The following is a 128,127-nucleotide window of genomic DNA, read 5'->3' as shown; positions in this document are numbered from 1 at the left end:
TTTTATTGCATCACAGGCCAACAAATTGTGTGTTTGTTCTTGTGATTCTCGTGTTCTTACCAATCGAATTACATAATTATACCTAGATGTAGGCTTTTTCATTAGCCGAAATGTACCTCCTTAACATAGGTGTGCTTCTAAGCTTTTCGATCTCAGCGATAGTTCGTAAGTATCAGTCAGTAAGCCAAGTATACATGCAAGGCTTGCAAGCACTGTCACAGAATCTACCTACATCTTGTACGTAGTGTAAGATTAAGTAAAATTTTCATCACAACAGATTGAACGGAGCATGAAATTCGAAAATATTACTCCCAAGCGTAAACTCCTGTGATCTAGATCTGGCAGGCCATTTGTAGCTTGTAACTGTACCAATCTTATGTGTATATTGTGCGGTTTTCCTACGCCATTTGTTCTTATGCATGTCTAGCCGGTTTTATTGTCAAACGCCTTACTCTCCTTAGCTGCCGAAGCCGCGCTGACCATACTGTACGTTTAGTGTACAGTTAACGACAGGTTTGGGCCGCTCGGATCCAGACGCGCCCTACATTACTCCCCCCCCCTCCGCTCCCTTTAGTCTGAGTCTGGATTTTACAACAGGGCTCATTAGACCTGTGTTTGTAGCCCTCATTAATCTATGAAATTTCAGATTATCACCGCCCTCTAATAAAGTGCTGGTGCTTTATGGTAAAAGAACAATATATTCTCTTATCATTGATAGTAAAAATATTTTATTTTCTTGTATAATCAGAACATAAAAGGAGCGATTTCAACGGCCTGAAGGCTTTACTTGAATTGTATTGCTAGTTTTTGTTTAGGTGTTTTTATTTAATAAACGTGCTTATAGACCTTATATCACAACGTGTTTGCCTTTTGATGAGCTTTAACAGGAATATAATTATTTAGGATTGTTTAAGTATTTTTCGAGAAAATTGCAATTACTTTTGTTGTAACTAGCACACATTATTGTCCCAGCGATGCCCAGGCGGTCAGTCGGCTTGGTAGTCACTGTGAGGTTCGCGCGTTCGACTTAAATACATTGTACAGTTCAGTCCTACTTCCATTCTGTTCTATCTTCGTTCGTTGTACGTTAGAGTTTTTCAATAAACACTGTATTTTAACCTGTTGAGTCATCTGTGAAACAGATTCCAATTATGACAAGCAAGCGTCTGAAACTTTCCGATATTAGACAGTTCTGCAAGTCAGTTACAAATACTACAAGTGACAATGCAGATGCAGATAATCCAACAACCTCAAGCAAAGGAATAGAAACTTGCCATACAGAGGAAATACCATGTTCATCAAAGGACAAGTCTGAAAATGTTTGTGCAACTATTGCACATCATGAACCACCAGATAGTTGTGAAACAAGTTTTGCAGTATGAAAAAATCTGACACTCCACAGATACAGTGTGGAAAGCCATATCATTTAGACGCACAACTAATACCACGACAGAAAGCAAAATTTCAAAATATCAACTTACAGGGCAAGTGGTTTGATGAGTTCCCATGGCTGCACTACGACAATCAGACTCAAAAAGTCATATGCTTTCATTGTGCCAAGGCGGAAAATAGAGGTCTTTTTACAGGGAAATTGGAGAGGCCAGTGGAGTATACCTTCATATCCACCGGTTTTTGCAACTGGAAAAAGGCAAAACAGAAATTCAACGAACACCAATCCTCCTCTCAGCACAGATTCGCTACATCTCCAGAAGGTTCACTTGATGTAACTCCAGTGACTGTCCAGCTACATGATGGAAAAACGAAGCAGCAAGAATAATGCAAAAGAAGTCTAGCCAAAATATTCAGAAGTTTACGTTTCTTACTGCGTGAAGGTTTAGAATTACGTGGACATATTGATACGGAGGGGAACTTCCTGCAGTTACTGAAGCTCCTGGAAGAGGAAGATCCTGAGTTGATGGTCTGCTTGTCAAAGAAAACCACATTCACATCACCCCAGGCTCAGAATGAAATAATGGAGATGTTCAGCCATCAAATACTGAGAAACATAGCACACGCAGTGCAGCTAAGTAAAATCTTTGCATTAATGGTTGATGGCACTCAAGATGTTACAGGTGCCGAACAGGAAGCAATATGTGTACGATACGTAGGTGAGAACCTTGACGTCCATGAGACATTTATTGGTTTGTACAGTGTTTACAATACAACTGGTGAAACAATATCCTCGACTATACTTGATGTGCTGAGTGGACTCAATTTACCACTGTCATGATTAAGAACACAAACTTATGATGAAGCCACTAACATGAGTGGTGCGTACAGTGAATGTCAGGCAAAAATAAAATAGAAGCAACCGTCAGCTTTGTTTTTTTACTACAGAGCACACAAGGCTAAGTTAATAATGCAACATGCAGTTGAAGCATGTGAATGTGTTCGAGATTCTATCCAGTGGGTACATGAACTTGGTGTTTTGCTTCAGAGGTCAGGCAAATACAAGACAATCTTTGAAAATATTGTATCGTCAGACAGCCACAATGGTCCAGTTAAATACATCCGCCCACTGTGTCCAACACGCTGGTTGTGCCGCCTATCTGCAATTACATGTGCTAATGATCACTACAGTGACATTTTTTATTCTTTGTCTGAATTAGCAAACGAAAAATGTAGCAGTGAAAGCACGAGGTATGCTGGACAGATTTTACAAAGGAAAGACAGTTTTAGGATTGTTGATGGCTCAGCTTACATTAGCTGCATTAGAGGAACTAAACCGTGAATTCCAAGCAAAATCAGAGACAGTATCTGGCATGATTGAAGCATCTGTAATGACAGTTGAACAATTGCGGGTATTGCGACTAGAGGAAAATTACAACAAGATATTTGATGAAGCTGAGAAAAAAGGTAACTTCCCTAGATCTGGTGCCTATTGAACTACCACGCATTCGCAGACCCCCCCCAGAAAGATCACAGGTGATGGCTCAGCAAACCATTCTGCAACAGCTAGAGATCACTACAGAAGCCAATATTTTGAATTTGTGGACGCAGTCATAGAACACCTGACCACTAGATTCAATGCAGACAACAATGACTTGAGGCAACATCTGGCACTTGAGGACATGATCACATCTGGCAAGATTGACAACTCGGTTATAAACTTCAATCCAGAAATCTCTGCACAACGGCTCAAGTTTCAGTTGTCCATGTTCAAAGGAACAACAAAAGCAGTATCTCTGAAAGGTGCGAAGGATGCTTACTATAAGATGCATGAAACAAGCCAGCAGATGTTTAGTGAAGTGTTTCTTCTCATGAAAATTTTGCTTGTATGTTCAGTATCCAGCTGCGAATGTGAATGCAGCTTTTATGTATTAAGACGGTTGAAGACGTGGTTAAGGTCAACTATGTCTCAATGCCGCCTCAACCATGTGGCAATTTGTCACACTAAGAAAAATGAGGTCGACAAGATAAATATAGAAGAGCTTATGAAAGAATTTATAAACAAATCATCACAAAGGAGGTCTACGTTTGAGAACATGTAGACTAGAGGTCTAAATGAATCTTACTTCAATGAAAAGTATGAATAATTATGTGCTACATTGTATTGATGTGTAATTTTCAAGAGTTCGCAAAGATATTTTAATTATTTTTATCAAACAACATGAACAGTTTTTCAGTAGATATAAACTTATCAAGGGCAATTACTAATTTGATTAATATTTGAAAACGTAATTCATGCAATGAAAGTTATTAGTAACCTTGTCAAGTATAATGGCCATCTTTTATGCTGTGCAGTGTGCAGGAATAAATTCATGTGGCAGATAATTCGTGACACATTTGTCTTTATTCTATTAACATTTTGAAAATTGTTCACCTCACTTATACTAACCTACTTGGAAACCTTGAAGTATCGTGGCAACAAGATTACTCTGTGATTGCATGTTTACAGCTTTCAGGTTCCCGTAATCAGAAATTACCAATTTGCAAATTGAACAGTCCACATAAGTGGTTGCAAAAAATCATCCCCCCCCCCATCAGGTGTAAAAAATCCACACCCCTGCTAAGTCTCATACAAAATGAATCAGACACTTTCACATCTTGTGTTAAAGATGCTTTCTTCGGAACCACTCAGTCTTATATTACTATAAACTAAGGGGAATAGTAATTATTTTTTAATGTGTTCTTATAAATAAATTCTTAAAATGTCTATATTTTTCTTTTCTTGAATTTCGTGGAAAGCTACACGAAGGCTATCTTCGCTAGCCGTTCCTAATTTAGCATGTAAGACTAGAGGGAAAGCAACTAGTCATTACCACCCACCGCTAACTCTTGGGTTACTATTCTTACTATTCTTTATCAACGAATAGTAAGATTAACCCTCACATTATAACGCCTCCACGGCTGAAAGGGCGAGCATGTTTGGTGCGACGGGAATTCGAACTCACGATCCTCGGATTACGAGTCGCACGTCTTAATCCACCTGGCCACGCCGAGCCTAATGTCAAAAATATTATCCCAGCTTGAGATATTAAATTTGCAACAATTATGATGGTATAACTGATTTTTGATAAGAAACCATGGTTATAATCAGTTATATATGTCATAAAGAAATAATACTAGACTAATTATATTTTAAAATTACATTCTATATTTGCTTTCAGGATTTTCTTGAAAAACAAGTCAATAATAGTATTTTAACCATAATGTCCAGTATTTACATTGCTGATTACCCGTTTCGTTCAATACCAAAACTTATGATGCTGACTGGGTTACAAAAAGCAACAACATGGAATTTCTGGAACAAAATATTATTACGAGTTTCTTCTCGGAAACCCCAAGAGTTCAAAGAAAGAATGCGGCGTTTAAAGTTATAATAATCTTTAGTATATCGTTGTCTGATGACAACTATAATTTGTTTAAAAATGGAAAATCTATAGTTTATTTTGCATAATGCTCTAATTAAGCATCACAAGTTGTGGTCGAGAAGACCAGGCATGGTCAGGTGGTTAAAGCACTCGACTCGTAATCTGAGGGTCGCGGGTTCGAATTCCCGCTACACCAAACATGCTCGTCCTTTCAACTGTGGGGGCCTTATAATGTGCGGTAAATCCCATTATTCGTTGGTAAAAGAGTAACCCAAAAGTTGGCGGTGGGTAGTGAGGACTACAGTTACGACAGAAAGTGTTCGAACCCCTGCGTCGTGAGTAGTTTTTCCTCATAACTTAAAAAGTATCACGATTAGGATAATGAAAGTGAAGTATCTTATAAATATTATACTAACAAACATCTACAGAAATTTTTATGTAAATTTAATGACAAATAAACTGTTTATAAACAAATAATCAAACATAGGAGGGGCAGAAAGTGTTCGTGCGTCTACTTTAATGGTCAGTTGTGTAGCCTTTCAGGTGAATTACTTGGCGCAATCTGATCTCATAGCCCTCCATGATCGTTTAACAGTGCGCGACTGGTATTTTCTTCCATTCTTCTTTACAGAAGGCCCCTAACTCTAATAAGTTTTTCGGATAACGCTTTGAGCCCTGGTCTTCAACTCATGCCAAACGTTTTCAATTGGGTTGAGATCGGGTGACTGCGATGGCTACTCCAGAACGCTTATATGGTTCCTCTTTAACCAGGATTGCACATATTTCGATGTGTGCTTAGGGTCATTGTTGTGCTGGAAGATCCAACAACGCCCAAGCCTGCAAGAGTCGAGCAACCATCTTGATATAAGTGTCTAATATATCAACGTATTCTTCTTTTTTCATGATCCGTTGACGCGGTGAAGGCTGTTGAAGGAACTCCATAGCATGATCAAGCCACCTCCGTGTTTAACTGTAGGGACGGTGTTCTTTGGAAGATTTCGTTCCCTCTTCTTACGGAAAATATAGCGAACATCATTGTGGCCGAAAAGCTAGATTTTAGTTTCGTCTGATCGAAGAATACTCTTCCAATAGGTAAAGGGTTTATCTACATGCTTTCTTGCATACCTAAATCGTGCTTCTAAATGAACAGGCTTTAAATATGGAGTTTTACGAGGACGGCATACTTTGAACCCAGAAGAGCGTAACATATTCCTAACTGTAGAGGTGCTTACTTCAACCCCAGTTTCCCATACCAGTTTTTGTATGTTATTACATGTTAAACGAAGGTTCCTAATAACTTCTCTTAGAACCTTCCTCTTGGTTCTCTCTGGAATTTTGGTGAAGCGTCCGGAACGAGGGAGGTTGGCAGTTGATCCTGTAAGCTTAAACTTTTCAATTATGCTTTGAACAGTAGATTTCGGTACATTAAGTTGTGTAGCAATACCGGTAAGAGACACACGAGACTTGTATTTTACAATAATTCGGTTTTTTAAATCACTGAACAGTCGTTTCCTGTTCGCCATGATGACCAAGCAAATAATGACGGAGACGACGCTAAATTACCAGAAGTAAATGTTTTGCTGGCTAAATTCCAATAATTATGAATCCAGTGTCTAGTTCTGGAATGGTACAATGTAGTTTATTCGCCAAACTAAACAAAATTTTTACGGGAATATTAGTTTTTCACACGTTCTGAAATGTACGAACACTTTCTGTTCCTCCTATTTTTGGTTATTTGTTTATAAACAGTTTATTTGTCGTTTAATTTCCATAAATATGTATATAGATGTGTGTTAGTATAATATTTATAACATATATCATACGTCTATTAGCCTAATCGTGATACTTTTTGAAATTATGAGCAAAAAACTACTGGGGACGCAGGGATACGAACACTTTCTGTCGTTACTGCAGTTGCCCTCCCTCTAGACTTACACTTCTAAACTAGAGACGGCTAGCACAGGTGGTGCTCGTGTAGCTTTGCTCGAAATTCAAAACAAAACAAGAAATAGTTGCTGAATACTTTTTAAATGTGAATGAGGCCCACTGAGGGTCCTTTTCACCCGAAGCAGGAGTCCCGCAGGGAGGGATTGTTAGCGCTATATTATTTATCATGTATATGAGTAATATGCCTCTGTCAGACCTAAATTTAGGTTATGCATCACAGTTTGCTGACGATGTAGCAGTCTGGAAAAGTGCCCCAACTCCTTTAATTGCAGCAACGAACCTACAACCAGTTCTAAATAACATCGAAGAATACTGCCAGAAATACAGAATTAAAATCAATATTCCGAAAACCCAAGTGATATTATTCAGCAGACTCAATAAGCTGAAAAAAGATCCACCAAAGCTCTACATGAATGGATCACTTTTACTGACTGCTACTTCTGCTAAATTTTTTAGGTCTAACCTATGATTCAAAATTAACGTGGCTACCGCATATTAAAAATATACTGAAACGAATCTGGAAAAGAACAAACTATGCAAGAAGTCTTTCAGGTAAAAACCACGGAACATCACCAGACAATATACTTAAAATCTACAAAACGTACATTAGACCCATAATAGAATATGCATCACCTGCCTGGATTAACATAGCACCCACACATTTACAGAAACTTCAACGAATACAAAATTCAGTTCTAACTTCGGCATATAAAGTATCACGTAGCACTTCATCCACATTCATGCACAAGTATGCAAACGTAGACACAATATCTGAAAGACTCTTGCATAATTCTCTAAAATATTTCAATAAGAATTGGCATAAGAATGACTTAATGTGTGATCTCGACAGATGATGTAAATAGTCCTAAATACCTCTCCCCTTTTAACATGTATTTAAGGAATGTTGCACAAGCTGGCCACCTTGCACTAGACACTTAATCCTTGTTTTTCTTTTAATGATCCTAAATTTCCTCATTATTATTATTATTATTTTTTATTTATTTATTATTATTTTTTTTTATTGTTACTACTTGTAGTAGTAGCATTTTCTCCATGGAGAAAAGCAACATAAGAAGAAAAAGGAGAAAAAAAAATATATATGAAAAATACAAAAAAAAATCAAAATAAAAATCAAAAAGAAGAAAAAAAATACAGAAAATATATTAAAGTAAAAAAAAGAAGAAATAATTAAGGGAAAAAAAAACTTTTCTTGTACGTCCATGCATGGACTGTGCCCTGAAATGGGCCTGAGTACGGTGTTATACTTTTACTCTGGCCCAAAGCTATTATAAAACAAATCCCTGAACGACAGACACTACCAACGTTCGGGAGGGGAGAAGAGGTCTAATGTACCTGACCCTCTTGGATATTTAATATCAATACCCAAATACCCACTCAGCGAGATTCGACTGAATAATTTTGTGAAAGTTGAATTATTTTCCAGTTTTATGTTTGCTTTTACGTTGAAAAATTAACATAGAGCATTCTTCAAAAAATAAACAAATTAACTGTTGGTTCTGTGGCAAATAAATAGCATAACTCACCGTGACTCAGTATACAAGCAGCTTAATCATATTGCAATATTCACAGTAGCTAGTATAGGTATCTGATGAAATAGTGGTAGTATAAAACATTTTGTGGAAGAATAAAATGAATACAAATAATAATCAAACACACAAACACAGTTGACAAACAAAGAATAACAATTTTCACTTATTGCACAAAGAAAACAGTCTAGGACTTTATCAGCTGGCTAGCGAGTAAGTTATCATTAAGGAAGTCTTACTTAGTGGAGCAGAGAAGCAATGTCTTCAGGTAATAAGTTACTACAGGATTGTGTCTATGTCATACTTTTAAATCAGCTTAAATCCTCAGTACTTTATTCGACATCCAAAGATTATCTACATGAGTGATCATTCTCGCTTTACATATTCAACGGGAGATTACCTCCCTGATCATCCTTACTTATAGGTACTTCACTACTTTTCCAGTTAGATATGATCCACAACCTAAGGTTGTGACAACGTAAAAGCATGACCAAGCTTTATGCAATGGCCAATGTAGTGTATAGCCTTATTCTGAAGTGAGGAATTGACAGTTTTATTACTTTTGCATCCCATTCATAGAATATGTAAAAAATATTCCTTATGAGTTACGTTATTTTTAGTCACAAAAAATGAGAGGTGTTCTAGACAAACAGGATAAACCTAGCTGTAAATTATTCTAAATCCCCGTCTTAAGAAGGCACTCGCGGTTCTATGTTTCTGTCTTTGTATGTTCTACTTCACCATACAAGCTTTTGATTATGTTTTGATAATATTGACCGTTCTGGACATATACAGTAATAGAGATTCTTGAAAAAAGAATTTTTTATATATGTTTTGTTAGATTTGTTTCAAAGTAAAACAATTGTGTCGAGCTTCTGTTGTTTTTGTTTTGTTTTTGTCAAGTTTGACTTATTCATACTCCCCATACAAATAACACGAATCTGTTCCTAAGAATACATTATAATTAAGACAAATATCCAAGTTTCACAGTTTTCCATCTTAGTATTTCTGGAGAAATATCTTTTGTTGGTGAGTAGAATGCTAAATCACATATGATTAAAATATGTAAAATAAAGTTAAAACTATATTTGTATACTTTTTTTGTTTGAATATTTAAATAACCAAACCCTAGTGTAATATTTTATCATGTTCAACTGGCTAAATTATTTTAATGATTTGTTATTAAAGACCATCATTATTTCAAGAGTGCTTTGATTAATATTTCTAAATTATATTCATTGTTAAGGTTTTTATGATAATATTTAATGTTAAAAAAGCTGCCTTTTCAGTTGTGGAAAATAAAGTTAATTGGATAATAACACTTCAGATAAACAACACAGTTTATTTATAACAGAAAGGGACACAGATAAACTCTTCAGGGTTATGCAGATTCCATCTTCAGTATCTACAACAAAATAAAAGAACTGTATTATTCCTAAGTAAATACAGAAAGTATATTGTTGCAGAAAAGATAATTTAATCGGAACTAAAACACATACAAAGTGAAGTAGTAACAAACTATCTACTGTACATATTTACAAATGTGCAATTTAAAAGAAGACTGTATTTTGTTCAGTGTCAGCGAAAGCTGTTTGGTGCAGAGAGTTTCTTCAATCAGAAATTCCATATAAATATTGGCCTTGTAGAGGACATTGATCGTTTCTTCACTGAGTTGGCATCAATGGCGTGTTTAACGTCGGTGCAATCAGGGTAACGCACTGACGGGCTCCTGATGTTGCGGGTCCCCAAAGTAATGTAAAAGTAAACAATCTACACTTGCAGCTGACCAGTAGGTACCGACCCATAAGAATATTGAACCGAGTAGTTTGAAGCAAACAAAGGGGAAACACAGGGGTGAGCAACTTTTTTGTTGTCTCATGGAAATTTTCATATATTCATTGGCTCTAAACGGAGGATGACGTTTGGTTTTCCTAATGTGAGAGACCTTACAGTCATCATGTGTGTAAAGATGTACAAACCGTGAAGAAAAAGAAATACTGTATGGGTAGCGTGGGTTTAAACGCTAATCTGAAATCAACTTGATGGTAGCAACATTGTATTACACATTTAATTAGAGATTTTAAAGTCAAGCTTTGTTTACCGGTTGTAAGTACAATCTACCGTATAGGTGAAGAAAGCATAGAATATGAAAAACAACAAATATGATAGATGTAGCAAGGTTAATTGTAAGAAATAAAGAGAAATAGAACGGGCATGTAACAAAAAATTCCGATAATGAGTGGACATTAAGAACAATGGAGTGGCAACCTAGGATAGGGTAAAGATCTCAGGGAAAGCAAAAGAGAAGATGGAGAGACGATATAGTGGCCGAAGCAGGAATTAAGCTTAGAATAGGATATACTGAACTGGTCTGACGGAGAGCTACATCCAACAAGAGATGATAGCAGCTTAGAGATAAACTTGTTTACTATTATGTGGAATACAATAGTAAATAGTAATTTTGGTAGTCTGGGTAAATTTGTGAGTTTCTTAGTTAGAAAGGTTTTAGTGATTTTTTTTTTTATAAATTGTTATGGGTAGCCATTACACTTGAGAGCATCCTGCATAGGAGAATTTCTGAGTGAAAATTAAGGTACGTTGGACACGGGTTATAAGCTCCGTTTAATTAGCATGTTACAATATTTATTTTTATGTGAACGGAATAAAGCTGTCAAATTGTGTAAGGAGTCTAGTAAACGTATTTTTTCTGATATTGATGTCCAAGTTCACCAATGTTACAGTGAACGAATATATTTAGAAAAACTAAAATATTATTTTCAGCCTTGCAAGTGAATTTAATAGCAGTATGTTGTTAGGTCAGGTATTTTAAAATTTTTGAGCAGTAATCCTTATTGTGAAAAAGAATAAATGAATTGCTTAAATACCTTCTGTAAAGGTTTGTTTGTTTTCATTTTGCGCAAAGCTATACGAGAGCTATCTGTGCTAGCCGTTCATAATTTAGCAGTGTAAGACTAGAAGGAAGGCAGCTAGTCATCCCCACCCACCACAAACTTTTGGGCTATTCTTTTACCAATGAATAGCGGGATTGACCGAACATTATAACGCCTCCACAGCGGAAATGAATTGCTTAAATACCTTCTGTAAAGGTTTGTTTGTTTTCATTTTGCGCAAAGCTATACGAGAGCTATCTGTGCTAGCCGTTCATAATTTAGCAGTGTAAGACTAGAGGGAAGGCAGCTAGTCATCCCCACCCACCACAAACTTTTGGGCTATTCTTTTACCAATGAATAGCGGGATTGACCGAACATTATAACGCTTCCACAGCGGAAAGGGCGAGCATGTATGGTGTGACGTGGATTCGAACCCTCGGATTACGAGTCGAGTGCTTTAATCACTTGACCATGCCGGGCCTCACTCTATTGTACTCGACAGGTTTCCTGTTTGGTTTTTATATGAACTTCATAAAATTTACAAAAGAGGCATTTCCCTCATCTCTGATCAATTCTTTCAGTCCTAGGTATGCGTACTTATAAATTTGCGAAATGTTTGGTACCTATACTGCAGCCACTCACTACCAATGATTTTGTAACAACTCTGAAATACCCAATAGTTACGTTACTAATATATATAAAGCTCTTTTAAATATGTGGGTTTCATTTAAGTTTCAATAGTCTATTGATGAAACAGAGCAAATTATGAGAGCCTTATTAAAATGCATTTTAATCAATATTAATTTAAGTCATTAATATCATGTAAGATTATTGATTAATATATTTAGAAAATACAACAGAAATATTTAAACAAATAAATTACATAGTGACTGGACAGTTCATACTTTAAAAAAAAAAAAAAAAAACGAAAAAAGAAAGAACCTGACAGTAATGAGGAAGTGGGAATTAAAATGATTTCATACAGTAAGTAACAACTTCTGTTAGTTTATCTAAAATATCAAGGAAAGACTGACACCATTAATAATTAATTGGAAAGTCGTGTCTCATGTAATAAAATGTCATACTTATTAACCATTTTATTAAGTTTAATAAAGCAGAACCCACTCTATATCTTTCTTGATTCATGTTTCATTTATTTGATTCTTAAAAGAACATACGGCTTTGAAATATATATTTTTAGTCACATAAGGTTATTATATAACATGACAGTGACATGTAAAGTTGAAAAAAATGGTACAACAGCTATAGGTACAATAATGTGAACACAGTGAAACAGTGAGCCACATACATAGTTTTACTGTACAATTACATAAAACAACTTTGTTTTAGTTTTGTTTACAGTAACATCTTGATTCCAAAAATAAAAATTCATGGAGAAGCCCACTGTGACATGAGTTCAATTACGTTTGGTATCAAAATTTTATGCTGTTCAAAACAAGCATCCATTGCATCTGTCATTATTACAATACAATCAGGTTTAATGTATAATGCTGGAGGACATTACTTATTACCACTCAGTAAACTACAAGGAATAAAAACAATTACCTGTGTAACCGTTATTTAAAACACAACTATAATTTCATTGATCTCAAAGTTATGTAACAGTAGTTAAAATATACAGATTCAATTAGGTGTAAATTTTAGTCATACAACTTCTACATTACTTAGAAAGTTGCATATGTAAATATATATATACATGTATGATGCAATATCTTTTCCCAACCCACATTTCCACAAAGTATGACATCCATGTGAAGATTTCAAGTTGATGAGTGTTTAGTGCAAAGCACTTTAGTAGAAAAATTATGAGACTTACAATAAATATGTCATTATAAATTATAAGAATATTTAAAAATTATGAACAGACAATGAAAATGTATTTATATACTTATGTATAGGATCTTTTCTAATACAGATTGAATTACAACAGCATCTACATTTTTGCCTCTTTAACTTCTGAAGGTAATTACACTAACAAAGTAGAATCCACAAGGTTAGTTTTAAAATAAAAATGTACTTTCATCATATACAGCATCCCATAATAACTGAACAAAATGTTGTCATAGAGATGTGGCAACTCAAACTGGTGCCTTCTAGTACATAATTGATATGCTCAAATTGAATTCCAAATAAAAATGTGGATCTTATACTTTGTTACTACAGTTTATTTTTAAATAAATAAACTTAATGTGGGGTACTATATTAATGCTATTGCAGCTGAAATTTCACATTTTAAAACAATGAAATCACCAAAATTATAAAACTTTATTTTGATGTACTTGTTATCTTGATATTTTGAAATCTATAAAAAAAAACTTTCTTTAAATATATTCATATTAAATCGTGTTAATGATGTCTTTGATCTACAGCTATATTTTCTTTTAATGCTTGACTTAAGAAAATTTATGTAGGTGTAAGTATAAAAGGCCATGAGTACCTTTTAAGTGATATGAAAGAATAAAGGCAGAAAGCTTTTGCTGAAACAAAACTACTACATATTTATCATTCAGAAATACAAACACATTACAACAAATACAATATCTTACAAGTTATGTATTAGTCCTCTGGAGATAACCGGTGTTGAGCGGTTAGTATGAAAGATCAATTGCTCCTTCAGATTTTCTTTAGAACAAACACCTCAGTAATTAAACATAACATGCCTATCAATTTTTATCTTATAAAATTTCACTGTATAGCTTTATGATCTTATGAACCATTCCTCCATAAATTTTATGCTCCCAAACCAGATCATCTATATGAGTCAAGTATTGTTAAATATTTAAACAAATGGTGATATATCTAACTTCTAAATACCAGTGATAAACAACAGAAGTCCACTAAAAACTTTAACAGAGAAAAACAAAGACTTTGACTGCAAATAGTACCCATCACTACCAAACTGCTAATTTATCTACAGGAAATGATCAAGCTCTGCAAATGCACAAGTCATGTAAGCATTTAAAAACGTATGAACATATTCAAATATTATTACATACTACGGGACACTATTTTTGTCACAGAATTATTAAAGTATGACCTGTAAAAGAAAACCTCTCATACATATATGTATATATGCAATGCAAAATCATTCAACAAATACTAGTTTATCTTGTTCCTTTCAGTTTACATTATGTTTGGCTAGAACTGTTACTTTCCAATGTGAACTTGTCACTGGTCCTAAAGTGAGAGAGAAATGGAGTGATTAGCAGATGCAGTTGAAAACAAGATATGTGTACAGTGATGATGACTATTTTTCTTCAGTTTCACTATGATCATACACATCAGCAAGTGTAGAAAATTGAGGGCCCTGTCCATTGAGGTTGTCAAAGTCATTATCATTACTGCTTGAAGCCAATGAACTAAGGGAACCTGCCATGCTTCCACTCCCTTCATAGACATAGTTTTGCAGCTCGTCAAATGGTAGAGCATTGGGATCATTATCTGATTTATTAAGATAACCTTGAATGAAATAGCCCACATCAGGATGAGTGCTAGATGGCACTGTTTGGTCAAAGTAATAAGAATGATGACAAAATAATTAGTAAAATAAATTGCACAACTAAATTTACTTTTCATTTTGTTTCTCATAAATTTATTCTTACACCATGTATCAGTGTTATAGTATTAAAACACAGTATTAAAAATACTTTTTATATTATATATAGTTTCTTTAGAGTAACCACATCATGTACAGCATTAGAAATCATTAAGGCCACTATTCTGAGATAAAAAAAATTAATCAAAAATAAAGATTATTCCATAAGAAAGGAGGAAAAGAAACATGCTACTTGAGATTTTGTTTTTTAAATAGGCATTTCAAAATTCAATTTATTCTATTTGGAATGCTTTACTATCATGTTTCTTTAGTTAAAAATGAAAAGTTGATAGCAATGAGGTGTTTAAACAAAATCCTCTAAATTATTATGTTGAAATCTTGTTCCTGGAGAAAAAATTAAAATTACAAAGAGTTTCGGATATTTTTTTTATATTTTTAACATCTATTTTAATATTTATGTCTTTCACCTTGTCTTTGCTGTGGGTCTTTCATTAGAAGATGTGCTAGTTCAGGATTATCTCTAACAGGAAGCCCATTAACGTCAATAAGAATATGCAGAGGAGAAATGTCACAGGCATTCATGTCACCCTCTCCACCTTCTTCATCATCATAGCTTATAGTATTTTCCCTAACATCACCATCAACTTTATCAGATCTATACTTCCTCTCAGATTTATGGCTCCTTGTGTATGCAATAATAACTAGTACCAAAACTAGACACATAAATATACAGAAAATATTAAAATATAGTATTGGAGATACAAAACAGTATTAATCAAGAAACTTAATATGGAAGGTGTAAAAACAAAATTTTAATTTCAAGAAATTACATAAACAAAATCTCTGTTTTAAACATATTTAGTTTTCGACCACCAACAAATTTCAACTTCTGTTTCAAATCAAATAATATTACACAGCAAGTGAAGTATATATGATAATGAAAACTCAAAACACATACCTATTGAGATTTTGTTTTTATATTAATCATAAAATCACTTTACAACCACTGCCATAATAATTTGTATAAATGGATATTTGATTTAACTATGATGGCTTTGTTTGTTTGTTTTAAAAGTTTGCACAAAGCTACATGAGAGCTATTTGCATTAGCTGCCCATAATTTAGCAGTGTAAGACTAGAGGGAAGGCAGCTAGTCATAACCATCCACTGCCAACTCTTTTAGCAACGGAAAGTGGGATTGACTGTCACATTATAATGTCCCCACAGCTAAAAGGGTGAGTATGTTTGGTGTGATGGGGATTTGAGCCTGCACCCCTCAGATTGTGAGTCAAGTGCCCTAACTACCTGGCCATGCTGGGTCTTTACTATAATATTGTCTTGGGATTGTTTCTTCCCATTTCTACTCTTAATGGGGAAGAATAGCCTGAAAAATAAATATGCATCCAATATCTTGTTTATTATGTGACAAATAAGTCACCTTCAGCACTCTGTTATATAGTTTTTATTAAAATATGCCAATTATTTACAAGTGGTTTTGCTACATCAATCTTCTTATGTCTTGTGCAAAGTTTAGAAATTTTACACTGTATTTAGTTCTTATAATTCTTCAAAATCTATGATGATGTTAAAAGCAATACACAAAGTTGGCTTACTTTAGATTCAAATATATTCTCAAACAAGTGACTTTTTTCATAATATGCCCATTAAGATAAATGTAACAAGAAGTAAAAATTTGTTTGTTTGTTTTTATATATTTTAGTGTGGCTACATTAAGAATTGACTTTTGGTCCTACAATTAGAAGGCTAAAAACTTGCTAAAATTAAAATTAACCAGAACTTGAAATGGAGATATTTATATATGTGTCTAAAAAGTCACTATTCAGTGCTAGTTATAGTGTGTGTGATCATGAGTTTAGTCATAAAGAGTATATAATGGAGATTTTTAATGTGAAGTTATCACAGATTGTATATTAATAATAGATACAGAAGAATAAGATACAGAAGAAGAAACAATGAATTACTGCAACAAAATGGTCAGTTTATCATAACTTCAAATAATTATCACACAAAATATAAAAGAAAAGCTAATAAGCTGTACACTGCTGTCAATTGAAAAAGTCATTACCAGCCAACACTGTAAATTCTAAATGTGTATTGGATAAAATTTTTTTCTGAGAGTTTTGAATGAATCACCACATGACTGCTGAGAATATTATGTCTGCTGTACTTTTATAGGCATTATGCTGGTGTGGTATTCACTGACTTATTAGATGACAACAAAAAACAATGTAAACTATGAACATGACAGTACTCTAGTGCAATTAATTTCCATTTGACAGAGAAGAAGCAGTCCTATAATATCTTTAATCCTCTATTTGAATAACTACTTCTGATGATGTTCATAACTTAATTTATATAATTTCTGGTATTTAAAGCCCCATGAAAAAAGTAATATTTAATAGATGACACTAAATTAATGGTTCTTATGAAACTACATGCAATAGTTGTAATATTTTATCTCAACCAAAATTCCTGTTAAAAATATATATATATATACACACACACACATGGATTAAAATACTATATCTGTGTAAACATACAAATTAACATTTGGTAGTTAACAGTGTCATGAAAATTCATGTACCAATACTGTGATAAAACATTTCTGTTGTAATAGCTTAATCTATAAACCATTGTTTGATAAAAACATGTATGTGTGTGTGCACATATTCATGTGCAACTGGTGAACCACTGGATTGATTATCATCAAACATATAGGGCACCATGGAGAGCAAGACTGTCATTTGGATTTCCACTCCCCATGTCTACCTCACTTGTTGAACACGTAAGAGAGTTAGTATCAAATAAAGACACTTAATTTAGTTTAATATAATATACATGTTAAAACTGACATGCACCTGCTAAATTTGGTTCTGTATATATTTGGAAATATCAATTTATAAACAATACTCAATAAAATATTTAAAATAAAAAACACACACCACTAATGAAATGCTCTTAATAAGTTTACTTTTAGTGCTATCTGTAATGTGCAGAATACCAGTGGCTTTTAGTGGCTTTTTGTTTTACCTATTGCTCTTTCACTGTATTACAGGATACTTCATGGTATATCAAAATCTATAGAAAAATGCCTATGTATATCTGTGAAACTTAATTTTAAACAAGTCTTTCAAGAATACACAAATCTTCAATGATAGATCAACCGGATTCAATGTATTTTGATGACACTACACAGCTTCAGTAAAGTTGTAAATTGCAAGATATTTTGTTGGTTAAAAAGCTCCCCATCCATATGTCAGAGTTTTCTGATGTTACAGTTATATGTTGAAAGTTATTTGGCTCAATTACAAATAAGTAATTTAACAGCACATAAACAATTCCAGAAACATAAATTTTAATTTAAAAACCATATGTATCAACATTATTGTGATGAAGGCTAAGTTCTTTTCTTATGGTCGTAAGAGTATATTTAGTAATTTCTTTAATGTCTGTTACAAGATATGTCAAGTACGAAACCAATTAGCACCAGTATTCTCTAAATAAAAAATAGTGCATAATGTGAATGCTTGTAATAATATAATGTACAACATTTTAAGTTATTATCATTCATGATACTTAAAGCACACATGATCAACACCAAACATAACAAACTTAAGGAAACTTTGTAAACCATAAATGAGATTTGTGCTTCCACCTTTTGAAATATATAATATCATATTATTTTAAAACTATGCAAAAAAGATTTAAAGCATACAGTTCACCACCCCTTGTAGTCTGATTTCTTGCACTTCTTTCAAAAATATGTCTTGATTACTCTCTTCTTTTAACTAGTAAAGCTTCATTGCTATGGAATACGGAATATCAGAAATATATTGTCTTCTAAAACTTATGGGTTATGTCCAGGTTTAGTACAAAAAAAAGTGTAATTTGTTTTCTAGCAGGTCTATCAATTGACACACGACTTTTGTTCAATATTATTTAGTACAAAATATCTCAAGCATTAATGATGCATAATTATTTCATATTTTACAAATGTAATTTATTTTCTAGCTTATTTTTGAAAAATTATCAGACATCTAAGCAATAAAGTCCTACAAATACAATTCTAACTATAATACTTACTCAGTATTTTAAGTAGACAGACCAAGATGGTTACAAGTGCTGCCAGGCTTAATTTCATCACTTTTGCTTCATCTATTGACTGGCAATCACTGCCACTATAACCATCACTACACAGACAAAAATGGCCTTTGCCATCTGGTTTGTCCACACATGTTGCACTGTTAAAGCAGGGATCACTCAGACAAGCATTACCATCAATGCAGTTTTCACCATCTTCTGTCATTACAAAACCATCATGACACCTGTAGTGAGAGATCCCCAAGGTCAGTTGTTATTTTGCTGATTATAATTCTTCACCCATCTGTATTAATTATTATAATAATCTTATTGCAGCTGATAGAACAAATTAAGCCTGAATAACAAATATTCTCTTACATTCACAGTGTACATATATTCCAATATGTCTAAATAAAAGTTGCATACATTTTTTAACGAGAAGTATTTCTTCACTGACTGGTTAGAGTGTTGTGTACAAAGAAAATTACTGGAGGTAGAATATATGTAATACCACTATGTAATAATTGTATGTTATGACCTAATTAATTCAAATGAAAGTTATCTGTGATGTTTAATAACTGCTAGATAATCAACCAAGCAAAATACATTTACTTATATGAAGTACTTACAAAGACAGAATTCCTTCTACCACAGTTAAATATTGTTAGGATATAAACTGTCTTATATTACATCCTTCAGAAATGTTAAAGGATATGGAATAAAAATCACTGTTACTCAGTCATGCTTTTCAGTTTCAATGTGTTTTAGTGAAACATAGACTTAAAGAAACAAAAAGTTCAAAGCTATACAATAAAATAAACATGAAACATTTACTTTACACACCATTTGCAGTTAATTATATACAAATGATGAAAGAGGATTCTCAACTTACAATACTAAACAGAGTAAATTAGTTTAACACATGAGAATAATGTAATATGTAATATACAGTATATATAAATTTCACAGAGTCAAGTATTGCACACCTGATGATACTTATATATAATATATCACAACACATAAAACAGGTATTTACATACACTACATGTTACTATTCTTTTCACTGTGGTCTTCTACCATATAATCTTGTCAAATTCATACATTGTTTAATAACAATATGTAATTTTTAATAAAGATTTAAAACAGCAATTTGAAACACCCACAAAAAAATGTAACATTGTGTTCTTTCTAATAAACGTCTCTTGTATCATTAGTCATACCAATAATCAAGTAGAAAATGACACTATTTTAAGGTTTTATGTTATACATGAAATTTAAAAGATTTTAATATACCATAGAAAAATCATTATTTTGACATAAGTGCAAAAATTTAGTTCTAAGCATCTTGTAGATTATTCCCTCTCCAATACCAGACTACAAAAGAAATAAGCTTGTGTACTATACAAATATATATAGAAAAATGTAATGGTTATTGCTCAAAACGCTAAACATAGCTTTTTACATAATTTCCAAAATGCCAATACTTGTCATTTACAATAAATATTAAATTATTTAGGCTTGGTTGAACTAATGACAACTTAAAGCTAATAAACTAATAAATAAAACTTATAAAGTTAAGAAATAACAATGTAATAAAAACTAGAATGTTTATTACATTACTACTTACAAAAAAATTAATTTTGGATGTTAAATACTAGATATAGCTTTAGCTTTGAAAGACTATATTTGATAGGCACCTGCATTCATGAAGAAGCCAGAGATCTTTACAAACAAAAGGTGGATAACATATTACATTTTGACAAGAATTATTGGAAGGGCAATCATCAATAAGGTTATTCCACTCAACTACAGCAGCATTTTCAGATCCATTTTCCATAGGAAGATAGCGTTGGTCAAGTCTAATGTCGTTTATACAACCTGTAAAATAATTAAACTAAAACAATTCATATGTCTTTGTAGTTAATATTTAGGTATTTAATTTGAAAATACGTTTGTTGTATATTTTTTATGAATACAATTTCAACTTCTTTAAATACATAAAAGTCTTCAGTTGTTTACTTTTGTCTATAAATAATAATTAGCTTCTTCAATTTGTAACATGCAATTTATAAGTACTGTACATATTTTCATGCTATATACTTTAAAAAAGAATGTAATGTTAGGCAATTTTTGGAAAATGCACTGCAACTTTGTATAAAAAACAGTTTTATACCTTTTTGGTAATCAGCATTCACAACACTAGCTCTTAGTCCAATGTAATGAACATTACCACCAACAATAACATTTTGTTTTTCCATTTCCATCAACTGATGCAAGCCCTTGTAATTAATCATTTCATTGTAACGTCTTCCTCCACCTCCATCTAATGAGACACTAGCTGTGCTGCCAAACCTAAGAACTTTGACTGTGTGCCACAGACCATCACTAACTGTAACATGAGGAAGCCACAGTTCTTGCTCACCTGTAGAATCATGCTTATTGAGGTTAAATCTGAAGTGGATTTTTTTTTCCCGAATCTGCAAGTGAATCAACTGAATCTATTATTGAGAAAATAAATATGACACCAGGTTTGATATTCTTGATTTTGTGGTGGTAAAAGCATTCTAAAATTATTTCTAGGCTTAATATCTGCCTTTTGTGCCTACAGTTTTTGTTCAATCTAAATCAAATTTGACTTCACAATGTAGCTATCAGGAAATGTATAGTTGGTATTAACGGCCACTGGCAGCTACTTAGTCACTTCTATACTATTGCAACCATGTATTTCTCATGAGTTAAATTAGTATATGTGTATTAGTATACATATCATAATGACAGATTTTAATAAAAAACAAAATGATATATCACATTTCAGGATTAAACATCAATAGTATATGTATATTAGTATATACATCATAATGATCGATTTTAATAAAAACCAAAATGATATATGACATTTCAGGATCAAACATGAATTCCAAATGAGAGTGTTAAATAAAGAATAAGAAATAATCCAAAGACAAAACAAAAAGGCAATTAAAATATCAGATATTAGGAAGTCATATACTTTAGTTTTCACTACACAAAGAATTTTAGAACCTTTATATGTATCAATATCTATGCTTATAAATAATTCCACCAATCACTACATTTTTCCACTTAAGAAATAATAATTTAATTTTCTAAAATTATTACAATACTTTTCCTTGAATTGTTAGAAGATGATCATGATGCATATGTTAAAAATTTTTAATATTATTATTATTAACAACTGATATTAAAAAGTATATCTAAGATTTATGATATTTAAGACAAGTGCAAATGACAGTTTTAACTACGCTACAGAAAAAGTTCTAACTTAAATGTTATCTTTTCTAATAAAATAAGAATTCACTCTGTTTCTTGATTACATATTTTAAGAAATTTCCATGACAGAACACAGTTTAAAGTTTTATAAATATTTGCATATAGTAAATAGTTCTAATTAAAAAAACATACCTCTAAAATGAAGTATTCATGACCATGTTTACCCATAGCCCGGAAGAGTTCTCCATAATGTTGTCGGGTACGAAACATAAGCTGGATGTCAGTCTTGTAAGAATCAGGTTCAAAGGACAAGGCATATTTTATATAGCTGCTTTGTTGGAACATTTTAGCTTGAGTAGCTGAAAAACGAATTTTTAATTTTCTGTAAAAAGACACATTGATGTACAAGGCTTAAATGTTATAAAAGCATCCAAACCAATGAATGAATAAAAATAATTTTAATGTCAATAAATGTTTGGTAATAGATATTTAAAATAATTTAAATAATCACTTTTTAAGCATCTAGTAGAGGAAAAAAAGATTCATAACAGGCAAAACTGATGAAAAAGACAACAAACTATAATTACATTATATACTAAAAGTCAAGAAAAAATGTTCAAAACACAAATCTAAGAGTTTCCAGTGTTTACCACTAAATGTCTTAGTGAGTACAATTATTGTTCTGGTTTGAAACATAAAGAATACAAAATATTTCAAAAATAAATAAATTAATATTAACCTCAAAATTTTAGCTACATTTTATGAGCAATATTTATTAAAGGAACAGAAATAATGAATCAGTGTCACTGAGAACATACTGCTTATTTTCAAACTCAAAATTTTGGGATTTCACAACATCAGTTTGTCTGCTACAACTAACATATCTGAAGCCTTCACTTATCTATAAAGAAGTAGAGGCACCCTGCTTTACTTCTGTTAATTCTGAAGATCTCTATAAAATATGAAATAAGCAGCACTGACAACTATGAAGCTAACAAAGGTATTCTGAACCTAAAGCTGGACTCATAAAGTATGTTCTTTACCAACTTGGAACTGATAACTTCTAAATGCTGTCTTCAAGTGTTCATGTGAGTTCATGAACAGAGGACTGAAAATCCAATGAGTGGAACTTCTGTGGGCAAAAACACCTTGTTAATGAGAGAGGTCAGAAGAGAATGGCCATACTCGTTCAAGTTGACAGGAAGGCCACAAATACTCAAATAACCACTCTTTACAACACTGGTGTGCAGAAGAGCATCTCTGAATGCACAACACATTGAATCTTGAAGTGGATGGGCTAAAACAGCAGAATACCACGTTGGGTTCCACTCCTGTTAGCTAAGAACAAGAAGCTGAGAATACAGTGGGCACGTAATTGCCAAAACTGGACAACTGAAGATTGGAAAAAACGTTGTCTGGTCTGATGAATTTGGCATAGACAGCATGAATTCTCCGTGAATCCATCTTGCCTTATGTCAATGGTACAGACTGGTGATGGTGTTTTAATGGTGTGAAGAATGTTTTCTTAAAAAGACATTAAGCATTTTAATAACATTTGAGCATCATTTGAATGCCATAGCGTACATAAGCATTGTTGCTGACCACATGCATCCCTTTATGGCCACAGTCTACCCATTTTCCAGTGGCTGCTTTCAGCAGAATAGTGCACCATGTCACAATGCACACATCATCTTGAGCTGGTTTCCTGAACACGACAGTAACATTAGTGTACTATAATGGCTTGCACAGTCCCCAGATCTCAATTCAATAGAGAATCTTTAGGATGAGGTGGAACAAAAGGTTCACAGCATGAATGTGTGGTTGATAAACCTGCAAGAACTTTATGATGTTATCAAGTCAACATGGACCAAAATCCCCAAGGAATGTTTCCAGCATCTTGTTAAATCCATGCCACAAACAATTCAGGCTGTTCTGGAGATAAAAGGGGTCTGACCTAATAAAGTGGCTAAAGAGTGTACGTTGTAGTTTTTAACTTTATATTTTTTGATATTCATTGAGAACATGTTAGTTTACATGCAAATGCAAGCAGATAATAATGGATTAAACATATATAATGTTTAAGTATATAATAAAATATACATCTCAATTCAATTAATTGATAACAAAGAGATTCATCTTCCTTCATCATGGGTAAATAAATTAATTTTTAGAAAACATACGTAGGTTACAATGTACTCCATGCCATCCAGGATCACATACACATCGAGCTGCATGATAAGTACCCTCACAACTGCCATGACCACAAAAGGATGTGATGCTGTTAGAATTACACCTATCATCTGCTGGTGGACACTTAGGTTGGCTACCTTCAGAATTACTAGGGTTTCCAAGGTCATAAATCTGCAAAACAAATCACGTATAGCTGTTAGAATTTTATTTTAAATTGTTTAAATCAAATTGGTGCCAATATGAAAAAAATTCATAAATGTACTTTAAAGAAGACAATATTATACAAATGTGAATAGAGTCAATCCATTGAACTGATCCCATATTGGATAAGTAGAGTTGACAATATAAATCCTAAAAATAAGAAATGCATCTTTTCATGACATATTGAAGGTTTTTTGGCCAACTATATAAGTCCGTCATACATAAACAATCATATGGGTTATTACTTTTTATATTAAAAATTTGTTTGTGAAATTCCAAAGATAGTATGGCTCAGCCTCTCACAAATTAGGGTGCAGAGTGAATATAATGTGAAGAATACGAACACTTTTATCATTGTGAAAGTTGCATTTTCACAGCTTCTAAAGCCTCCTAAATGTATAGTTAAAATTGTTTTAGTATATTTTTTATATTGTATCTTGTATTTTCTCTACTATAACATAAATTGTTGCAAAATCAGTAATGACAGGTAACATAATATGTTGATGGCTCTGATAACAAATGCACGTCACCACATTGAATGGTACTCTGTAGGTCAGGTAATGAACATTTTGAACCCCACCCATGCTCATAAGGTTAACACAGAAACTTATCTAAACTTTTAGGGATTGGTGCATGGGTGGGTGCTTTTATATTGTGGGAAAAATCTAATGTTGGAAATTTTCTAAATAAAAGTATGATATACATTTAACATTAACATATTATTATACATTTTTCTTTACTCCACTTAAAAGTAATTACTAAGTGAAAAATAAAACCTTTATGACAGTATTATTAATACTTATTGAGTTTTTTCAGTTCTTACTGGGTTTACTGTTCAACTAGTACTGAGGATTTAAGCTTATTACTTCCTATTCCCCACTTTATAACATACTCTTTCTAAAGTGACAAAGATAAATTAAAGTTGGATTGTGTTAGCACACTTCATAATATGTTTAGTGTGTATGCATATTTTTTAATTAGAATTAACTTGGCTATATTTTAATTAGAATAACAATATAATTGGTTTTGTTGTATGATTTAATTTTTCATTTACTTTGTTACTTAGAAAGGGCTGGATGAAACATCACTGACTGAGGTTGATGTAAGAGGAATAGGTAATGCAGGGGCAGGTTGGAGGTGGGGCAGCCACAGGAACCAGAGTTGTGCCATACAGTAAGAAGCAATCAGATGGACTTGACAGAGAGTGGCATGGATGATTCAGATCAATTTGTGAAGAAGACAGATGGGAGGATAAACATACAGGTATTTGTTTGTCCAATCTTGACTGAAAGCATTAACAGTGAAAGCAAAAGGCTGAAGAACCAGAGACCATAACAGAAGTAATTTGGTACTGAGGGATGTGGAAAATGTATCCAGGTGAGGAATATCCCAGTAAAAACTTAACCACTGGATAACACAAGAATCAAAAGACCTTCCCATCAGATACACTTGGTCTGGAGAGGAAAGCCAATTTGAAACAAGACTGAATGCACCTGGAATATGACACACAATGATATGAATACTTAGCATGTGCTACCCCCAAGACAACAATAATGAGTGCTGCCTTGGTGACTGAGACAAGTTATCACCGTAGAACTGTCAGAATGGATCATGAATAGATGATTTTTGACAAGATGAAGAAGATGATCCAAGGCACAACATATAACCAGAAGCTCCAGGATGTTGATATAGTAAGATTTTTTGGTTGGAGACCACTGACCTGAAGCTTCTTACTGATTTATCCATGATCTTGTATCAGGGAGAGGAGGGAGAACGCCTGTTGACGTGTGAGCTGATGCACCCATACTCCTCAATTCTGGAGATTTGCATCTGCTCACAGATGCAAATCTGGATGAGGTGGAGGAAGCTGTACAACATTTATTGTGCTGTTCTTGTTCAACTACAAATGCAGATTGTCTACATGGGAAGGAGGAAGAAAATAAGAGCTTCCAATGAATCCCATACAAGATTCCATTGGTCATGTAGAGTCCATTGAAGAGTCCACATACAAGTTCTGCTAAAGGGATAAAAGCTTCCCCAAAAACAACAAAACTTCACATACTGTAACTAAGCATGTAGTGAGGGCATGTAGAACTGAAAGCTCCATCAAAGAAAGTCAAAGATAAGAAGTTTGGGCCAAATAAGATGAATGTTGAAAAAACCCATCCAAATGGACATGATACAGGGTAGGTATAAGGATTGACTTTTCCAATTTTATTAATCAGTCCACATTAGCTGCCTCCATGAGCATCCAATGAGTGTGATGGGCTTATTCCTGTTCAGAATGAACTAACAAAAGCCAGCCATCTATGTAATTATGGAAGTGCAACTTGTAAATGTCATGCAAATACTTTGATCACCCAACAAATGATATATAGTGCCAAATCAAGTCCAAAGGGCAGGGCACAAAATTGATGAGTTGCCCCATGATGAAAAAACTGAAGATAGTGTCTCAACAGATGAGATATCTGGATAAAAAAGTAAGCATTTGCAACATCTACTTTTATCATCTACAAATCCAGAGAAAAATCCCAGCTGAGGAAGAGAAAAGACTCCATAGTAAAAAGGGGTAGAACCAAAAATTGAATGAGACAGGAGAAACTTATAGGTTGCCAGTTTCCAGTTTTCTTGGATGGTTCTAACAGCCTGGAATGAAACCAGGAGAAGGGTAATTGACAGGTATGATGGTATGTTAGAAAAGAAGATCTTGTATTGGTTTGGACAGATGCTGATTGGTGGTAGGATCCCAAGGAAATGGAAAGAAAATAGGCACCGGAGATAAATGAGGAGGTGAAAGAAATTGCATGACAAGTCCCTCAGTTAAAATCAAAATAACTCACATATCTGTGGCAAATGGTCATCAAAGTGGAAAAAAACTAGGCAAGAGAGCCCCTCCTTCACTAGACTAGAACCCAACAGTTAGTTATCAGTACTGTTGGTGACATGTCTCTCTGTACTGAATAAAACAAAGAGTTGATGAACCCCTGGATGGGGGAATAGGTAAAGGCTAAGACCACTGTGATTTGAATCTTTCAGTTTAAGCACTATATTGTAGAGTATCCAACTAGCCAAGAGTGTGTAGTTAGTGAACAAACAGTCACAGCCTTTTAAAGCACATTTAGTTGTCCAAGCATAAATGAAAATATGAAGGATTTTTCCTGGACAAAATTATGATTTTTCAGAGTGTCATTTGCCTGATCTGTATGGTGTAAAATGGTAAGATACCTACCCATAGAAGTTATGCTGACAAATGGAACTGCTGACTATTTTGTACATTTCAATAAATTATGGGCTTGCTAAGATTATTAAGTTTTGGAAGTAGGTATGATGACTCTTAAAATTTATGTTTATTTACAGTCCAAAAGAAATTTGTTTGCAAGTCTAAACCCCATCATTTCTTTTAACTGGTTATTAAGTCTTATAATTACTCAAATTCCTAGTATAAAGCTTTACAATGGGAAGAACTGGTGAATTCCATTGCACATTTCAAATAAATATAAAATATAAGGAGAGTTTATATGCTGAATTCATCATAGCACCTTTCTTGTTTCCTACTTGTTGTGATACATTAAGAAACTCACTTAAGAACATATGTATTACTTTGTTCGAAATTTAGTAGTACAAACTATCAATACAATGAATAAATACTGTGTAATATTTAAAGAAATACAATGAAATGTTTATGGTTATAAAGTTTATTAAAACAAGAACAATGTCCATCAGTTGACCACAGATTTTAAATTAATTATCAAATGCTTAAGCTTCATAACAGGCTTGTTCTCTGTTTACTGATGGCAATTTTTTTCTAACAAGGTCTATATAGTATTTAAAATATTTTCTACAAACTTTAGGTAAATATATCTATTGGAAAATATCACTGAAATAGATGGGTAGTCAACAAGAAACTGAAGTGGAAAGAAAATGTATGAAACTGTTATTGTACTGGTCAGTAGTGATATCCAAGATACATAAGCCATAATTTTGATGAGGGTAGCATTTACAAGTATCAAGTCATCTGAACATTCTAGGGCACATATTAAAGTGATTATCAAAGCTGAAATTGATTTGTTCGTGTATAAACTGTACAGGTCACATGATTATATTATGATATATTTATATACCATAAAACTGGGGAACGAGGAGTAGATTTTTACAAAGAGCAATACATTCATAACTCTCAATTCTAAAGTTATGTTTTGAAATATAATTGGTAGATATATATGGTCAGCTTGTAGCTCAATATTATAATACAGCTGGATATCATAATAACATCATATGGTCTAGGATTTGTTTGAAATTAATCAAATGTTCCTAATTTATTAAGTTAAACATTAATAATTACCATTAATCCCTCTTTTCAAAACTTGGATTTATAGGGACAATAAAATATGTTTAAAGAGCCATGAAAATTAAAATAACAAGTATGTCTAATTACAGATATAATAATAAGGAACATACAGCAAATGTTCTGAAAAGAAGGTAAAGAGGTGTAAACTTTTCATGTAGATATCAGACAGGATAAAAAACAAACTGTATCATCTGCATATAGTTTTCTTTAAGGCCAGCAACTGCTGCAACAAGATGCTTGGAGTCAACATGCTGTGAGGAAACAGCCTAATGCATAATAATTCATATGAAAACCAAAATGTTTCAGCTTACTTACTGATAGTCACATCTATCCGGACATTGTATTGATGAAATATAAGACTACTGTATATATTAATATGGAGCATTGATATAACTGCCCAAAATTATTTTCTCTTAAGTTCAAAATGTTTAGTGAAATGAAACTACACCTTGAGTATTAAATTCATCACTAAAACTTTCATAAAGAACTCAGAACTATAAGCATAACCTACTATGGGCAATGAATGATCTCTATGTTCATTATGCTTGTAAATACCAGGTATCTGGCTCTCATGGTACCTCAGGAATTAAAAACAGGCACAAAAATGAGAAGAAACCATTATATAAAACAATGAATCTGACTACTTTTTGATTTCTTCAAATGGGTACAAATGTGTCATCCTAACCATTAAGAGTGGTGTGGTGGTATCTTGAATTGGGTCTGTTTTAGTTTGTGGAACTTGGTCTACTGGTGATAAGAACAGTGTTGTCTTATTGTATGATGTCATTCAATACAGTGCTGCAATCCTTGCATTGATGGATATTGCAAATGCCTAACTTAGATTATCTAGACTGTTAAAATGAGTGACCTGAATCCAGCTGAGCTACTCTTGGACATTTTGTTGAGCAACAGAAAGGATAGAGCCCAATTCTTACTATGCACAGAGCTACTCTGCAAAACAAGTGGCAGTATATTTTGACAGATTTGTACTATGATAGACAGTAATAACAGAGTTCATGTTTTAGTTAATAACAAAATGGGATCACTTCATACAGCATAATCCCGAGTGGTAAAACAAGGAAATTCCAATTTTTCTGGTGTGCTGTTCCACTAATTCTAGTAAAAATAAATCATACACTGTCTTTTATTTGGTATTACTAGACTGACTGTGAATATACTTTTTCTTAAAGCATTTTACCTAGCATATCAAAGATAATTAACTCTAAAAAAGTTTAACAATTTTACAAAATTATGGGTTAATTATAATTATAAAAATACTCATAAATACAAATATGATTCAAATAAATAGTTATTAACAAAAAGTTTATTTGAAAATATAATAAAAGACAGCATTTACATCTAAGAATTTCAATGTGGGGGAGGATGTTTGTTTGTTTGTAGTTTAAGAACAAAGTTACACAAAGGGTTATCTGTGCTCTGCCCACCACAAGTATCGAAACCTAGTTTCTATGGTTGTAACTCTTCAGATATACAGAATAAATATTATTTTTTAACCATTTTATCTAAAACAAGTAGCAAAAGCGATGTATAATAATCTATTTACTTTACATGGTAAACTTTGATAACATTTTCATTCAAATTTTGAGTTTTATCTTATTCAAATATATTTTGAATGTAGACAAATAAATTTTACATGGATAACTGAAAATTGTTTGAAATTAGATGGTTCTGTAAACTTCTTACATAAAGAAAGTCTATTATGTCAAAGTTCTTAAAGTAAACTTGTTTGTAAAATAGATTGATGTATACAGGTAACATTGTTTATAACATTCCTTAAAATAAACATTTTTTAAAGAACTATATTTAAAATGAAGTTTTAAGTTAATAACATATCTGACTCAAACTAATGTGGAATTCGTCAATATTCTTTATAGAATAACATGGAATTTTCATAGAAAAACGTTTTATACAAGACTTAATTTCAATAACAAGAATATATAAAAAATTTTATTACCTCACCATTATAAAATACATTTCTTATGCAGCCTTTAAATCCTTCTTGAGTGTGATGGTGTTGCCAATTGAAGTTTAGCTTTTTATGGTGAACTCCACCTATTTGAAGGGGAGCATTTACATTCAAGAACTCACTAAAAGGAGGAATGATTCCATGGCCCTCACAACTGGGACTATTAAATTTTGGTGTTTCAGAGTCAATGATCTCAGCTTGGATACAGTCATCTACTCTGATTCGAATATTCTGGGACAAAAACATATAATTGAGCAACACAAACATTTACAGTGAATGAGTTTTATCTTCTGAAATCGTCACATCACATCTTAATAATGTAAAAATTGAAATGAAATGCTTATGTGAGCAATTAAACAAGACAAAAAGAATTGATTTAATGTAAATATCTTGAATTGCACTTTAAAAATTACTGAATGCCGATTGACAAGAGACATAACTTTGAAATGAATATCAAACATTTATAGATTAATCCTAAACACAAGATAATTACACTCTTTTAAAATTATTTGTGTTTAACACCTTTTTGTTATATAGATCTAAAAACATGATATTCCTGTCAATTTCATAGTCGAATTATACAAATCCACAGCATTTTGAGTAATTTTTAAATTTCTACAAAATTCACTTAAGATTTTATATTTCTTTTTTTTTACTGCATGGAAACTTTAATCACCTTATTTACCACATGAACATATGTGTCAACTAGAAATACTTTTAATAAGCAGTTATCATAAATTCTAAAAACCAAATGTAATTTCAGATTTTACATTTTTCCAACATATATTATGATTTATACTTTTTGGTTATCTATTTTCAGTCTCTTGACACATGACTAACCATTCAAAAAATGAACTCAGTGATTCTTACTCAAATACGAAATAGTCACTAACTAATTTTTAAAAGACTAACATATTTAGATTTTATATTTGTAATAAAACTAATTTACATGGATACAAATATTTGATTTTAATCAAACTATGCGTTAATTTTAATATTACATTTACTTTTGTAATTACTTCTTAAAGATGTAGAAGAAAAATTCACAATCATTTAAATTATTATGTGACAGCTGTTTTCTATTAAGAACATGTTATAGTCTACCTTAGCACATGTACTAAAAGTGTACTTTACAATATTTACATGAACCAATTAACAGTATAAAGGCATAATATATATACAAGAGTGTTAAGATCGCATACCTCTCTATCCCAAAATATATCTAATTTGTGCCATTTTCCATCATGAAGTGCAATTTTGTATTTATTATAACTTCTGTAGTCCCTGATCCAAAGTCCATCAAGAGCCTAGGCTTTCCATTATGAAGCTCAATAGACAAAAAGTCTTGCACAACAATTTCTTGAGGTTCTGGATTGGAGATAGGTCCATTATAAAGCAGCAGACCATTAGGTTTCAGGGTCATGAACTCCAAACTGAGATGTGAATTTTCACACTGCTGCAAAACGGAAAACCATGCCCAACCTCTACCATTGAAAGAAATGGTTGTAATCTGACACTGTGGTCCATTCATTTTTCCAGTACAGTTACATCTAAATAAGGATAAGTTCTGTATTATTTATATATTTAATTTGATGTATGTACTGTGGAACATATAATTTGTTTTATTGAGACAGTGTGTTATGGCATAGAATTTATATTTTAAACAAATGACCTTTTACTTTCTAACTACAATGAAATTGAGTGTTAAAATATTTAAATTTATTACATAGTGTCAAACATGAACCAAAACTATAATTTCTAAATAACTAAATAACCATGATATATCACACATGCTGTTAACTTATGAAATATACTCTAAGTGACAATATATTATGAATAAAATATTATGCAATATATATATATATATATATATGATAAAGATTTCTTTTTCACAAAATATTAAAATGAAAAGAGAATTTGTTACACAGAGGTCTAATGCCTTCCTTGACTTGATGTATTCTTGCTGTAAACTGTAGTTTTAATTATTCAAGGCTCATCAGCACAGCTTGGCTCAGCAAACCAAAGAAATACCATTCGGCCTCTTATAATAGTGTAGTGTACAGAATATCTATAGCGCTTCAGTCTGTTTTACTGCACCATATAGTAACCTAAATTAATTTAGGCTACTGAGGGCATGGCCAATCAAGGAATGCATTATTGCCTCTACATTACATATTCTCTTTTCAATTTCACCTCTAATGGAAAATAAAAAAATAACATTTATGTATATATAAAATCATTAAACAGCTGGTCTGTTGTATAATATCAAACGAAGAACTTGACAAAATGCCATAACATTACTCACATCTTTAAATTAATTTAGCTTATTATATGGTGAAGTAAAATGGACTCAAAACACCATATATAGAATAAATTATTATTTATTAATATTTCATTTCACATAAAATATTTTAATTAGCTAAAGTGTTCATATATCTTTATTATTAATTCCTTCCAAGTTTGTGAACATTAGCTTCCTTTCAGTAGCTTACAACTTTGTTGTTACTGAACACAACACTAGTAATTACATAAACTAAACTACAAAGTATCAGAGTTTAATTTCAATATGACCAAGAAATTAGTGTCAATTACATAATGGACTATTTTCACTCTGTCTACCATAGGGAATCAAACCCCAACCCTAGTTTTTAAAGTTGTAAGTCTGTAAACATTCTGCTGACTAACTGGAGCATAATAAAGAAGTCATTGTAATATTATTTGTTCCTTAACAACATACACACATGGGTTTTCTGCAGAATCTTGGCCAAAAAAAGAAATTATCTTACTAATCAATGAATTTGACTAGGTTGGATTAACTTAAACATGAACATTTGCAATTGTAATGAAAACATACATAAGTTAAATAATTAAAATAGTTCAATCTTCTTTGCAAGGTTTTCCATTTATATGTTCTTAGCTTAACTTGCATAGGGCTTTAGTAGTAATAAATATAAAGGTCAAAATTTATCCATTATCAGTCACTGATCATTCTACTAAAGTCAACATTACAGGAAACATTTTTAAGTTTGATGTCATGGATTAGATAAATTCATTAAAAAAAGAAAACTATATTACACAACACTGTAAAATTATTTTTTCTGCACATATTTAATTATGATGTTCTATCATTTCTTCCTGGAATTTTTGTACAATTTAAATATTTTTGTAAATTCAGACATGTTTCTTAGAACGAAGTATGTAGCTCTTGTAACATAATATATATGTATATATATATATATAAATTATTTACCTTTATATAAGCTTATTTTAATAAAAAAACTAAAACGTTTTATTATTGTTAATGGTGAACACTAGAATTAATATTAATTTTTTTGTTGGTAATTTTATTAATGTTGAAATATAAGCATTACACAAAAATATTACCCATGCTGATGAAGTAGAGATGTGAATTCTGTCAAAATAATATACAGTACATATCTTTGTTTGAAAACACTGTATAACGATTAAAGTGATATTACACTCAACTGCTTATTTAATTGCATTAATTTCTTTCAAACGTTATTACAAATGTCACTGAGTGAAAAACTTGCAAAGATTGTGTATGTATGTGTATAACTGTTCAGAGCCAAATGAAAAATACAATAACAGAACTTAAATTGTACATTTCTAAATTGCCAACAAAAACTGAACATCCTTAAACAATTAAAAGTGTTACAATTCAATAAACATGTTTAAAACATGTAAAAATGAAATACATAAACACATTTACTAAGGAAAATAATATTCATTAAAACATAAACATTATAATAATGTTTAATATAAACATAGTGTTTACAATTTTATTAAGAAAAAACAAGAAATAATAATAAGTTTATTGCATCAGTTTTATAAATCAAATTGTAAAATATTACAGAATTCAGAGCAGCTACACTTCAACTTTACGGGATGCTTAATAATTTTTTCTTATTTTCTTACTTGCTAAAATGGTTCTGTAAAAGTTGTATTTAAGCAGCAATTAAAACAATAATATAACTTACCTGACTCCACTAGGGTTATCAATGCATCTACCATTATTAAAGCAAGGAGGAGGTTGCTGTTTACAAGTTTCGTTTTCAGAAAAATCTCTTGCACCACATACACAAATGTGTTTGATCCAGCTATTTACACTTACAAATGAAGTCCGATTAGCATTCACAACAGTTGGTTGAGGATCAACTATTAATTTGTTTGTACAGCTATTCTTGCAATTTAGATTTTCAATCAAACATTCATTAATTCCAACCATGGTGATGTTGATGCCAACTCTTCTCTGAATCTGAAATAAGAAACATCAAAAATAAATTATATCATACTAGTAAACTGAATAAAAAAATTTTTATTTGTTAATGTGGCATCATTAAGACCTTATTACTGCTGTATTAAAAAATAATATCAGACTAATTTTCATTGTAATTTAAATAAATACTTGTACAGTCAAATCAGAAAGCCAGTCAGAGCTTGTTTTATATAATGGTTCTCTAAACTATCTATCTTTGATATTTTATTACAGACAGATTATACAAATACTATGGGCTTGTGTAAAAACAAATTTTCAAATGATATGTGTTAATAAAATATGAGGTTAGAATTGGTGATTTTAGAAATAACACCTGACCAGGAAAAAACAAAAACTACAGTCATGTGAAAAAGTAAGGACACCCTATGAAAGCCTGCGTATTTTTGTAACATTTTTGGATATATAGATATTTAATCTCAATTTTAACAATACTGAGAGGTTATAGGAATATAACTAAACAAGTAAAACTGAAGAAAAGACTTTTTAAGATCTTCTGTAAATGTAATTCTACAAAAATGCATATTCTAACTGAGGAAAAGTTAGGACACCCCCACATTTATTCCCACTTAAAATGGCTCATCTCACACACAAGTGTATCACACCAGGTGCACATGATTTGAAGATCGTTACTGAGCATTTTGAATGAGGCATGCCCTATTTAAACCTCAGACATTTAGTTTGGTGTGCTCCTGACTGTTGAAGTGAGAGTGAGCACCATGGTGAGAGTAAAAGAGCTGTCTGAGGCCTTCAGAAAGAAAATTGTAGCAGCTTATGAGTCTGGTAAGGGATTTAAAAAGATCACAAAAGATTTTGAAATCAGCCATTCCACTGTCTGGAAAATAGTCAACAAGTGGAGGGCTTTCAAAACAATTGCCAACATGCCCAGGTTTGGTCGTCCAAGCAAGTTCACCCCAAGAGCAGACAGCAAGATGCTAAAAGAGGTCTCCAAACACCCTAACATGTCATCACGGGACCTACAGCAGGCTCTGACTACTGTTGATGTAAAAGTGCATGCCTCTACAATCAGAAAGAGACTGCACAATTTTAACTTGCATGGGAGGTGTGCAAGGAGGAAACCTTTGCTCTCTAAGAGAAACATCAAGGCCAGACTGAAGTTTGCCAGAGCCTGCTGTAGGTCTCGTGATGACATGTTAGGGTGTTTAGAGACCTCTTTTAGCATCTTGTAGTCTGCTCTCAGGGTGAACTTGCCTGGACGACCAGACCTGGGCATGTTGGCAGTTGTTTTGAATGCCAACTGAACTTCAACAAATTTTAGTAGGTGTACAGTAGTACTTAAAAAAAAATTGGAGTTAACAGTTCCAAAAAACTTGTAGCACCCATGTTTGGTCAATGTTGTATTATTTAGTTCACTGGCATCGAGCAGTGAAGTTAAAATTATCTGCAAAATGCAAGTTCAGAAATATTATGCAAAGAATAAACTAATTTTGTACAACAAAGAAATAAAATAAACAAACGCAAGTAAACAAATGAACAAAATATTTATTCCTAACTATTCTACAAAGTATCCATATATCAGATTGGCTAGTTTTGTTGCTCTGTAGAAACTATACTGTCTGCCAAGAACAAGGGAAATCATTCCTTAAAACATCACATATGACAAGAAAATTCTCACCAACCACTTAAATTCAGAAGGAAATTTAAAATGTTTTGTACTAGAATCCAATGTTGCATATGTCACAATTTATATCACACAGCATTCACAGAGAAGGAAAAAACAGAAAGCTCATACCAATTTTCTTAAATATTTGCATCACCCCTTGAGATGGATTCATCCCTCCTTAGAGGGGTGGACAAATATTAGGCCAGTTTCATACTAGTAAGTTTACAGCATTTTAATATTTGGTTAACAACAATTCAAAACTACAAATAAAACATGTATATAAAAAAACTTAGAAAATTATACAAATATGCATGAATATAAGTGCATTTTATACTGGCTATGGAAGGCTGAAATTTATGATTATTTCAGTCATTATACAATTATAATATGCAGCTTCATTAATGTCTATCAGCTAAATATTATGTATTGTAAAAAGTATGTACCTGGATCTGTCAAGCAAAGCCTCATATAAAATAGCTTGATTGGGAAGAAAAATAATACCACAAGGTAAACAACAAAGTCAAAAACAGTTTATTGACTGTATGCATTATTATGAAGGTAATTATTACTTTAATTTTGTAGTGACTCTGTAGCTTTTGGATACTTCTATAAGAAACTATGTTTGTTTTAGATTACACTGAACAACAAAAAAACTTTGCTGTTGGATAAGACACAAGTTATTTGTGGTAATTTGATGATGTTGATATCAAAATTGCAGTCAAAATTTATCCATCATCTCTAGATTTTGAGTTATTGTAATACACAAATATTTTATTAGCACTATGTGAAATACTACACACATTCAACTCAATAAGAGGTTTATGCTATAAAATTAAATTTACATGGGCAGTTTAATAGATAAAAGGCATATATTTTCGATGAATTTAAATGTTGAATGGATTGTTCAATATATCAAATATATATTGTTTGTATATGCTTTTTTGTTCTTCATGTAATTGAATCAAATTACATCACTTTTGCTTCATTCCCATGCTCATCTGTTTCACCTGGAAATTCTGAATTCTGAAGTGTTCAGTTTGCTAAAATATTCAAGAAGACCTTCAACCAAGCATAAAAGTAGCAAAGTCAGATGCTTCTCTCCGAGTTGCCTCTCACTCATTCAGTTGGTCACTTCTCCTCATTCTGTACTCAGTCAAACAAAGTTCAATTTTCTTCCCTGTATCATACCCGTGATATGATTAAATTCTGCACAACCAAGTTGTTCAAAATATTTTAAACTTTACTTGTGGAAATGTAAATTATTTTATATTTTTTAGATAATAATTTGAAATGTTGGCTACCTCCAGTTCACAGCTCATGTAAAGTCCAAAGTGCAAATATCACTCGAACAATTTCTGTTACATTTGTGGAAAATATATTACAATTTCTTGAAAAAAAAAACACACAAGAGGGAAAGGTGCATTACTATCACTATTTTGGATGTAAAGTTGGAAACAAAAAAACAAACAAACTGGGCTTCACATGTGTTTTTTTGTAGTTTTAGACATACTTGATTAAGTGGTTGAATAAGTAGAGAGCAAGTTTGCCAATGCCATTCACTTCCCATGATATGATAGGGTCCAAAGATCATCTAACTGACCATTATTTTGCATGGTTAATGTTTCTGGATATTTTGGCAAAACTAAAGAATATATTAAATATCAAGATATTACATCTACAACAGAACCAATACCTCATGGGAATGGTCCTCTAGTGCCACATCCATCAGCAGATTGAGAAACAGGGGGCTATCCTGTGAAGAAGACATTGAATCACATTCATCCTCTTTATCTTGTAATTCTATCCCTGTAGCTCCTCAATACAAACTGCTTTATTTAATCACAGAAGAAGAGCTAAATGATCTGATTCATAACTTCTCTCAACCAAAGCAGAAATAAATTTATTAGCTATAGGTACAAGAGTTTCAACTTATCAAATTTGCTATTATAGTCTTGCTTCTCACTATAGTTAGCAAGATACTTTGTGTTTCTGTACAAATGTTGATGCACTAATGCAAGAATTAGGTACTTGAGAATATCATTCTCAAGGATGAAGACTATTTTTATTGATTCATCCAAAGTTAGCTTCAAGCCTGTACTTTTGTACAATGAGAACACCAAGCCATCAATTACTGCTGCTCATGCTGTGAACATGAAGGAAACTTATCAAAGCATGTAGGTTATATTTGAGGCCATCAAATATGATCACTATAGGTGGAACATTTGTGATAACTAAAAGTTGTTGCACTTCTGTTTGACCTGCAGAGTGGATATACCAAACATTGTTGCTTGTTGTGTCTCTGGGACAGCCAAGATGACAAAAATCCTTTTAAAAAGAAGGAATGGCCAAAGAGAGATAATTATGTACCAGGGAAACAGAATATTGAGCATAATCATTTAGTATTAACGAAAGGTGTTTCTTTTCCCATTTCACATTAAACTGGGACTCATGAAGAATTTTGTCAAAGGAAAGAACAAAACTAGTAATGGTTTCAGTTATCTATCTGACTAGTATTTAAAAACCAGTGTAGCAAAAATGGAAGGAGGTGTCTTTGTTGGGTCATAGATTTGGGAACTGCTGATGGATGATGATTTTAAAACGGTACTTAATCTGAAAGAACTTATTGCCTGGAAATCATTCAAACTTGTTATTAAATATTTCTTAGGAAATTAAAGAGATGAAAACTATGTTGTGATGATTGATGATATCATCAAGAATTGCAGGAAAATAAAGTCTAGGATGTCATTAAAGATGTGTTTCTTATTCTCCTAATTAACTACTTTCCAAATGATCAAGATGTAGTGAGCGATGAGCATGGTGTGCACTTCCACCAATGATGGGAGGTTACTGTTGTTTCTTGTAGCATAAAACTAAGAACATACACAAATGGCTTTACAAGTCAAGGAGGTATTTTGTAATGAAAACAACATAATACCACGATGAAAGTTTTGAACATAGTGTGAATGAATTTTCAGTTTATAATCTTATTGCATTCATTGCTTTTTTAAACTGGTTTTATTACTATGTACTGTTTTTGAAAATTCTTAAATGCTGTTTTCAATCAATAAATAATGTTATTAAAGAAGTTATCTTCACAATACTTTGAATAAATCACTTATAACTTGAAGACTAGAAACGATCAGTAATTCTCAAAATAACCTTCAGAATTGGTATCATCAAATTACTCAGAAACAGATACATTTTTTTTTTTCTAGTAGTGGAGAAAATGTTATTGTTATTCTTGTCAAGTGTTGTCTGAAGTTTGAAATAACAGTGAACAATATCTTGCTGCACTTTGGATATATTTCATTTCTCAGCTTTACAATTCTTCAATTAATCCTTACCATGATCTTGATTCAACAAACTGATATTAAAATTACTGGAATAAACAAGGTAAATGCCTGTTTCATGTGAATCACCTAGTCCAAACCAATTCCAAAACATAATTCAAAGACTAGCCACCAAAATCAATTATGTATAAACACATAAATGGCTGAAAGCAATCACTGAATCAGGATTAAGAAGTTTCTAGAGTATGTTTACATTTTCTGTTGATATCAAGGCCTTGGGTCTTTTTGGCTGTGAAGAAAATGCTGCTATTATAAAGGATTTATACCATATAGTGATTGCATTAATAAATGACAGATGGGTTTTAATTACAATAAATATAAGATATCATGTGGGTTATTATAATTTGAATTATAAGTAAAATTTGGATGGAAATAATCTCAACAGTATCATGAAAGAAAGGGATCTTGATATAATGGTTGATCGTTTTCTTAAGCCCCCCAAACAGTGTATTGTTACTAGTGGTAGGGAAAATAGTATTTTACGTTGTATCTACAGAAATACTGAATACAAGCCTAAGGAGGTTATAATTTCTTTGTGAAGGTCACTGATTAGGCCACATTTGGAGTATTGTATTGATGCAGCCTTTGGTTTGTTACCTCAGGAAGAAAATTGAATTGTTGGAAATGATTCAGCACAGGGTTACTAAAATGGTGCTTAGGGTGGAGGGGTTGTCGTACAATGAAAAGTTACAATCTTTTAAATTGTTTTGTCTTGAAAAAATAAAAGTTAAAGGGTATCTGATTGGTTGATTAAGATGGTAAAGATAATTGATAATGTTGATGCATCATCTTTTTCATACTTAATGGTGACCAGAGTACGACTAGTAGACATAAATATAAAGTTTGGAAAGATAGAATTCATCTTCAGCTAAGATTTTATTTTTATAATAGTGTTCAGTCTCTGGAATGGGTTGTGTTCAGATGTTGTGAAGACAAAAAGTTTAAGTGAGTTTAAGAGAAAAAGCATATCAACTATATGATTAATAAGGGCTGGTTTTGAGATTTAAAACAAAATTTATCTAATAGTTTTAGTTTAGTTTAGAGGATGGAAAAACTGTGATGTTATAGCCTATAGTTGAAAATATGGTTCAAATCAAACTTATGTTAACTAAGTGCTGAACATTTGAAAAATGTACCAATATACACACATATGTAGAGATATCTTTGTTTCTAACTTATGAAATTGTTGCAAATATAATATTTGCACTTATTAAATACTGACTACTTAATTTCTTATGCTCCAAATTACGTTTTCCACTTAATACTGTAATACTAAGTGCTGAACATTTGAAAAATGTACCAATATACACACATATGTAGAGATATCTTTGTTTCTAACTTATGAAATTATTGCAAATATAATATTTGCTTTTTACACGGATAAGGTTAGCTAAGCACTTATTAAATACTGACTACTTAATTTCTTATGCTCCAAAGTAAGTTTTCAGCTTAATACTGTAATACTAAGTTTTTGTAGTTGCATTAGGAAAAATAATATGAAAACACTCTAAGAACTAAGTAACACTTTATATATATAGCCTACCTTGTTCTTATAGATAAAAATCTTGTTCAAAGCTCAAAAATTACCTTTATAGAGTAAATGAATGTACATATGAAGATCTGTGATATATATTTGAATGTGTGATACGTTGTAAAACATGAAATTTCTGCACTAGTATTATAAAATACTGTCTCAAATTGGATAGAATATTTTCCCTTCTAAATAAGTTGTTTTATTTAGTGTAAGGTGTTAAAAGTAACTAAAACTGTTAAAGGCTTAACTTACTACTACAAAACAATAATAATGAAACTCACCAGCTCTCGATTAAGAGAAACAGTTCCATCTAACATGCTAGCCTTATAATATGAAGAATCATATGCAGCAAATCTGACATCAGTAATTGGGGGCTTTTCTTGTTTGGGATATGCAGTGAATATATGTACTTTTCTTCTACTGATTCCTAGAAGCTCAGCTATCACATCTTGGAATTTATTGTATTTACTCTGCATAATGGAGTAGTCTTTCCAACTTAAAATTCTAATAAAATCTTCAGCCGAAGTACCTGAGGCAAGAGGAATATTTATTAAGATTAGATATATTATAAAACATTCACTGACAATTTTATATATTTAAATATTCGCTTGAATACTTATAGAGTTCTAAAATATTTTAACAGGGATAAAATATATTTACAGGGTAACAGCCAGTAAGATATTTGCTTCAATTTACTGATAAAAATCTATAATTTTGTAAAATAAATGTGACAAAGTGAGATAAATATTAACATTTGTCTTCCTAGCCTTATATAATTATGATCTTGCATTTGTCTTCACCTAGATTTTATATGGTTAACAGGAAAATATTTTCACATGGCTAATAAATTACAAACTCCATTAGATTTAAAATTTTAGTAATAAATGAAACTTTTTTCAGCAATGTTAATCATAATTTTATAAACTGACATACCAAATAATTAAAATCTGACAAAATAACATAAATTTTGATATCACTATTTTTATGATTCTATGGATTTACCATAAATTCTAATAGAACCAGAATTGTAAATTGCTTCTTCTGATATTTCTTGCACTGTGACATTAACAGTAGCTTTCACTTCTTTTGCATGCTTGTAGTCAAACACACTGAAGATCAAAAAGGCACTGGTCCCTGATGTGATATTCTTCATTTTTATGACACCTGAATTTTGGTCAAGCTCAAAGTTTGGGTGAGGAACATTGTTTTCCCAGGCAAACACCTTGTCAGAAAGGTCCCAGTCATCTAGGTCTTCAACATGTACCCTTCCCACAGATGTTGAAGGGATTGCACCTGATGTTTATTATAAATTTATCCTCATTAATAATATTTATGATAATGCAAAACACTTAAGTTATATATAAGAAACATGATAAAATGAGGTGCTTTCTGATGTTGGATTCCTTCCCAGTTGCTCAGATGGATGATTCCAGAAATTAATTTAGCAAACAGAAGCAAAATGTATAACAGCTTTGTTTGTGTATCATTTCAACACTGCACACGGGCAAATTTAAAGGAGTATTTGTAAAATATTTATAAACTGCAGACATATATAAAATGACTACAAATTATGACAGAAATTGTTAAACTCATTTATCAAATTGCAGATGTTGAAAGCAGATAATGGGTGGTCTTTTGCTTTTTGTAACAACTGTTACCTAAATTGTGATAAAATGTTTAACTAAATGCTTAAATTTTCACATATAACTCACTCTCCCAAAAACAAAACACAGTTTTCATTAAACAGATGAAACAGATATTAAGAAAGCACACAGACATTGTATATTTTAATTTTTCTATTATTCCAATAGAAGCACTACCACTGGAACCCTTTGACAGTCTAGTCAGCCCTAACTTTCCCAATGTGCTATAAAAAGTTTGATATACCCCTGTACAGTAAATACACCTACGTTTATTTTTTAATTCACCCATAAAAGAGGAAGGTCTTCTCTTCAAAAGCACTCAAGTTATTGGATTTCTTGAACTGAAATTTACCTATGTTATTGAAAAATATTGTAACTGGAAATAAAAAAAAACACTTGGAAAAGAAATGGTGATCTATATCTTCATAAAATTACTTTAAGTAAAAACAAGTCACTTTCAATTAGTAATGTAAGTGTCACCTATTAAAGATGGATTTTATGAATTTATGCAACCACATACAAAAATTAGCACATAATATGGGAACACAACTTCAAAACATGCCTTAGTCAATACTGTGGATTTTGACAAAATAATAATGAAAATCTTAACTTGCAATTGCCTTACACAAAACAAACCTTTGATGCCATACACCAAAACATCCTTATGACCAGGAAACATTAAATTATCATTCTCATCTCCAATAACTACAGTCAATGTGCTAGTTCCTGTTTTTGGTGGAAACCCACTATCCTTGATAACAATGGGTACGTGATACTCTTTTTTCTCTTCTCGATCAAACTCCACATGTGCAGTGACTATTGCCATAGTGTCATCACTGGCTCTGTCTGAAAAGTTAAAATGTTAATGTTTCAAAAGCTTTGCAATTTACACAAAAACTGGAGCATATATGACAGTCCAATGTTTTTTTGCTACTATAGAATTTGTCAAACACACCTACAAACTGTTTTAAAACTATTAAGGAATATATTAATATTCCACATCTTGAATAGTTCATAAATGGGAAAAAGATTACTGCATTAATTCTGAGCTGGTTGAGAAAATATTTGTAAGTTTGAAATGATAAGGCTCCTTGGCCAGAGAATATTTCCCAAAAGGTTTTGAAGGAGGTCAAAGATTGGATACATGAATTACTTACTACTATTTATTGTCAGTTCTTGAACAGTGAGAAGGTATCAGAGGATTGAAAGTTAGCTAATGTAACTCCTCTTATCAAGAGAGCTAATAAAAATTTCCCAGCAATTATATAGCCATCAGTGTTGCATGAGAGGAAAACGTTTTGGAAAGTATGTTAAAAGATGCTCTGCATAGTCATTTAACAAAGTGTAGAATTTTATTGGATGGCCAAAATGGTTTCACCAGAGGAAAAATCTTTTGCCATTTTCTGAAATATTACTGCTTATGTAGATGAGAGTAAGGATGTACATTTGGCTTATCTGAATATTTGGAAAGTATTCAACAAGATACGAAATAAAAGGCTTGTAAAAAGATTATTTCTATAGGTATGGGTGATATATTTTGAAAAGGCAGGAGTCAACACCAGTTAAGACAGTGTCATTTCTCTTACAGGGTGGTTGGCCTATGGAATGTGTAGCCTTTGGATGTCATAGAAACAGCTAACTTGAAGTTAGTTTAAGAAAAAGCTCAATAAATATATAAATGATAAGGGCTGGCTTTAAGAGTATTTTTTCAAATGATTTTAATTCAGTTTAGAGGATGGAACAGCTGAGTTGTACAATAGATTTCATGCTGTCCCAAAACATTAAATTATGCTATTTTATTCAGTTTTATGGCAGCCCACCTTCTCTTACTGTAGTCAACATAACATTAGATATAATAACAAAGAAATAGTATACATGTTAACCATGTTGATGTTCAACCCTAAAAAATTCTTGAATAGTTGCTGGGGCTTCAGGATCCATATAAAAAGTGAAAGGTGGAACATTTCCTTTAGAATGATTATCATCATCAGTTACTTGGATTTTTTCCACGATTTGAGGAGGTTTGGTGTTTTCCATTACAACTGGATGATAGTCCTTGAGAAAACGAGGAGCATTATCATTGATGTCACTGACCATTACAGCAAGAGTAGCAGTAGCTGTTAAAGGGGGATTACCTTAAAAAATAAATATTTTTGTTAATAAATAACTATTAATACGTCAAACAATTATAAACGCATTATTGAGAAAAAATGAAAGTTACTTGTTTTACAAAACAAAAAGGTTTTATTGAGTTAAACATAATACATTATGACATTAAATTCTCTTTAAGATGAAAAAAAAACATATTAATTATTGTTGTAATAGTTTCAACACTCAAACTTTCTAAAATATTTCTTAATCCATGTGATTATTTCTTGTAATGTTTAAATGTACTGTTCCAATAGATTTATTATATGAAGAAAGTTTTCAAATTAAGTGTAGAAAATGAACTACGGCACTTCGTAGCAAGTATATCTCTATTTAGTCATACAATAGCATAAACTTTGTTTGATTAGTATCTATTTTCTATGAAAGTTATTATTCAAAAAAGTATATTTATTAACAAAAGCAAAACATCAGAACAAACACTTTTTTCTTTTTTTTTACAGTTTTATTATATAGATTCCAAATTTATAAATCATAGTTTTGTCAAACATAAAGCAATAAAACATTATGGATAAATGACTTTGCTTTCTTGATAAGTTTTTGTCTTGGATGCATGAATATTATAGGCTGTAGTTGCAACTCAATGAATACTAAAAGTTGTTGAAATTACAAGTGAAGGATGGGAGGTATTTTAAATATTTATAATAACAAATGTTTTCCTGACCATCATCAACAGCTAGGATCTTCACTTGATGTCTTGGCGCATCTTCTCTGTCAAGTTTTCTCTCAATGCAGACCATACCATCTTTATTTATTTTAAATTGTCTCTTCTTATCAGATGACCTTTCAATGGTATAGCTTTGGAGAAATAAAAGGTCAATCAAGTTGATAAAAACTGTAACACTTGCTGAGATAAAACAATATCAAAGCATGTTGTGTCTGTTACTTTACCATACCAAATGAAACACCTATATGGTTTTATATCAGAACAAATAACAATTAAACACTATATCAAACATACTTGTCTCTAAGTAATTTTTCTTAATAATGAACTAGTGGTATTGAAGCCCGAGGATTTTGTCTATTAGCACTTTTCACAAATAATAACATAATTACAACATTTGAAACCTAACCTCACATGAGAATGGCCTCCTTGGTCAGCATCAGTAGCAGTAAATGATGCTAACTTGTAACCAACTTCAGCATCCTCTGATACTGAAACCTCAATACTGGAATATTCAAATTTTGGCTTGTTGTCATTGATGTCCTTAAGTTTCACTTGAACCTTGGCATAATCTACATGATGAGGCTCAGAGGACTCTTTCCCATGGTCACTCACTTGGATGGTTATGTTGAAACCAAACCTCTGTTGCATGTCTTCATAGTCCAATGACTAAGGTATTTTAAAGGAATTTTATTTTATTTATTATACTGCACTTCTAATTATAAAAATAAAAAAGTAATTATTTTTGGATCAGTATATTAGATAACAGAATTAAATAGAAAGCTGGCATGACCTTATTAAAATCAAATTACTTAAAACACACTAACTGAACAATTAAGACATGAAAGTCTAATGTTTCAACTCTGACAGAAATCTTTTTTCAAGGATCTGACTTATTCAATATTTGACATCTATATTTCACCATCTACTGCTTTGTGTTTAGCAGTTAGTAAAGGGTTTATATACCTGCTCAAGGAGTCATTATTTTAATTTTTTTTGTTTAGCTACTGTACATTGAAGTAATTTCTTTGAAAAATATTTGACTTGTTATTTCAAAAAGTCAAATGTCAACTGATAGAAAACTCAGCTTAAATATGCCCTTAATTAAGTAATTAAATAACCATATATCACACTGAAGTAAGTAAATATTATCAGATTATTTTTAAAATTACACTTAAGTTCATTATTTCTTACCTTTGCTACTCTAAGTGAACCAGTGCCATCAGCATTGGTTACCAATGTGAATCTATCTGCACCAAAAGCATTGTCAATCACTTTGTAACTGAATTGATTAGTTTCCAACAAGTCTTTATCATTGACAGAAACTACTAAAACTGGTGTCTCTGGGATGTTATCGCCTTCTGTTTCATCAACATGAACAAACCAGTTTTTCTTAGTGAACTCTGGGGGCATGTCATTAATGTCCTTTATCCTAATAGTAGCTGTGCCAGTACCTGAATAAATGATCAGAAAACAAAACAAAAAACAAACACAAGTGAACTAACTTCGATGAAAATTTTGGCAAGTATCTGTGAAAGATAGAACCATTATCACTTCAGCTTTAACTGAGTATTAAGATTTATATAAAAAAAATTCTCTGCTTCAAACACATATTTTATCTGTAACAACAAGAAATTTGCCAATCATATAAAATGACTTCAATGGCCTAAATCACAGAAACAAACTAAAGACAACACTTTATTTTCTACCAATTACTAGTACCAATAAAAGTGTGTGTACATATATGTAAGAATATTTATCAATAGTTTGAAATGTCTCATTGGTAAGCAGTCAAAAAATAACATTAAGGATAATGAGAAGCTATTAGCTTTACTAATAGCAAAAAAATTTCTTTGATGATTTAGGTGACTTATCTACCACTAAGTTATGATCCTTATCTTCAGTCACATCGTTCAGTGCACCCTGTCAATATATTAAAATTGTGATTCAATGTATGAAAACCCAATGTGTTACCATAAATTTATTATAAGTAAGTACTATTTCCAACTATTTTTCAAACTTATCATTTAATCCAAATCATTTTGCAGGGCTTTAACATCAAGACAATTATTAGCATCTAACAAACTTTATGAACCTACAAATTATGCCGATATCAATATTGTTAATGTAATTAAGAATATATAAAGGCCCAAGCATCTGGTTACCCAACCCTTATTAATGGGATTTTGTTAACTAATGTACCAAATTCATGCCATTTCCATCATCCAAATAACAAGTAACACACTCAAAAAGAAATAATCCAACATTTCCTTTTAAAATATTCTTGCTGGCTCTCTTTTATTATGTTAAATTTTGTTAAATTATCTTTCAAAGAATCTTTTATTGGGCTCTCTTGATATTTGACTACTACAGAAGTAAGACTAACTGGCATCTAATTTCAAGGACAACTCTTATTCCCTTCTTTAACAAGAACAACAAAAGTAACATTAGCAACATAATACTCAGACTCTTCTTGACTATCCATTAACTTACTACTATAGAAAGAAAAAGGCTTATATGTGAGGTTTGACTTCCTATAAAACAAAAACTCTTCAGAAAAACTGTTTCTAGTATTCCATTTAGGTATTGCAATATTTTTATTTATAATCAAAATTTAGATTAATTCTAATATTCCCTAAAACTGCTTATAAAATGTAATATTGAGAACATCCTAGCATTCTATTTAGGTATTGCAATATTTTTATTTATAATCAAGATTTAGATTAATTCTAATATTCCCTAAAACTGCTTATAAAATGTAATATTGAGAACATACTGTTCTCTTTTCCAAAAACAGATGAAAAAAATGTAACTTAAAAGCTCATCTCTTTCAAAGTTCTCATCAAAAACCTAGCAATCAGGCTTCTTTAAGAGCTCATTCCTCACTTTGCCATCTTTCTTATCTCTAAAGTACTTTAAAAAGGTCCTAGATGTTTAATTAATTTTAATGTGATCAGCTACGTATTTGTCACAGGCAATTTCTGACATCCCAAGTTATTTGTAACCAGCCACTAGACTTCCTATTGTTCTGTAAGTATTCCATCATACCTGGTAACCTAAGCTTCTTCAACTTAAATATTCACTCGTCATTTCCTCATTTATATCCATGGCTTATCAATAACATTTGATCTTTCTTGTTGTAACTATTGTTAGGAACATATCTGTATACCTGTCCTCAATTAAAATCAATTTATTTTTTCAAATGTTCCATATTTGTCTCACATCACGTTTTAACTCCTCGCCCTACTTCATTAACGATAAGTCTTGTTTCATGGTTTCAAAATGGGACTCCTGAAAATATCTTTTTTTTTATCTTATCATGTAGCAAAAATTCAACAATAACTATTTCTTACTTCAGCTCTTGTAATCACACAGTACATCAGTCGCTAAGAATAAACAGAAAACAGCATTTTCTTTTGTTGGCTTCCTGACCAGTTAATATATGTGTAAAGGTCATGCCAAATCATTTCCAGAAGCATCTCTCCTTTGCTATTTGGCTCTTTACAATTCCAATTATTATGTCTAAAATTAATGTCTCCCAGAGATATTGTATCAGTATTTTTATTACTAATAACCTTGATTTCATTATGCAATTTCTCATTGACATCGTCTGTTAGATCAGGTAGCTTATAACAACTGCAAATTTAAATCTTTATACCAATGAAATCTCAAACTAGATTTCATATCAATTCAATTATTTTACTACTATTTTTTTACATCTTCTGTCCCAAAAGGTTGCAGTCAGTCCCTTATATAATGAACCACTCCACTTCTCTTTTTAAAAATATATGATACACGAGGAATTTTAAAGTTATTCTTGACATCCCTGTTCTTCAGATTTAACTCAGTTTCATTAATTTCAATTTTAAACTGGATAATGACTCATGCAATTTGTTTTTACTACTCCTAACATTAAAATAACAGCAATTAAACTTATTGTTAACTCAACAATATTTAATGTTAAATCTGGCAAACTTATGTTAAAAACTATATCTTAACTTGCTATGTTCTGAGTCTTTATCCAGTCTCTTCTTTGCCTTATCTATTCTAATAACTTGCTTTGTTCCCAAACTACCTCACTCCAGTAGGTTAAGCTACTGTTAATAAAACTTCTTAGAATTTTCCAAAATATCTTACTGCTTAGCCTTCTTAATTGAGCCTATCTCTGCATACAATTCAACTTCACCAGGAAAACTATTTTACAGGTACAAGTATGCAGCCTATCTGTTGCTCTAAGCATGTTCCTAATAATATTTCATTTACATCATGGTCCTTACTCATCAGTTAACTCCTACACCTAATCTGATAAAACACTGTCCAAAGAGTAAAACATTAATTTTTAATCCTAAACCTCTGAAGGCATAATTTATATTTTTTAGACAGCTCTTCTGATTCACAATTTCCAATAACATTCACTCCTATAAGCATTATGGAAACAATGGGGTCTTTGATACCACCAATTAAACTGTCAAAAAGTTTTATAATATCCTATTCTAAATCACTTAGCAAACAAATTCTACTCCTAGTCCTGGAGTTTCTTTGTGCCTCAAAAGTAACTTTATCAGTATAATCAATGAAGGAGTTCCAGCTTTGTAAGACTGTTGTTTATTATCCTCAGTGCAAGTCGCTAATGGTTCAAACATTTGAGAGACTGTTAACTGAACTCTCCCCTTATAACCTTAAATTGTTTTACTACAGTGTACCCTCATAAACATAAGTAAACATGAGCAAAGAAATAACAACAATTTAACTTTTAATGAAAATATTATTCAAGAATTAAACATTTGCTTTGAAAAAAGATTAATCTTTAATTTTTTTGTTCCATAAAATATACTTGCACTGACTAAATTTGCATGAAGTGTTACAAATGCCAGAAACAAGTACATTGTTTATAAACAGTTAAAATCTTCTTCCATGTTTACCTTTCAATCCTCCTCCATCTGTAGCAACCACTTTGATGATATACTCTGGATTAGTCTCTCTGTCTAAACAGCACACAGCAGTTGATATTAAACCATTTTGTGAATCTATGCTGAAAATCAGCTCCCCATGTGCATTGACTTGATTTTGTTCAATTGAATATGTGAGTCTTGCATTACCTCCTTCTTCAGGATCATCATAATCTGTAGCTGTCATTGTCATTACAGTCATTCCTGGGATAACAAAAAGTAAGCATTATTCTAATCACTTCATGATGATGAGAAAACCTCTTGAAGTAAAAATGTATTCTAATGAGAGCTGGAATGGGTATTAACACTTTAATTAAAATATAGTACAGAACAACATTTCAACCTTCTTAGGTCTCTCTCTTTGTTAACCTGAAGATGACTTAAGAAGGTCAAAACATTGTTCTGTATTTTAATTAAACTTTTAATACTCATACCAGCAGTCTTTAGGATATATTCTTATCATTGTAAAAAACTGCTATTCCTGATTCTCTCTTGAATGTAAACTACAAGGTTGAAATGAGTTTATTTAGAATCCTGTGATAAAACATGGAAACATTTATTATCTTCTAATTCATTTTTCAAAAGTTAACACTGGGAATTACTAATCAAGATTCTTAAAAATATAAGGACTAGTTACTTGTGAATTTTTAACATTTTAGTACCAAGAATTAGCAGCAAACAAAATAATATAATTCAAAGTAATACAAACTTCATAATATATTCCATTTCATGAGATGAAGAATCATGTCATTGCTAGGTTTCCATTTTGAGTTTCAAGTATAGTAAGAATGAAATCAATCTATAACATTACTTCTACTCTGAATAAAATTCTACATGATATAAATTTGCCAGTAAGCTCAAAATCTGGATTCTGAAGAAGAGGAAGCATTGTAGTAGCTATGAAAGTAACATATTACCACGTCAAACACCAAATTTACAAACACAAACAAATCAAGGTTTTTATCCACCTCAAAACTTAACAAATGGAAAAAGAAAAAATTACAGTAAGTAGAAATATTTTATATTAAATTTATTGTTATGTATAATTATAAATGTTTGTAAAAGTCTACTACTGACACATTTGATGAACAAACACAATGACTGTTCATATGAAAGACGCAGTGGCACATCAAAAGGGAACAACAAAGTTTTTGCTTCTTGAACACTGTTGGGTGTTCTTTATACAATTTTGGCTACTGATCACGAAAATCACATTCAAATTGGCCCGTCACGTACCGTTTCATCGAAATCTTCAGTTTTCTCATGTTTTTTCTTATATTTGTGTCCAAAAACTTTCGTTTCTGTAAGAGACCTATGAACAATGCTTTGTGCAGTCTGGGCATGTCCAAGCATGAAATCAGGCCAGCTGTTCTGTGGGTTGGAGCATGCTGTCTCAGCAGGCTATAACAGTGGAGATGCTGCTCATTCTGAAACGCAGTCAAGGGTATCTAATCAATTACAGGCCAGGAGTTCTCCATCCTCCAAAGCTCACTTCACTTTCGCTGCTTTCGTCCAGACAAATATTTTGAAATGTTAAAAATAAAGTAAAACTCCATGGTCTAAGGGACAGCAGGAACTATAGTTCCTAACAGTGAGCTCTGCATACACGTTAGTTTAGTTTAGTTTAGATGCTGCTCATTGGATTAATATAAACCTTATAGTGTGTACGTATTGTTTCAAAATATAGCATTGCCTCAGTAGCACTGTAACAACTAAGTTAGATGTCATAGACGTTTTACCGGACGATTGGTGTCGGTCATTATGTCTCGTTAATATCGTAACAGCCGCGATACATTCTGCTATATTTGTGGCGAGTATACGCTTGTTCATCAGAAACGCTCAATGACTGCTCTTGTGAAGAAAGCTTATCATCTGTACTTCGGCTGTAAAATTGGTGATAAAGACCAGGAATGGGCGTCTCACATTTGTTGTGCGACATGTACTGTCTGTCTGAGAGCTTGGCTCAGAGGCACTCGAAATACAATGCTGTTTGCTGTCCCGATGATATGGTGAGAACAGAAAGACCATATGACGGACTGTTACTTCTGTTTGACTAATGTGTCTGGTTTCTCTGCCAAATACAAGCCAATTGAATACCCTAATCTGCCTTCAGCAATGAGACCCGTGCCACATGACGACAGTCTTCCAATTCCGAAAACACCAGAGGAATGGACCTTAGACGAACCAGATGAAGAAACTGCAATGCAGGGAACTGGCAGTGACATTGATCCGGATTTTGAACCGTGCTCCTCAGGAGATCCACATCTCATAACACTGTCAGAATTAAACGATCTGGTCAGAGATTTGGGTTTGTCAAAAACAAAAGCCGAATTGCTGGGTTCGAGACTGCAGAAATGGTATTTGCTGTCACCAGGTACAAAAATTTATGTTTTACGAAGCCGCCAAGATGATATAACCAAATTCTTTGCACAAGTTGACAGTCTATGTTTCTGTGTTGACATCGAAGGATTGTTCTCTGCTTTGGGTTGTGACCATGACCCGTAAGAGTGGCGTATCTTTATTGATTCCTCAATGTTAAGCTTCAAAGTTGTTCTGTTACACAATAACAACATTCACCCTTAAATATCTGTTGGCTATGCAGCACACATGAAAGAAACCTACGAGAACATGGAAATGTTGTTGAAGCACATCCAGTACAGCAAATACAACTGGAATATCTGTAGAGATCTGAAAGTCGTTCCTCTGTTACTGGGACTACAGCTCGGCTATACAAAGTACTGTTGTTTCATCTGTGAATGGGACAATCGTGCCAAAGAGTCACATTATTCTAGACAGAGCTTGCTACTCCGTAAAAAGTTAGTTCCATCACAGAAAAATGTGGCGCATGAACCGCTTGTCGACCCGGCAAAGATTTTTGTCTCCTCTTCACATAAAATTAGGACTTATGAAGAATTTCGTGAAAGCAATGAACAACGAAGGTGAATGTTTTTGTTATTTAAGACATATGTTCCCAAGGATAATTGATGCCAAAATCAAAGAGGGCATTTTTGTTGGCCCTCAGATCAGACATGTTATGAGTGACAAGTGGTTCGAAGATCTGTTAGTTGGGACGGAAAAGATTGCCTGGAAAGCCTTTAAAGACGTTGTTGACAATTTTCTTGGCAATTACAGAGTGTGGGGACATTACATTTAGCTGGTTGACAAACTTCTCAAAGCATACAAAACAATGAAGTGCAACATGCCACTCAAGATTCATTTCCTCCACTCACATGGGCCCGGCATGGCCAAGCGTGTTAAGACGTGCGACTCGTAATCTGAGGGTCGCGGGTTCGCATCCCCGTCGCGCCAAACATGCTCGCCCTTTCAGCCGTGCGGGCGTTATAATGTGACAGTCAATCCCACTATTCGTTGGTAAAAGAGTAGCCCAAGAGTTGGCGGTTGGTAGTGATGACTAGCTGCCTTCCCTTTAGTCTTACACTGCTAAATTATGGACGGCTAGCACAGATAGCCCTCGAGTAGCTTTGTGCGAAATTCAAAAACAAACAAAATAAACAAACAAATCCCCCACTCACACTTGGGCTTCTTCCCCGCAAATCTCGGTGCTGTCAGTGACGAACACGGTGAAAGGTTTCACCAGGACATTGCTACAATGGAAAAATGATATCAGGGCAACTGGAATACATCAATGCTTGCTGACTACTGTTGGACACTGCAACGTGACGCGCAAGATATTGAATACAAAGGAAAATCAGGAGCAAAACACTTTTAATTATGTTGAACTTAATCGCTTATTAGAAACATAAACGCAATTAAGTACGTTATTACCGGTAAACAGTTAACTGTCTGTTTCTCAGAGTTCCAACGTGATGAAGCAAAACCAAAACTATATTTGTGCATACCGAACAGGTCCCTGTCACAATCAGCAGAAACTTTAAACAAAAATTGTTGTGTAGTGTTATCAACAAAACCAGTAAAACATGCCTAGAAAAAAATATTTTTAGTTAAAGTGCTTCAATACCCTAAACAAATTTCACTACTTCAGTACTTTTATTCACGACTCTTAAAGTTGAAATTTGGTATGCCTAACAGAGTACAATAAAATTTCTTAGAGTACAAGGGCAACAAACATTACCTATGTGTATGATTATTTTCAATTTCTCATTACAACTTAAAAGTGACTATAATATCTAGATGTCATCTGAACAACTGCTGTGAACATCTTTACACAATGTACAGTATCCACAATATTCTTCCTGAGTGAAACATTATCAATAAGAACTTTTTACATAAATAATTTTACTTTACGGATAAATGATTTCTCTTAGAAAATGTAAATTTAGTGTTTGGAACAATAGGCCTAAATAAAACAGATTCATAAAAACTTTTAAAATGATTTGGAAAATTATTGGTTAACAACAATATGTACTTTCAACAGACCAAGTATTCTGTGAAGTGAACTTAGAACAGGATGTACACAATACACTCCTCACTTATTACAGTTATTACAGAATAAAAACCACAGACATAGAAAGAGTTTGGTAAATCATTTACACATTACTTTAATTAATTCAGCAATAATAACATTTATATTTTATATTTAACTATGTAAAGATGCTGAATTATTAGGTATAACCGGTTTTGTCCAAGAGTTACAATATAGAATCTGCAGAATAAATTGGGGTTCTGACAGGAAATTTATGTTACAAAGTAAATCTGAATTTTCTGAACCTGAATATGAGAAAGAAGAAGATTGGATACATTGTGAAAGACAATGAAACAATTTTTATTTGACTCGCACATGGAGTAAGCTGAGTAATGTTGGACAGTGCCTTTATTGGAGAGAGTTCTGTTTTGTAAAGTTGTAGAATCTTTGTAAAGCTGTAAAGTCTGCTTCAGCAATATATACAGGGTAGCTCGTAAGTTCCTACCCATTCATATATCTTATGTATCCAGTGTATCTGTGTGCTGTCCTTCATTCTCGCTGCATAATATTATGTGACGCCATGTTACAATACGCTCTTCAAGTGTAAACAGGCTTACATCGGCCATATTTCTCTGAAAAAAAGGAAACAAATTTATAATACATGCGTAATTGAATATAACATAATAACATATGGATGGGTAGGGACTTACGGGCCACCCTGTACACTAAAGAACAATGTTCCTTTTTCTAATGTGCTTGTGCTACCCATGTGACTGTTGATCATTTCCACTAAAACATAAAGAGGCCATATCCTAAAATATTACCTGACCTGCCAGTGGAAAAGATCACAGGCCATATACACATAATATGTATAGCATTTCTGAAAATTTTCGTTCAGAAAGACGAAGGAGAAACTTTAGGTGAATCACATAGAACAGTAACTAGAGTGAAGAGACCTTGATAAAATTCTTTACCAATATTCTATGAGCAAATCACAAATCAATACTAAATATTTTATGAGTCAGAATAAATGACATAATAAGACTGGAGTAAAATACAAAATATACAATCTTTATTAGAACACTAAACACAAACCTAGTGTGTAACTGCTAGAATGAAATGATAGACTGACTACACTTACTATTTATTAGAATGCAATAAATATTACATATATCCAGAAATAAGCACCATCTACGTGCCCGGGCACTCTCATTACAACTAAAGTGGAATGGTAACATCTAGATATCACCTGAATAACCATTGACATTATTATACGCACAATATCCTTCTTAGGTGAACACGTATAACCCACTTTGAAAACAATAAAGGAACAAAGACAGCTAAGAACGAAATTAATTTAACACTTTTCTTGATCGTGAATCATGTTAGGCCTACACATATGAATAAATTCAGAATAAATATTACAAGAAGATAGAAACATATTTTGTATTGAAATACCACAATTCTATATCTGCAAGGGATATACCTCCATAATGCCACGTTAGCGAAATTCTTAGGAATCACATATTATTCCAAACTAAATTGGAATAAGTATATAAATAATATACCGAACAGAGCAAGGAAACGCATCACTTATGCCAAGAGTTTGTCACTACGAAACAACAACTCGTACATTAGCAAAACACATTCTAAAAATCTATGCGTTATACAACATTTTGGAATACGAATGTCCAGCCTGGTACAACATATCACAAAACGTAATTAAAAACAAAATGCAAACCCTTCAAAGAAATTATTAACGGCACCATACCACGTACTAAAAAACACATCAGCAAAATTCTTACACAAATATTTAAATATCCCCTACATGTCTGACAGAACTTATAAGAATCCAGCATAGTACAATGAAGTATTTCCATAAAAATCTGTGTAAGAACTTACTAACAGATGTTATGAGATACGTCGTATATGATGGAATAGTTTGGTTTGTTTTGAATTTCGCGCAAAACTACACGATGTCTAGCTGCGCTAGCCGTCCCTAATTTAGCAGTGTAAGGCTAGAAGGAAGGCAGCTAGTCATCACTACCCACCGCCAACTCTTGGGCTAGTATTTTACCAACGAATAGTGGGATTGGCCGTCACATTATAAAGCCTCCACGGCTAAAAGGGCAAGCATGTTTGGCGCGACCGGGATTTGAACCCGCGAACTTCGGATTACGAGTCGCACGCCTTAACCCACCTGGCGGTGAGTGGTTATGACTAGCTTCCTTTCCCCTATTCTTTAACTACTAAATTAGGGACAACTAGCGCAGATAGCCCTCGTGTAGCTTTGCGCAAAATTCAAACAAATCAAATGTAATTTAATAATACAAATAGCACCTAAATTAGTATCGTATTTGTCATATGCGAGTTAAAAAGATTTTAGGATATAGTGTGGTTGGCATATTCTTTACTTTTACTTGTAAGTTCTCATAGTTACTAACACACTTTTCTTCCTTAATGACGTGATTGCTTGACCCGCAATTTGGCAAATTTTTTGAGAGATAAGCAAAGTAAATTCAAGTACAAATAGACAGTAATAGTAATTAGTGTAAAGAAATCGTAGTGTCTTATTAAACCTCACCCTAAATGTGATTTGACAATGATTCATAAGGTTGATAAAAATTATCTTCACCACTTTAGTTTGCTTTGCAGAATAATAGTTCTTATTCATACGGTCCGGCATGGCCAGGTGGGTCAAGGCGTGCGATTCGTAATCTGAGGGTTGCGGGTTCGCATTCCCGTCACACCAAACATGCTCGCCTTTTCAGCCGTAAGGGCGTGATAATGTGACAGTCAATCCCACTATTCGTTGGTAAAAGAGTAGCCCAAGAGTTGGCGGTGGGTGGTGACGACTAGCTGCCTTCCCTCTAGTCTTACACTGCTAAATTAGGGACGTCTAGCACAGATAGCCCTCGAGTAGCTTTGTGCGAAATTCAAAAACAAACAAACAAAAAACAAACTTATTCAAACAATTTTATAATATAAATTAGAATACAGCTTTTCTAAAATGACGGAGCAAGTAATACGACCCTGCCCCATAGTATATACTAATATCATATTTCATAGATAACTGAAATAAATAAATTTTATGAAATGAAACTTGACCAATAAAGAGGCAGAAAAGTGCAGTCGAGGCAGTCAAATGTCAGTAAATTTCTTTGTGAGCCAATAAAAATAAAGATCATTTATGAAATGAATTCGTGGGGTATTTATACAATAATTAATGGTAAAAATTAGTCAGATTAACAACTTCTAAGGTATAGAATAGCCAGTGCATTTTGGTAACACTACTTTCCAACAACGGCCCGGCATGGCCAAGCGCGTTAAGGCGTGCGACTCGTAATCCGAGGGTCGCGGGTTCGCATCCCCGTTGCGCCAAACATTCTCGCCCTTTCAGCCGTGGTGTAATGGGTAGACAATAATCAAAATATTCCATCTGGATAAAAGAATTTGGGCTGTTATGACTTCTCCAATTTCGAGAAATCAAGCGTGACGTGACAAGACACATGTCGGCTTCTTATATACAGGTAGGTTAGATAATTTTTAACCACCATTATGTCTGTCAAATCCCAGTGGGCTGATTAATTCTGTTATTGATCGAAATACTTTGCTAGCACTGTTTATAGATATGATGTGGTTGTTTACCAAAAGGTCATTCGTTTTCACATTAATCCCTTGGAATGTTATTTAAGTATTGTGAGTTTATGAGATACGTTAAAGTACGATATACCTAATTGTGGAACAGAAAACAACCAGTGATCGAATTTATACTTTTTAAGATAGATGTTGATTCTACTTTTAGATTTAATTGAAAGTTTACTTTCCATTTACACAAGGTATTTGTCATCTGTGGTCAAATTTTAACGTATTCTTAAAATATGATCTTAAAATGCAACATACCTGTGATACCAAGTAACAGTTATTGAACTTTTACAGCAAGTGTTGAGCTTGCAGTTACAAGTTTAACATTCAAAATACCACATACTGCATAACTGTGAAGTAATATTAACAACAGTAAAATTAAGATTGCACTCACCAGCAGCCCCATTTTCTGCTACGCTACCAATGCAAGTAGTATTAGGAAAGAAAGGGGAGTTGTCGTTAACGTCTTTCAAGTTGACAATAACGTTGGCGAAGCCTACTAAGCCGTAACCGCCTTCGTCTTCGGCAAATACAGTAAACAGAAACTGGGACCGACCGTTTGGCAAGTCTCGGTCTAAAGGTTTAAGCACGTAAATTTCTCCTGTGGTAGAATTGACAACAAATTTCCTATTAGAAAGCTCATCGTCATCAATTCTTTGCCCAGCCAAAGAATAAACGACGTCTGGATACCGATCTCTATCTCCATCAGTGGTTGTGACCTAAATAAGGATTTAAAAGTACATTGACATTTTTTTTTTTTTAGCTTAGCAAGAACTTTACAAATTTTCATATGGAGTACTGTTACTGCTACTATTTACGCTACTGATAAATAATACTTAAGAAATAAGCACGTTTTGGAGGTTATTAGGATACTTAACAATATATTTCTTTTGAATTTAATTGTCTTAAATAATTTTAGAATAAATCCTATTCATAATTAAAAACTATGTGTATTAGTTTCATTCTAATTGATGGCATAATATCTTTACCTTTTATTTACACTATAAAACACTCATTTTTGGAATTGGAATATGTTGCAATTAATTTATCAAACAATTAATTTTAATTTTAATACGTAGTGTAATAATCTGTAAAAAAGTTTTTAATAGCTTATTTTAACAAATTGACAACAGGTATGAAACATAAAGTTTAATAAGTAAATTGTCCGTAAAAATATAAACATTTCATCCATAAATTGTTAAACAATATAAAAAAGTATATATAACTTGAACAACAAACTATTGAAAATGCAGCAAATACAATTTTGTCCACTGAAGTAGTTTTTATTCTGAGCATGAACACAAAACTTAACAACTTCCATCTTGGTCGTAATTTACAATAAAAACATTATTCTTTCGAATTCATATTTTATTTTGTCCACTCAGAATTAATCTATTTTAATTCACTGTAATAAGTGCCTTTATACATATTGATGTTTGCACTTGAAACTTTTATTCTATGCTGTAAATACCATCTCATATATCTGGTATTATAAAAATCTAATTTGAGGTAAGAAGCTTCGATGCTCTTCTATATCAAGATACTTTTAAGTGTATTCGTCACTGGGAGAATATCATTGACATTTCTAATTCAATTATAAGCTGTATCGCTGTTCTTAGGCAAGGTGTCTCATTCCACAAGGGTAAGATTATACTAGATTAAAAATAAATCATTCAGCCACATGCTGAATAAATTATAGCAAAACACAATTGATGTTAACAAATACATCATATATTGTACATAGCATGTAATGAGTTTCACAGGCTTGGGGGAAAATAGTGATTCATGTGCATCTAAAAAAACACGATAAAACGATGTTCTATCAAAACTTGGTGCATTACTATATAACTCGTGCAATGGAATAAATAAGCAAGATATATGGCAAACAAAAACAACAAGAGAAAAATATAAAGACAAGCGGGTTGACCTGTAACACAAGCTTAGGAAGGTTTCTGTCATCTTCCTCGGTGATTTGTGTCTCATAGGTGGGGCGATCGAAAATTGGCGGGTTATCGTTTACGTCCTTCACGTGGATGAGCACCGTAGTGTAGTTCTGGTAAAGATCATCAGACGCAACCAGTCGCAATCTGTACTGTAGGATAAAACGTTATCAATATCATAGAAACAAGATCACAACGTGATCAAAACATTGAATACTAACAAATTTTAATACCGTATCTCACCAAAACAAGGTGTTATTGACAAAGTATAGGTAAAATCTACTCGATTTTAGATGATTAAACATGCTCTAGAACGAAAAGACATTACGGAGAATTACATGCTACTTATTGTAACTAAGAGTAAAATTACCATGCTAGACTAATTATCTAAAGGTCCATGATTCGTGTTCAGTTGCTTAAGGTGTTATAGGAAATCGCCAAGAGTAAAAAAAAACAAAACAAAATACGAGTGTTAGAGGGCTACTTAGTGGATCTAACATCTGAAGTAAAATATGTAGAAGATTCTTGTATAATATTATTATCCATGGTACTTACCTTTTAAAAGGTAGTAAATAAAATATACAACAGAACATACTATAAACTGAAACGATTAAAGTGTGAAACATAACTGTTAAATCTTGAAAAACACCATTATAGAGAATATTTAGATCCACCTTGTTTAGAGTCTTTGACAGAATTTCACTTAAATATTTTCTGCATAAGTTCTCAGCTTCTTTAAGATATCGTTCCTCGGTATAGATACGTTCCAAACTTACAATGCTAAGGTTCGGGGTTCGACTTACCGTGGTGAAACAAAACAAACAACCAATTAATTCGATATCAGTTTTGCGCTTAAAAATCAATAACCCAACTCTACCATAAAATCAATTTAATTGATGGATCGACTTGAATAATAATGTAAGTTATTATTGTATGTGGAAGTCAAACGTATTGCTCTTGCGGTTATCTATATTCTAGAGCGTATATCAAACTTAAACATACTTTTACTGCTTATATCAAAAGGTTTGTATTGAAGTTAATTAAGTGAAGCGAAGTTAAGATTCCCAACAATTTATTTAATATATACAGATAAAACCTGTTATCAGAAATGGCAGGTGGCACTTTCCACAACGTATCAATTCCTGATGTGTTTTGAAAGATAAAATATCTTATGGTTGGCTTAAGTGTATGAATGAACCTGAATTCTTATTAACACTAAATCCCCAGCATGCAGTCTTCTCCTATTATCAACATTTTCCACACTGATGTAATACTGAAGTATGGTAACTAAAAACAAATTGAAAGGAAAACCTCGCACATCGTTACAATCATTGAATATTTTGACTGCAAAAATCGCATTTATTTTTACGTTGATTGGTAGGAAAAACTAAGTGTAAATACTCTTAGTGTTTTAAAGTGTTATCATGAACCTATAGAATGTAAACAAATGTAATTACTATATAGCTGATTTTTTTATATTAAACTACATCTTTATATATTAAAACGTGAAACCATTCATATACACGAAATAAAAACATAAACTAAAACAACTGCCACTGTAGTTATGAATTTATCATTCCAGAGGTTGATAAAAATTTTCGTGTTAGAAACCACTTTGTTTCGATATTTATACGTTGTCATAGGTATACATTTTCACAGTGGGTTATCTCTTCTGTCAGTCACAGGTATACATTTTCACAGTGGGTTATCTCTTCTGTCATAGTTATATGAAACCCTCAAGTTTTCCGTTGAGAAAAATTTTGCGTGTTACAAACCACTTTTTTAGATATTTGTTTGTTGTCATAGGTACGCATTTTCACAACAGGTTATCTCTTCTGTGTCGTAATTATACGACGCCCTCAAGTTTTTCTGTTGAGCCAGCAGAAGTATCATAATATTTTCGAAACCAACACACTGTGCACTTTCGAATGTAAGTAACATTCCAAACTAATTGCATAAATACTAGTTAGCAATGAAATGTAACATTTTGATTTTTTGGCCTTATATTAAAATGCATAATTATTTTCCGTACCAGTAAAAACACATCTTTATAATTATTAAATATTTCTAGCAATAAACTAGAGGGACATTTAAAAAGGCGTGTACGTCATTCACGCAACGTTGATCATATTCTGCTCTCAAAAAATAGGAAAACGTATTCGTATGTCTGTCGTTATTAACGCACATGGACTACTTTTGGCAGGACAGTGGGTGATAATATTCCACATAAATCCACTAAGTTTCACCAAACTCTGATCCCTTTTTCACTGAGCTGTAGAGCAAAACATAATGTCAAACATCGGTTTTCATGTTAACAGATAGGGATGTTTTAGATTTCACTTGACCTTTGTGATGATAAGAAACTCACTCAAAATAAAAATGTATTATCAAGACGGCACTTTAATTAAAATAAAGTATAGAACAAGTGCTAATACCCATACCAGCCGTCTTGAGAATACACGTTTGTGACCTTCTTGTAACTTTGACCTTCCAAAAATTAATTACTTCTAAGTTGGGCCATAGTTTAAATGTATATCAATTTTATACCAAATCTTTTCGTGCGTTTTCGAGAAATCTTGCTGATAAACCCACAAACACACACACAAAAAGGGGGCAAAAAATAACCTCCGTGCACCTTCGGTGGCAGAAGTAAAAATGGTCAATAATACATTCTCATAATAGTCTCTTAACAATAGCATGAAAATGAACTTAAGAATTTGAGCTTACAACTGATACTGTCAGGTTTTATTACATCTCAAAAATATCTACCTATGTTATCCTGGGTTTCTTACCGATAACTGACATACCTCACTTCGGCTTTCATAATCCAAAGGGCCAGCTACATAGATAGCTCCAGTTTCATTCTTAACGGCAAACACTCCTCCAATGTTTCCTTGGGTGATTTCATATGTAATTCTTGAAGCTAGTGCCAGAATGTAAAGTTAAGTTAATTTATTTTTTTAAAAATAAGTACTTTAATTGAAAATATTTCTTTATGGGGGGGTATGTACCTATAGATATTTGAATATAAAATCAATTTCATAAATTCACTAATGATAACAAATGAACGATACATGAAAAACTAAATGCCCTAAAGTGACTATTTTCATTGTGCGTCCTCAAATGGGTCCAGAATTACCTATTCTTCTGTTTATTTATTATTATTTATTATTTTTTTTGTATCTTTAGTAATATACAAGATATCAGAAAAGTATGGAATCAATTACTTTTACAAAACGTGTTGCACATGCTGTCATTGTAAATCGAAACAAGTTTGGATTAATTCGATCTTCTCATACTTTTAAAGCACCATAATCAGTCACAAATCTGAAATAAAGTAAAACTGCAAACCACCTACGGTTTCAGACTTCTGGGACATCGTGTATTTCTGTAATCACACAAAGTTATTTTCATAAGTTATATCTTGGCGAGACTAACATTTGTTACAGACACTTTTTGAATTTAACTTGAAAAGTGTTTTATGTCAATATTTCACAAGATTAAACACATAATTTAGCGTGTTTGTTACCGACAACGCAACCCAGTGTCATATTTCAGTAACATATAAACAAAAAGTTATCAAAATATTGAAGTTGATTAGACTTTCCTTCTGTTGAATGTTTTGAAAGACAACCGAATAAAATCATGACTTTTATCATCTTCCATGCACGCTTTAATGAAACAGGAGGAATAGTTTTGTGGCCTGTACCCTTGTAGACTTTAGATAGCAAAGATAGTCCATTGTATAGCTTAACAACTGTCTCATCATATAACAAGTTTTCTAGTACCAATAATATCCCAGTTAAGCGAGGAAATAACTAATATACGAAACTCAGCAAACCTGGAAGAGACTATTAAGTAATACGTAAGAAAGGCCAAACTATTACTTGTTCTTATTTGCATAAGTGGATTTATTGCGTTAGCATTCAAACAACTGATATAAAAAGTTACAGAAATTGTATGACAAATATTTATTTCAACCACCAGAGGCGCTGACACATAAAATCATTTCTCTCAGCTCTGTGTAAGTACAATATTTTATATCATAAGAGAAAAAAAACATAATGTGTGTTTGTTTTTGAATTTCGCGCAAAGCTATATGAGGACTATCTGCGATAGCCGTCCCTAATTTAGCAACGTAAGACTAGAGGTTTGTTTGTTTTTGAATTTCGCACAAAGCTACTCGAGGGCTATCTGTGCTAGCCGTCCCTAATTTAGCAGTGTGAGACTAGAGGGAAGGCAGTTAGTCATCACCACCCACCACCAACTCTTGGGGTACTCTTTTACCAACGAATAGTGGGATTGACCGCAACATTATAACGCCCCCACGGCTGAAAGGGCGAGCATGTTTGGCGCGACGGGGATGCGAACCCGCGACCCTCAGATTACGAGCCGCACGCCTTAACACGCTTGGCCATGCCGGGCCCAAGGAAGAGCATGTTTGGTGCGAGGGGGGATTCGAACCCGCAACCCTCAAATTACGAGTCGAATGCCTTAACCACATGGCCATGTCAGGCCTAAGACTAGAGGGAAGGCAGTTAGTCATCACCACCCACCGGCAACTCTTGGGCTACTTTTTTTTATCAAAGAATAGTGGGATTGACGGCAACATTATAACGCCCCCACGGCTGAAAGGGTGAGCATGTTTGGTGCGACTTGGATCCGAACCTGCGACCCTTAAATGACGAGTTGAACGCCTTAATCCACCGGGCTATGTCTGGCCCAAAAAAATAATGTAAATAATAAATTCTGATCACCAAGAATGCAAAAAAATTATATTTTCAATTTTCCATAACCAAATTTTACTTGATTTTTAAATACATTTATGCACTTGAAAATCAGTTTATTCAGTATGTAAAAAAAGTTCGAAATTAATTAGTTTAGTTTGAACTTCGCGCAAAACTACACGAGGGCTATCTGCGCCAGCCATCCCTAATTTAGCAGTGTAAGACTAGAGGGAAGGCAGCTAATCATAACTACCCACCGCTAACTCTTGGGCTACTCTTTTACCAAAGAATAGTCGGATTGATCGTCACATTATAACGCCCCCACGGCTGAAAGAGAGAGCGTTTTTGACGTGACGGGGATTCGAACCCGCGGATTACGAGTCGAGTGCTTTAACGACCTGGCTATGCCAGGCCTTCTTATTAAGTCAGACTAATATATATGTAATAAAAAGTTTAAGGAGAGAAAAAAAATATGTTGAAATATATTTGACACCGTATGGCCAGTACGTTGTCAAACATTCCTAAAATATGTGAAAAGCGATGTTAATAGCCCTCTGAGAGCGTTAAATTTTTGTTTTGTGTGTGTTTTGTAATAGCAAAGCCACATCGGACTATCTATTGTGTCCAGCGAGTGGAATCAAAACCCTAATTTTAGCGTTGTAAATCCAAATACTTTGTGCTGTTTTACTGGATCATAACATTTTGTTGTGAAAATAAAATATAAAACTTTTGAAAGTAGATATATTTTATTGTATGCGATATTTTCAATTAATCAACTATTAAAAAATGAAGAACATTCCTAATGTGGACCTTCACCTCGCGCAAGGAATGTTTAAATCATATTGTAACGTCTTATATGACGTAACATAACTTAAACATTTTACACTAATGGTAATTTTTTTATTTTGTATTGAAATAAACGAAATAAGAAATCATGTTAATTTTTTTTAAGAATCTGAATGTATGAGTGATTCACTACACAGACATTTAAAATGATTTCTGCGTTATTGGTGTAACCAATTATTCGCTACATAGACATCTAAAATGATTTCTTCATTATGAGAATAACTAGCAGCATACAGATTTGGTTCAAATATTAACCGCATGTGTAAACCAAAAATATTGCTAATTGATTTATATTGTTATAAGTTACTGATGATAGGAAATTGAATCTGACGAAGTACTCTTAAGGAATGCATCCAGTTAACATCTCCACAATGATAGAACTCACAATCATCTGAATCATCACACCATATCTCCAATGCAAAGATAAATATACCAACAACAAGGTCCAGCCATAGGCTCACTTTTATCACCAACACTCAGTAACTTCTACTGAGTTACTTGGAAGTTAACAGCCGCTATACGCTCCAAGATTTTACTCAAACATGTTAGCAATACCTTTATAAAATTACTACGCTGCACACGAATTTCAATAATTCATGAAAGCTCTAAATAGACAACGTCTAGCCATATAATTCACAATGGAAATAGAATAACAAAATCTCACTCCAAGACGTGATGGTTATAAATTAAATTGAACATTCTATCAGATCAAACTACCTAATTAGACCAAAACTAAATATCAACCGGGTAATGAGTATAGTTCAGTAATTATATTTTTCTTACTTTCTTTGTTATAAAGATTAGAATGCATTGTTTCATCAGTTGGGTACTCTCACATTAACGATAATTTTGAACGCAAACCCGATAACATCTCATGTCGGTTATCTTAAATCCACGGACTAAGCAACAACTCAAAACAATTTCTGTAATAAAATTTAGTAGTAATAAGTCAAAAATAGTAAAACGAGATGTATTACAAATTGTAACTAATACTGTATAATATAGTATGCCTTCCTAACAAAATACACAACTTCATCATCGTAAATTTAATGTTCACTGAACAGCATGATCATAATTACTGATGAGTGTAAGTGAAGAATAATATAATAATACATCAACCACACTAAATCTGCTATATCTAATGCTAATGAAGCCTACTACTCAAATATAGGATTCTTCACTCCGGTTGGGATACAACAACCATGCTTTCCATTTAATCAGTTGTTTCAACAATAGCTGGTTTGGTGCTAACTAGATAGTTGGCGAACTGTAACTTATCAAGTTTTTATTAAGTCACTTAACATTGGAATTAATTTATGGTTTATTTATTTTAACATCAGACTGTTTATTATTAATATAATTTTACATGAATTAATTTGACTCATTTTTCACAAAAACTGTTGAACCATTGCATCAGTACCGCCGTGTGTATAAGTAGAACTTCGTATAACTTTCCCTGAAAACGTCTTGTGACCAGTGAAAACCGACGAAACAACTCCGACAGTAACCTTACAAGAGACTGACATCTGAGATAAACTGCTACGACACATATTACTTTTTAGATGTGCAGTCAAGCAGCACGACATTACGAATAATGCAGCCAAAAACAAATAATTATGAAAATACAGAATATTATGTTAGAAATTAAAAAAAATATCTGAATTATGGAATGAATTTCTAATATGTTGGCAGTCTAATTAAAATACAAAAATGTTAAATGTAATAAAAAGAAGATATATTAAATATGATAAAAGGTACCTCTGTCATCACTGATCCGAAACACAGTAATTTAGTGAAATGCAAGGAGGGGTCAATAAAAAGTTACAGAGAAAAGTAAACCTTCTGTAACAATCAAAAATCAAACGCGATAAAATTTGTGTATGTTCGATAAGAATCACACTTAGAAAGGGAAATTACAACAACAGTAAATATTGCAATTAAAGTAATTAGCAAAATCAAGTATAATTTAACTAATGACGTAATGTTATAACACATATAAAGCTCTTATTAGTTACCCCAAAAGGAGGTCGAAGGTCGCCTAGAAAGATCACTTGTTTTAGCCACTTGCATCACAACCTACTGTTATCTGTCAGTCAGACACTAAAATGACGTCGCATAAAGGAATCTTAACGTTACAATTTGTATTGTTGTGAGGTCAGCAAAATGTGTGCATGCTATGAATCACGAGAAGAATTATGTAGTTTGTAGGGTACAACAGAACATGAAATCAATTTTAAAAACAAGAAATAAACATATTTGTTACTTTTAATTTTGGTTTTATTTACTTTTAAAACAAAACACATTCGGGGAACCTGTGCAAGTACATCTACTATTAACTTATTCATATATCAAGAGCTGACATAAACATGAAATAAAACTAATGTTGTTCATTACACTGAAACAGTTTAATATTACTTTAAACAAGTTCAAAAAATTGTAATATAAATGTGGAACTTTTGCAAAGGTACCGATATGCCGTAAAACTTTCAAACCCTTAAACAGCATGATTTGAACGATTTTGTTATGTTTATAACGGCACAATAGGAGTCTCATTTGTTAAAAATGCGAACGTGTTTATGAGCTCTGTCAACGAAGGTATATAATTTTAACATATTCAACAGCCTTAAGCCGAGAGAGGTAAACACTGTAACATAACAGACTTGGAATACTTTTACCTGGAAGTGAAAAGTTTATAATTTCAAAGGTGACTGACATCATAAAGTGCTCGATTTCAAGACTGATGAAGTGTTTTTAATACACAAGAAGCTAAGAAAGTAGCTGAGTGGTGACATTGAACAATTTAAGACCTAAATCTTCGACAACAAGCACACTGAACTCACCTTACTCAATATACCTTAAAAACGTTCGCACACAAAGTTGTATATATTCGTAGTAACAACCACATACATTTATTTACATAATGATAGAACAATATATTGTATATATTGTACAATATAACAGTTAGAATGAAACTTAAACATAACAACGAACTCTTATAAAACTAATCTATTAATGCGACAATGACATGGAATATATTTCAGCATACAGTAGTAAATCACTAGGACAAGTTTTGTATAAATATGATATTTAAATTAAGGAGAACTCATGCAGCTATAAAAAATGGGATACTTTTATTGTCCTTTAACACGAGCATATGTATACATATATAATTGCTTTCACAACCCAATAATAATTTTGATTATATTTTATGCAATTTCAGTGAAAATTGTGGGATTTGACAATTGTATACGATGATCTTATGATCATTTTAAAAAACAACGTGAAGAGAGACTAAATTGTGTTAAAAAGTAAAGTTATATTTAAATTTGTGGTTTCATTGATAATACAGCTTACATAGTTGTGCAATATAACATTTAGAATGAAAGTTAAACACAACAACGAATTTTTATAAAACTATTCCATTAAGGCAGCAATGATATGGAATATATTTCAACATACAGCAGTAAATCACTAGGAGAAGTTGAATATAAAGATTTTCATATGCCAAGATTTGAATTAAAATAGTGTAGACTTAACGTTCCTCTTGTAGAATGCTTACCAGAAACATAGCAGTATACGCTAACTCAACGTTTTATCAGGGCCATTATGTATACACATATGTATTTGTAATTCAGGTATAAAAAATTTAAGATATTTTTTAAGCATGCTGAAATCGAATACCTCCAGAACTATATTGTCTGGCATGAAATATATAAAGAGGGGCCCAAAAGTATCGTTTTATTTTAAATTTAATAATTAAATAACTAAGGAAATAAACCATATATATATGAAATATATAAAGAGGGGCCCAAAAGTATCGTTTTATTTTAAATTTAATAATTAAATAACTAAGGAAATAAACCATATATATATGAAATATATAAAGAGGGGCCCAAAAGTATCGTTTTATTTTAAATTTAATAATTAAATAACTAAGGAAATAAACCATATACTTATCAACATCTTGTAGCCAAACTCAAACAGTTGGTATTGTTCATGTTTTGTTTTGTTTTGTTCCGTTTTTTTTTAACTCACTTCAGAGAATAGTGTTACTCAGGAAAACAACAACCGTGCAAGAAGAGAATCAATGCGTCGTTTGTCTTGCAAAGACTAGGTAAATAACTGTGGTGCAACGTAAATACAAGGAAGAAGTATGGGGGGTATGCTGATGATATAGTGTATTGCTCAACTATAGCAAACATCAGAGCTAAAGACCAAAATAATGGACGTCATCGTCACTGTAACTGGACATGTTGCGGTGAACATGAAATCGAATATCAGTGAGACATACTTAGAACCACTAATGGTGTTCACGTAGAAATCTACTGACGAATCAATGAAAACTGCATGATAATGGGATACGAAATATTGAAAACTGAATGGTTGCATTTCCTTAGTTATTTAATTATTAAATTTTAACATAGGAATAATAATTTTTGAGCACTACAATAAAAACAAACAAACCTGTTTTATGGCAACCATTCACTATTGAGAAGCATGCACTTACTTTAGATATATTAAGCCCTGTTAACGTTAGTCCTATATACTCACAAGAGTGCACTTAATACAAGCAGAAATGCCCAAAGTAACTTAATATATTTTTATAAACTTTGAAGATTTTTAATACCAAAGCATTTAAAGAGAGGGCGTAACCTAACAAGTAAGAAAATTGTTGAATCTCCGATTAACCTTCTTAGAAACTTTACTAAAACAAAGTTAACAGGTTCGTATGAACCAGCTATTTACAAAAAATTAATCTAGTCCAGTCCTGTGAAAGTAATGTAGCTCTCGGATGTATCAATCAAACTTTATTTTAATCTTTCATCTTGACAAATCAATGCATAACTATTAATTTCTGTAATTGACCAAAACAATCAACACCAATGATTTGTAGAAAAACAAGAATTCAAGAAATTCATTTATACTGTATACTTTATTTTTATAAACCTGATTGTTAACTATAGTGTCTTACAAATAATCTAAACTTTCATTTATTTAAGTGTATGCAACTTTCTCATGGAACATTTATCAAGGATAAGTTCCTTTAACTCCAGTTGCATATTGTTCTGGATTAATCACCTAAAATAATACGTTTGCCTTTGTTTTCTCATAGGAAAGATGACTGTAAAGTTCTCACAATATGTAAATGAACATTGTGATTTTTTTTGCACTTGCAGGCCAGGTGATGCCTTGAGGTTATAACCTTTCTTATGTTTAAATGGGAATGAAAAAAGTGACATAAATGGTGTGCAATCTTTGAGAGGAATGGCATTATAGAAATTTGTATATAATATTGTCCTTTATTAGCTCCTTTTCTCTTCTTTCTTAAGTTCAACCTTTCAATTTATTAAGTAAAAAAATAAGTTTTTTAGTCAACTAGTCAATGTTACTTACCGTCAGCTACTGCACTATATTTTTACAAAAGAATAGTAGAATTGGCTATTCCATTATAACATCTTCATGGCTGAAAGGGCAAGTACTTTCGGCGCCAGTTTTTGAACCCGAAATTCACAGACTGCGAGTTAAGCGCTCTTACCGCCAAGCACTAGTGGGCAACATTCTGTTTTTTTATTATTTTTAGCATGCAACTTAATGTATAAGTAACAAGATACGTAATAATGCATCAAATTTTCTAATTGTTTGAAATAATACTGTACTTGAATGAATTACGAGTATATATAAGTACTTAGTTTTATTCTACATATAAAGTCATGATGAGTAAGTGTACTGTGTGATCACCAGCCAGATCGAGTGATATGCCTATTTCCATCTCTATTTTGTTTGGCTCTTTTTCCGGGTTCAGGAGCCAGCTTGACATATTTTTTTTTTATTTAGCGATATCTTTTCCTAAAATATGTTTACTTTTTTATGTACGTGGATTACCAGGTTGTAGAGTGTATTATAATGTTTTATCGGTTTTGCATAAAATAATAATAAAGTAGATAGTCAAAGATTGTTAGGACTGTTTTGTTCTATCAAATGATCATAACATTAAAGTTACTGCCAGAACTAACTAAACACTAGGCCTGTTGAAGAGAGATTATTATAAAGGAAAAATAAGAAAGCTCGGTTTTGGCTATTCGTCGCTTTTTCACTTTATGGTGCTCTGGATAGCTGAAAGCGGCATGTACTCCGGAGATAGAGTGATCATGACAGTTAGCTCTTTATATCTAGCTTCTGATGACCTGCAGAGAATAAAATCCAGATGACTTTTGTATTGTCTTAATACAGACTTCAGTGCTATCCCTACATACAGCACGCTAGCGCAGTCTCCGATATTGCACAAAAAACAACCCTTGAAGCAAATATCACATCATATTGCAATAAAGAAAATTCTACTAACGTAAAAAAACAAAAATTCTGATAAGACAATGATAAAGCTTTATTTCGAGAATATATAGAACTATTACAAATTAGAATATATCAGAATGAGATTTTCACCACATTTATAGATGTATTTCGTAAAGTAACTGTTTGTTTGTATATGAATTTCGAGGCAAAGCTACACAAAGGCGAGCTGCGCTAGCCGTCCCTAATTTTGCGATGTAAAGCTAGAGGGAAGGCTAGTCATCACTACCCATCGTTAACACTTGGGCTACCCTTTTACCAACGAATAGTGGAATTGACCGTCACATTATAACGCCCTCACAGCTAAAAGGGCGAGCATGTTTGATGTGACGAAGATTCAAGCCCGCGATCCTCGGATAACGAGTTCAGCGTCATAACTACCTCTTCATGCCGGGTCTGTAAAATAAGTGTATTCACCTTTATATTTCAACACATTTTATGTGCAAATGTTTTGATATTTCTTTTAAAAAATCTAATTTATATTCACAGTTAAATAGTAAAGGAATCCCACTAACTGTTGCAGCCAGCCAAATGTAACAAAATCAGATATTCTGTTTGTATTGTAAACGTTGGAAATGTTACTTTCAGATGACAATAAAGGAAGCTCAAATGCTGATTAAGTATTAGGAAAACACATACGTGTCGATTATAACCTTACTGAAATCAAACGACGAGCAAAAATATGTTTCTAAATAAAAAACGGATTATGACTTCTTACCAATTATGAATACTAAAAGGTTTAAAACCAGTCAATTTTCTGAATAGTGCCGCCTAATTATTGTTTGTTATTAAGCACAAAGCTACACAAAGGATTATCTGTGCTCTGTCCACCACGGGTATTGAAACCCAGTTTCTAGCGGTATAAATTCGCAGACGTGCGCTTGCGCTATTGGGTGTACGTGTGTGTGTTGGGAGGAGGGTTTTTCTAATTAAACATTCATAGTCTTACACTCGTATATTATCTACGCACACCCATTTATTAACTTAACAATTGTAAATTATAAGTATATCAAGATAGGAGCTGTTAACACCTGCATAAGAAAGTAGAAATGATATTGCAATGATAAGTGTGGTCAAACTTTCTGTAGTGTTGCCATTCTATAAACACGTGTTTTGCTATTTTCCTCGCACCTTTTGTGTATATACTGTACTTGTAGTTTTACCATGTTAACTATTGTCACTATATTACTTAATCGTATTATGATCTGTATGGTAGTTTTTAAAACTTTCTTATTTTAAAATTTGTACTTTCAGATGTAATTTATATGTTCTTATGGTCATAGTTGCATGGCCTCTTGGGGAGAAGGGAGAGCCCCACAGTTTGCGCAAGACGACATTGTTACATTGAATACCTCAGAAGCAGTGCTTGAAACAATACATTCTTGAACTTTGTCGAATAACGTTTTTATTTAATTTGTGAACTTGTAGAAATAAGAGTATAAAGCATTAAAGGAACCCATTTCTTCATACATACAATAGCGAGAAAAAATATAGAATACGATCACGTCATTACTAGCCCTTGTAGACTAACAGCTAAGATGAACCATTTTTTGTGGATTTTTTACACTTACAAGATGACGTACTTACCTCTAATTGATGTCCAAGTTTGATTACTCTGTATCTTTTGTACTGCATGTTATTTACCTTGATTTTTAATATGTGTAACAGCATATAACCATTTGAGGAAAATAAATCAGTTACCGCTTACTTCTTTTGATTAAGTGTTGGTTTTATTCTTTTATGAACAATATTTTTATAGTTACTTATAACTTTTTTAACAATTCCAAAATCAGAGTCATAAAGTCATTGAAATGACTAGTCAACTAAGGCATAACATGATGTTAAACTTCGAATTACCCACTTGTTTCTATATGTTTACTACTGGTAGGCTTTTCTACAACACAGTAATATATAATAATAATTTCTGGTGTGTTTTTAAATTATACAAACATATTCATATCTATTTTGTATGCCATCTTTTAGGGGCAACGAACTATTAACTGATGTATTTTTGAGTAAAAACTTCCCCCAATGTATGGATAAAAAAATAGAAATAATTAATTAGGTTAACACACAAGTCTAAATGGAAGTTTTTTTTCATTTCTGTATCTTATAGATGGTAAAAAATTGAAACATCTCATGTTAAAAATCAAATATAAATCATATTTTCATAGTTCCATAGTTTTTATACTTACAAAATTTGTAGGTAACTCTTTTACGAAACCAATATCATCAATTGTTGAAAAAAATAAAAATCATTTAAACAATGTAAATAATAAATTTTTAATCCTAAATTGTTAGGGGTTAATGACTTTTCCACGAATAACAGAAAATCATTGTACTTTACAAAAACGACATACGAAAACACGTTACCTTAAAGTTGTTATAATGTGCTCTGACCACTGAAATATTTTTAAAACACGAATAAACTTGAGTTTGATCATTAATAGCATGAAGAATCTAAAATATGGTTAATAAAGAGGATCCAGTAGAATATTTATACGGTTCCTTTTCAATCATAACCAGATATGTCTTAAAGAAACTGATCATGAGATTTTTCGGGCTGTTGGTTGAAGACTGCATGAGTTGTGCTTCACCTATCAGTATGAAAAAAGGCATATAATGTCTCGAGCTAATATAAAAAATATGCCAATGATGCACTTTTTAGTGTAGTAAAACATTTTGTACAAGATTGGTTCTCGAACAGCTTCTAAAATATGTGGATGCACGACACTTATTAGTGTATTACATTCATCAGTACTAACGGTTTGAGATGTCAAGTGTCTTTGACTTTCATTTTATGAATTTTTATGATAATTACATTTTCAATACACTATTTAACTAGAGGGACGCCCACTAGAGCGCATATCTTTACCATGCAACGTTGATCACATTCGGGCCTCAATAAATATGAAAATATGTCTTGTTGTCCGTCGTTATTAACGGATATAGACCATTTTCGGTAGAACAATGAGGAATGATATTCTATATATGTTTAACGAGTTTCATCAAAATTCAAATAGAGTGAAAAATCGGTCTTCATTATAATAGTTAGAGATATTGTTTTTAATTAGTGATATTGACTTTCCAAAAGTAATAACTTCTAGGTTGGGTCATAATTCAAACGTATGCCAACTTTTTTCCAATTCCATTTACCTTACAAACACACAAACAAACACTCACAGGGGTGAACACATAACTTATGGTTGCGGTTTGGTCTGTTTTGAATTTCGCGCTAAGCTACCCAAGGGCTATCTGCGCTAGCCGTCCCTAATTTAGCAGTGTAAGACTAGAGGGAAGGCAGTTAGTCATCACCACCCACCGCTAACTCTTGGGCTACTCTTTTACCAGTGAATAGTGAGGTTAACCATCACATTATAACGTCCTCATAAGTGAAAGGGAGAGCATGTTTAGTGTGATGGGGTTCGAACCCGAGACCCTCAGATTACAAGTCGAGTACCTTAACCACCTGGCCATGCCGGGCCTTGTTGTGGCGGAGGTAACAAAATCTTTGCCACAAAGTAAGTTTTGAGCTTCTCAGTATGAATTATTGTCGTAATTAAATGTTCTCGTTTGACATTATTTAAGAACAACAACAACGACAACAAAAACACTCACTGAACAGTAAAATAACGGTTAACGCAAATATTTTCCTTGAAAGTATCTCGTTTTCCAGTGGAGATGTTGTTCTATTTTTACTGTATGAAACTAGTAGTGTAACTGTAATAAGTAACAGTACAATCAAAAAACAAATCAACTTTGAGGTTAAACGTGTTATTCTCTCTCTGTCATTATCAGCGAACACAGTTTCAATCCACATGTCACGACTGGTTCGGTGAAAAATGGCGGCCTGTACATTGCATATGGTAGAACTCGAATCGGTACATCGACAAAACTCAGCCAAAGGAATAAAAACTAAAAAAAAAACTTCACTAATGAAGTACAAAACTGCCTCTAAAGTTTGTCTAACCTTCCTTCAAGTGTTTAGAAAACGAGCCTCAAAAACATCGATTTTCTTTTAATTCTTCATCTCGCCAAATTCTGTGGCGCGGTAAGGGGTATATGGTAGATTATCGACTTTCATATATCGTACATAATGACCTCTAATTAACTTGTCGTGGAACACTTGCTGCTCTAGGCATGAAAAGGCACATCCTAGGAATAATGAAGTGTTTCAGTGTTACTCGCAAACCACAATGTCTACAACCAGCCTGCCCACTGAAACACTTCATTATTCCTAGGATGTGCCTTTTCATGCCTAGAGCAGCAAGTGTTCCACGACAGGTTAATTAGAGGTCATTATGTACGATATATGAAAGTAGATAATCTACCATATACCCCTTACCGCGCCACACAGTATCTTTGTCATGACTTAGCTTGCTTAAAGAAATAACGTCTACGAATTATATTATGACTCCCTATAGAGCAGAACTGAATAAGTTGGTGAAATAGTGCATTCCACCTGGAAGTTACGGTCCCACTGGAAGCCAAGATTTACACTCGTAAAAAGTGCAGAGACTAGTAACGAAAATATTTATTCTAAAATTGTTGGGAGGTAGGGATGGAAAAAGATGAGAAACTAGAGAACCTTTAGGATGGAAGAAAGTTATACACCACCTATTTTTCCATTCCACTACCTAACATGTACATACATCCACTCTGTGAGTGCAGTGTATGAGTGGTTATATGCGGATTTTTCTCCCATCCCAATACGTTCTTATCTTTTTTTCATCCTTATAGCCAAAAAATGTATTATTGAGATTTTTTGTTACTAGTCAAATATATTTAACGCCAACTGGAATGACTTTTTCCCCCTAGAACATTTCTATAGTTGAAGTAAGTGTTTAATTTGTTGGACGAAAAACTTGCAAATAATACATCTGATATTTTCATTACCATTTAGTTCAGAAATCATTAAGTATATTGTAAAGTAGCAAGACTACATTTGAGTGAGTTTATTGGTTTTCTGACACCAATAAAAATACTTTCATAAAGTAATGTTATAACATTAGAATTTATTGATATTTGTAAATATTTAATCCCACTGTAAGAAGGATCGTTTTCAGACCATACACGTGCATACACCCACTAGTTAATGTTAAAAGTATATCTGATGAATAATTAAGTATAGGCTGATTGATTGAGTGTTTGGAATTAAGCACAAAGCTACACAATGGGCTATTTGTGTTCTGTCCATCACGGGTATCGAAACCGGTTTCTAGCGTTGTAAGTTTAAAGTAATTTCGCTGTGTCACTGAGGGACAAAGGGAAGTGATTAGCCTTGGATGCTTAGCGCATACTGTGTACAACTGTGTCTCAGCTGCAATAGACACAGTTCAGTTAGACATTGAAAGTGTCATAACCAAGGTTGTTAGATAATGTCACATTGTTCGAATTAAAATACTGGATAGCTTTTGTGAGTACGTTAGGAAAGAACAACCTATAGGACACAGCAGCTTACAGTTCAGTAATTTCCACTTTCTATTGCTTAGACTGTACAGAAAGTACGGAAACTTTATTTGATTTTTTTCAAGTATGTATCACTGATAGATTTTTACATCCTATAATTAGTTGCCAAATTTAATCGAAATATAAGTTCTACATGCAAAGTTAAAATCTGTTCAAATTTGATCAAAATATTTGCTAGCGCCTATGCAAAACGTTACATGAACTATCGGTCCTAAATTTTTCTACAGACTTAGCTAAGAGTATAGGTGAACCTTTAAGCACAAGCTTGCAAAATATTATGAAATTCTCCTAATTAAAAAGCATTAGTGTCATGTGACATTAGCTTAAATAACGATGTTTGATACAACTGTATCGAGTGCATGCGGGTGATGACAAGAAACTTTTAATGTAATTTCCATGGCGTTACTATAAAGAAAGTTATTAACATTAACATTGTTTTATAGAGGAAAAATTACCACCATGTATCTTAAAGAATCTTGTTGATTTAGAAAAGCATAGGTCTGTTCCAAGTAAGAAAGATGTGATCCTAAAGTTAATGTTTGATTATTATAGAGTGTCAGTTTCTTATTTGCTGTGGTTTGTTGATGCGTATTTAGAAAAATCCATGATATCTAATCAAAACCAATTTAGATATGAAAATAAGGTGTGACCAAAAATGACTGAGTGTGCGACTTAATGAATGAATTAAAGAGTCTCTCGCTGGGACAGCGTTAAGTCTTCGCATTTACAGTGGTTCGATTACCTTTGATGGACACAGAAGATAGCTTGATGTGGCTTTGCTATAAGAGAAAACACACACACACGAAATCAAAATTGGCCACTAAACCGATAGCTACATTTATAGCATTGATAAAAGTTTTGCAGCAAATATTCATTCATAAGTTAACCAAGTCACGTTTTTCTTCAACTTGGTGCGTGATGATGGGTAAAACAAAATGCGCCGCCTAGCTCGCTAATGAATGAGTGTCTATTGTGAAATTCTTATCAAAACTATAGGTGTGGCTACCAGTTTGGCCGCCAGTTTTGATTTCATTCCTCTAACCCTACAACTATGATATACATAATACGATGCAATGATTTTTGCGAAAAAGAATGAATGGCCCGCCGCAAAAATTCGCGTATCTTTGTGCATAGGATGGTAGGTAAATTTACACAAGCGACAAACGAAAGGTTAAGACATACGCTCAATCCTATTTTGTTCGCACTTTTTTCACACCTAAAGTGTTTTTGATTATATCAAAATATACTATAATACAGTAAAGTCACATGGCTATTGATGATACAGGCTGCACAGAGAACGCTAGAACTTAACGAGCTACTGAAGCCATTTTTCTTTTCAGAAGAAAAGTGCCCAGTAGTTCTCCACAAAATATATGAAGATCTAAGTATTGAACTGTGGTTTATTTATTCAGACAAATTTGTCCTGTTTAATATGACACAATTAAATCGTTAGAGGTAGCGGATCACTGTGCAGTGGAGTGTACTGATATGTTAAACAGCTTGGAAAAGGAACTTGCTACAATATGTGAAGAAAATATTATCCTGTTGTCTTAATGAGAACATTGCTTAAAAACATAGAAGAAACGGGATTCGTGACATGCCGCTCTTATCTTTATGTGTCAAGGCCCTTATTTAATGCTGAAAACACAGATATGCTCTCACTCATCCAGTGGCACAGCGGAATGTCTGCGGACTCGTACAGCTAGAAACAGGGTTTCGGTACCCGTGGTGTGAAGGGCACATATAGCCCACTCTGCAGCTTTGTGCTTAGTTTCAAATAAAAAAAATCAAACAAATAAAGCAGACAAACAGGACTCGGCATATCCAGGTGATTAAGCCACTCGACTTGTAATCTGAGGGCCGCGGGTTCGAACTCCGTCACACCAAACATACTCGCCCTTTCAGCCATGGGGGCGTTATAATGTGACGGTCAATTCCACTATTCGTTGGTAAAAGAATAGCCCAAGAGTTGGCGGTGGGTGGTTATAACTAGCTGCCTTCTCTCTAGTCTTACACTACTAAATTAGGGACTGCTAGCACAGATAGCCCTCGTGTAGCTTTGCGCGAAATTCAAACCAAACCAAAACACACACAGAAATTTTAAGATATCTATAATGTCTGCATTTGAAGTGACAGTGGAGTCACTGCCGAAACAAGTCTGTAATTTAACAAGTGACAAAAGGTGCACTAGTTGGCAAGCAAACTTTTCTAAATGAATTTTTAACAGGTATAAACTGTGTGAATTGAACGCTACAACCTAAACAAGATAATAGCACCCATAAATGGACAGGGCCTGTTAATGAAAACATTAATGAACAATTGCCAGTTAATTAATGTACTGCGGGTAAGGCAACAAAGTACGGAGGATACTAGCAAAGAAGTAATGTGAAGAAACAACTTCTGAAGGAAGAGGTCCACCGAGAATTTGACCCTCCTATAGGTCTCGTGCTCCGGTTTTCATCTGTATAGATCTATACAGCATGTGCAAGTCAGTCTTCTGAAAACAATGAGATATATATAATTTACACGAACATCTTTATTGATTTTTAAAGGTAAACAGACCATATGATGACAGTATTTCAGTGCTTATCAATGGCAAAATATTAGAATAAGCCTAGATGTAATACAGTACTTGATCTAATAATGTTAATAGTGAGGTCTTAAGTTATTACACAAGACGGTATTAATTACTATTTATAATATGTTAGTTTTAAATCTATTATTTCAGTAAGAAAACAGTATGAAAGGACTCAGAATAAGGTTTTTCGATCAACAAGTAGAAACTTTACTGTGAGATATTGTAAAATGATACTTCTCATTGGTTTCTATCATTTTCATAAAAAAGTGTTTAACAGCTGCCAAGTTGTTCTTTCTTTCAAACTATTGTAAGGAAAAAACAGCCCATAAAACAGACGCACCCTACCATATTAAATTCCGTGATCACCAGAGACGCTCCCGTATCATTTTGATTGTTTGTAACACTTTAATTTTTCTCTTTCCAATCTATATTTGCTCAAATTTTAGTAAATGGAAGCACATATTTTTTGGCCAGAAATTTTCTGAACCGTCTGGACATAATAGAGCTGTATTTCTGTTATGGTGTTAGAGGGCAGTTGAACGATCAAACTGGTGGTGTGAGATGAAATTATCATCACCGCTTCATACAGAAAAATTCTTGAGCAATACTTTCTACTTTTTAATGCCAATGACCAACTTACCAGACAAAATAGTATTTTCAAGCAAGATAGTACTCTTGCTCGTTCAAATCAAGTCTCTAAACGACAGTCTGAGGTTAAGGACATTATTAAACTCTTACTTCACTAGAACTATCTCCTGATACGAATCCCATCAAACATGTGTGATACAGCTTCCATGTAAAAATGTGTCAAAGAATCAATTTTATGGAACACTCTCATCACTGTTCTTCACCACGATGGAGTAAAATCCAACAGGTCCGGATTTCAGATAATGTAAATAAGATGCATAAACATGATTGTGCTTTGAATATTGTAAAAGGTAGATGAGCTATATACATTACATAGCCAAAAGTATATGGACACCGACCATCACACTTAGTATGGGCTTGTTGAATATCTCATTCCAAAACCATGGGCATTAATATGAAGTTGGTCCCACCTTTGCTGCTATAACAGCCTCCACTCTTCTGAAAAGGCTTTTCACCAGATTTTGAAACATAGATGCGGGGATTCGCTCCTATTCAGTCACAATAGCATTAGTGAGATCGGGCGAGAAGGTCTGGCTCGCAGTCGGCGTTCCAATCCATCCCAAAGGTGTTCGATGGGGATGAGGTCAGGGATCTGTGCAAGCCAATCAAATTCTTCCACACCAGTCTCGGCAAACCATATCTTTATCGACCTCGCTTTGTGCACGAGGGCATTGTCATGCTGAAACGTAAAAGGACTTTCCCCAAACTGTTGCCACAAAGTTGGAAGCACAATATTCTCTAGGATGTCATTGTATGCTGTAGCATTAAGATTTCTTTTCACTAGAACTAAGGAGTGTAGCCTAAACCATGAAAAACAACTCCATACCATTATTCCTCCTTTCCAAAACATTACAGTTGGCACTATGCATTCAGGCTGGTAGCGTTCTCTTGGCATCCGCCAACTCCAAATTCGTCTATCAGACTGGCAGATAGTGAAGCGTTATTCATTACTCCAGAGAACGCGTTTCCACTGCTCCAGTGTTCAATGGCAGTGTGATTTACACCACTCCAGCCGACGCTTGGCATTACGGATGGTGATCTTAGGCTTCTGTGTGGCTGCTTGGCCACGGAAACCCATATCATGAAACTTCCGACGAACAGTTCTTGTGCTAACGTTGCTTCCAGAGACAGTTTGGAACTCGCTAGTGAGTGTTGCAACTGTGGACAGACGAAGCTTACGTGTTACGCGCTTCAGCACACGGCGGTCCCATTCTGTGAGCTTGTGTGGCCTATCGCCTCGTGGCTGAGCTGTTGTTGCTCCTAGACATTTCCACCAGCACTTAGAGGAGATCGGAGCAGCTCTAGCAAGGCAGAAATTTGACGAACTGACTTGTTGGAGAGGTGGCATCCTATGACAGTGCCACGTTGAAAGTCACTGAGTTCTTCAGTACGACCTGTTCTACTGCTAATGTTTGTCTATGGAGATTACATGGTTGTATGCTTGATTTTATGCACCTGTTCGTAATGGGTGTGGGTGAAATAGCCGAACCCACTAATTAGAAGGGGTGTCCACACACTTTTGGCCATGTAGTGTATTTATGAAACTTTACACACTTTGTTCAAGTTTAATAAAACGGACGTTTTTTTTGGTAGTATTTTGTAAAGAGTAATCTAGTAGAGCCGCCAAAATATTTTCATAGTGTTATTATCATCTGAATGTTTTGTATTTCTAAACCTGTTCTCCTTTGTTACACAAGTCTTTTCACGTAGGAGTTGTTAACGAGACACTAGACACAAAAGAATAGTTTAATTAAACATGAAAATTTGTTTGTTTTGAATTTCGCGCAAATCTACACAAAGGCTATCTGCGCTTAATTTAGCAGTGTAAGACTAGAAGGAAGGCAGCTAGTCATCATCACCCACTGCCAGCTCTTAGGCTACTGTTTTAACCAACGAATAGTTGGATTGGCCATTACAGTATAACTCCCCTACGGGTGAAAGGGCAAACATGTTTGGAGTGACAGGATTCGAACCTAAGATTACGAGTCGAATACCTTTACCACTTGGCTATGCCGAGCACGTTAAAATTTCGAATAACTTAACAAAAAAACCTAACGTTTCTTATATATAGAAGTAAGGCTTATCTTCCGTCTGAGTTCAAACTTTATATGCTCCAAAATGCACCATGTGTGTTGCTTTCTGTTTTATCGTCTTCAGAATAAAATGTTTTCTAAATGATACAAGGAATTAAATACAAGTGTTGTAGAAGAACGTTTTATTTTTTATCAATTTCACGGCTCTACCTTATTGATTGTTTTTTTGCAAATGTCTCTGAGAGCTGTGAAGGAGTGCTAACTCTAACTGCTTCATCTTTAAAATAGTAAACGTATTTTTTCTGAATATTGATGTCCTACTTCACCAATGTTACAGTGAATGAATATATTTAGAAAAACTAAATTATTATTTTCAGTCTTGCAAGTGAATTTAATGGAAGGATCTTGTGAGGTAAGGTATTTTAAAAAATTTGAGCAGTAATCCTTATTGTGAAAAAGAATAAACGTATTGTCTACATTCCTTCTGTAAAGGTTGTTGTTTTTTCGCGCAAAGCTATACTAGGACTACTCGTCTAATAATGAACATGGAGACTAGAGTTTACAACCTACGCTTTAAACATCATTGTTTTTCGTAAAAACTGTACGCCAAAGTTATTTCGCAACGATTTGTTTGATTGTTTGTTTTCGAATTTAGCGCAAAGCTACACGAGGGCTATTTGCACTAGCCGTCCCTAATTTAGCAGTGTGAGACTAGAGGGAAGGCAGCTAGTTATCACCACCTACCACCAACTCATGGGCTACTCTTTTACCAACGAATAGTAGGATTGACCAAAACACATTATAACGCCCCAACGGCTGAAAGGGTGAGCATATTTGTTGTCAAGGGAATTCGAGCACCCCTAACCACTTAACGTACTACTCGAATTTAAGACGCATCTTTTTTCTCCTGTTTCCGAACTGAAAATTAGAGTGCGTCTAAAATTCGAGCTATTACTTTCCACTCTTCGAAAGTCTTGAAAACAAAACACGTACAAAACATCTAATTTGCCGATGTCAGCGCCTCCAGCGATGCAGTTGGATGTTACTCTTCTAAGACTTTGTCTGACTTTCCTGTTGTTCAGACGCTATTTTATTGTGCTTTCTGCCCATGGAAAAGCGTTTTACGTACGATGCCAAATTTAGAAGAAAGGTTATTTTGTGCGCCGAAGATATTGGGAATCGTGTAGCAGGTAAAAAATATACAGTGAGTGAAGCAAATGTACGTCGTTGGTGTAGTATGTTTTTACTTGCAAGAAATGTACAAAGTCATTTTCTGGCTCAAGAAAATGAAGACATCTTGAAATTTAGGCCGTCGTCTTAACGTTTTTCAGAGAGTTACGAAATCAAGGACAACTTGTAACGAGAGAAGTCTTAATGTTAAAAGTAAAAAATGTTCAGGAAATAATAGTATTTCTTTCAAAGCTAGTCGTGGCTGGTGTAAGAAATTTATCATTACGGCGAAGGACAACAATTAGTGAAACATTGCCATCAGATATTGAAACAAAACTTATTGAATATGAAAGTTACTTTATTGGTTTACAACAAAGTAATCAGAATTCCCTAAAAAATCGGTGACGCAGATAAAACGGCAGTTTTGTTCGACATGTCACCCAGCTACACTGTAAATGCAAAAGAAGAAAAACAGGTGACAATAAAAACCACTGGTTATGAAAAGTTAAAAGTTAGTGTCATGCTATGTATAACTGCAGATAGAAATAAATTACCACCGTATGTCATATTAAACAGAAAAATCATTGCTAAAAGAAAATTTTTGCAAAGATGTAATCGTTCGTGCGCAAAAAATTTCATGGACGACATCAGAGTTAATGGAAGAGTGGTTGGTATGTATGTGGGCACATCGGCCTGGTGCATTATTAACGCAACAGAGCATGCTTATAATGGATGCATTTCTTGGCCATCTCTTCGATCAAATTAAGAGCAGGTTAAGGAAAAAATAGTGATCTAGTGATAATACCTGGTGGAATGACAAGCCAGTAACAATTTCTTGATGTGTTCATTAACAAGTCATTCAAAGATTGTATCTGTAAACATTATGATGCTTGGCTGAATAAAGACAATCATGTTTTGACACCGAGTGGTATAATAAGAAGGGTATCAGTCTCAACAATAATGGAGTGGATTTCAAAAGCTTGGAAAGAAATGTTGGACAGTATTATTAGAAAATTATTTTAAAAATATTGTTTATCCAATGTGGAAGATGGAACGCAAGCTGACATTATTTGGGACAATAGTGAATCAAGCGATATATATGTTTTGGCTTCAGAATTAAACATTGAGTCAGAAGAAATATTGGAGTACCATTCTGATTAAATAAAGAAAGCAGGAAGAAACATTACTGTGATGAATATTTTACATTTCCTGTATATTTGATATATTTTTGTTATATTTCATTTTAAATACATTACTGACATTTTTGATTCATTAATAAATTATTTTAGAACATATTTACTTGTTTCTAATTATCATACAATTTTTAATTCCTTTTTAACAGTGGGATGTATCTTAAATTCGAAGTAGTACGGTAATATATAAACAGAACCGACAATAAACTCCTATCAACAGAGCTATAGATCGCTTACTGAATGCCTGTTTATAAAACAACATATTTTCTTTATTTAAGTAAAGCATTATTGAAATGATTTTTTATGTGTTTATTTTGCGAAACTTATTTTAATGTAAATTTTTGAACAAACTTTCGAAAATGTTTTACTTTTAGTATTCATGGCAATGGCCAACTGAATGGACATACGAATTTTTAAAATGACAGTGATACGCATTTGTCATTTTAAACATACAAATGGCCAAGGACGAAAATCGTGAAGGGGAAATTATTTTCGCGTTTTACTGAAGATTTTTTTGTCAATTAATATATAATAGATAACTGTCCAAGGATCAGCTTACATGCCTCTGACAGTGCTTGATTAATTACGCACTCCTACGTAATTGGACTATATGTTTTTTGTTGTTTTTTTAATTTCGCGCAAAGCTACACGAGGGGTATCTGCGCTAGCCGTTCCTAATTTAGCAGTGTAAGGCTAGAGGGAAGGCAACTAGTCATCACTAGTCATGAAAGGGCGGGCATGTTTGGTGCAACAAGGATTTGAACCCGCTACCCTCAGATTACCAGTCGAACGCCTTAACCCACTTAACCGGGCCTCGTAATTGGACGGATTATTAAAATAATAACAACTGACTCCAAAAGTGGCTTGAAAGTCGTAGTGTATTTAATATTTTTAAAACCTAATGATTGATGTGAACAAAATCTGTTTGAGCTATATTTTGCACAACACATTCAAGATATACAACTTGTTGTTGCTAGAGGTAAAAGGAAGTTTTAAATGAACGCCGTGAACCGTTCATATCGAGAAATATATTTATTTTGCTTTATCAGTGTGGTGTTATCATATTCCTAAGAATAGCGGACTCCTCTCATAAAGCTATAATGTACTATAAAACAGTCTGTGGTATGTGTTAAATAACACTCAGTCAGTTAGTTGCAGTTTCAACGTAGATTTTGTATTTTAACGATTAAATTTATAACTTAAAGACCGAACAATGCTCCCACTACTTCTGTCAACTTAAAGAAATAAATAACGCCATCAGTTGATGTATATATATATATAGCTTTCTTTGTTTTAACGAGTCTTAATAACTGTTAGTTGTCCTAATATTCGTAGGGGACTCGTCAATCTGATTGTTAAATCTGATGCTAAACATCAGTTTGAGAGCTATAATCATTATAATTTGCATCAAACAGTCATTACAATCTTCCCTCATCAAATGTAAAATGTCTTCCAAATGGCTCTACCATGAGGGCGTGTCATATAACACGGAATTGTATACGACTGCTCTCTTCGAAACAGTGTCAACCATAAGATTAGGCCTTTGTCATATTTGAGACCTCCGGGAAGTTCCCTCGAGCCATTAGCTAACAAGCAATGCTGCCAACAATGTATTTATTCAGCGTTGTCAGAGGCTTTTAAGGGTAAAACTGATCAACATGTCATATGTGATATCAGAATAATCTCTAATTAACTCCATGGTCTCCGCGCAGATTTTGTTCTAACTAATACGTTTCGGTCAACGACGAAAATTAAGATACAATAATCATGAAAGTGAAATATATGACATAAATTATTACTTTTAATTGCAAACTTATACCAACAGAGGAATTCACTACATTTGTCCGATATTATGAAACGTAAGCGAAACTGCGTTCTGTTGATATGCCATCCAATGTTTACAGTCCGAATAATACAATTTCTCAACAAATGAGGTTCATTCTTAGAAATTTATTATTATGCATTATACATCATAAAGAGATAAAGCAGTCTAGGTTCAGTAACAGTTCTGATGTTACTTGTATATTAATACCTACAATAAATACATTATTTTCAATTTTAGGTTTCTGAATTACCTTCTCCTAATAGTATTTCATATCATTCTAGTAAAGGAGGTGTTATTTCACAATATAAAAGTTATGCTTTACTTTCTTCACATTATTCTACAGGGTGTTCGGAAAGCCACTGTGCACTTATATATTTATTAACAGACATCTTTCAATATAGAATACAGAAGGTAAATATGAATGACTATTATAAACAATGTTGAAAGTGACCCCCGTTAGCATCAATACAGGCTTGGATCCTTCTTATTTTGTTTCTAAACACTGCTATCAGTTGCTGGCTTGAAATAGACTGAACGAATGGTGTTAAAAACTGCTTTCAAAACTGTACAGTGACTTTCCGAACACCCTGTATTTTTAAGTCACATGATACAGTGGGATTGACCATCACTGTATATCGCTCCCACGGCTGAAAGGGGGAGCATGTTTGGTGTGATGTGAATTCGAACTCGCGACCCTCGGATTACGAGTCGAGCGCCTTATCCTCCTAGCCATGCTGGGAGAGGTTTTTTTGTTCTGTGGTTTGGTGAACAAATGGAAGGATGGAACATTTTTAAGGTATTACTACCACAGTTACTCTTTTTCATACAATAGTATAATTTGTATTTTCTATATCTCATACAGTTTAATTCATCTTTGTTATTGTGCAGATTTGTTATAAATATTTTGAACTGCTTACGTATACTTAATTATCTTTACCAGCACTTGCTATTGTTTCTATTTATCTAGTTTAATACGCTGCATATTATAATTTCAGGTATTGTACAAAATTGTATTGATGTTAAACGGTTTATAATGTTCCAAATCTATAAATGTTCCTGGTTAAATTTTGTAGTTTTCCAATTAGTAAGCATTAATTACAATTATAGCTTCCAAGACTTATAGTGTACTGACTGTAGTTGACCAGCATTATTATATGTAATTGTCTCTCGGCATTTTCATTTATAAACTTTAAGGCGACGTTTTCGAAAGTTCATGTGGCAGCAACAATATTTGAAAATGCTCTAGTGCTTTCGTAAAATTTATATTGTTGATTCTTACTCTCGAAAATCTACAAATTTAGAGAACAGGCGGGGCGCGTACAATACACATTTAACAATATAAGTTACATACATTTCTAAGTATGCATTAAACTGAAACAAACAGAGATATTAAAATGATATTAAGTCCGCTACAGCAGTGAAAGACAGCGAGTAATCACCACCTACCGCCAACAATTGAACTACTCTTATATGAACGAATCACATTGCAAGTCGAGCGCAATATCCATCTGGTCATGATAAGCCTAACTGGTTAATGATTTAAAATCCTTATGTAAATGTACTGTACTTATACGCTTTTTCCTCCTAAATTCGTCCGCTAATGACTGAAAATAGCATGTATAAACAGTGCCAAGGTATTAGGAAAATAAATATTCGTAAATGTTTGAGAAATTGTAATTTTCGTATTATTTTTTTTTTTCAGATCAATTTACAATTTATGGTGGATTATTTATTATACAGATGGTTCAGAATTGGATGTGATCTAATGGTTTAGCATGCTTGAACTTTGTATATGACGGTTTAAAGTTCGCGTCTTACCATACTCTAGGGCAGTGAATACGCTATTTCAAATCCCATTATTCAGACAGACGTATTCAAGGAGCGAGAGTTTTGTTTTGTGTTAACGCGACACGAACCACGTAATCCCGGCACGCAGTCCAGCAAACTGTGCTTGCTCCATTAATTAATTATTTCTTGCTGTAACTTTCCTAAACACAGATTATTTTCACATGCTCATTGTTTTTCACTGGCTTTGTTTGATGTGACGATGATCTTGGAGAAAAATGTAATTGATCGATGCCTAATCTTTCTAAAATATTTCATGTAGTAAAAATGTTTTTAAAGAAAACACGTCTTCAAACATCAACAAAAATTAGTCCAGCCATTTTTTTGTCGGATTTAGTACTTTTACTGTACATAAAACATACATTTATGCAGGAAACACGACGATAAAGCACAATATTAAAGTTCAGTAACAAACTGTAAACCATTTTTATGGTTTTAACTCGCATTCTGAGTACCGAGCTGTCCAATATAAAACAGGTAATGAATATCAAGCTGAATGAAGCTATTCACAAACGAATCATACACTTATTTTAATTAAAATTAACACTCCTACGAAAAGACGTTTCTAGTCCTGATTTCTCCAAGCCCGTTCCCCTGGCTGTGGTTTCGCTAGATAGTAGATAGGGACAGTGGGAATCTCGTTAATCCATTCATTAATGGATTTAAATGGCAATTTCATTTAAATACAAAATTATTAGCCTAATATTAATAACCTTTCAAGTTGCTCTGGGGCCTATTAGGCCCCACTTTTCGTAGGAGTGTTAAGATATATATATGAATAAAGACAGTGATAATTATTCTTATTTTTAATTTGCACAAGTGTTTACGATACTTGGTCTGGTGACATTTAATACGCTGACAATGACTGCTCGTATATCATTTAAAGCAACGTTTCCGTTGGGGAGTTTGAGAAAAAACTTTAAATAAAACGTACGTGACGAAGAGCAACGGTTACAAATACAAATGAAAGACAGAAAGGTAAGAACTTAAACCTAAGTTCCCATGTCGTCATCGTATAAACAGCATGCAACCCATAATAGAAAGGCACACTTAAATGCATTTTTAGAAGTTCATAATGATTTATAAATCATACTTTTACAAAAATACTGTGTATTTCTTTATTAACTTTTGTTTTACACTACAAGGTAAAAAACAAAACAAAAACAACATCAATGTATAAAGATATACCTGTTTATCTATTGTTGATTTTATAATGTTCTTGAAAAGCTTCCTTTTGATTTGTTTTGAGCAACACACACACGTATATATACAAACATACAATATATCAAAAGCAAATGAAATACAACAACTACAGAAAAAAAAAACCGTTTAAAACAACCGCTCACCTTTCATACACATAGAATGCGTTAAGTGAGACAAGTTCTTTTCATTTTATTACCCTGACAGCTTGGCAACATCCCCTCCAGTTAAGCAGGTTTTAAGTACCAAAATGAATATGCTTTATAATCGTGTTAACAACACCCAATAAAATTAATTTTTCAAATAATAATTGACAGTATTTTCATTTCTTTCTTGTTTTTCTCGTTTTAATGGCAGAGACCATAAGTCCCCCTCCTCCTCTGGGGAAGAAAATTAACAGGTGAAATGCACGTAAATTATTATTTTTTTTAAATAAAAGATCGACGTCGATTTGGGAGCTTGAAATGAATTTAGTTTAAATACGTTATGTCACGTCTGTTCCTTGGAACCATAAACTGTATAATCTACATTATTTCTTTACCTTTTGTCTAACCCATTAGAAAAACCAACGTCTTTCGAGAAGTGATAGTTAAAGTTTCAAGAACTTTTAAAGGGCACTTTAAACTTCTATATATAGTTGCTGATATGCATCATAAATACGCATATTAAACATTAATCATTCTCTGTCGTTACCATGCATACATACCCGCGTTGTCCTGACGAAACTGCTACAAAAAACAAACAAACTCTCTCTAGCTATTACTTCACAAGGCGGTTGTTCCTCTTTGGCAACGAAAAAATTTTAATATATGTCTGGGAAGTAAACTCTGAAAATATATCACACTTGGTCAACATCTTTCAATAGAAATTAATACGAACAACATACTCTTTTCATAATTTGGGTAGATTTTGGACTACCCTTGCATGTACATATGTATTCATTGCTTGTAAGTATGCCAATTGATACAAATATGGAAAAACTCGAGCATCCTGAATAGAGAGAGAGAAAAGGTTCAGAGGATTTTGCAAAATTTTATACATTTTTCAAAATTAGCTGTTATTACAAAACTGTATATTTTTCAATATTAATTTACCTATGGATAACACTGACGTGAAATAATATGTTGAAAGTGTTATATCAAGCGTTCACGTCTTCACAAATTTTCATCTCATGCATTATTTTAACAGAAAAGAAAAACCAATAATTGTAAGAATTATTTGATATGGTAAAATATACTTAAATAATATCAATTTATCAAATGTATTTTACTTAATTTTAGTTTCGAATTCGCGTAAAGCTACACGAGGGCTATCTGCGCTTAATTTAAGACCTTGTCTATGAGCTAGAAAAAGTTTGTTTATATTTGTATATATATTGCTGAGTAGTATGTTTTGTAAGGACTTGTTTTTACCCAATACACATTCATCATTTCTAAATGTGTAAATAAAAAATGCTACTCGCAAAGTAAGTGCTAGATTTCTTCCAAAAATTAAAAAATATATATATATTTATATGAAAACGACACATAAAATAACAAAACTGTGGTAAGAAGGTTTTCTTTTTCATGACCTGTTGTTAGCTACAAGCTCTGAAAAGGCAAGAATTTACGAATCGAGAAGAAATTCCATCTTACGTTTCCGAACATTTTATATTGATAATTATTTGGTGGATGTCAGGCGTAAGGCTATATGTTGGTTATCTGTGTTCTGACGACTCGGTATCAAAACCTGATTCTTAGCTTTATCAGTACTCAGACTTAATGCTGAGCCACTAAGGGCTGTGGTAGCAATACCCTTACATGGTTCAGGTAAACCAGAAAATATAGATTTAAAATTAAAAATGTCAAAGTGGTTATGGATATACTGTGTACTCTGGCACACAGGCAAAAATTCACACTGGCAAAAATAATCGTATAAGTAAGCCTGTGATATCAAAGATGTAAAACATTACATCAACTTTCTGAATGCCACTACTATTGGTATTAATATCACAACATATAAAATGTGTAACGACCGCTACTCACATTCATCCTTGTCGTTAGCTGTAACAGTAATGACAGTATGTCCAATGTCTTCATTTTCCTTTACTTCGGCTTCATAAATACCTTGGTCAAAGTAAGGTGGGTTGTCGTTTTTGTCTCCAATTCCAATTCGAATGTACTTAGTGACTGAAAAACATAAGAAATCTAGTTGTAAAATAAGCATTAATGAGCGTCACTTTTCACGCTTGAAAAACCGATATAAATACAGAGTCACATTATTATGAACAGAAGAAAAAGGTACATAAGTCCGAACAGAACATTTTTCATGTGATACGTTCATAAGACTAAAATTGTGTAATAACCAATGTAATCTTATTTTTTAATGTTTTGCATAATTTTTCGGCATGCAATTCGTATTTAAAGATAAAAGGCTGGAATTATATCAAAACACACGTTTATGAGAATAAGTAATTTGAGTTTCTCACTTGTACAAAAAAGAGGACCTTACTCTTTGCTCGCTCGCCAGTCCTCTGGGCTGGAGTGAAATAAAATGTAAAACTTTCAGACATTCATTTTATAAAAATTCATAAAAGGAGGTATCTGATACACTTTCTTAGACTACTTAGAGAAACAATGGAGAACGTTCCTCAAAAGTTGAGAAATATTAATTTCATATAGGGATAATATGTCTTTCGGTAAGTCTTTGGATTTACAATGCTAAAATCAGGGGTTAGATTCCCCTTGGTGAACTCAGCAGATAACTCGATATAGCTTTGCTATGAGAAAAATACACCGTGTCTTTCGGTACCACTATGTATTATTCTATTTCAAGTTATACAATAGATTGCATGCCTAATTCAAATAAACACTTGTAAAGAGAGATATAAAGTTAACTGCATTGGCGACAAATATATCAGAATTAAAGAATAGGTTGAACAATAGCTAATTTTGACTGTTTTATCTTTAATTGAAGAGGATGACGTTTCGTTCATGCACTCTTGATCAGATCGCACAGTTTTACAATCTGACGAAGAGCGTTACGTAGTGACAGTCAGATTCTTCCATTCAAAGTAGGTAAATAATTGGTAATGGGTGATATTAAATACAGCGTGTGTAGAAATGTTAGAAGAAGAGAATATTTTATCATTATTTCCGTTTTATGGGGCTAATTCTTTCATGCATGTCATTATAGAATGGATTATCCAACAAATTGATGCAGACTTGAAATGCTCCCCAAACAATGTCAATATACCACAGATCGTGAAAACGAAACAGACAAAAGTTTGAAAATAGGAAATGAAAAGATAGAACACTTAAACTCAATGATATTGATGTTAAGTATCTTCGTTTATACAGCCGTCGGGACGGAAGAAAGACTGCCACTGATCTCAAGCTTGAGATAAACAACCATGTACCAAATGACATAAAAGCGTCCATATAAATCTAGAGTATCCAGAAGACTCAATGCGAATTGAATATTTGGTCGTGTAGCAGTTTAAAAAAAACATTACTCTGATTTCAAAATATTGTCAAGACACTGACCTTTGTTAAAAAAGTACAAAACTGAACTGTTGATGATTAGAAAATCGTGTTATAGACAGATGAGTCCAATTTTAAAATATCTGGTTCAAAGAGTAGGTTGTACGTCCGGCCGAAGAAAGGTGAAGATATTTATTTTAATGCATTGCATCTACGACGTAGCATAAGGGAGACAATGCAATGGTTTAGGTGTGGGTTCTGCTGAGGCAACAGCAGGTATGTGCAAAATGGAAGAAATAATCGACCAGCGCAAGTACCATCAGATATTGATCCATCATGGTATACCCACTGGTTTGCGAATTATTGGTAAAGTATTTTATTACCAAGAAGATAATGACCCTAAACACTTATCCGATCTATCCAGAAATTACTTAGCTAAGAGAGAATCTGCTGGAGTCATTCAAATAATGCTATAAACTCTATGGAGTCCCAGTATCAAACTAATTCAATAGATCTGAAATTTCATAAATTAAACACTTGACAAAACAAAATTCACTTCCAAAGAAACTTCATGGGAAAGTATTAGAGACATTTAGTGTAAAATCCCAAAGGACATATTGATTAGATATGTTACAGAAATGCCTAAAAGACTGTCTGCAATTATTATGCAGAAGAGGGACACAAAGTATTAACTGCTCAACTCGAACACTTCCATCGAATTTCTATTGTACTAAAATATGAATATAAATAAAATTTCTATATTTTACCTATGATTTACCTTCCTTTGTTCTTTGAAAGTAACTTGAAATTTAATTTTTGACTTTGTCCTAACGCTCTTACACAGTATCGTAGATTCTTCTTTTCTAGTTTAACATTTAAATATTAGAGACGACTAATACAAATGGGCCTTATGTAACTGCGCGAAATCCGATAAAACAAACATATATAAATTTAATAATTTCTGAAATTATGACACTTGAAAATCATTAAAACCGCTATTAATTGCGTGTAACTATATCCACAATTGTCTTTATAAAAAGCCTAGTTGCTTTACACTTTCGTTTCTACTGAAAAACTGTTGTCGCTCAAAGCACCATCGCTGTCTAACATAATTATTGTCTTTCGTGATGACGAGAAACCTACTTAAAGTAAAAAAAAAGTATCTCACGACGTCTGGTGTGGGTATTAACACTTTGGTTAAAATAAAGTAGAGAACAACGTTTTGATCTTCTTAGGTCATCTTCAGGTTTGTTTTTATTAACCTGAAAATGACCTATAAAAGTTGTTCTCGACTATTTTTAATAAAAGTTTTAATATTCATACCAGTTGTCTTGAGATACAAATGGTGTCTTTGTTTCTGTTGTTTTCAAATTTTCTTACGAAGCTACAAAAATGCTACCTAAGCACAGCCATACCTAATTTTAATTGATATAATTTGAGGAAAGACGGTTAGTCAACAGGACCCACCGCAAACTCTTGACCTGCTCTCATCTGATCGCATATTGGAATTGGTCTTCATTCTTATATTACATCATAAGGTTTCCGGTAGGACAGAGGCGAGTCTTGGGATTTACAACGCTAAAATAAGGGGTTCGATGTAGTTTTACTATATAAAACTGACACGCTTGCTCACTAAAATTCACATTTTTAGCATATTAATCACTTGGTCATGCTTGGCTTTTAAATATTCCTAAAAATTTAGGAATGTTTTAATTCCAGAATGTTTCTTGTTTCCTTTGTTACATTTGCAACTGAATCATCTTTAAAGAAGATATACACTCACTTCAGAGAGGTTTGTTCTTTGGATTACAGTCACAACATTCTCATGTCTCGTAAAATTAATATTTTGATAAAATACTTTTTAAGGTAGTTGTTTTTTTTGTGGATACGAGTAAAATAACAAAAAACTATTTAAACTAAATTAACTAACAAGAAATTTCTTTTACCGATCTGTTGTTTACACATTACATTTTCAACACTATTATTGGTAAACAGTGACAGAACCGAAACGCTCTTTTCTAAGTAACTAACAAATATCCCACAATATGAAAACAAATCTCCAAAGTAATTCATTAATAAAATAAACAGATATACTCCTGAGTAGCTAACAAATAACTCATTGATAGAATAAACAAAAACTGTCCAGAAAAACCAAGAAATAACTCATGAATTAAATAAACAGAAATACTTTTGAGCAGCTAACGGATATCTGGTGAGTAAAATAAAGAGAAGTACTTCTAAGTAGTTAATAAATACCCAATTAATACAATATTGTTGCAACTAATTCTTAACATAATCCTCATAAGGAACTCTATTTCTTTCACTGGAAATTAATTATTTGTTAACCAATGACTAGTTAAAGTCTCGTAACATTATGAGAAGAAAAAAAAAAAAGAGTATTCAAATAATATGTTAAGAGCTTTAACGAATATGAATATGAAGTCGTGGGGGATATAAGAGAAAACTCTTAATAAACCTACAGTCCTGGGGTCGTTACAGCTGAACAAAGCCTTGTAAAACCTTGTGCGGTCTGAGCTATTTCTTCTTTCGTGATGCTGTCTGCCCAACAAATCACTTCTGTAAACTAACGTGATAAAAACAAAAAACAAATGAGGAATAAACGTGACAAAAAATTTGACTTGAAGTAACAGCACAGTTTTTCATAACTGAAAACTTTGACAGCTGAGGAAAATTCTATCTGCATGTATTATAAGGCAATGAACGAGTTTTTGAAATGTTCTAGGTTCACGTGTTGAAAAAATATCAGAGTTGGACGAACTCTGTTGATAAGAGACAGCTAAAAATTCTAGGTTACTTCAAGTATCAAAGACAGAGAGCTTAGAACTAAAAATCCTTTATATGATGATGAAATTAATAAAGATTAAATAAAGTGAGAAAAATATGTGAAGTGCAAGAATAAAAACTTTTGTAAAACCCCAGTATGAGGACAGCTTCTTTACCTACCAAAAATAGTTATTATTTCAGTTGAGTTGGAAAAGGACAGTGACAGTGGCAATGAGAAATAAGTTATATAAACATTTATTTTGGGTTTGTTGGTTTTCTCACCGTTGAATTTCGCTAAAAACTACACGGGGGCTACATGCGCTAGCCGTCTGTAATTCAGAAGTGTAAGACTAGGGTTAATCAACATCATCCACTGCCACCTCTTGGTCTGCTTTTTAACAAAGAAAAGTAAGATTAAACATCATATTGTAACACTCTCACGGCTGAAATGGTGGGATTGAAACCCGCGAGGGCAAATCGTAGGGCCCTAAACCACTAGATTATGTTAAATCTTTTATATACGTCAAACTTGAATTGACGTATGATGAAAATGATGACACGACATAACAAATCAGTTGCACCACTTAAAATCTGAAAAACATTTTGTACGTGTTACATTTACACTCTTATTCTCCCGATGAACAAATTTTTACATTACAAATAATCACTAGTCATGTTTACAAACAAACCTGAACCCAGTATAAATCAGTACTTCTTCTCGCAATGATTAAATTAGATAAAAAACAAAACAAATTGAACATGTCATAGAACTATGCTTTGATTTACTTTAAACCGAAAATGTTTGATAAGTTTTGAAATTTCTCAATGTTTTCGTTGAATCTAGGACTAATGGGTCGCAAGACAATGATTCTCCTACGATCAAAATTCTTTATTTTCACTGTACTTTAGTTGATTCATTTGGTCTGTTGCTGGAGGGCGCGACTTGTTAAAGTAGCTGATTTATTTTGAATCTGTATGATTATGACACCTAAGTTTCTGAGGGCGTCACAATCACAAGCTCATTGTTTTTTCCACATCTACTGTCCAATCGAAAATAAATTATTTTATCCGTATATTACTTACGCTAAGTTTAATATTATTACAGCTCACTCAATATAAACTTCATTAAGAATCCGCCACAGGACAATCAGTGTTAACAGTAAATAGGTTTGTTCTTTTGACAGGTTTAGCTTTCTACTCTGTCATTAATATATTGCGAATTTTGTGTGATAAGATTGCCAACGGAAGGTGCTTAGCTTCATACCAGCCAGGAGTTAATTTAACATATGCTTTAGCCAGAATTTAAACTGATTGACTGTGAAGTATTTTGTGTGAACTAAATTAGCAACAACACATAACTCTTCCAGTAACCTGAGCCAATCATTTATCTTTATATAATTACCTTTACCAACACTAGCAAATTACTTTCTAATTTATAAAATACGAAGTGAAAGCATATTCAGTTACATTTCTACGGAAAGGAGCCTTTCTAATTTCAAGAGATGCGATGAGAAGTCTTTTGAATGGATGGCCTATAGTTATTTACTATCACTAGTGGAACAGATAATATCTCATGCCTAGATATTTCATCCAGTCTGTCTACATTACAGTTTGGATCAATTATATTTCCACCAAGAACAGCGTACTGTTTTCGGAACTCTGTTTGTCTTTAGCTTTGGCAGCATAAGTGAATGCTAGCTAAAATTCTTTTTACAAAAAAAAAGGAAATGTAAAAATAAAGTGGCATTTACTTGCAAAGATTAATAATAGAAATTGACGACGTCCTTGAATTAGTCGAGATAAATACTGGGTTTTCGATACTCAAGATGGGCACATCACAAATAGCCATTATGTAAGTTTGCACTTAATAAAAAACAAAGAATTAATAAAAAGATTAAAACCTTATATTAAAATGAACTATCTTTTAAGTCTACAAATTGTAATATGTAAATCATGTTTCTATATCCATGTTACCTGCAAGTTTTTCGAAATTCTTTGATAATATCGACTGTTCTTCTGATAGTTACACCTACTACACGTCTCCTTCAGTTAGTTGTGGTTTTAGTTTTATAAATAATAACTATTTCGTAAACAAAATGTGCAAAAATGTAGAAACAATGTAGTTTGTACTATCAATTGTTTTACTGCTTATGCTGAGAAAACACAAATTTAAGCAATATATTTTATTTTACCAAAGTTTGTTTGTTTGTTTTTTAATTTTGCGCAAAGCTACTCGAGGGCTATCTGTGCTAGCCGTCCCTAATATAGCAGTGTAAGACTAGAGGGAAGGCAGCTAGTCATCACCACCAACCGCCAACTCTTGGGCTACTCTTTTACCAACGAATAGTTGGATTGGCCGTCACATTATATCGCTCCCACTATTGAAAGGGCGAGCATATTTGGTGTGACCAGGATTCGAACCCACAACCCTCAGATTAGGGTCGAACGCCTTAACCCACCTGGCCATGCCGGGCCATTTTTACAAAACAATTTTGTCAGTTGTTGTTTAGTAAAATGTAAAATAAATGTTGCTCTTTTTCTACTTTTTCAATTTGACGAAAAACATTTTCTGAAATTTTATATCACTTGAATATCGTTAACAATGAAAATACCCAATTGATTAAACAGTATATTCTAATCATTATAAGAAGTATGGTTTGAACACGATGTGTAATTAGCTGTGCCTATTACAAGGAATATATATATATATATATATATAGAGAGAGAGAGATTTAGTTCCGAAATATATAGATAATTTGTTTTAATCACAAGTAAATATTAACTGAAAAGGAGAACTTTATCACATCATATTTAAATTTGATGAATAATAATAAGTTAGAATACAAGTCCACTAAGCAAATTTGAAACAACAAGAATAAATAAACTAAATGACATCATAGTGTAATATAATAAAACATATCTTATCTGATAATGTAGGACCTAAACAGAGGTGAGGGTATGTGTTAGTCTTATCAATAAGTAACATTATACTAGGATATAATAAAACATATCTTGTTTTATAGATATCTGATCTTATAACGTAGGGCCAAATCAGCAGTAAGGATACACATTAGCCTCACCAACTGTACAGATATTTAAGAAGATGTTGTAATCTTGAAAATGTTATTTGATTCTCAGTTTTCTTTACTTTTTCTCAAACTCCAAGAAATTTAGTTGTAATTTAATATAGGCAATGGTAGATCATGTATAACAAATAATAATGGTGTTTAACACAAACTAACGTTTAGTTTTGTAACACAAAACTGGCAAATATTTTACAACTATTTATAACAGTTCAAATAATTTAACTAATTATAATTCGTAAAATCTATATGGTTTTAGTACACGAATTTTCCAATATTTAGGATACATAGTTTTACTATATAAAGAATCATGTATATTCTTTAAATGTGAATAATATTTATATCGTGATATTAGACACGTGTACGTATGTAATACCTCGTACGGATTAATTGAAATACACTTCCAGATTGATTATTATTTTCTTTCGAATTAATAATACGTATGTCCAAACTAATACATTGTGCACCTATAAAGAAAATACTGTTCGCAAGTGATATAGTATTTGTCAAAACTGACCTATGCTTGTACTCAACAGATGCATTGTATATATAAACCAAAAAAACTCTTCGCGACAAAATAAATATATTTTTCAATCAACCTAAACCAATATACTATATACATTGTATATCTAAACCGATAATACTGTTTGCCTAACAGATATACTGCATACTTGATATAACGTTTGCCTACATCAAACTAGTGTATGTCATTGCGGTAAAATATTATGTCAAGATAAATATTCTGAGTCGAACTAATATTATATTCCTAATATATTGTATGCTTAAATCAAAATATTGTGTGTTAATATGATTTAGTATCAAAGTCAATATTCTGTAAGCCTAAAATATTGAGTCCCAAGAGCAATACTGTAAGAATGTCAAAACGCGAAATAGTGTATAACACGAAACGTTTTTAAAAATAAAAATACCTAAAAAGTGCAGATGTAATTGCAAGGAAGTTCTCCCGATACCATAAAAAAAACTTAGTTTCTATCACAATTGTGCTCCAGTGAGCGGTAAGTTAAGACTTTCAACGTTAAAAACTGAGATTCGATTCCCTATGGTAGACAAGTTACAGATAGCCTATTGTGTAGCTAAAATAAACAGAATATTATTATTAAAAATAAGTTGACATGGCACTTAAACATAATAGTTTTAAAATCGTCTAATCTAACTTATGAGGCTGAATTATTTTATTGCTGTTTAGACTTAGCAGTCAGTAAAAATTATGTGCTTAGGTTTACATTACAAAAGTGAAAAACCTTGGGTTACACATATGCCCAAATTTATAGTTACATAACTTTTGATTTAAAGAGAGAACCTTATAAAGTGCATAAAAATATAAATCAGCATGTTAGTAAATTCTGTTAACATATGTATTAGTTTATATTTACCTAAGATAATGGGTCATTTACTTGGTATTTGCTTTCACAGTTTATTCGTATGAAATTTTTGAACACGTTTATATTGTTTGTTTTGTTTTGACTAAACTAAAGGTGTACAGCATTCTTTACCAAGTGAAAGATTTTATTTCAGTATGATTTAAATCAAGCATATACTTAAATGTCAAAACACATGAGATATGCTCAAGTTTTATTTACACAGTAAATTTCAAGGGAAACTTCTTTGTAAAAATCAAACCTAAATTGCTCAAAAAGTATCTTAAGCAACACTGTATTCTTGTGTAAGTCCCAGAATTTTGATATCAGAATTTCACAATTAAGGAACTCTTTATGAAATAGCATATATAAAAATTTATTGGTGGCAACGAACTTTATTTGGTTTCTTTGTTATTCAGTTTTTACGCTTTCAGAAAGTGTTAAACTATTACACATCTTTTTAGAAAAATGATTGTTTCGTCTTTTATATTTATACTCTATTTACTTTTAAAAAAATTGTATTTTAGTGAACAATAAATCAAAGAAAAGTATTATTTTGACTTATTCTTTGCTGTGTATTTATTTTCCAAGTAATGTTACTACATTTATTTCGTGTTTCATTGTTTTGTTGTTAAGCGCAAAGCTGTACCGTGAACTATCTGTTCTGAGCCCAATGAATCAATAAATTAAAGTTAACCATTTATTAGTGAACTATTTTATATTTGTACAAACGTAACGATTTAACGCTAAGTCATTTCCTATCGTATACTCTAAACGCTTGACGCAAAAAACTAAGATGGAAGAAACTATAGCTAATGTACTAAGAGAAAAGAAAAAAGGAGAAAACCATTTTGTTGAAAGAAATCTGTGTTGTCCCTTTTTTACGTCATTATTGTCAATAACAATAAAACTAGACGTCAGGAACAGCTAACAGTTCAATAGAGGCTTCTATCTAACAGTTCAATAGAGGCTTCTATCTAACAGCTAACGCCAATGGTCAAAACAGAACGAAATGGTCCAATATAATAATCGTTCCTTTATTTTCAAAATTTTTATTTTTCTTGTCTCGAGTAAGAGACGAGGACAAATCTAATAAGTCACAAAATATTACATACAACGGTGTATTTGTGTGTTTTTTATATAGCAAAGCCACAAAGGGCTATCTGCTCAGCCCACCGAGGGGAATTGAACTCCTGATTTTAGCGTTGTAAATCCGGAGACATACCGCTGTACTAGCGGGGGACCGCATACAACAGACACACGAAAAAGTAAAATAAAACGAAACATAACTTAAAAACAACGAGAAGAACTAAAGAGTTATAAAGTATATGTGTATACTTAGTCTAGTAAATAACTTGTTTCTTATCACATGACATCACAGTTTAGTGCTGTTTTCCCAAAAATAAGAAACATTCCTGTAAAGTAAAATGGACGTTTTGGCAACGACATTTGCGTTTGATGCTTCAAAAATTCAGTAACCGTTAAACAACATATGTTTGTTTCCTAATACAGTAATTAATAAGTTAAAGCACATGCTTAACATCTTAAATGCATTTAATTTTACAGTAAGTTCAAGAAAACATCACTATATAGTGGTCAACAAAGGTCGTAAGATTATCTGGACATGTTTGAAACAAAAAACTGGAATCACAATAGATTTACTGTAGTTCTCAAAATAAGCCATATTTTTGTTTTTTCTATAAAACGCAAACTTTCGTATTGATACAGAAACACAAGGAAAGTTTACCATATATGTAATTTATGACTTAAAAACGTCCTACATAAAGATAATTATGAAGCTGATCGTAGAATAAATAAAGCTCATAAGATCGTTGCGGAAAGGCCCGGCCTGACCAGGTGGTTAAGGCACTTGACTCGTAATCCGAGGGTCACGGGTTCGAATCCCCATCACACCAAACATGCTTGCCCTTTCAGCCGTAGGGGTGTTATAATGTGACGATCAATCTCACTATTCATAGGCAAAAGAGTATCTCAAGAGTTGGCAGTGGGTGGTCTTACGCTACTAATATAGGGACGGCTAGCGTAGATGGCCCTCGTGTAGCTCTGCGCGAAATTCAGAAACAAACAATTAAACAAATCTTTGCGAAATAAGCTTTGGCGTACAGTTTTTACGAAAAACAATGATGTTTCGTGCGTAGGTCGTAAACTCTAGCCTCCATATTAATTATCAGATGAATAATATCACAAGATATTTATTGTTCGTGTTGAGTGTTACATTTTTTTTGAAATATGGTCATTAAAAATCTATGTATAATTGCCAATCAAATGTGGATTATGGTTGACACAACTATACTCAATGCTTTTCAAAGCTAATGGCAATTGAGAAATAAGGACGTAACTTGATTGCACCTTGCTAGTTTTGTTTGTAAGTTCTAGAAGGATTTCCTATACCTAGTTTCAAACTAATAAGAATAATAAGGTTACTAATGTTAAATGTACAGCTACGAGATAAAATAGATATACTCTCGTTTGTTTGAAACAATTATAACTTCTGACTAATGTGAAATATGTAAAGTTTATATGCAATGCTACTAATATTCGGCTCACTACCACATAGGTGCAAATAATACCATACTAAAATGTAAAAACTAAATTTTAAAACTATGTGGCTGTTGAAAATTTTTCTAATTTGAGCTCTCTTGGCACATAACAAAAACAATAATATCTGAGTTTGAAGTATTTTGAATGTATTAATTTTTATGACATCTTTTACTATACCATAAATAGTGGATAGAACTGGCGAACAGGTGTAGAGAATTTTTAATTTTTACGCTGTAAACACAATGTATGATTTATTTAACCAAAATACATCTTTAATACTAGAGCATTGTATATGAGGATTAAGGATCTTACTATATGTAAAATAAGTTAATTATAGAGTAATGTGTAATCTAGTTCAAAACGAACGTTTGTTAGTTGAAATTTCCAACATGAGGTGAAGGGAAACTTATGTACAAGGGGACAAAACAAGCAAGTCAAATACCCCTTAAATTTCGGTATAACTTTTCCAACCCTCATAATTTCAAACTGCTGATGACGGAGAATTCAGCTAACCAGCAGCAGGCGCTGTCAAAAGGTCTTGTCTGAATCTTTAAATAATAATATTAATAATATTATCTGACCCTTTTATAAAACAATACTTGTAATTTAGTATTCCGCACGATGTGCAAGCTTATCTTACATCTGCAAACAAGTTTCTTTGTTTTTAAATACATGCATACGAAAATAAAATGTTTTATATAACTACTATGTTTCAAACAATTGCTCTTTGCGAGATGAATATGTGAAGTAATTTTAGTGACGTCACGTCTCGAACGTTAAATCATACGATACACAGTCCTATACGTAAACCACTAGGCCACGCCTGGCCCACATCTTTGAGAAACGACCATCAATACACATCAGCTGTCACTAATAGTATCAGGACATAGTTCATTAAGCTTATCATCATTATTTAGTCACTTCTCATGAAGTATATTCTTTACATAAACCAACAATAAGTTCTTTTAACGTTTAATTTGAGGTTTTTTACTGGGGAACAAGTGAAGTATAAAATAAATCATGTAAGCAGTTATCAGAACTGTAACGGATTCACCAATGTATGTTTAGTTTAATATTCATGTTTGTTTCAATTCAATATAAATTTAGAAAGGCATGTAACTTATATTGTTAAATGTGTATTGCGAAAGCCTTGCCTATTCTCTGAATTTTTAGAAGATTCTCAAGTATAAGAATCAACAATGTAATATGTGTTGTGCAAATACCAATATTTTAACCAACTGAACTTTCGAAAACCCCATCTTAAATTTTATAAATCGCAACACGCGGAGAGACTGTATAATATTGTTGGTTTGCTATAGTTGGTAACCTATAAAACTTTGAAAGTTATACCTGTGACTAAACGCTTATTAATCGGAAAAGCTACAGATATTTGACAAGGAATGTTTATAGATTTCGAACAGTACAAACCGTTTAACTTCAGAACATTAACTTCAAATGTTAGTATTTCTACGAGGACATTAGATATTTTCATAGGTGAAAACTTATATATGTTCAACGAAGAGCTAGCTAGATTCCCGTCAAGAGAAGTTTCTCTGTTTATCAATATAGAATTAATTCGCTCTCCTTGAACCATCGATAAAAGATTCAATTCCAGACGAGGTAGAAGAATCAGTATTGTTTGTAAGCTTGTTCACGATGTTGGAAAAAACACGTAGGTTCAAGAATTCTTGATAGAAATGAATAAAAAACCCATAAACTGAGCGCTTTCGAAAAGTGGGTATTTTTTCTTCAGTTTACTCATTGTGTGCATCACCTAATTAGTTTCAGTTGAAAGCTCTCATATGTATCTTTTTATCTGTTAGTTTGGAATGGCCAAATCCTTCTGAAAAAATGTTTTTGTTATAAACCAGAATCAGTGGACAAAAATATGTATACCTAAAAATATCACAGAAATAGATGGCCAAACGAGAAACCTACGTTAGCTAGTAGACAGCACGGTAGGGTTAACACTAATTTACACGTTCTGACTCTTAACAGTAATGTAAACATCACATATACGATCGTATATATAACTCTTAAAAATAATGAACGGAAACAAATTTAGAACATCATCGAAATGCATTGTAAACTGATTTTATACACAAAAACCAAAGCGTTTAAATAAAATACATAATAATGTGTATAGTACATTTTGTAAGTGACGTCACACTAAAATTGTTTTAACTATCTGTATTACTACAGAGTAAACTGCAAACAAATACGTCTTTTTTTTATAAAATTTCGTGATCCCTCTGGATGATTAAATCTGATATCTCGATCGTCTTTACAGTGGAAGTGTTAGCAATTAAAGCTGTGATGTCTTAGTCCATTGGAGTGGCCATCTTTAGGCTCCTATGGGTTGATATGTCGTATTTTTAATAGCTAACAAAACATTTTCATTTTAGAGCTGAGAACGATACTAAATATGATAATCAATGTAGACAGTTCGTGTCATATATTGATAAGTCAGCCAACAAACTTTGAGAGAAACGGACACAAAACAACAACAAATAATATAGTAGACGCACAATTTAGAGTTCAAAGTACGCCACGAAACAAAAAAAAATTACGTTAGAACGATCAAAACATATTCACTGACAACATTTCACAAATAAACAGCAATAAGAAAAGGTAAATAATCTGGAAAGTTCCCCGATGGGAACAGCGGTAAGTCTTTGGATTTGCAACGCTACAATCACAGATTCGATTTCCATGCTATTCTGGAAAATTAATCTTAAATATTATTTTAGTCGTAAACAAGATCATATTCTCCACAAAAACTTAAACTAAATCATTCACCCAACTATTTATCTATCAATGAGCACCACAGAAATATTTTCAAGACCGGGAGAACAAAATTTGTGTCAGAGACCAACTTTTACAGTGACTAAAATAACATGTGCTATATGTGCTTAAACGCAAACAAAAATTTACAGTTTTAATAAAATTTCCAAAATATTTAGTTACACGTTATAATTCGTACAGTGGTTTGTGAAATATAAGAGAAGACAAATGCCTCTTTTTGCCTCGTCTTGGGGCCTATAGATCTTAGTCATTCTCTAAGCCACTCCACAATGTGTAATAGCCAAAATGATTTGTCCAGCAACTATTAAGAGCTCTTTAGAATTCAAATGTCGTAGGGGAAGAAATAGAAAAAAGCCAATGAAAGGTCAATGGTGTTTCAAACACGAAAGGCGATACTCATGACAGCTATTAATCTCCAATAGTAGTTCGCTGAATATATGTGAGACAAATTAGACTAACTAAACACTATTATTCGAATTCTTGACAACAACCGTTATTTTACATTAAAATAACATTATCTGTCTGAAATAAAAATGGTTACAGCAACCCATAACTACACTAAAGATATTGGTAACTGTGCAAGTTCTGCACATGTCACTATAAATGTATATTTGTATGCATGGCGTGAATAAAATTACCAATCGGTTACAATAAACTTACATTTAATTAGTTACATTGCATGTTATTGGCTATTGATAATAACACACACAGCCTTGTAGAGAATAGTAGCAACATGTTGATAATTGTAATGAATTTTAGTTAGTTTTTATTTAACATTGGACCATACTAGAAGAGAATAGTGAGAACATGTTGACAATTGCGATATATAATAGTTACATTTTATATAATACTGGACCACACTAGTATAGAATAGTGACAACATGTTAATAATTGTGATGTATTTTAGTTAGTTTTTATATAATATCTACACCACATTGGTAGAGAATAGTCACAACAAGTTGATAAATGTGATGTATTCAATAATGTTTGTCCCTCCCTAGTACAGCAATTAGTCTACGGATTTACAACGCTAAAATTAGTGGTTCGATTCCTCTCGGTGGACACAGCAGATAGCCTGATGTGACTTTCCTAAAATGAAAAACCCATAAAACACATAATAATGTTTGAATCAACAAAAAATATAGGCTGAAACGAGTTCCTCTCTTTGAGGGAATGGGTGGAAAATCTGCAAACTGGGAAATGGTATTTCATTAGGGAAGCGACAGTTATTCGACTGAATAAGTGTTTCGTAAGCACTTGAACTTTACTTATTTACTGGTGTTGAAAAGAGCTATATATGCAAAAAAATAAATGATCTTGACACTATAAAAAGGTAGAATATTTCTAGGTGGCCCTAAGATCAGCTGGAACTGTAAAATATGAGGAAAGAAACGTAACTCGACTTCAGTGCTGAAGTTTGATACGATTGAGTATGATATGTTGAATTTCTCGTTTAATATAATGATAAATTAGCCCGTAAGTTTGTTTGTATGAAGACCGAAGTTTATGTGTCCTTTCCTATTAGGCAGTAAATCTGTGAAACCACACTAGATCAACTTATGTCTTTCTTTTTATCTGACATTACTGATACTTGTTTATCAAGATTCGGTTAAATATAAAATAAAATTAACAGGGTATTATCATGAAGAACTTATGTGTATTTGTTGTAACGTTGTCCAAAACGTGTGTATAAACTTGTAGATATTCTACTCAACAGATTACCTTAAAGATGCCTGCTTATAGTTAAAACGTCATTATGGGAAGCCCAGATGTCACCACCACTAATGACCTCAAATATTCAAACTCATCAGCCTGTCATAATTCCTCTAAGCTAAGTTACTAACGATAATATTAGGCAATTAATGAAACATAAACAACGACTACGTGTGTTAGAAGGAGGATAGGGGATAATCTATATTAATTAAGCCTTACTGAAGCGAAAAATTAATATCTGAGATTAGTTTTGTTGCGCACGAAATAAAAACATCATTATGTCAAACATTTAATTAAATAAACTACACACAGGTCAAACAGTTTTTAATCTTCAAAAAATTCCGATTAAAAGTCTCGAGTCACATAATTCATGAAAAAACGCTTATAATATATGAAAAGGGATTCAAAGAATACATCAAGTTAAGGAATTACACGATAATTAATAAATATTAACGGAGCGCTGAATTTACATTAATATGATCGCTTATAAATTACTGCTTTCGTGTATTATTCTGATTTTTTACTAAGGAAACATATAAGCCAATATATTACTTAATTACCTTGCTGTTTATCAATACAAAATTATCATAACAGTACCATAGAGAATTTTGAGCTCATTTATGTAACAACTTAATCAAATAACTTTGTTAATCATGGCACTTAATATGTCAACAAACGCTGCTACTGAACTATCAGGCCCGGCATGGCCGAGTAGTTAAGGCCTTTGACTCCTAATCTGAGGGTTGCATGTTTGAATCCCCGTCGCACCAAACATGCTCGCCCTTTCAGCCATGGGGGCGTTATAACGTGACGGTCAATCTCATTATTCGTTGGTAAAAAAGTAGCCCAAGAGTTAGTGGGGGTGATAGTGACTAACTTGCCTTCCCTCTACTCTTACACTGCTAAATTAGGGACGGCTAGAGCAGATAGCTTTGTGCGAAATTTAAAATAAACCAAACAAACTTAACTGTCATTCTGCACAAAGTAACTTTTTTGTAATTAATCCTAACCATGCAGGGACACTACTATTATAAAACACCTATAGAAACAGGTGAGAGAGACTGGACGTTCTTAATAATAAACAAAAAGATTAAATAATTCCCTCTTTTCCGAAAAAAATAAGCAAGAATGAGAAACTACATACCAGAAACGATCTTCCATCTTTAAAAGTGATTACAGCTCTATCTGAGCTCAATGTTTTCAGTTAAGTCTTACGATTCTCTGTAAGTGGTGTTTACAACTTACAGCTTGAATATCCCTGAAATAAACGTTATAACTCTTGCACTGTGACAGCAGAATTTAACATAATTTCAGTTAATTTGTGTGACCATACGAATCTATATGTAAAAACGTGTTTGGACACATTTCTGTAAGAAAAATAGCTAAGTAGAAATATGTGTTATATGAGAGTTATCAAACAAAATAACATGATAAAAACAACAAAATGTAAAATTAGTATAGACAATATTTTTGAAACCCATTAAAGTTTCTTTTAGTGTAATTTATTTCATAACTATGTAAAATTCGTTTTTTTTATCTCGATAAACTTTGTTCACCATGGGGTATAGAGTCCCAGATTTCACTGCTTAGAATTCATAAATATACTGCTTATTCACCGGCCAAAAAATAACATTAGTGTATTGAAAATGTTTTCTTTGTTATACATTATGCCTTTAACTGCGCATGCACTATTCATGATGTATACACAAATTAAAAGTGAATGAGCATGGTACAGTTATTAGAAAAAATCTTTAGTGGGTAATAATTAAACTACTATTGTTTATAACTAAGTTGTTTTTTATTAGGAATTTCGCACAAAGCTACACGAGAGCTATCTGTAGCAGCCGTTCCTAATTTAGTAGTGAAAAACTAGTGGGAAGGCAGCTAGTCATCATCACCCACCACTAACACTTAGGCTACTTTTTACCAACGAATAATGGGATGGACTGAACTTTATAACGTCCTCAAAGCTGAAAGAGCGATAATGCTTGATGGAACGGGAATTGGAACCTTCGACCCTCAGATTCCGAGTAGAATGCCCCAACCACCACTTTTTATACATGTTTTTTGTGTACGCAAAAATATACTATAATTATCAAAGCTTATGACGTCCTTCATTCTTTATCCGTCAACGTCTTTACCCTTCGGCAGATTTACAGTGTTTTATTTTAAAAGGTTATGACATTGCAGTGTCTACAAACAATTGTTCAACCCATTTTTACATAATTGGAGATTTATAAGTCTTATATTATATAGTTTGTGTAAAGTCTGTATTACGGATTTCGCTCATATGCTAAGTAATAATGTAACTAATTCACAACCAAGTCACATCTGCGCTGAGTGAAATCAACTGAAATCGCTAGCGTCTTTGTTTACCTATGAACATTGATTGATTGTTTATAATTAAGCACAAAGTTAAACAATGGGCTATCTGTGCTTTGCCCACCATGGGTATCGAAATACGGGTTCTAGGGGTGCAAGTACGCAGTCATACTGCTATATCACTGGTGGGCACCTGTGAACGTATTTGGCCAAATAAGCTAATAAAATAAAATTTAATATCGCTACGAAGTGTTGATTTTACTCTGCAAATACCAATTACAAGTGACTCATCAGCAGGAAACAACAAGAGTCAAGCACAAATAGTCCGTAAAACTTATATTTTACGTTTGTTTCATAAAGATGGAATATGAAACTAACAATTAGTTTTATATGACACTTTCCTATATAAACATTTTACTATCACCAGTAAGTAGATATTTAGAAAAAAATATATAAATGTAATTAGCGAGAAGTTAACGGAATAATAACATTAGGCGGAACAAAATATCTCAAAATGAAACATACTTAAAAGTTACAGCGAAACAATAAGAACTATTTTTTCAAAGAAACGTTCGAACAAATAAAAATATGAAATTCCTGTAAATTAAGACACTGGAAAATATACAAGTGGTCAAAGTTGAAACACAGTTGATAAATAACACTCACCTAAGTAAGTGCTTGCTCCCGTCAGCACAAAGAGCACTTTCAACGCATCTAGCATTGGTAAGTCCAATGGAATTCACTTCCTACCGGATAAAACTACTCAGTATCGGTTTAGGTACCACAACCCACCTGTTATTGAAAGTCCGCTCAAATAAATAACAACCCGCCTCACAAAATAATCCCGTAAATTTTGAAAATTTGTTACTTATAGAAATGACACCTTGCTTGGTATGATCACATGATATTAGGGGTACATTACCTGAAACTACAGAAATTATACAAACGTCAACTTAAAAAACAAACTTTGACAACTATCCCTCTTTAAGAAAAGCCTGAACGATAAACAGTGACTACTTAACGTTTATATAAAGTATGAAATATTACTGTTGCTTGACGAAAACTGAACGAAGAACTGGATTACGATGAACATGAAAGGGAATTCCAGGGAATCTTGACGAAACTCAGATCAATAGGTACATCGTCCCAGGCACAGCACGTACTGAACACGAGGTTAAGGGAAGTGGAACTCTTTTGACTGAGTTGATTTAAAGAGGGCGCCACTAACAAAACATACCTTGTAAAAATTCTGTTAGTGTATATAGCTTATCATTGGTTACATTGACGTTTATCCTTCAACAATACCATTAGTACCTCCTTATGTCTTAATATACTCTTCCCTTTTGTATGAACAAAATTTCTGTACCATTTTCGATATACATAATTTTACTGATATATGATAATAGAATTTGTAGATTTCGAAACGTTTGATGAAATATGTTTACTATTCCACCAGGGCCAGGTCGGATTGTGTAGCTATGCAACGTATGTATAAAACGTAAGCTTAAGTTAAAAAAAGTTTAATATCATTTCTCCGTAACTAACAAAACATAGAAAAGTGAATCTAAAAGTGTTTCGTTACACTAAGATTTCGATATGCACATCACCAGTGTGTAATAGAAGCTTAACATGTAATTATTCTATACAGTTCTGAAAATACAAGATAATTAAAATTTGTTAATTTAATAAGAGAAATAGAGATCGTCAAAAAGGTAGAGAAACAAGTTGAATCGAAATACAAAGGTTATATTTTCGAGTCTATGACTAGTGACTGTAAAAGCAAACCAACTAGGCTAGAACTAGTCTCTATTTTTCAAAAGCTACAAGCAGTTATATAAGAGATGACAAACACACACAAAATATTATACCTGTAGTAAGGGCCAGTCAAAATGGTTGGACGAACCATGTTTAAATGTTCAAAATGTATGACGTTTAGTCAAATAAAAACTTATATATGTAAATAGCTTGCTTTTGATCAATATGATATTAATGATGCATTAAAATACTTGTAAACTGAAAATTTAAAATATCGGTGAAAAACTGAAAATGGCAGTGTTTGTGAATTACAGTTTATTTCTTACGAATTCTGTTTATATGGAAGTGCGTTTTATTGGGTTAATATTTTGTTTGGCTAGTCCTGCTGCTCCTTTCCAAAAAGTAAAGGTTATCACCTAGATTTGGAAATGTCATGATGTCACGTGGCGTTATTCGATGTGGTAAGATACAACATGCATGGTAGGACTTCATCACCAGAACTTCTAGTTCTCTATCCTACCACAAGGGAAATCAAACCACGTTCTCCAGAGCCTTTATTCGACATGGCCTCATGCCATCTTTCGGATCGATAGTACTAGTATCACATAAAACATTTTATCACTTAAAGAAAGTGTCAGTGAACACTTGAAATCAAACGATCGCAGAAAATAAGTTCGTACAACTGAAAATGACAACGTTTTTAATAACAATTTTGTAAACTGATACACACAAGGAGCTAGGTAACTCACAGTTAAAGAGAAAGTGTGTGTGCTTTTATATAGTAAAGCCACATCAGACTATCTGTTGTATTCAATGATGGGAATCGAACCCCCAATTTGTAGCATTGTAAATCCGAAGATCAGGGGGCCAGTTCAATAGCAACGTTATTTCTGAGAGTAAGCGGTCATTTAAATTGTATACAATAACTTTCATACAATAGAATTTCATACAAGTATAACAACTATATTAACCATATATTTTGGATATCGCTAAATTAGTTGTTAGAATGAAATAGTGTCAGAAACAAAATAGGTACAAATGCATGACGGAATGATATAAAGAATCAATTGATGAAATCTTGAACTGTTTTGTGTTTTATAACAAAGCCACATCAGCTATCTGCTGAGTCCACCGAGGGGAATCGAACCACTGATTTTAACGTTGCAAATCCATAGACTCACCGCTGTACCAACGGGGTACTGAAGTATATTTGTAAAAACGGCTCGTTTGGGTTGAGAAATTTTTTTACGTAGATGAATGAACAACGTTTCGACCTTCTTCGGTCATCGTCAGGTTCACAAAGAAAGAGAGAGGTAACTGACCGGAAGCTGACCACATGTTTGAAAGGGGTTGTGTAATTGAGTGTCGGAATGTAGAGGGCGGGCTTAGATGTTTGAATATATAATTTTATATCATTATTATATTATTATTATTTATTATATTATTTTTTAATATAGGTATAAAGGTGTTCCTTTGTGTCGGTTTATTTTGGGCTGAAGTTGTTGTATAAGTAAGGCTTCTTTAATTTTGAGTTTGTTTATGTTTGTTTCCTTATTTAGTATTTGAGTGTTTTCTATGGTTATGTTGTGTTTATTTGACTTGCAGTGTTCGAAAACGTGTGAAGGTGACTTTTATGTTTTTTAAAACTGGTTTTCATTTTTCTACTTGTTTCTCCAATATAGAAATCGTGGCAGTTATCACATTGCATTTTATAAATAACGTTGGTGTCATGTTTGTCAGTATAGTTTTTACATAGTATAGACCTCAGTTTTGTGCCTGGTTTTTGAATAAATTTGGTATTAACTGGAATGTTATATTTTGTTACTAGTTTTTGCCAAATGTTGGTTATTTTTCTGCTGATATCGGGAATATATGGTATGCAGCAGTATATGGTTTCATGATTTTTTGATTCGTGAGATATATTTACTTTTGTTGGTTGATTTTGCTTTATGTCTAGATGTGTGCGTATAATGTTTTCTACGGTTTGTGGAGGAAACTTATTGATGTTGATGAAGTATTGTTTTATTTTGTCTAATTCATCGTCAGTTTTATCTGGTAAGCATAGTTTTATGGCTATGTTTATTTGGTTTCTTAGTATGTTTAGTTTTTGTTTTGTTTCATGTGCTGAGTCCCAAGGAATGTATAGTCCAGTATGGGTTATTTTTCGGTGGATTTCTGTTTTAAATTGTGTATCGGTTCTTGTAATTTTGAGGTTAAGAAATGATATTTGATTGCTTCCTTCTTGCTCACATGTGAAGTTGATGTTGGGATGTATAGCGTTAATGTGATTGAAAAAATTAAGTATGTGTTCTGTAGATCTGAATCCCGCAATCGTATCGTCTACATATCTGTACCAGTATAGTGGTGGATGTAATGCTGTGTTAATTGCTTGTGTTTTAACTTGTGTCATAAAAATATTGGCTAGAACTGGTGATACTGGGTTGCCCATGCTTAGGCCATTTGTTTGTATATAGTTGTGGTTGTTGAACATGAAGTTTGTCTTCATCGTGGTGAATTCTATGAGGGTTGCTAATTGGTTGCTGGGAATGTCTCTATATGGGTTAGGGTCTCGGATATAGAGTTCTGAGGCTATCTTGCAGGCTTCAGCGGTTGGAACTTCTGTAAAGAGGGATATAACATCGAAACTGGCCATTAAGGCTTTATGATTAAGTTGATTAAGATTAGACTTGAAATTAAAAGAGTCTTTGATGAATGAGCTGGCTGATGTTACATATTTGGAGAATGTCCTTGCTTTACCTAGATTGTAATTAAACGATTCATATGTGGACATTATTGGTCGTAATGGACAATCTGGTTTATGAGGTTTGGGGATGCCGTATATTTGCGGTGTGCGTGAGTCGGTTTTACGTAGGTAGGAATAAGTGTTTGTGAAATTGTGTTGGCTTTTTTCATTTTTAGTAGTATTTAGTTTAGTTGCGTTTCGTGTGTCTTTGTTAGATTTATGTGTATTGGTTTAAATTTGTTAGTGTCTGATAGGATGTTCTTCATTTTTTGGATGTATTCATTCGTATTCATTATAACTTTCTCGACATCACTGGGGTACTGAAGTGTTTTACTACAGTACGCTGCAAAAACGTAGAATCAATGAATTTTTAATGCACACACACACACATATATATATATGTACACTTTTTAAAAATATTTTAAAGAAGTTAGTGCAATTTTAAGTATCGTTTAATGCAATTGATTGTTCCCAAAATAATTAACATCAACAAAATATAGAAATCAGTTAAGGTCTTGTTATTATTATGTAACTTGCTTATTTATTTATTTGGTGAGTTAATAACTTCGTCCAGATAGCTTAACCTTAAAGAACATGCGTAAGTCAATATGATATGTATGAATAGGTATATATGTATATAAAAGGATGTATACAGATATATATAATAGGTATATATGTGTATAAAACAATGTATATACATGCATATAATAGGTATATATAAGTATATAAAAAGGATGTGTGATCGAATGGAAGACCATTTACTTAACTCATCACATTTTTCTTATTGGAGTGTAAAGTTAAAAAGTGAAACAGCGAATGATGATCACAGAAAAATATATAATTTTAGTTAAAGTTTTTTTTCTTTTTCTCTAAAACACATAGTTACACAATGGTCTATCTACCTGTGCTTTGTTCACCACGGGTATCAAAAGGCTTATCATAATTTATGCATTATCTTGGATTTATTATAATTAAAACCCATTCGCCATTTATTTGCTCAACTCACCTAGATCTTTTTGTAAATCAGCAGCATCCTCTTTAAAGCTAATAACACCAAATTCCTTAATATAATTTTCATATTTAAGTAATTACTGACTATTCCTTCAACATTATCATTTATGTAAATCAAAAAGAGCAAAAGTCCTAAAACTGAGTTATGAGGTACTCCACATTAATCCAGTTTGAATGAACTGCATTTGTAACAATCCTCTGCTTTTTCCATTTAGCCATTCTTCTATTCAATTTATTAATTTATATCCTACATCTACAGAGATAATTTTTACAAGACTTTTATGTGACACCTTATCAAAAGCTTTCTGTAAATTCAGATATACTAAATCTCCCCTCTTACCCTCACCTACATATGATGTAACATTTTCTAACAATTTCAAAAGATTTGTAAAGCGAAAATTTCCCTCAGTGAAACCATGTTTACTATCCAATAAAACTCTAAACTTTGTTAAATGACTTTGAACAGCATCTTTTATTAGACTTTCTAAAACGTTTATCACATGTAGTGCAAGATTAATAGTCTTATAATTACTGGCACAGTTTTTATTACCTCCCTAACTACTATTTAAGAACTAACAAAAATAGTAGTAAGTAGCTCACATATCCAATCTTTAACCTCCTTCAAAACCCTTGGGGATATACTATATAGCCTAGAATCCTTATAGAAAAGTCTTAGAAAAAGCAACGTTTAATTTCCCATCAATCTCATAATCATTAGATAATGGTTTTCCTTCATCACTCCTCATACGGTCCTATCCCCATTTTAATATTTTGTGTTTAAAGAAAGCCTTAATATTAATATATTAATTTTTAACATCTTCAGCTAATCTTTTCTTATACATTCTTTTTATTGTCCCATTTCCTATTTCACCAACTTTATTGATCTTACATAATCTATATATTATACTTTTTTAAAAATGTTATCTCTTACACTCTTTGTGAGTTGACCTGATTTGGTACTTGGATCTACCCTTTTCTTTCTATAAGGAATATGTGTACCATGGATATAGAAAAATTCATCTTTAAAAAATTTTCACATCTGATCAGTGTCTCAAAATAACTCAGCCGCCCAATTCACAACAAATAATTCTTGCTACATCTATTCGAAATTTGCTTTTTCAAAATTTAAAACCAAAATATTATTCCATCGCCATATGCAGCAAAACATCGAACCTGATACAACAATGATCATTTGCACCTAGATGTTTCCAAATTTCCAACTTTTCGATCATTTACATATTTGAAGTTAACAATAAATCTAAAATAGCATTGTTTCAGTTAGGTTCCTTGACTACCTGGTGAAGAAGGCCGCCCTCAACAGTTTCCAAAAACCTTTCTCTGTTATGATTTGACACTAGCATTTTCCAATCTATATGCCTGAAATTAAAATCACCCACAAATACGACTTCTTGAACAGCTGAAATATTAATATTATTGTAAAGTTTCTTAATAATTTCATCAGTATCATTCGATGGTCTGTAATAAATTTCCACTAAAAGCATTTTCCCTTTATATCACTAATAGAAACCCAAATGAAGTCAATCTTCGTGCTATTATTTTTATATCCTCAACTTCCACAAGGTGTATCTCATATCTTAATACAAAGCCATACTTTATTCTTTAATACTCGATCTCTATTAAATAGCCTGTAACCCTGTATTCCAAAGAAACTTCTTTCATCAACCATCCATGTTTAATCATATTTCAGTTATTTCTATTATATCAAAATCATCCATTACTACCAGTGTTCTGAAGTCATTTATTTTATTTCTTATTCTTCTGGCATTACAATAGTAACAATTAAGCGTATCCTTATAATTACTTCTGTACTCATTTCCTGTGCTAAAGTTTTCTCTGACTGTAATTGTTTTGCATTTTTTCCTGGCTCTCACCACTGTCTAGTCCTAGTTTAAAACTTCCCTTACAGCTTCGTTAATAAACTTAACAAACAAGCCAGATCCTACCCTATTTCAGTGTAAACTTTCCATTCCAAACTCTTCTCTTCTTACACTGTACTTGAGCTAATCCTACAAGTCAAACCACCATTGATGTCCTATTTCCCAGTTCACTAACTTTACTGATCTCACATAATATTCTAAATCCCCAGTCATATCAGTGAACTTAACTTCCTTAAATATATAATGTTTTTTTTAATGTTATTTCTTTATAACACTGTTAACGTTATTCCCATTTATATTATACATATAATTCAAATTACGTTAACCCATATGCATTATCTTGGATTTATTATAATTAAAACGCATTTGTCATTCATTTGCCCAACTCACTAAATAACCTAAATCCTTATGTAAATCAGCAACAATTGCATTTCTTCTCTTCCCTTTTATTATATCTCCTGCTCAGTCAGTTATATCCTCCAACTGTACTCCTGGGTAAAATAATCTAATTGTTTTCTCCCTGTTTAACTCACAAACAACCAGAGATAGAAAGTATAAAATTTCTGACAAAACAAAAACGAAACGTCCGACAACTTTTATTCTGTTACTTTGATATTAGCGATTATACAAGCCACTTGAAAGTTCCTAAACACACATCACCCTCGCGTAACATATCTTTATAAACAGGAGAGTTATCATAGTGTTCCATTAAAAAAATACTGTAGAGAAACGCTTCAAATACAGAGGAACTGAAAAGTATCACGTAAAAATTAACCGTATCTTGATATTTATGTCATCTATATGTGGTTTGTTTTGAATTTCATGCAAAGCTACACGAGGACTATCTGTATTTGCCGTCACTAATTTAGCATTGAAATACTAAAGGAAAGGCAACTAAACATCACTATCTGCCACCAACTGTTAAACCCCCTTTTCTACCAACGAATAGTGGGATTGACCATAAAATTGTAACGCCCCACGGCTGAAAGTGCGAGCATGGTTGGTGAGATGGGAATTCGAACACGCGACTTTAAGATTATGAATCAAGCGCCCTAACCACCTGATCATGCCAGGGTGCGTGTGTATGAACTTATCTGTTTGTTTGCGCAGCAACTCTTACAGTTTTGGAACTAGGATCAGGACGGCCTGGGATGTCCTTATACATACAGCTCAACTTTCAAGGAGATATAAAACTGCCCAGAAGGTCACCTAAACGTAGAAGTAGCCTTGATGTAGATTTTTAAGAGCGCCAAGCCCGATATCGGATTTTGTGTTATTGCTCACTCCACCCTCGGGATTATGGGAATACCATGTTTGAAAGTAAGTACATAACCTGACTCAAAAGCTAGCAGAACTAAATGAGACACACGTGTTTAGGTACAACAGGTGGGTGCCCTTGCAGGATTTATTTTTCGAGCACATACACTTCCTCTTAAATCAACTAGAGAAGTAATTGGGGATGGTGGAGGAACATGATAAATACATTTGAGTTTATGCCTATCCTTAAGAGACTTTTGGCTCCCGCAGCAAAGAAACTGTATCTTATGGTAGTATGTATGAAGAAAGAAAAGAGAAAGTATCTACGACAAAAGTGCCACTGTAAAAGTAGTTGGAAATGTATATTTTGTTTATTGATTGATTGTATGAAATTAAACACAAAACTCTACAAGAAACTATCTGTGCTCTGCCCATCACGGATTTTCTAGTGGTGTGTTTGTTTATTTGTTTGTTTTGAATTTCGCGCAAAGCTACACGAGGGCTATCTGCTATATAGTGTAATTCAGGTTGATGTTGCCGTTCCTCTGAATAAATAAAAGCTCTGTTTGGTGTCCATTAATAGAAGATAGTGTGATAAAATAGAATTCCAAATTACAGGTTGTACTTGTATCGAAAATAAGCTTTCGAATGAAACAGGGTTTAGTTATTAATAATTACCGATAAATGTATTAAGATTTTGCTTCCAATTTTGTTATTAAGTACAAATTTGCACAATGGTCTAACTGTTCTGTATCAAGGGCAGTGTTTGAACCCTAATGTTTAGAATAAGTCTGTAAACCTACCAATATCTCACCGAAGAACCACGAGGTTGAACTGGAATCTTTATATATTATAGGGCCCGGCATGGCCAATCGTGTTAAGGCGTGCGACTCGTAATCTGAGGGTTGCGGGTTCGCATTCCGGTCGCGCCAAACATGCTCGCCCTCCCAGCCGTTATAATGTGACGGTCAATCCCACTATTCGTTGGTAAAAGAGTAGCCCAAGAGTTGGCGGTGGGTGGTGATGACTAGCTGCCTTCCCTCTAGTCTTACACTGCTAAATTAGGGACGGCTAGCACAGATACCCCTCGAGTAGCTTTGTGCGAAATTCCAAAACAAACAAACAAATATATATTATAATTTGATTTCCACTGAAAAAAGTTCCCATTTTCTATTGTTTTCGGCCACCCCATTTTCTATTTAAATAAATGATAAAATAAAAGCGTATTATATTTTAAGTTATTTTCAGTTGGATTTGTACAATTGTTTAAATAACTGCTAAACCGGTTTCATTTGGCAAAAAGAGACAAAAGCATCAAAATTTGATGCGCGTGTTTCTATAAAAATTTAAACGCAAAATCCGGAAGAAACTATTCATTACGTTGTTAAAGGTTTGGTCTGGAAAAGTTAATTATATTTTAAATTAAATCCCAAGGTTACATTTTCTTATTTGACTACAACATAACGACATAAAATATTTGAAGTTTTGTTAATGACGTAGTCGTATTACTTTAAAGATACTTACAAACAAATCTCACACACATTTCAGTATTAAAGGTGCGATCTCCATTACATTTTAATATGGTTATGATCTCTAATGCACTTCAATGCGTAGGTTATAAACATGAGTACATTTCAATTTGAAGGTTATGTTGAACAGAATATCATAAACTCATAAAAAGCAAACCACTCGTTTCACATCCTCCCTTGACAAAGCACAGAGAGTAATGGGTCTAATAGTACCAGGTTTGTACTAAAAAGTTCATTAATTATGAAAAAATACAAAATGTATGAACGCAAAAGCGCAGCTTAAGATTATGTAGTAGCTTTAGTTGTATCTTTTCCACACAAGCAGAATTACACCCTTTTGCTTGTATATGTGTGTAAACAGAGATTATATATTTTTACAACAGGAAATGCTGATTTTCATACCACAGTATGCAGTACGATCTAGCTTATCCATCTAACGTTATCATAATATTATTTAAATTGGACAGACTTATGTGTTTGTTTGTTTCTGAATTTCGTGCAGAGCTACACTAGGGCTATCTGCGCTAGCCGTCCCTAATTTAGCAGTGTAAAACTAGAGGGAAGACAGCTAGTCGTCACCACCCACTGCCAACTCTTGGGCTACTCTTTTACCAACGAATAATGGGATTAGCCGTCACTTATAACTCCCTCACTGCTGAAAGGCGAGCATATTTCTTGTGACAGGAATTCGAACTTGCGACACTCAGATTACGAGTCAATTATCCTAATCACATGGTCGTGCCGAGCTCGTGCTTATTTACTGAACCATTTTTATGTAGTACGTGTTTGTAGTTAAGCACATAGCTGCCTAGTGGATTATATGCTCACAACTTAGCAACTGGGGAGTTAATACAGCGACAGAAATTGGTTTAAGATTAAAGAAACAAAAATAAACATTGAGAATATCATTCTTTCATTTGGTTCACAACTTGCCACTAAGTTATGCCGATTTGCTCCTGCGTCAAGAATCCTGGAGAAAAGATAATTGAAATAACAAGATTAGATGGTGAAGTGTACCGCCAATTCTTGAGCTATTTTTTTACCAACCAATAATGGAATTAATCGAAACAGAATTACACCCCCACGGCTGAAAAGGCGAGCATGTTTGGTGTGACGGGCATATTTATTTATATTTAGTCTTACCACGTTCTGATATAAAATTCTATAATAAACGCAGCATACACAGTCATAATCAATAAAAAGTGTACAGTGGCTTTAAACCATACCTTAAATTAGGTGTCTTCACGTTCCCATGTATTTTCATATAAAATGTTTAACCAAATTTATTGGACTTTAACTGCATTCAAATTTTACTAATGTGGGTGTCACGAAAATGATTGCTGTTTTGTTTCGTTTTTTGTAATTTCATAATACCTCACTATAAATGTAAAATTGTGAGTTTTTATAATCTATTTCTTATTTAACAAAATGTGTTATTGTTCCATGGATAACATTAAGTAGTGGCCTATAATTCCATTGTCTCTCCAGCTTTTAAGGAGTTTTCACTCTAAACCAGTTTTACATTACATTTCAACTGCTAATTTGATGACATCTTTAGATTATGGTCCAAAGAAACTGTTTGTAGAATTATAACCCAGGAACAGTTAGTTTACGAACAGATCGTATTTATGATTTCCGGTAGTGGAAACCAGCTTTGCTAGGTTTAACGCTTGTTTGCTTAAAGGTTTCGTTACTTTTATTTCATAAAATGTTACTCTTAGCCTAATGATCTGATATATTTCTGCTGTATTTTGCGGTTTTCTTAAGTGGTGTGAAATGTAACTGGCGAACTGTCATTACTATGTAGTATCTATCAGTATTGTATTGATGTTCTTGCATTTACCCTTTACCCAATATCAGTAGTTAGTGTAGAGCTTCATATAAAATGAGCTGATTGGCTGCCTCAGGCGATAAAGGACGAGTAGAGACGATGCTGTCATAGTTCCACGAAGTGACAGTAGTTGCTGTAGGATGGATGGCGTTATATTCCTGTCTGCCATATTCTCTTAATATGAGCAATGTTTCTATCGATGATAAGTGTTACTAAAGGCAGTATTTCTATAGACGCATGGTCTTACTAGCATACAGTAGACAGAAAGTGATATTAAAGTGACTGTTGCTTGTGTTATTATTGCTGCTATTAATCTTAAGTTTTATCTAAGCCTAGCACCAGTCTAAAGTTATTTGAACTGCATCCTTAAAATCTTTTAATTGAAATCGTATTTTTAGCTAGTTCTATCTTGTTTTATTGGTATAATCTGATCTCATAAACCCCCATTCAATTATTTGGGCATCTTTTTATCAGAATGCAATTCTTCTAATTTCAAACTATGAAAATACAAAATTTTAATTTAAACTAACATTTCAATGAACTACATATTTCATAGTTTAAAACTATATAAACTTATTAAACTTAAATGATAAAACTGTTACAAAAAACTTGCTTGGAAATCCCATAATATTTTCATTATCAAAAAAGAAAATGAAAATTCTACCGTATCAGGATGCATGTCCTTTCAATTATTATTTGACTACATTCAAATTACTATAAGAGATCCTCACAATAAATAGAATTTTTGGAATCATGCTTTTGGATACTACTGTATACCCGTAAATGTACATTAGTTGAACCACTAGGCATATTAACTAATAACAGTTACAGAATCTATGCCAACACTTTAATGGACTTTAATGGACTGAATAAATAGACCTGTGGTATTTTACTGGACATGAATATCACGTAGAGAAATACGTGGGAGCCAGTTTGACAAATATTAATTAAATAGCGTGAATTCATTACTTTCTGTGCTGATACGAAAGAGAACGTGAAAAGAAACCTTTAATGATTTCCTTTTATCAGTTAATAGTGAATTCATTTTAACCTTATTCCATGAATGTAACAGCACTACCCAAATCCTAGTATCGTTGGCATCTGTATTCAACGGGAACTGGTAGTTCTGTTGGAAATATACTTGCACGTGAGCTTCCAGTAAAGCATGCTTCAAGGACAGGAAAACATGACGTTTGTCCTGCACAAATCAACACAGAACCTATTTATGTCCTTCTTCCTATCAATCATCACTGGAAAAGTTCATGCCCTCTCAGAAGGATATATGATCCCGTCCTTTAAAATCCACTGCATTTTTACACTTTCTAAGTAATATAAATAGCTGTAATGTTCATACTATGAATAAGTCATTGTCTTAATGCATTTTCTCTCAGTTCAATAGTTACTGGAAATTTAATTCGAGACAATTCTGAAAAGGGCGACTACAATAATACGATATTAGAAATTTTAAAGCACCATTCCAATTACAACCATTGAGATTTCTATCAATAAAGCAACCTACTTTTGTTTTGTTTGTTCCATACTTATTGGGTAACTTCTGTTAAACTGAAGAATTAAATTACTATTTAATAAAATGTTGGTAAGTTTGGTTTGTTCTGAATTTCGCGCAAAGCTACACGGGGATTATCTGTGCTAGCCATCTCTGATTTAGCAGTGTAAGACTAGAAGGAAGGCAGCTAGTCATCACCACCCACCACCAACTCTTGAGCTACTCTTTTACGAATGAATAATGGGATTGACCGTCACATTATAACGCTCCCGCGACTGAAAGGGCGAGCATGTTTGGTGTGACGGGGATTCGAACCCACAACCCTCGGATTATGAGTCGAGTACCTTAACCACCTGGCCATGCCAGGCTGTATCAGTAAGTTGCAATGTTTAAATTATACTCATTGTCTGCTTTTGAGTGAAGCATGCAATTTATATTCTTACTCTTATATACTATAAATAAAACTACACTTCTTTTTAATGTGTTTTACCCAACAATCACAGTACTTTCTCCTTACTAAACACTGAACTACAACAAAATTTTAAACGCAATAACAAGAAAAACTACCACAACGAAAGTAACTAAAAACAGCTTTGAGCAAACATCACTTTTTGTTTGTATACGAAAGCAAAGGGCTTAAAAACTGTTTTCTTTAATGTAGCAAGGACAACTCGCGTTAATCGTGCATAAAAGAATTTTTTAAATGTTTTTTTTTCTCGTGTTTATTATTTTGCACGCTTTTAAAATCACAATCATAAAATAAATCGACGGTCTTTTTCTAAACTAAACATTTACTGTTAAAAACTAACAAAAATAAAAAAGGCTTTAGAAATAAACTTTACAACTTGTCGTCAGGGAAGAAAAAGGGTTGTTGCAAATAGGCTTTAATATCAATGGCCATATAAGAATGAATGCCCAACAACCTACGAATCACATTTTTTACGTCTTTCTTTTTTCACTTTCCGTTTTAAACATATCAGCAGGTCCTCCAAGTATTATACATTATCTTGATTCTAATAGCAAAAATATATTATAGAAAAAAAATTAAACGCAAAAAGCTACAAAAGTTTATATAATTTTACAACCGTGCACTAGAATACACTTTATTATGAAAAGATGTTCGATTTTCTGAGTTAATTTTTATTGTCTAATTTCATTGCACCTTTTATGTGTGATTTTGTGTGCTAACTCTTTTATCAAAACTGATCGTGTCACATCATGACACGGTTGAAAGGGTGAGCATGTTTGGTGTGACGTGGATTCGAATTTGCGATCCTCGGATTACGAGTCCAATGCCTTAACCACCTGGCCATGTTGGGCCAGAATGTGGCTTGCAAGTGATTCACAAATGTCAACAGAGAATTAAAACAGTGAACATGAAGTTCAGCTTTATTCTCAAGATGTTTAATCAAATTATGATTCACCGATTTTATTGCCCAAGAAAGTCACCATGGTACTATTCGAAGCAATCTCTGATAACACAAAATATTTTACACTGTCATCCTGAGTAAGTTCTTTTTATTTAGGATAAAAATGCAGTATTGTTAGGTGGAAATGACTTGCAACAACGTTCACTTACACTGCAGATGCTAAGAGAATTAAAAGGCTCAACCTCTGCCATAAAAGTCTCCCCAAACCATTATACTACCTCTAGCTGTTTGTACTTAGAAAAACAAGAAGTGTGAAATATATCAGTATTAAAAAATATAAAATGCAATTCTCAAACTACTTGGTTTCTAGTCATTCACTATCTTGTGCACTTTAAGCATTATTGAAGCCTTACCTTCCAATTTGCAGCTGTGGTAAGTCAAAAGAAACATAATTTAATATCTGCTGAACTTTTTAAGCACCTTTTATCATCTTGTCACCTTCACTGTCATCTACGGTACACAACCAGTTTTTCTTAATGACTTGCACATTTCAGTTTCATAGCTATTTTCAAAAGACTTTAATGAGAGATCTTTTTAAACGATAGTCAAATAAATAATCAATGATAATAACTCTCCTGCTGTGTGGTATTCACAGTCACACCTCTTGAAATTCAGAGATCCTCACTGTTTCTCACTGTTTTGTAAGGTATAAATGATACAACAACGTCTGTGTATTTACAGGACTCAATAAATCACAGGACACTCAGATTGATGAAATCCATTTCATACAAGTAACAAATAACTAACCTTACAATGGTCTAAATAATGATAAGTCAGACTGACTGAATGACAATTTAGCTTTAAACAAAAACAAAGTTGTTTGATCATATTTTCTTACTTATATTTTTCCTTCGTTCAAAATATAACAACACACCCATACCTAATAATTAATTTATCAGTGTCAAAATCTCACACATTGATTTTATTTAAATAATCTGAAAACTGCAGGCATATCCTGCTGAAAAAACTAACAAGTTCCCAGAAGGTAAATCACATAGAAGTCGTATAAATTTATACTTGCTGAAATTAATTTATACTAGTGGAAACCATATGGTAAAAATATAACAATAAATTTAAGTTTTGGTGTTATGCTTCATTTGTGATAAGTTTTTGTATCACAACGTTTTTCTTTGGGTAAAACATTTTAGGCATTTGTTAATAACGTAAGAAAATTACTTTTTTTAACCATTGAATGAAATTTCTCATTTGCTATAAAATATCATTACATATACCATCTAGTATTCTATAAGGCTTCTAATAATGATTTTAACACTATTTTGGGTACCTACACTTTTAAGTCATGACTACACACATACCTGTGTGTGTTTGTGTTATTTACTTTCACTCATAAGTTCTAATTATTTTTACTGTTGTTCCAAAGTTCTGTATCACTTCCATGATTTATAAACCAAACTAAAAACAAATGTTAATAGGAGAAGCTCTATTGTCCAAGTTAAAACTTCCATTATTTTCACGTAAATGATATACAAGGTATTCTCTCTTTGATTCTTGCTAAAATAGAACAAATATGTTTAGCTTCCAAATCAAACTATATTTAGATAAAGATTTCTACACAGTTTCTGCCTATCATAAAAACACATTTCTTCCATCTTTGCTTTGAATACAATACTACTAATTTATAATCTAATTTCATAATTTGTATTTACAAGCTCATAATCAACAAACTTTTCTCTAATATTACTAATTTCGACAAAAGCTTTTATCTAATTTACTATGTATATGTGATCAGTTATTTTAAATTTCATTAAAATTTATTTAACAATTACAAACAAGTTTTATTCGTAAATGCTCACTGCATAATTGAAATGAAATTCCTATTTGTTTTGTTTTCAACTTTTTTAACGCCCTCTGTGTTAATTTGTTGATCATATTCTTTTATATAATAGTTGAAATGAACATGCTTTCATAAATGATTGCTAAAATAATATTAGAAGAAAGTTTACAACCCATTCATCAGCTGTTAGTAAGATATTTATTCGTAAGATACCTTATTATTATTATTACCCAGCTTACCCGGCATGGCTAGGTGGTTAAGGCACTCGACTTGCAATTCGAGGGTCGCGGGTTCGTATTCGTATCCCTGTCACACCGAACATGCTCACTTTTCCAACC

At 32.8% G+C, this 128,127-nt stretch overlaps 1 pseudogene across 1 annotated transcript; it reads right to left on the bottom strand.

Annotated features, from left to right (window-relative positions):
- Positions 1–14,467: 14,467 nt before the first annotated feature.
- On the bottom strand, positions 14,468–112,211 carry LOC143232212 (neural-cadherin-like; annotated as a pseudogene). The gene is made up of 23 exons (XR_013017435.1): positions 111,700–112,211; positions 92,949–93,092; positions 63,850–63,965; positions 61,030–61,194; positions 59,497–59,821; positions 51,047–51,277; positions 47,319–47,578; positions 46,534–46,793; positions 46,125–46,258; positions 45,178–45,429; positions 43,931–44,140; positions 42,654–42,944; positions 41,933–42,180; positions 34,848–35,125; positions 32,052–32,399; positions 30,838–31,080; positions 24,304–24,484; positions 22,316–22,482; positions 21,051–21,354; positions 20,575–20,755; positions 18,881–19,122; positions 15,244–15,489; positions 14,468–14,721 (listed from the first exon to the last, which is right to left on the bottom strand). The product of XR_013017435.1 is annotated as a neural-cadherin-like (transcript).
- Positions 112,212–128,127: the final 15,916 nt, after the last annotated feature.

Source organism: Tachypleus tridentatus, chromosome 11, assembly GCF_004210375.1.
Source record: "Tachypleus tridentatus isolate NWPU-2018 chromosome 11, ASM421037v1, whole genome shotgun sequence".
In the NCBI taxonomy this organism is placed as follows: Eukaryota; Metazoa; Arthropoda; class Merostomata; order Xiphosura; family Limulidae; genus Tachypleus; species Tachypleus tridentatus.
Note: the sequence above shows the minus strand (reverse complement) of the source record. Positions and strands in the feature narration are given on the sequence as shown.